General features: G+C 32.8%; 18 protein-coding genes and 2 long non-coding RNA genes across 36 annotated transcripts in view; 13 read left to right on the forward strand and 7 right to left on the reverse strand.

Annotated features, from left to right (window-relative positions):
- The window catches only part of LOC109354947 (glycerophosphodiester phosphodiesterase GDPDL7-like), a 3,947-nt gene extending 1,341 nt beyond the window's left edge, over positions 1-2,606 (forward strand). The window contains exons 4-10 of the mRNA XM_019597793.1: positions 73-185; positions 307-802; positions 879-914; positions 1,018-1,299; positions 1,394-1,530; positions 1,616-2,102; positions 2,194-2,606. Coding sequence (XP_019453338.1) covers positions 73-185; positions 307-802; positions 879-914; positions 1,018-1,299; positions 1,394-1,530; positions 1,616-2,102; positions 2,194-2,489 — 1,847 coding nt within the window. The 3' untranslated portion in view covers positions 2,490-2,606. The remainder of the gene's footprint in view (positions 1-72; positions 186-306; positions 803-878; positions 915-1,017; positions 1,300-1,393; positions 1,531-1,615; positions 2,103-2,193) is intronic.
- LOC109354955 (tRNA pseudouridine synthase A, mitochondrial-like) lies at positions 4,852-7,476 on the forward strand. Of its 2 annotated transcripts, XM_019597815.1 has the most exons (4): positions 4,852-4,955; positions 5,556-6,295; positions 6,335-6,908; positions 6,997-7,476. In XM_019597815.1, exons 2-4 carry the CDS (start codon positions 5,698-5,700, stop codon positions 7,304-7,306), a joined length of 1,482 nt encoding a protein of 493 aa, XP_019453360.1. In that variant the 5' UTR covers positions 4,852-4,955; positions 5,556-5,697; the 3' UTR covers positions 7,307-7,476. The 2 variants fall into 2 exon arrangements, with proteins under 2 accessions (XP_019453360.1, XP_019453351.1); XM_019597806.1 differs by having other exon boundaries at positions 5,556-6,908.
- On the forward strand, positions 9,333-12,644 carry LOC109354973 (trafficking protein particle complex subunit 5). The gene is made up of 7 exons (XM_019597839.1): positions 9,333-9,488; positions 9,569-9,721; positions 10,616-10,693; positions 11,842-11,918; positions 12,014-12,080; positions 12,186-12,293; positions 12,378-12,644. Exons 1-7 carry the CDS (start codon positions 9,417-9,419, stop codon positions 12,405-12,407), a joined length of 585 nt encoding a protein of 194 aa, XP_019453384.1. The 5' UTR covers positions 9,333-9,416; the 3' UTR covers positions 12,408-12,644.
- On the reverse strand, positions 14,355-15,692 carry LOC109354965 (protein RTF2 homolog). Its single transcript, XM_019597828.1, has one exon. It carries the CDS (start codon positions 15,595-15,597, stop codon positions 14,467-14,469), a length of 1,131 nt encoding a protein of 376 aa, XP_019453373.1. The 5' UTR covers positions 15,598-15,692; the 3' UTR covers positions 14,355-14,466.
- Positions 24,131-28,508, forward strand: LOC109354983. The gene is made up of 2 exons (XR_002108616.1): positions 24,131-25,404; positions 25,573-28,508. It is a non-coding gene; the product is annotated as an uncharacterized LOC109354983 (long non-coding RNA).
- On the reverse strand, positions 35,143-36,921 carry LOC109354988 (CBL-interacting serine/threonine-protein kinase 6-like). Its single transcript, XM_019597860.1, has one exon. It carries the CDS (start codon positions 36,685-36,687, stop codon positions 35,359-35,361), a length of 1,329 nt encoding a protein of 442 aa, XP_019453405.1. The 5' UTR covers positions 36,688-36,921; the 3' UTR covers positions 35,143-35,358.
- On the forward strand, positions 45,615-50,293 carry LOC109354996 (omega-6 fatty acid desaturase, chloroplastic). The gene is made up of 10 exons (XM_019597872.1): positions 45,615-45,740; positions 45,812-45,869; positions 45,964-46,208; positions 46,664-46,807; positions 46,975-47,126; positions 48,071-48,193; positions 48,362-48,539; positions 48,956-49,074; positions 49,624-49,738; positions 49,944-50,293. Exons 1-10 carry the CDS (start codon positions 45,702-45,704, stop codon positions 50,103-50,105), a joined length of 1,335 nt encoding a protein of 444 aa, XP_019453417.1. The 5' UTR covers positions 45,615-45,701; the 3' UTR covers positions 50,106-50,293.
- Positions 51,836-57,816, forward strand: LOC109355002 (ubiquitin carboxyl-terminal hydrolase 23-like). 4 transcript variants are annotated; one of them, XM_019597902.1, is made up of 11 exons: positions 51,836-52,246; positions 53,018-53,132; positions 53,271-53,381; positions 53,939-54,111; positions 54,282-54,608; positions 54,877-55,005; positions 55,316-55,999; positions 56,202-56,287; positions 56,324-56,862; positions 57,122-57,215; positions 57,319-57,816. In XM_019597902.1, exons 1-11 carry the CDS (start codon positions 51,968-51,970, stop codon positions 57,476-57,478), a joined length of 2,697 nt encoding a protein of 898 aa, XP_019453447.1. In that variant the 5' UTR covers positions 51,836-51,967; the 3' UTR covers positions 57,479-57,816. The 4 variants fall into 4 exon arrangements, with proteins under 4 accessions (XP_019453447.1, XP_019453455.1, XP_019453428.1 ...); XM_019597910.1 differs by having other exon boundaries at positions 55,316-55,592; positions 55,632-55,999; positions 56,202-56,862; XM_019597883.1 differs by having other exon boundaries at positions 56,202-56,862.
- LOC109355029 (probable GMP synthase [glutamine-hydrolyzing]) lies at positions 61,242-65,104 on the forward strand. Its single transcript, XM_019597934.1, has 5 exons — positions 61,242-62,447; positions 62,835-62,892; positions 62,991-63,074; positions 63,212-63,353; positions 64,442-65,104. Exons 1-5 carry the CDS (start codon positions 61,958-61,960, stop codon positions 64,808-64,810), a joined length of 1,143 nt encoding a protein of 380 aa, XP_019453479.1. The 5' UTR covers positions 61,242-61,957; the 3' UTR covers positions 64,811-65,104.
- Positions 69,375-74,274, forward strand: LOC109355021 (leucine aminopeptidase 1-like). The gene is made up of 10 exons (XM_019597923.1): positions 69,375-69,491; positions 69,758-70,172; positions 70,281-70,475; positions 70,661-70,886; positions 71,280-71,406; positions 72,030-72,125; positions 72,606-72,683; positions 73,154-73,214; positions 73,449-73,636; positions 73,982-74,274. Exons 1-10 carry the CDS (start codon positions 69,441-69,443, stop codon positions 74,108-74,110), a joined length of 1,566 nt encoding a protein of 521 aa, XP_019453468.1. The 5' UTR covers positions 69,375-69,440; the 3' UTR covers positions 74,111-74,274.
- Positions 75,781-78,936, forward strand: LOC109355035. Its single transcript, XM_019597945.1, has 7 exons — positions 75,781-76,324; positions 76,606-76,647; positions 77,368-77,450; positions 77,548-77,649; positions 77,762-77,976; positions 78,215-78,309; positions 78,396-78,936. Exons 1-7 carry the CDS (start codon positions 76,063-76,065, stop codon positions 78,647-78,649), a joined length of 1,053 nt encoding a protein of 350 aa, XP_019453490.1. The 5' UTR covers positions 75,781-76,062; the 3' UTR covers positions 78,650-78,936.
- On the reverse strand, positions 79,061-80,481 carry LOC109355047 (early nodulin-55-2-like). The gene is made up of 2 exons (XM_019597956.1): positions 79,785-80,481; positions 79,061-79,613 (listed from the first exon to the last, which is right to left on the reverse strand). The coding sequence occupies exons 1-2, from the start codon at positions 79,975-79,977 to the stop codon at positions 79,222-79,224; spliced, it is 585 nt and encodes a 194-aa protein (XP_019453501.1). The 5' UTR covers positions 79,978-80,481; the 3' UTR covers positions 79,061-79,221.
- LOC109355054 (nucleoid-associated protein At4g30620, chloroplastic-like) lies at positions 80,841-84,627 on the reverse strand. Its single transcript, XM_019597969.1, has 7 exons — positions 84,455-84,627; positions 83,986-84,140; positions 82,158-82,258; positions 82,011-82,050; positions 81,766-81,837; positions 81,303-81,359; positions 80,841-81,206 (listed from the first exon to the last, which is right to left on the reverse strand). The coding sequence occupies exons 1-7, from the start codon at positions 84,543-84,545 to the stop codon at positions 81,132-81,134; spliced, it is 591 nt and encodes a 196-aa protein (XP_019453514.1). The 5' UTR covers positions 84,546-84,627; the 3' UTR covers positions 80,841-81,131.
- On the forward strand, positions 86,931-88,825 carry LOC109355124. 3 transcript variants are annotated; one of them, XM_019598093.1, is made up of 4 exons: positions 86,931-87,129; positions 87,780-87,850; positions 87,949-88,304; positions 88,396-88,825. In XM_019598093.1, exons 1-4 carry the CDS (start codon positions 87,010-87,012, stop codon positions 88,617-88,619), a joined length of 771 nt encoding a protein of 256 aa, XP_019453638.1. In that variant the 5' UTR covers positions 86,931-87,009; the 3' UTR covers positions 88,620-88,825. The 3 variants fall into 3 exon arrangements, with proteins under 3 accessions (XP_019453638.1, XP_019453647.1, XP_019453630.1); XM_019598102.1 differs by having other exon boundaries at positions 88,399-88,825; XM_019598085.1 differs by having other exon boundaries at positions 86,935-87,129; positions 87,949-88,339; positions 88,428-88,825.
- LOC109355062 lies at positions 89,181-95,603 on the reverse strand. Of its 11 annotated transcripts, none has more exons than XM_019598050.1 (8): positions 95,248-95,603; positions 94,147-94,523; positions 93,865-94,005; positions 93,550-93,693; positions 93,240-93,377; positions 90,412-91,353; positions 90,262-90,300; positions 89,457-90,051 (listed from the first exon to the last, which is right to left on the reverse strand). In XM_019598050.1, exons 1-8 carry the CDS (start codon positions 95,348-95,350, stop codon positions 89,863-89,865), a joined length of 2,073 nt encoding a protein of 690 aa, XP_019453595.1. In that variant the 5' UTR covers positions 95,351-95,603; the 3' UTR covers positions 89,457-89,862. The 11 variants fall into 11 exon arrangements, 10 of the variants coding, with proteins under 10 accessions (XP_019453595.1, XP_019453587.1, XP_019453604.1 ...); XM_019598042.1 differs by having other exon boundaries at positions 89,457-90,063; positions 90,241-90,300; XR_002108626.1 differs by adding an exon at positions 89,181-89,261 and having other exon boundaries at positions 89,788-91,353; positions 95,248-95,601.
- LOC109355116 (eukaryotic translation initiation factor-like) lies at positions 101,191-106,989 on the reverse strand. The gene is made up of 9 exons (XM_019598073.1): positions 106,686-106,989; positions 105,560-105,631; positions 104,937-105,032; positions 104,451-104,645; positions 104,038-104,135; positions 103,603-103,690; positions 103,105-103,455; positions 102,761-103,006; positions 101,191-102,626 (listed from the first exon to the last, which is right to left on the reverse strand). Exons 1-9 carry the CDS (start codon positions 106,872-106,874, stop codon positions 101,592-101,594), a joined length of 2,370 nt encoding a protein of 789 aa, XP_019453618.1. The 5' UTR covers positions 106,875-106,989; the 3' UTR covers positions 101,191-101,591.
- Positions 106,856-107,077, forward strand: LOC109355140. The gene is made up of 2 exons (XR_002108632.1): positions 106,856-106,956; positions 106,988-107,077. It is a non-coding gene; the product is annotated as an uncharacterized LOC109355140 (long non-coding RNA).
- Positions 109,733-113,864, forward strand: LOC109355148 (translation initiation factor IF-3-like). The gene is made up of 9 exons (XM_019598122.1): positions 109,733-110,079; positions 110,177-110,216; positions 110,367-110,426; positions 111,170-111,222; positions 111,753-111,808; positions 111,906-111,939; positions 112,656-112,728; positions 112,820-112,912; positions 113,372-113,864. Exons 1-9 carry the CDS (start codon positions 109,814-109,816, stop codon positions 113,522-113,524), a joined length of 828 nt encoding a protein of 275 aa, XP_019453667.1. The 5' UTR covers positions 109,733-109,813; the 3' UTR covers positions 113,525-113,864.
- LOC109355157 (calcineurin subunit B-like) lies at positions 114,542-116,960 on the forward strand. The gene is made up of 5 exons (XM_019598135.1): positions 114,542-114,758; positions 114,832-115,053; positions 115,140-115,249; positions 116,265-116,339; positions 116,609-116,960. Exons 1-5 carry the CDS (start codon positions 114,689-114,691, stop codon positions 116,657-116,659), a joined length of 528 nt encoding a protein of 175 aa, XP_019453680.1. The 5' UTR covers positions 114,542-114,688; the 3' UTR covers positions 116,660-116,960.
- LOC109355163 (serine carboxypeptidase II-2-like) lies at positions 117,620-121,463 on the reverse strand. Its single transcript, XM_019598145.1, has 10 exons — positions 121,158-121,463; positions 120,760-120,867; positions 120,501-120,596; positions 120,320-120,412; positions 119,939-120,024; positions 119,583-119,852; positions 119,262-119,395; positions 118,835-118,930; positions 118,218-118,323; positions 117,620-118,132 (listed from the first exon to the last, which is right to left on the reverse strand). Exons 1-10 carry the CDS (start codon positions 121,429-121,431, stop codon positions 117,971-117,973), a joined length of 1,425 nt encoding a protein of 474 aa, XP_019453690.1. The 5' UTR covers positions 121,432-121,463; the 3' UTR covers positions 117,620-117,970.

Below are 121,896 nucleotides of genomic sequence, written 5' to 3' on the forward strand. Positions count from 1 at the left end.
CACCTTTTAGAACATGGTTTCCACTTTGTAGCTATGGAACTAAACTTTTGTTCTTTATCTTATCTTCCACAGTAAATCAGGCTATATTTTCTAGACCCGAATTTTTCGATGGTGTTTCCCCTGTTCTTAATGTTGATGCTTTACTAGAGGATAAAGCCCCGCCGAAGTTCTGGTTGAATGTTCAGGTTCTTTCTATCATGATATGAATGACAACATATGCTGTGAAAATTGAAAATCCTTGAGCACTATGTATCATTGTTTTTCTTTGACAGTTTTGTTATGTAGTAATTGAGTGTTTTGTTGCAGAATGAAGCATTTTACACTCAACATGGAATAAAGGTGGCAGATATTGTTCTAGAGATATTGAAAGTTTATCAGATAGACTTTGTTTCATCTTCGGAGATCGGTTTCTTGAAGAGCATCAATGGGAAATCAAACAAGGCAACTAAGATCATCTTTCAGCTTCTTCATGCTACTGATGTTGAACCTACAACAAGGCAACCATATGGTGACATTGTGAAGGATCTTTTGCATATCAAGTCATTTGCATCAGGCATAATGGTCCCAAAAGAATACATATGGCCAGTTAAACCAGACAGATATCTGGGGCTTCCTACTACACTTGTAGCCGATGCTCATAAATTTGGACTAGAAGTATATGCTTCTGGTTTCGCTAATGATTTCTTTTCGAGTTACAATTATAGCTATGATCCTACCGCTGAGTACCTGCAATTTATAGACAAGGAGGTTTCTGTTGATGGCCTTGTTACTGATTTTCCAGCAACAGCGTCAAATGCTATCGGTGAGATGACACATCGTCAAATACTATTTCCAAATTGTGCTCTTCAACATTTTCTCACAATTTTGTTGTTTTACAGCTTGCTTTGCACACAACAATACCTTGCCCCAAAAAGGTATAATTTCTAATCTTGAAATGTTATCAATCATAAACATAGGTAAGATATGAAAACATGTCATTAACAAATCTAAAACCTCATGTTACATATACTTTTGCAGGACCAACTTTGATCATAAGCAACAATGGAGCAAGCGGTGTTTACCCAGGCAGCACTGATCTTGCATACAACCAAGCAATAGCTGATGGTGCTGACATTATAGATTGCTCAGTTCAAATGACGAAAGATGGAATTGCCTTCTGCTCGGATTCAGTAAATCTAATAGGATCTACAACCGCAATGACTAAGTTCATGTCTCGGTCATCCAATGTCCCAGAACTTGAAGCAAAAAGTGGAATCTTCTCCTTTGACCTTACATGGAGCGAGATTCAGACATTAAAACGTAAATACTTCTACAGAACTTCAAAAGTTCACATACAGATCCAACCTTTAAAGATTTGGAAAAAGAACTAAATAGTATAAACTTCTTGTTTCAGCTCAAATTGTTAACACTCGAGGCAACGACTTTCCAAGAAATCCAGCAGACAGGAACAGCGGTAAATTTGTTACCCTCCCCGAATTTTTGGAATTGGCCAAAGCAAAGGCAGTTGCTGGCATTATGATCAACATATCGGTGAGCAGCATCCCCAACTCCCCATAATGCCTCTATTTTGAAAGTATGCTACCACTACTACTAAATGTCTTTATTTGTCTCACAGAATGCTGCGTACCTTGCATCAAAGAAGGGTCTTGACATTGTCGGCGCTGTCAGCACTGCCTTAAGCAATGCAAGCTTTGACAAACAGTCCACACAACAAGTCCTGATCCAATCAGAAGATAGTTCAGTGCTTTCTAAATTCAAGGACATCCCATCTTATAAAAGGGTGTTGTTAGTTGGTGAGATTATCAGCGATGCACCAAGGCCGACCGTGGATGAAATTAAGAAGTACGCAGATACAGTGAATCTCCCCAAAACCTCAGTCATTACAGCAACTACCGCTTCCTTGTTATCCGGGGTGACAAATGTTGTTAAAGAGTTGAAAGATGCAAACCTCACAGTATTTGTCCATACTCTCAGAAATGAATACACATCCCTGGCCTTCGACTATTGGTCAGATCCAAATATTGAGATTGCTACTTATGTCCAAACTGGTAGGGTTGATGGATTCGTAACCGATTTTCCTGCAACTGCAAGTAGATATCTCAGTAAGTAATTCAATCTCTCTAGTTTTCTTAGCTAACTCCTAGCAACTGAGTCAAAAGGTTAATACTTTATGTACCATTCTCTAATTTGCAGGAAGTCCATGTAGTGATCCCAAGCATGTTCCTACAATCTTACCAGCCCAACCTGGTGAACTATTGAGTACTATTCCAGCTGAAATATTGCCACCAGCAGGTGCACCACTTCCAGTTCTTGAAGTTGCAAATGTTGTGGATCCACCTCTTCCTGCAGTGGTTAATCTCACTAGAGAAGCAACTCCTGCACCTGCTGCAGTTACACCCTCTTCAACTGCATCAGCAAATGCTTCCAACTTTGTTCTCTCCCTTGTAGCAATCTTGGTTTTGGCTATGCTTTCTTCTGAGCATCACTAATTTCATTTAAACTTGCCATGGATCTTCTATATCTTAAATTTTCATCCACCTTCTTATGTGATAACTCAGTTTGTAACAGGATCATGACAACAATTGGTTCATACTTTGTTCACATAACATTGCCTACACTTTTTGAAGTAAATAATATTGCAATGAATATTATATCATTTTCAAGCAATAAGAATAACGATAGAAAAATTAATAATTAAGAATTGCCTGTAATTTAAGGTTACATCACATCTGCAATCAATGGTTGCATAAATGTGAATTCTTTTAAAGTGTTGTGCTGTTAAACTTAATAATTGATGATAAATTTAGTTAAGTTCAGTCGATTAAAATTTTTATTAGTGGAATGGATTGGGTTACACGTTTGATTAAGCAAAAAATCTTAGATTTAATTATTTGTTGTGAATGGAAAAATAAGTGGTATCAGCATATATCATCATTCAACGAAAAAACATTGTCTTTGGTATTGATATTGAAGATAATTATCACATCTGAGACATAACTGAAGAAATGTAAATAAGATCGAGAATAATTATATCAACTCATTCATTGGTCTTTGCAGAATGCCCTCACAACATACAATTCTCATGTTTTTACAAGTTCAACTGTAATATAAAAGAAAAGTCAATACTGAATGATAATTGATAACAAATAACATTCCACAACTAAGCTTTATCTTTGATAAGAACGAGTTAGACTTGTATCCACAAAACTCATTCTCCTTGGAAAACTTCAATGCCGATGGATAACTGAGTCATCACAATACAATCACAGTTCCACCTTGTTCCCTATGATCTGCAATAAAATACATACATACATATCCTACAACAACATTAAGATCTAAATTGGTTTAGAATTGAAAAAGATAATCATTTAATGGGAAAAGCTACAACTACAAGTTGAGTTATAATTGCTTTTCAAATAAAACATTTTAAGCAAAAACACAAGTACTTGTTTTTATATAAAAAACATTATTGAAAAAAACCCAGATCTAGAAAAGTGAAAATCACAATAAACGATCATAAAAATAGCATCTTTAAAATAAGCAAATATTATCCCAAAAAAATAATTCAGATGAGGTTAACACCATGTTCGCTAGATGATGTATGGAACGAGGGAGAGAAAAGTGTAATAACAAAAACCCATTTTCCCATCTCTCGCTCCAAACATCTCTACCAAACAATGCACTAAGATAGCATCAATTCATTGAAATGGGTCTTCGTTGAGGCTCAGATTTATCATTAAAAATGGAAGATTTCATCAAAAAGCAACACCGCCATGGATAGCTGCAACTAAACGTTGCCACGCCACCGGCGATAACTGCTTAACGACGACGCACCCATTAATTCCCACACTCCAAAACCATCGTCATAGCCTCTTAATCGATAGAGAAAGAGAGATCGAAAGAGTAACAAAAAGAAAGTAAATGAAAAAGGAGTGATCTTCATAGAACAAATGAACAATATCCATGAAAACATAGCCTACGAGATCGAGAGAAAGAGAGAGATAGTGAGTGCATACATATATATATATATTTATGAGAGATTAGGGTTTATTTGGGAACATCAATGAAGGTAGCAATAGTAGCAGCTTCTTTCTCAAAAGGAGTGTGGAAACAAAAAAACCCTAAACTCTGCTTCTAATTTTCTGTCCCTTGAATATAAATAAGCTAAGGATGAATGGTTTTTTAGTCATTGTCAAATGTTGTTTTAGTTAGGCCTTTTGCTTCTCCTATTTGGGCTCCAACCTCCAAAGCCTAATAGCTTAAAACCTCAAACTATTCTCACATTTATTTGATTTGTGGCTCCCATGAATCGAACGTTGATTTATTTCGGAGGAGTTAGAAATTTATACTATTAGATCAATGCATTGTTGATAGTAATTTAATTTGTATTAACAATAATGTAATTTAGTAAAAGAATATTGTATGGTTGTCAATTGTCATTGGACATAGATCCCTTGAATGTTGTTATAAAAAGGTAGGTTTATATGAGTTGTTAGAGCTCGACTAGAAAGAGATTGGACGATCTGATGTTTTCATATTATCAGGGAAGCTAATTAGGTAGCAGATTAAATGATAAGTTTACACAATTTGGAATTGAGCACTCATATGATGGAGCTTCCTCGAGTGGTAGTAGAATTTGATTTGATTTGACTAAACATGAATTTATTTAACTAGGAATATTCTAGTATAGTGTTATTGGGGTTATATTCCTCCAAATAACCAAAAAATAATTGTCCTCCCATTAAATTGGGCCTAGGCTAGCCCAAATACAAGAAGGGCCGAAACCAGCCCAACTAGGAGCATAGAATGGGCCATGGGGTGGGTTGTTTGTGATGCTGTAATCAACGAAACAAGGGTTTAACCCTCGAGTGTTCTTCGCATCGTTTTATCACTCTCTTCTTTCTCACGCACCATTTTTCTTACTCTTCGTCTTTCTCCATTCTCCTTCTGTTCTGGTAATAGTAGTATTACTTCTTATGCCTAGTTTATGCTTTATATATACATGTGGCATTGATCTATTCATATGTTCATTATATTTTTTAATTTAGAAGTTTATGAGTTTATTATGTTTCCATCATTTCTCAACTCCAATTGGATTCCATGTATGTAGCTGCTGTGTATTTTATTGATTACCTGTTTGACCTTGAACAAATGATGTTGATATAAGGAGTGAATGTGCTTCAATGATTTGTTGATAAGAAATTTGGAGACATATAGGATAACAAACAAAAAGGGCGAGTTTGCCGCAGCGGTAGGTATTAGGTAACGGTTTCAAATCCTGGAAATGGTCTATTAACTTGCGAGTGTGATGTTACATCTATTCTCGCCATTCTCCACTGGGTGGAAGCCTCGTGTATTGGGTCGCCATTTATATTATGACAAACTAGCAATCAAATAATAGGGATAAGACCCCTTTAAAGTGAGGTTAAGTGTAAATTAAGAACTTAAGATGTTGATCAATTGTAGATTGAATAAGGTGGCCTTTTTAGTGAGAGGTAAAGTGTATGTTATTAGTGCAACTACCCTTTGTATTAATTGATTAAACTGTTGTGTAGGTTTGTGGCATTTTTCTGATGTCATTGGTTTGGCCATAGTTGTTCTCTACCTTGGCCAGTGATTCTTGATCCAGTGGTTGTTGAACATTCTGAGTTTTAAAGCATTGCCTTTTACCAGCCATATACTTACCACTTCTGAAAAATGGAAAACTCGGATACAAAGTTGACCATATCATCCCCGACGCTACCACCACCACCACGAGTATCTGCGGAAGAGCCAGAGGCCAAGAAGCTGAAGATGTCTACCACTACTTCTGATGATGAAGGATGCACCACTGTCACAGGAAGGAAGATAAGATACAAGCGCCGTAAGATTGCTATATTCTTTGCTTACTGTGGTGTTGGCTATCAGGGTATGCAGAAAAACCCTGGTGCGAAGACCATTGAAGGTGACCTAGAAGAAGCTTTGTACGCATCTGGAGCTGTCCCTGAACACGATCGTGGGATTCCTAACCGATATGACTGGGCTCGCTCAGCTAGAACTGATAAGGGAGTGAGTGCTGTTGGTCAGGTTGTGTCAGGCCGGTTCTATGTTGATCCACCTGGTTTTGTTGACCGTCTTAATTCAAACCTTTCCCCTCAGATACGAATCTTTGGTTACAAGCGTGTGACAGGTTCTTATAATGCTAAGAAGTTCTGTGACCGGAGGAGGTATGTCTATCTCATTCCTGTTTTTGCTCTTGATCCATGTTGTCAGCAGGATAGAGAGTCTGTTATGGCTAGTTCGGGGTCTGAAAGTGAGCTTGTTAAATGTTTGGAGTCCTCTGAGAGAGGCCATAAGGTAATAGGGTTAGTTGGTAATGTTAAGAGCGATCTGAAAGTAGAAGCTGTGGATGTTGAGGCTGCTATTTCATCAAACAGAAATGATGCCCTTAACTCTGAAGTTACAGAGGATGTAGAGGTTTTAGTTGACAATGTGAACTCTAAAACTGATATTGAGACTGTCATTCCTGATCAGGATGAGGGTACCCCTTTGAATGGTGGATCAGTGAATACTTCAACTATTCTTGAGGAAGAAAAGGTTAATGGAGAGGAAAGGGCTACCAAAGAAAGTAAGTTTTCTTATGGTGAGAAAGAGAGGGAGAGATTTAATAGGATTTTGAAGTATTATGTGGGGACTCATAACTTCCATAACTTCACCACCAGAACAAAAGCCGAGGATCCCGCTGCTATACGTTACATTATTTCCTTTGACGCAAGCACCACTGTTTTAGTTGATGGCATGGAATTTGTGAAATGTGAGGTTGTGGGCCAGAGCTTCATGCTTCATCAGATACGTAAGATGATGGGACTTGCAGTGGCAGTCATGAGAAATTGTGCACCAGAGTCACTTATCACCAATGCTTTGCAGAAGTGAGTATTGCTTTCGTAGTTTCTGTCATCGACAAATTTCTACTTGAAATACAGTGATTCTCATCTGATTTCATTTTGTTTAATGCAGGGATGTTAATATTCATGTGCCTACTGCTCCTGAGGTTGGATTATATTTGGATGAGTGTTTCTTTACTTCTTATAACCAGAAGTGGAAAGATAGCCACGAAGAATTGTCGATGAAAGAATACGCGAAAGAGGCCGAGGAATTCAAAATGAAGTATATATATTCTCATATTGCTTCCACAGAACACAAGGATGGAACTGTGGCTCTCTGGTTGCATTCTCTAAACCATAGAAATTATCCAGACTTGCATGTTGTTAATGAGGAAGCCATAAATGATAACAAGACAGGTCAAGTTGAAGTTGTGACTGAGTGAACTTTTTCTCAGGCATTCATTAAAAACCCTTCATTTTTAATTCATTTGTACCTTATATCTTTTGCTAGTTCAGACTTTAGACTCATTATTTATTTGCCTAACCAAACTGCTTTACATCATATACAGCATCCAAAAAGAAACTAAGAATGGGAAATGAAATAGTATTGTTATATTTGTGTTTGTTATTTTGATTTTATTTTTTCGTTAATATGATTTTTCTTAATTTAAAATATGGCTGTAACTCTGTAAGTAGAGATCCATTGTTGAAGAAACGCCTGATGATATATATTTTTGTATGCTCAGGTTAAAATTTTGTTGTGTCCATTTAAGTTATCTTTTATTAGTTATGGAAAATGATAGTTTATTTACTTCAAATTAAAGCGATCCAAGTTCAAATTCTGAACGACGCACCAATGGGCGTTGGTTCAAGTGATATATGTTTGATTCTCCTTAAGCAATGTATCGGGTTCGTGTCTTGTGGGTGGAAAAAATGTCCGCTGAGAGAGTTAGCTCCACGTACCTGTGGATGTTCCGGCTCGGACAGGATTGCCTCTACTGAGAGGATACATGTGAGAAACCAAAAAAAAATTCTGGATGACACGTTTTGTGAAGTCGAGATTGCATAGTATGAAATTTTGATATAAACGATTTAATATAAATGATTTCCCGAAAATATTCTTTTTGGTTTTGATAGTTTCTCCAAAAAAATAACGTCTTTTAAAATAAAGTAAAAAGGCTCAAATTGGTTCTTCATTTTTCTTTTACTCTCATTTCTAGTCCTTGGAAAAATATACTTCAAAATTAGCCCCTCAAATTTTAAAATGTTATAAAAAATGGTACACTTGTCCTTGTTGTTGGTCAATCTTCTTTTAACCAATAGATTTTGCTTATAACGATGTTACCTAAAAGGCCTAAAATGTTCCCTTGATTTTTTTTAAGTTTGACACTAGTTTTTATCCCTCATTTTCACCATTTCTATCACCCTTATCACATATATCTACTTTATCACAGTTTGTGTCACTCTATGTGTTTGAGTTTGTGATAATTAAATTTTAACTTTTCTGACCAATCACAAGCTCGAGACACAAACTGTGGGATAACGGATATGTACCCTAATGAAAGTGGATTATTGAATTTATAGACGATGAATCATCTTAGATCTATTGAGTATTAGTTCTCCTTAAATCCAAATCAATACTTTCATATTTAATGCATGTTTTCATATTCAAGAAGGACAATTGCGTCTTTTATTTTATTTTATTGGTGGCCTGGATTCACTTGTTTCTTTTCATGTTTGGGAGGACATAAATGGATGTATAAGCAACAAATCTAGATATGTAAATTCCAATAACACTTCACTATACTTTTAGATCAACTATTGTGAATACTATCACTCCACCAAAAACACTTTATTCCCTCCCTATACAACGATCAACTACCAATCTTACCCACCATTTTCAACGATATACAAGTAATAACCAAGTCAATGACAACAACATAGAAAAATGCATTAATCAAGGGTTGCATAATGTTTTTGAAATCAAAGTAAATGTTGCATGATCATATGATCCATAAATGAATGAAAATATTGATGTCAATTCATGAGAAAAATGTACCTTTTAATGAAAACAAACCAAAAGCTTCATGATTTGTCTTGTTTTTATGGATTTGGTTAACTATTCTCATGACTCCCATTAATATTAATTTCCATATTGGGATTGAACCGAGAGGTGATGATAAATTAAGAAAGATAGGACTAAAGATAGGGATTCGTATGCCCTAGTTTTGAAATTTGTAAAAACTAAAGTGATTGTTTATTTTTCCATAAAGTAGATCGAGAACGTAAAAGTTTGAGAATTAATTTTTATCTTTATTCAACATCGTATATTATCACATAGATAAAATCATTTAGTGTAGGGAAGATTGAATGACCATGAAAATAAAGGGATCATTTTGTCCAACATTTATATATTGAAGTAACTAATTAAAAACATTATAAAATTAATTTGCAATTCCCAATTAGCGCGAGTAAAATAAAGCTAGGTTATTTTGTTGTCCACATAATAAGTAAAGAACACAGTGACGATTGTGAGAAAGTACGAAGAAGGATATGATCGGAGTAGGAAAAATGAAGCAATATGGTAACGTTCTCGATAAGCCTCTGAACAAGGGAAAACAAGAGGTTTGAATTCTTCTGTTTTCATCTATTTGTCTCTCTTTTGAATCTAAGATCTAGATCATGAATAATGTTCATAATTTCAGGTTAGTTTGAGTGCATTTGCGTTCCTATTCTCTGAGATGGTTCAATACAATCAAACTCAGGTTGATAATATTGGTGAACTCGAACGCAGGCTTGAGGATGCTGGTTATGCTGTTGGTGCTAGAGTTCTTGAGCTCCTTTGTCATCGTGATAAGGTTTTTCATTTTCATATTTTCATTTAATTATACTATATTCATATATTATCTCTTTATTTCATTTAGATCCATTATCTTCTGTTTCTACTATTCAACCCTAAATCTATTGTCAAGGTTTCTGATGCATTTTATTCTTAGAATTAAGAAACGGATACGTGTTCATATATGTCAGTAACTATGCAGCAACTTATCAAGTTATATATATAACCATTCATTTGCTAAAAGTTGGTGCTTGACATTGTATCGGAGAGACTCCATGACCAAAGTGGTCAAGAGTTTGATCCTTGACATACCGATTATTCTAAATAAATAAAACGATGTTAAATTTTCAGAACAAGGTATGGTGGGTTTGTGTGTAGTCGAAGCTTCAAGCCCAAATGGCTATTGTGTGAAGGGGTTATTTGGAAAGTTGGTTCTTGACATTCCAAATGCCTTAGTTTAGCGACAAATCTGTCCCGAGTCCTAACATTTGGGTTTGGTCATTCTATTTGAATATTTGGTATTGACAAATTATTACTAATAAAATCCGCGGTGCAATAAAATCTCACGGGTGTTTTGCCATCCTAGCCATACATTATTGTAATGTATACCCAAAGTGCCCTTACTGTATTGTTGTATCAGCCTTGACCACCCCTTTGGCTTGTTAACATTCTCTGTCTAAAGTGAGACAACCTATGCACAACCATAATATTGTCAATTGCTGTCTCGAGAACTTGTTTTTGTGATTAGAAAAACGGGGTTGTAAATTCATTGGGTCTATATTTTGACTGTTTGTATATACCTGAAATTTGGACACTAAGAGTTTTGAGTTTGGTCATGAGGCTTGAACATCTCTATATTTTTTTAATGGGATTATTGTAGCTGATATAGCAAAACCATATTCTGAAACTACAGGGAAACAGAAGGGAGACACGGCTGTTGGGTATTCTTTCTTTTGTACACAGTACAGTGTGGAAAGTGTTATTTGGAAAGGTGAGTTCCTTTATTAAATTTTGCTTGTATTACCAAATATCCCCATTTTATTTCCTCCACGAGTTAAATGTTTTGTTTAATGATGGCATGGAATTATCCTCGTTAGAGGCATGAACTTTGACCCCTTTCTCAGCCTGGATGAGGTATATCTTTATAGACTGAGAAAAAAAATCTCCGAGGTTCTACCTCAGAAAAGAATTAAATGCATTGCAATATGAAAAGACATTATAAACTGGTTAGGTGGACTATTTTATGCAAATGCTATTTTAGTAATTCAGTATATGAAGCTATTATTCTTGGCTTTATTAAGCTTTTGGGGATGTTCAAAGTATTTTAACTAGTGTAATCAATCAATATATTAATATAATCTTCTCTCGAGTCTTTATCAAATTGTATATTTTTGTCATTGTGTTTTCTACGTCATGGGTTTCCTTGTCTCTTTTGAAATTTAGTATGTTATATGGTTCACTTTATGGATCTGATGTTAGAAACCAGAAAAACAAATATAGATTGCATTAACTTATAGAACTATTCAATACCTAGAGATTTATCTTGTAGTTATAATCAATGGTTTAGGAGCGGTCGTAGTGAGAGACTGAAAGCAGTGAAGGGCTGTGATTACAAAGAGAGAGGCTTGAGTGGGAATCCCAATTTGATGTCTTGAGGAACTCTAGCATAAACTCTTGAAGTTGCCGCTAAAACCTTTTCATAAAATGATTTGGCTTTGGCATGGCCGACCCCTAGCGGGATCAAGGCTTTGTTGTTGTTGTTGTTGGTTTGGCTTCGGTATCTCAGTTTCTCTTCTCCTCCCTCTTCTGTTACCTTCCCCTCACATCGAATTGGGTTTTCTCCCACAATGAAAGTCCAGTGAAAATATACACTTGATATGAGCCCTGCAAGTTTCTGATTTCTCTCATTATTATTTCTATTAATGTTGACAGAGATGTGACTTTAAGCAAATTGAGCACTAATGTCGTTATATCAACAATCAAGCACTTAATATATCTTTGTTGAGACAATGCAAAGCTGAAGTTGTTGGCTAATCTATAAATTGTTCTTGTTGCACTATACATTCCCTAGCATAAGTAAAGTTGGCAACACTCCTTACTACTCACCAGCTTCCGTTTGTCTTTTAATTCATTATATAGGTAGCTGACTCCCTGGAGAAAGGAACCGAACATGAAGATGAATACATGATCAGTGAAAAGGAGCTCCTAGTAAACAGGTAAATTTGAGGCTTGGTTTTTATTTGACTGTTATGTGAACTGTAGTATTTTACATCAGTTATTTGTGAGTTTATGGGTCATCTTTGGTTTATAGATTCATTTCTATTCCAAAGGACATGGGAACGTTTAATTGTGGAGCATTTGTTGCTGGAATAGTTCGGGTAAGTTCTTTGCTTCCCTCTATTACCAACTGACCATCACCTAGTTATCTGATTCTTAGGGAAAGGTCTAATAAGTGGTCATTTTTGTTTAATTCATCAATTAAGGGTGTCTTGGATGGTGCCGGGTTTCCAGCTGTTGTCACAGCTCATTTTGTACCCATGGAAGGTCAACAACGTCCTCGAACAACGATTTTAATAAAATTTGCTGAGGAGGTAAAATGTCATTGATTTTGCTATTGTTCTGTGCATGCATTCATTCTGAACTGATAGTTTATTTTTTGCATATCTATCTTTCAGGTGTTACTTAGAGAAACAAGATTAGGCTGATGTTTATACTGAGAATTTTCAACTAAGATATTTGTAATGCTACACAAATATGGATGTGGAAGTTTGTCCTCTGAAATGTAATTTAAAATTCTCACCACCCTCTTTTGTTGATCTGCCCTTTAAACTCTTGTTTTTCATTCTTGTGTACGATTATGCTTGGAAGTTGGGAATCATCCTTATCAAATTATAATGCACAAAAATTTCACTATGTTTCTATTGATTTCAATTTTTTCCCCATTCCCAGTCTTTAATTCTATTTTCATGATTCCACATACTTTGGTTCTTTGCAATTTGATTGAGAATCTCACCATAGAATATTTTCTGCACTTCCCATATTCTCTTCTTGGTATCTGTTTTCCATGTCTTGGTTGTGAATCTTGTCGAGTACAGCTCCAACTTATTAATTACTTATATATATATATATGATGTATAGACAAAAACCAAGTAAAATATAAAGTTCAGGTTAAAAGCAAAGTTGAAGTTAAGTTCCGGTTAAATGGTATGTCAGTGACATTCTTCATCTACAAATGGACTCACCAGGCAAGTGAGAAACAATTGTAAATGACTCATCACAGGTTCAACCTCCAAAATTATGAGGTTGTTATATTCATATGATGAAAATGATATTCCAAGTAAATTTTGTAGTTTATCAGTACTAAGTTTCTTCTTCCAATAGTTGCATAGACTACATCACCCCAGTTCATCTAATGCAGTTTTTTGTGGTATTACGAAGGGTATTTTCTTATTATATGAGTAAGGAACTAATCTCCTTCGGGTACGTAGTTGTCATTAAAAAGTATCGCTCTCAAGATCTAAACTATTGATCTTATGTTTATCCTGGAGATCTAGCGAACTTATATTACTAGACCAACCTTGTTGGTCATCTAACGCAGTTTGGGATAAGCTAATCTATCCAAGTAATAGTTAATTAGAATTGTGAATAGATAATTGAGAATTAACAGCAACACCTTATTAATTACTGCTGTATGAAGTATAGGCAATCCAATTCAGGATCTTAAACCTGTCATTCGTTGAAATGATATCAAGGAAAAAACCAAATAGAAGACAAGGTTGGTCAATGAATTACACATACACATACTTCATCTATGAAGTACAGAGAAGTAATAGACTCAAACGTAACAGCTTCAACCTCCAACATAGATGATTTATCACATTCTCACTTAAATATTGACCCACAACCGGTGCAAAGTCAGAAATATAAGAGAAGATGGTTCTGAACAGATCTCATACCAGTATACCAGCAATATAGTCTGTATGTTGCTCAAAACTCAAGAGTGAGGGGGAAATTCGAGAATGGATAATTAAGGGTCTATTTGGTTTGCAAAATTCTTGTTTCCATTTTGTGATTATTTAGAAAAGGAAAATATAATTCATTTTCACAAACCAAACAGCCTCTGAATGATACAGATAGCATTATTTCCGAATAGAGGCCAAATAGATAGATATTAGGCTAAAATAGTCCTTCATCTTATTTGAAGTTTCAGTTTAATACTCTAACAAAAAATTAACAATTTAGTTCTTTATTTTTTTTAATGTTTTCCATTTTGGCCGTTTTGTTTGATTTTTATGAGAATATACTAAACTCTCACCAGAGATTCATGTACATACACTCTTCAGAATCTGGATTTTACATCGGAAAATGGAATACTTCCGACAACTCTTATTTTCTCTCTCTTCTTTCTTATCTTATCTGCATCTTCATCATTTTTTAGACAAACAATTATAAAATAGTATATTCTGGGACGAAAGGGTAAATTAGACAAACAATTACAAAATAAAGGACTAAATTGACACTTTTTAGTGGAGGACCAAATTGAAATCAAGAAATAACATAGAGATCAAAATAGTATTATAGCATGTTACTAAAAAAACCACTTCTAAACCAAAGAAGAAGGAATATGATCACATGAGAATGAAACCAGTAAAGATATGGCAGAAAAATCAACCTTTCATACAATCACAAAGTATAATTCAGTACAATTAGCAGATAATAAAACAGTAGACACTTGTATACAGAGAAACAACATAATAAGAGTTTCTAGTTTCTACCAAGAGGTAGAGACCTACAACTATATGTTTCCTTAAAATCAGACTTCCTAGATGAAGTGAAAATTGAAGCATAAACATCCTTTGTAGCATTAGCTGGTGCAATATCAGTGGCCTTGAATCTCTTTGCACCAACAGCAACAGCAACATCACTCACACCCTTCAAACCAATCTTCCCATTTCCTTCTACTTTCGCCACAACCTTATCATCTACCTCATGCTTTGTACCACTCAACCTTTTCCCTTCTAAACTCACACCATTATCATTATCATTATCATCATCATCGTAATCCACATTCCCATTCTTCATCTTCTTCAGCTTCTTCTTCGCCTTAGTCGTTTTCGACATTCTCTCCCTCAACACAACCACCTCTTCATCATTCCCATTTATCACAATCTTATCCAATTCCTCAAACTCCTTGTGACAAACCAAACAACACGAAGACTTAACCTCCTTCAAAGCCTTGCCACTCAACACATGCCCGCAATTCCTCAAGGCGAAAAACCGATACTTTCCATTGAATTCAAGCCCTGCAATGGGGCATTGGAACTTTGCACCACTGCTCCCATCATCTACACCAGGAATCAAATCAAGCTTCACATTGATCATATCTTTCAAACCCTTAATGTGACCAAATTCCTTAGGAAGCTTCTTACCAATCAATGCTTCAACCAACGCTTCTTTGTTGAATACATTCCCCAATTTATCAATAACACAGGGTTCCCTCAAGGGCTCATTGGACAAAGCGCAGTTCAACCACTTTGAGAGTCTTTGTTCGTTGGGGTCCACCTTGTCAGGTTTTTTCTCAGCGTACATTTTGAGGTAACAATCGCGAGATTCGGCACCGGTTGCGCCGCCGTCGCCACCGCCGCCAAATAAGCGGGATCGGAGGATGAGGGTGGAAAGGGGGGCGAATTGGGTGGTGAGAAGAGGGGTTTCATCGGGGAGAGGTTTTCCGTTGAGGGTGAAGTAGAACGAGGACACAAATTGTGGTGATTCATTGAAGAGAGAGTGTTTGAGGTGGGAAAGGGTTCGATCTGAGACGGTGGAAAGGGTTACGGATTGAAGAGGAATTCGGAGTTCATGCGATTGGAACAATATTTGGTGGGATTTGGAATTCATTTTGATAACCTAGGGTTTGCGAAATTGGGGAATTGAAGAGTTTGATGAATTCAATTGAACCCTGTTTTTGTGAATTCTGGTAGAAGGTTGCTTTATGTTGCTGCATCATCGACTAAGATGAAAGTTCTCAACTTTTGTTCAGACATTCCACCGGTATACATCTGCTGTCCCATAATTTGTGTCACCTCCATGTGTATAAGTTTGTGATTGGTCAGAAAAAATATGTTTAAGTTAAAATTTAATTATTAAATATTTTTCTGACCAATCACAAGTCCATGGCACATGGAGTGACACAAACTATGAGACAGCAGATGTGTTCCCGACATTCCATGTGGTACGAGTTATGATTAATAAAAAAAATTAATAATTAAATCTTTAATATAAAAGTATTTTTTAATCAATCATAATTCATAGCACACATTATGAGACAATACAAATGTAGCCGTCTATAACACCCCACTAAATCCACCTAAATTACAAAATTAAAAATTTGATTAGAGTTCATTGGGAAAATAGTTATACACCTAAAATGGATTAAATTTTTCTTTACCTAAAAGATGATGGTTAGTTATAAGATGGTTTTTTTGATCGGGATGATAAAAAAAGGTGAGGGACACTAGTTCCAAAAAAATTCTCATATATCATTTAAAAGTTTGGAGTAATAATGGGGCCCAAATTCCTCTAATACAATCCACTCCTTCTATTATGTCACATGGTTCGAAGTTAAGAGAATGGGATCCTTATGATTAAGTTTGAGTGTTGAGACTCATTAGGGTTAGGACCAATTTTACATTGAATAACAGAAATATTTTATACCTACTATTAGGCATTACTATATTTACACATTATTTATCAATGACTGCTTATATGGACAATGAAATTCCAACTAACAACCTTGTAAGTTAAGATATTAGCCAAGTCCTATCAAGTGGGCCAGTCTCATTTGAAGAGCTTAACTTGTTAATGTTGCAAGTTCTAATAAGAACTTGTGCTTATAAAAAAAACATGTTGAATTTGCAGCAGAAAAGGTGTCTATTGGGTTTACATTATTCATTGTTATGAAAATACCTAATGTCTATATTTAGCAAAAAAAAATCTTCTAATGGATTTTTTCTGTCATGCTAACCTACCCACTCCAAACTCTTCCCATCAATATATTTCTTATTAGACTTAGACTGGTCTCCTCTATATATATATATATATACAAACCACCTAAGGTTTGACTCTATTATCTTTTCTAAAATAAGAGTTATTTTAACTTTTTCACATTTTATGTCCCAACATTCAGAAACACCTAAACAAAGTGTGGCTTACCTTCTCTTTATGTAAATCATGTATATTGTTGGAAAGTAAGTCTCATATTGTCTACCTTATTGTCTCAAGAGTGATTTAAATACATGTTGGGCTACTCCTCTTAGTACTGAACCACATGAGAAGAGCTCAACCCAAAAGACTAGTAACTAGTTTACCAGGTGGGAGGTTTAAGTACCACATTAAGTTGTTATTCTACTCCATGTGGGACTCCTAACACCTTCCTCTCGGAAAAGTGTTGCCATCATCAATCCCACTACCACAAAGACTCAATACAAAGTTCAAGGTAAATTATTTAACATCTCATGCAATATTTTCTACTTTGTTTTCTCTGTAACCAAACTGAACATGCAAATGATATTTGTGTTGTGTCTAATAAGTTGTAACAATGATATAATATTCTTGTAGCTTGTTCACAAGAGGGGGTTAATAAGTATGGTACACTGAGTTAACTAAAATGGTCCATTCAATTGCAAGATTCTTATTCAGCTATATGTAAGTATAATATTCTTATCCCGTGATTGATTTTAAATTAGCTTAGCAGCGCAACATTGACTCTTTTTTATTAACAACCAATCATGTATAGTTAATGTATTCAAAGCAAGATCTTTAGGGTCAGCATTTGTCCTTTACAAATAGATAGGTCTTTTACTGCAAAAAGTGGCTCCTAACTGTGTTGCTTAAAAGACTAAACCAAAGCTTAGATACTCAATGTTTTAGCATGTGCTTCCACAATTTTAGCAGTACCACGAAACGTTTTAAGGAGAGCGACTTGGTCGATTATGACTCGGTCAGTAAATATTATTTCGTGTTATAAAGAATTGTTGCGAGCTACGCAAACAACAATACCTGAAGGGAACTCATATTTTTTAAGTCCAAAGGTTAATGAAATGTGGCCTAAAAAAACAAAAATGGTCAGTGAAAGTTTGACAAGGATTCTGAGGATTTTATGGTTTCTTTTAATTTGTAGATATGGGCTTTTGTAGTATTCTCTTATGGGGAATTGTTATGTTCAAATGTGAAGAGATAAATCATGTAGGGAGCAAAACAATTGAAGGGTTTTTTTAATTATGAAAAACAAATGTAGGAAAGTATAATACCAATTGAAAAGTGGTATGGGGTTAAAAGTCTCCCAAATTTTAGATATTGGGATTTTATAGTTTCCTTCATTTAAATTTTTAACTCTTATTAGAGATATATGGATAATTTAAATAAAGGCATACTTCATAAAAACTAGAGGGCAAAATCTTAGTATGTAAATATTGTAGGGGCTACAATTAGTTATAAAATTATGGGCATATTTGTTTATATTATATTTTTATTGACACACTGTCTTGAATTTTGTTTCAGTTAAAATATTTGAGCATTATTAAATTAAGAAGTAGTATACTTATCTTCCTAATACAGATTTACTCTATTCTAACTTCTTATTATCATGCTAAGGCTAACAAAACACTTGAATTAGTTTATAACAATAAATTAATTATAATCAGTTAATTATGGAATATTTCTTTTCATTTTAATCTTTTTTTGGTGTAATAGAATTAATCTTTTTCTAAATGTATAATTACTTCTCTCAACAAATATCGTTATGTTATTTTGAGCATGATAATATTATATCGAAAAAAGGATGCTTCAAAAAAAAGCAGTTGACTTGGTACGAAACATACATGATGATTATAACATTTTTTGTCCCTCTAATTGTGGTACTTAGTCCTCTCAGTCCATTGTGATTAAAACGTTGCTATAATAAGCATATTGAAGAACTGTTCCTATAATAGACATATCCATTGCACTATCTATGTACTACAACACAGTGCTTTATCGGTAACACCGGAAACTGTGTGATAATGTACGTGAAAATATGGATAATGTACGAACATATTCAGATATCGGCATATGCATGCATTAAGCAATTATTTGTGGTGTATATTGTGCCATTCACCCATTTGAATATAGAGGGCATGTCTGCCACACAGGACATTAATATTTCAAACAATATAATATCTGTATATTATCGATGTAAATATTTATATAGTCAATATATTATCGATCATTCATGTGTATTATTTTTTTAATGGTCAATAATGATTAAAAATAAACGATAGATAATGGATTGACAATATATAAATACTCCGTGCTTGTATCCCAAATGAAGACTAATGCAAGTGGAGCACCATATGCAAGTGAATGAGATTCTAAGTGGGAGATGCCAGGGTTGTAATGGCGAATGGATCATTAGACAAATTTACTTGGGGGATATTTTTCCATTCTCTTAGGCATGATATAAGTACTTGATTACTCTTCTTATTGTCAATTGATTTTGAGATAGAACATTAACATGATATTAGAGTCATAACTTAACTTCTATTTGATTATCATGGATCAAATGACGTCTTTTAATCATGGGTCAAATATAACTTTCGCCTAGTCCAATAGGTTTCTGCGGATGAAGTTTGTTGGGAAGTAAGTCTCACATCATTTGCCTTATTCTCTTAAACATAGTTTAAATATCTATTAGACAAATAATCTCATTGTTTATAGGTTTTGAGATTGAACATTAGCAAAATCTACTTATACTATATATAAAACCAAAACATCTTATAACTACCTATATCATATTGTGTAATTTCCTATTTGCATGTTTTACCCTTCTAATTAAATAGTACTACAATGTTTTGGGCAAAATGAATATTAACGGAAGTTTGAGGAAGTTACATACACCAAAAATATCATCCATCAATGCAAATTTGAATGTGTTTTAGTACTATGACAATTCATTTTCAATTTTTTATATTATTTAAATTATAATATCTTGTATACTTAATATAAAAAATGCGATATAACTTTGAGTAGTAATTAGTTTATGAGAAAAAAATGTATGAATTAACAATTTAAATGTTTTATATATTATCACTGCACTAATTATCATTTATTTATAAAGATTATTAACTTTCAAATAAAAATATTATAAATAAATGATATATAACTCTATATAAATTTTGATAGTATTAGTATATATATTTGATAGTGGATGAATGAGTAACGTTAGAGAAATGCAGATTTGATGGTGTGGATACTCGCCGACCAAATTGGAAGTTGTAACGCCTTCATCTTTCTGGGAACTTGTTCATATCAACCTCGATGCCAGTAAGCACAATATGTACTCTTCCTTGCCTTGATCTACTTTAGCAACAATCAAAAATAACATTTTATTGGAATAACACATCTCAGAAATTTCCAAAAACCAGCCCAAATTTTATTGTCCAAAACCCATTTCTGGAAATTTTAAATAAAAATGGTCTTGGGTGTGATGACTAACAGTAATCCAAATTTCTTGTAATTTTGTTTGGAGGGACCATCACAAATCGAAAATGAATTATTTTCTTAATTATACTTAATTATACGTTAAGGATTGCATGTGGAGAACTTGGGTCATTCCTTGTAACTGAAGTTTTGTACATTTTCTTTGTTAATAGTAATATTTTAAGATAAAAACTTGGTTTGAGACAAGCTCAACACATCATATTTATTCAGGTATAAGTTTGACAAATCATTAAATTGTGAGTTTTTTTACTTCTTTCTCTCTCCCTCATATGTTTCTCTCTTTTCTCTTCTAATCTCATATTTAATGATTTGGTGTAGTGAGATCCACAATTTAATAATTTGTCAAACTATGATTGAATGTTGATGTGTTAAGATTGTCTCTATCAGAGTTTTTCTCATGTTTTGTTTTTGAACATTATGCACATAATAGTTATAACTTAGTTGGACAACAAATATTATTAGTAGTTTGTAATAGTTATGCACTAACAATATAAATATTTATATATACATTTATATTATTTTAATTTAAGAGTTATTGATAATTAAAAATGAATGATAGGTAATGTATTAACTGTATAAAAACTCTTATACTATTAGTATATACATTTGTTTTCCTATTATGAGTGTATATATATAATTTTATTTGAGCCCAGTGAAAAGTTGTGATTACCCATCCCTTCTCAACAGAATTATAGAACAAAGTTAGGTCTTGAGACTTGAAAGTTATGATCTATCACAACTTCTATGTGTCATGGAGAAGCCACGGTGGTCACCACCTCTTGAATATAAACCTCGTGTTATACTCAGATTCAAACTTACATTTTGTGAGACGAGTTGAATATTTATTAACTAGATTTTTTTTTTGGCCAAATAAAATAAACTCTCTCGACAAACTCATTAATCATTATATGAATAGAATACCAAACTATGAAAGATTAAGTTTATACAAAATCTGTTATACCTTATACTACTTTATATGCTAAAGTGTGATGATTGGTTCAAATAAAATAAAGCAAATTAATATCATAAAGAGGTTGAATGTTTAAATATTATATACTCAAAATATTAATATACTAATATTTATCTATCAAAAAGTATTTTAGGTGAAAAATATAATTGAGATTTATTTACACAAAAAAAGGGTAGAATGATAATTGACCCTAGTGATAAGGACAAAAGGTCCTTCTAAGGGACAATGGTTAAGCAAAAGATAATGCATGCACTGAAGCACATAGTGCCTGATCATTAATCAAAATAACAATAATGAGCGGACGAAATTATTGTACTTTTTCTAACAGTACTAATATATCATCATGCATGTAATATATTAGTCATATATCATTATAATATATATATTTCTTTTCTTTATTATCTATACTATATATAAACCAAAACATGATGTAACTTTTATCATGGTATAATTTTTATTTTCTATTTTGCCCTTCACATTATTTAATTTTTTACAGAAAATCATATAATCATATTTATTCATCATCAACACATTAATTAATCACATTTCTCACCTTAAACTAAATATTATCATAACACATAAAAATTATAATATAAAGTACACTGAATATAACAAATATATTCTAATTATAAAAAATGAAATATATAAAAATTAAATACGTAGTATCATACAATATTGACCGACCGTACGAAGTGTCTTTACATACTAGTTATATATAAATGTAAAATGCAAAATATTGTGTAACTTCCACCATGGTGTAATTTCTATTTCCTATTTTGTCATTCACATTATTTAATTTTTACAAAAAAAATCATATACTCCTAATTAACCACCACTAACATATTAATTAACTATATCTCCCACCTTAAATTAAACATTATCATAAACAACAAAAATTATAATATAAAATATATCGAATATAACAAATATATTTTAATTATACAAATGAAATATATAAAAATTAAATATGTAGTACCATATAATATTGACCGGTAGGTATGAAGTGCATGTACACTAGATAGTAAATAAATCATTACTAAATAAAATCCATAACTTTTTATGATGTAGGGTAATTTGTATCAGGATGTATCATTAATATTCTCTATTTATTTGTTTCGTTTTGATAGTAATTATTTTTAGTAAAAGAAAAAAGAAAATAAGTGGAGTAATTTGAAGGACCAAGATATTTTAGAGAGAGAGAGTGGGTGGTGTCGAAATTGGTGACGCAGTCCCATCATGAGCACCGAAATGACACATAGGTCCTTTCATAAAGACCATCATAAATAATGAATCACTTTTCCAATGTACAATTAGCAAACAATTGGGACCACTTTACCATTCACACAAAGTGTTATTATACACTACAAATAATCAATCATTCATTCTAATTACTTTTCACCATTTCTAAAGTAGTCCATATAACAATCATTATTATATAATTTCTAATTTTATTTTAATATATTTTATATTTTACAAAGAATATATAATAACCATGGAAGCAAGAAAATATATAATTTAAAGTATATCCAATAAAAAAAATATAATATTAAATTTATCAAATATAAAAAAAGTATTTTAATTATACAAAATAAAATATATCAAAATTGAGTAATTAGTTACAAAATAAAAATGTGGGTCGTAAAACACAAACTATAGAGGTGAACAATATTCAACCCTACTCGCCCACCCGATATGATGGGGCTCAACATCAAGTCTAGGGTCGTATTCGGATTTGATTTTTAAAATTAGACATGGTCAATATTTATGATCAAATTTGGGACAAACATGATCCGACCTGAAATCATCACTAGTTACTTACTCGTCCCATAGTCATAGTTGATCAATTATGTACAAAATAATGATATCTCTTTTATTGAAATTATCATTGATTCTCTAGTTTATTCATCATAGATACATGATTTACAATATATATACAATATCATTTCATATGTCAAATTACATATTCAAAATAATAAATAAGCAAAAATGTATATAACCCCCTTAAATTTTACACCTTTTTGTAAATAAGAACCGCCAACTTTATTTTCATCAAAATTAAACCTTAAACTTCTCTTATTCATAAAATAAACATTTTAATTTTTTAATCTGTATTGTGATTTATTTATTTAAAAATATAATGAAAAGTAATAATAATTGAAAACTATTTTCTTATTTATTAAAAGAGATATATGTATTATATTTAATCGAGTCCATATTTAAAGGCTGATTCGATCGATACTTAGGGTCGAGTTAGCTTCGGATCTATGACCGAATACATATTTAAAAATGACTCACTCAAGATGAAATTAAGGATTTTTTAATTTGTATTATCACATGTTTGTCTCCTTGATTAAAGGTTAAAAATTTAAGTGAAAAGATGAAAATTGAAGACCCATATATAACTTTTTGACTTAAACAAACGTAGTAAAATTAGCGGATGAATTAACTAAAAATAATGTAGAATATCATAAGTGAGGCCATAGGTTCATAAAATATAAATACCTTTACACAAATTTCTCAAAAAAATTTAACATGAGGTTTTCTAAAAAGGTTTCTCCAACCAAAATGTGCTATACAAACCAATATTATGATACTTGAGGTAAACATGAATGTGAAGAAATCTTCTATATGTATAACCAATTTAAATGATAAGATTATCATATCCCAGTATAAAGACATCATACTATCATTTATAATTACAAATTTAATTTTGATAAAAAAGGAACTCTCTGATCTATAATTGAAGTATGTCTTTTTTAATAAGTAAGTGTTAGTATATTAATATTTTGTATTGGATAGATTTAAATTCTTAATTTATTTATTATGTAACTTCTCAAGTTCTCGATTCTTACCACTTGACCACCTTATGATAATTGGAGTGTGTCTCTGGAACCATAGAAAGGGTTTCTGTTCCAAAACCGGAACCTCTAGCAGCAAACAAGAGGACTTCATCATCATCTATTATGACACTCGGTCCTTTCCTTCCAACAAACGTAAGCAGTGTTCGTAGCTGTAAGCATCAAATATTCAAACCCAGTATGTTTTTTTCACTTTTTTTTATATATTTAATTATAAAGGTTGAGACTTTAAGAGATGTGTTTCAGTAATCTGGGGACGGAGAAAGACAAATAACCCTAATTCATTTTTATCTTAGGGTTTATTTGTGAGTTGATTTTTTCAGCGGAAAGAAGAGAAAGAGACTTAAGAATCATCTCATAAACATATTTCATGACTTGCAAGCATTTTATTTCTCTCCAAAATACAACTCTCAAACTAACCTTTAAGGATAGACGAGTTACAAGGCAAGATTGTTGGTCTTTTGATCGATTAATATCGATTAAATCTCCAAATGGGTATCTTCCCTCGAGGGTAAAGGTATATCTGAGATTAGATTAAAATGAGTGGTTGGAGATAGAGTGGTACACCGCAGAGACAGCATACATTAATCTATATAGGAGTGCACAAGCATAATAACACTTTGCCAAAAATGGGTGGATATCTTGTTTCAGATCTCATCTGACTCACTCACCAGAACTCAGAAAATAAGAGAGAACATTACCCTAAACTCACACACCAGAACTCAGATAATAAGAGAGAACATTACCCTTTTGTCTTTACCCTTTAGTTTCTAGTTGAAGCCCTGAAGAATATGATGATATGTTTATCATGCTTTTAGGTTTGATGACAAAGGCCAAAGTCATGAGATCAGTTATAAACATTCAGAATATTGAAGAGAAGAGAGGAACACACACTAGAGAGAGATGCTGACAGAAGAGAGTGAGCACACGCTTGTGGTCATTGTATGAGGGCATGCAATTGCGGGTGCGTGCTTACTTCTCTTTCTGTCAGGTTCTCATTTTTTTCTTCTCTTCTGTGTGTTGTTTCATATCCCTTTTTTCTTCTCATCTTCATACCTTCTCTTCTGTCTTCACTCTTCTGCAGGCACTTCTTACCACCCTCAATTCGTTTTTCTACAAACTTAATTCTGATTTCTGACCTTTCTTTTCTTCCTTTATGCTACACAGCATCTCATTCTCATAGTTTGACTTGTCATAATTCATAACTATAGCCCTTGAAATGACACGTCCAACAGTGTTTCACACATACACACATGATATTTTTGTATGTAACAAAGAACTGTGCTTGACAAATAACATTTATTTAAGTTGTTGTTTCAAGTTCCAGGTCTAGTGATGGAGGTAAAGCTGCACAACCTTACTATATCTATTTTCTATCATTATCTTCTTGGAGCTACAATCTGAACCTTATCTGACATCTATTTCTGTTTCACTCTATTTAATACAATAAAATAATTTCTAACTATTCACATTAAATAATATTATTAGTATATATTTTCACAATTGTAGATTTTCAACTCTCAAAGCGTGACTTTTGATGGTACTTTCCTTCATGGAGGAGAACACAAAACCCAAATCGAAATCCTCAAGGTACTTTCCTTCATTGATGTTGCGTTCATAATCAAACCCTTGTTTTCTGTACTTCCCTTTCTCTTCTTTCTGCTCCTTGATCTTGTCCACCATTCGAAGCTAGAGAGCCATGTTCAGCCCTGGTGCTGCACCCAGATTTGGGCTTAGACCCTTTTCCTTATTTACTGTTCTAATAAGCAAGCACCAGAGAAGTAAAAATTTATGGGTTTAAATTATATTATCATTTTCTTTGGGTTTTGTTGACCTTTTAGAGAGTGGTTATTATTGATAAAGAAACAAAGGAGGATAAGTAAAAATTTATGGGTTTAAATTATTATTATTTTCTTTTGGTTTTGTTGACCTTTTAGAGAGTGGTTATTGATAAAAAAGTTTTTGAAAACTGATATATTTAAAGCGATAAATATTTAATTTTCAATTTATATTCATAAAATTCAACTCCATTCCTTGTACGGCTAGGTTAACAGAGTCAGAACCTTCTCATGTTCTTTGAATTTAAAGGGTCAGAATCAGATATGAATAATGATGCTAGAGGGGCTTGGATTCCATGCCAGAATTTATGTGTACCATAAAAACCAATGTTTGAAGTATTTCTACTTTACACTAATTAATGATTTGTTTGTTATTTTTAAGGGCAGAATCAGATGACTCCTTAAATGACTTTTTTTGTCAAAGTTATTTGGCTGCTGAATATATGTTTAGAATGATTTTTTTTGGGAAGTTTCCCACCTGTATCCTCACACCGAAGGCAATCATGTCCGAACCGAGAACATCCACAGGTATGTGAGGCTAGCTTTCCTAGCGGAGATTTTTTCTATCCACAAGATTCGAACCCGAGAACTTGCTTAAGAGAAATCAAGTATTTACCACTTGAATCAACGCCCCGTTTGTGTTTTGAATGATTTGGGACCTTAATAATGTGTGGTAGAACTGAATAAAATGAAAGCTTATTATTAATTCAAATTTATTTCATTTCATCATATATTATTGAAATAATACAATATATAGGTTTATTTCATTTCTCATGGAGTTTTTGTTGAATATTGAAACATAACTCGAGTAAAACGAATGCTTAGGGAATGCCATATCTTTTGTCTCCTTGAATGCAATGTTTTTACCTTTTCAGCCTTTCAGGTAAAGGTAACCCTTTTGAAAAGTACATCTACCACCTAAATATGGCAATATTTTCTTCTTTCCTTACTAAGTAGACATGGATCTCTTTGCCACCATGGTTGAAGGAATTCAAGCTGCAACCTTTCTTTATACAGGTTAGTCATCTTTTTCGATTCAGCTGATTCTCTGAGATTTCTTTCCTTTATTTTTTTTAGTTGGAATAGTATTTCTTTGTAGGATTTGATGCCAGGATTCCATTGTTCCTAGCAGTGGTGTGAAATGAAAATCTCTTGAAAAAATCTTATCACATAAATTGACGCGTGTTACCAGGAAAATGCGCACAGAAGAACTTGAAGAACTGTAACCACTCATAGGGATGAGTTTTACTGTTTTAGTTTAACCAATGATTATCACATAATCTCAAGCAAGTGAAACTCCCTTATTCATGCTTCATTATTTATCTCCTAAATATATATATACTCCTTTGCACATCAGATGTAAAAAAAACACCTTTAAAATGTTAGAAAGTATGGAAATTGTTTATTGTACACAATGAATCTTTGCTTCAGTTTAATGATGTAAGTGTAACTGATAGACTGAAAAACATATAGCTAAGAGGGGAAATGACTAGGATGATGTCTTTAAATCGCGCAAGCTGAAGTTGTATTATATCAGTCTTTTTTTGTGCCTAAAACACTCAGTAATTAGAGTAACTTTGAATAGTCACATGGCACAAAAAATTATAGTTTGAAGTGATATGATGGTTTATTGATTATTCATCAAGCGCCCACTTGAAAGATCTCTAACTATATAAGATATGAAGCTAGCTTAATTGGCAGGATATGATTCATTTTTAATTTGTTTATGATTTACTGGATGAACTGTTTTCCAATTATCGGTCTTCAAATTCTATATGTTTGTGAACTTTTTAGTCTATTCATGTCTGCAACCTGCTAAGTTATGAGGGAATTAACTGGTATATATGTATGCTAGTGTAGTTAAGAGTGGAATTAATTGGGGAAGCAAGACCTTGTTAGGGTAATGGTAGTGTTAAGTACCCGTGAGATATGGGGATGGTGATATCAGTAAGCAAATTATGGTGGTGATAAGTTATGGAGAATTGGTGATGTTAATTAAAGAACAGTCACATGAAAGCAGATGCTAATATAATGGCATAAAACAGTGGCTTTATTAAACTAGCTAAGATTGGTATGTATTCAAACACTTTGCTTTGTTTTGTAACATCCTGAGTTTGTTTAAGTTTTTATTCCTTTTTCTTAAGGGTTTTGTGAGTTGGGTTTTGAAGGAGAAGGAATGAAAAATTAAGACTTCAGAGTCATCTCGGAATGTGTATTTCAATGCTTCCAAATCTTCATTTTCTTTTCCCACCCCTCCAAAACCTAACTTGTAAACTTATGAGATGGTTCTGAAGTTTTCTTTTTCCCTTCATTCTCTTCCAAAACTCAACTCAGATCCTAAAGGGAAGGGGGGAAGCTTGGTTTGCCATGGTTTGAATCCTCTCTCCCGCAGCTCCACCAAAGTATGCACTCTGGGGATGTCCGAATCTTTGTTTTACCATTTTATTTCAAAAGCTTGTATACATTTTGAGGTTTTTTTTGTGGTTTCTGGATTCAAGATGGTGAAGCTCCTTTCTCTAGTAAGTACCATTTTTGTGATATTCTATTTTTAATGCTAGGTCATGAATTAGTAATTGCATCCAATCTCCAATAAAATTCCAATTGTTTCGAATTTTATCTTTCTCGATGGAATATTTACAAAATCCCCATGAATAGGACCAAACCTTATTCCATAGGATTTACATAAGATTTCTCTTTCTTATTCTTAAGCAAGCTCCCGATAGGGCTTAGTTGATCCATGATTTATGTTCCGTCTTTCGTTTCCTTTTTGTTTGTTTCAAGAGAGTTGAAGCCTTTCATATGTTTATTTTGGCATATTATAAATGGAATGAATAATTGTCTCTGGGAATCTAAATTTGAAATGTAGTATGTTAAGACAAATAGGATGTTTTGAAAGAAAAAATCCCCACTTTTAAAAACTTGTGATGTTTTGAATTGAGAGCTTACTGGACTGTCTAGACTAAAATATTAGCCAAGTTATTCACTTTGTTTTACAAGTAAATAAGTTACATAAGATACTGAAGATATAAGTTAACCTCAGAAAAAACACATAATAAATAACAATATTGAGGGATCATGGTCTTCAACTAGGTGACTGCATTTGGGTCATGGTTGAAAGTGATTTAACCATCGTCGCGACCTCCAAATCGAGGTTTCTCCATTGGCAGTCACCAAACATTTTGGTAGCATGTTTGCAGTTAGCTACTATGAGGAAACCATGCTGTATGCAAAATTGTGTTACATGATGAAAGATTATGGTGATTATTTCTATGAAAAGTAGTGTTGATATTCATCTGGTATTGTTCATGATTTCTTAAATGCTATTTAAGCCATTCTGATAACTTGGATTATGCACTGCAGAGATCTCTTCAATTCCATGATCACAATGACCGATGTATAATTACCGAACAGTTGTAGTTGTATGATCAAAATATTAGTTAGAATATAACTAGATTCAATGGTGATGTTGGATAAGCAAAGTTGTGGACTACTTATTCATACAAGAAATAATAGGCACCCCCCATAATTTTGGCAAATTAATTCTGGATTTCTGGCTAAGTAGCATTATCCATGACCCAAAATTGAAGTAGGTCCTTTTTTGGGGTGCAAAGAAACCTCAACTTGCACTGAAATTCAGTTTTTGGAGTGGGAAAGTTGTACCTCATGCATCTTGGTTTGAGAATGTGGGTACAGGGTAGTAAGGTTTTATCTCCTCACCACATGGCTGGCTCTGATGTTCTATATTTGAATGAACTTTGAACTTCAAATATTAGGTGAAGACTCATGAATGAGAATGATCTCTAAGTATGATAGAATAGGATTCTCATAAACAACTGTCCAACAAAGTCATCAATTATTCCATGGATCAGTCATAGCAATATGGTGTTTTTATTATATTTTAGTTGTAATTCTATGATTCTATGTGCCTGTCTGTGATATTTATAAGCATGCCCTTTTCTAGTTAGAAGTTAAAACAGTAGGAACAGTTTTATTAGGTCTAACAATTTTCTGTTCTCTTCAAAGTAATTTTATGATGGAAAACGTTGGATTTCATTTCAATGTGGTTTCAAGTTTCACTATACTAATGTTGCTTACCCTATTTTGATATTCAATTTTCTTATTTTTATCATGTTAAAATGTATTTTGAAGTCAAGTTAGCTGTTCTATATAATTTGGTGGTTGTTTGAAAGTAAGTCTCACATCGTCTATCTCATTGTCTCGGGAATGGTTTAAATATCTATTGGGTTACTCCTCTCATTGCCAATTGGTTTTGAGATGGAACCTTAATATGTATCAGAGCTAGAGCCCAACTTCTTTGCAGTTGGTCATGAGCCAAAAGATATTATTTAGTTATGGGTCAAAAAGTAACCATTCGCCTAGTCCGGCAGGCTTATGTGAGGGACATGTTGGAAAGTAAGTCTCATATCGCCTACCTCATTGTCTTGGGAATGATTTAAATATCTGTTAGGCTACTCCTCTCATTACCAATTGGTTTTGAGATGGAACCTTAACAGTTTTGATCAGCTTAATAATATTACTATTGTTGCTATTTATTGCTGAAATTTTATATTTAAATTTTATGTGCATATTCTTAAGGGAAGAGGGTATGTGGATCATAATCCCAAGTGGTGGATGTATTCACGGAAAGTTTGACAATATGTGATATGAATCATTTGCAAAGTTCCGAAGTCTTGTAGATCTGAAAAATAGGATCTGGTTGCACAAATGTGTTAAAGATAGTATGTGGTTCTGTCTACATCCTTAAAGTCATTGCATGATATGCTATTATGGCTCATAGGACAGCTATTAAGCTAATATGAGATATGCGGAAAAAATGTATGAGTTTTATACATTATCATTGCATCATTTATCTTCTATTTTTTATTATCATTAACCCTTCCAAAAAAATAATACTAATGAATATTGAATGATATATTGAATATATAAAAATCTTTATAGGCACTCATGTGTTGAGTCACAATATATTTGAAGTCATCAACTCAATATAATTAAGAGGTTGAATTGAGATGAAATTCATGGTTCATGCTTTCATATAACAAGTTAAGTTTGTGAAGTATCTACAGAAGTAATGACCATAACATATACATATATGTTTCGAAAAATACAAAGCTTATATTATTACAAGTATATAGGGAGTATGCTAATATTTTGAATATTGCTACATGTGTGATGCAAGGGCCTAATACTAGTCTTAGCATGTGGCATGTGCCCTAGTCATTCATGGTTGTTTTTAATGATTTTATGTGTTCCAAACACTAGAATTAGAAACGAATGTATTATTAACAAAGTTATAGTAATTCTTATTATAGACATGTGTGAGAGAGATCTTTAATTACTTTGTGATTAAATTAGTATTTGGTAATAGACAAAAGGTTATTGTAATATTTATTATGACAATATATAAATTGAAATTGATCCTAATATTCATGGATACTAGTTATCCATATGGGATATGGGTATGGGTTTGAGGAAGCATTTCCCCCTCCCAGCGTGTCCCATTATCAACCCTAGCCCGTGGGTTTTGTATAGGGCTGGATTTCAGGAAAATTAGTTAGTAGAATAGCAATGACACAGAGTGATTATTGTGATAAAATATTAGATATTGAATCCTTTAAATAATGCAGTGTTGCTCTACCATTATAAGATGTTGATCTCTAGGTTAAAAGTTATAAGAACAATATTTATTGGAGAGCAATTACGAGCCGGAAATAGTTAGTTCATTACCTATAAAGTTGATGATATCATTAATCATATAATAAAATGTTTGAATATTTGACTACTCTTACGATCTTACCCTCTTTCACCAGTTGGGATAATCTGTAATCACTACACGAAAACTTCTTGTTAGCCACGATTTTGGCTATGAAAAAATCGTACCTAGATTGAGTTGCCACATTTAATAGTGTTGTTGCAAGGAATGACGTTGTTAAAAATTAGCTACGGTCATTATGTTATTTCGCTACACTTCTGTGAAATGTGGTAACATTTATTTAGCCACAGTCTGTTTAATTCAGCTCTGGTCCAACCGTGGCTAAGTTGCTGATTTTGCCACAATATAACCGTGGCTAAGTTGCTTATTTTTCCACAATCCATCCGTGGCTAATTAAATTTATTCAAAGCTATTTTCGTACATACTCCTCTCGTGATCCTAATGTGTCATTATCTCACAATCTTTATTTTCAATAATCTAATGGTAAATTTATAATAAAATTTAATATTTACTAACTAATAATAATAATAGTAAGTGTTATACCATTAGAAAATCGAATCTTATACAATTACCAAATGTTTAGCATTAAAAAATATTTATAAAAATAAAATATAAAATATTAAGATCATATAAGTTCATGAATTCTAAGAAATCATAACTAAGATGGTGGAACATTACCGGCGAAAGAGATTAACTCACTGTCAAATTTATCTAGCAATATTTCAAGTTATTTTTAAATAAGTTATTTTTAAATTAAAGAACATATTATTACTTTTTGATAACTAGACCTCATCATTGCCAAATATCCATCAAATCATCTCAATTCACGTTATTAATTAAGGAGCATGTTTTTTCATATCATTCTAGCATCTTTACTTCCATGTTGAATCTTATCTTCTCTTAAAAAATTATCAAGATTATATTATTCTGACAATTAGGTAAGATGCCCTAATCAAGCTAGGTAAACAATAAGAAATGGCATAACAAAAAATTATTTGATCATTCATCTCTTTCGATTCAGTGCCATCAAAAAAATTAATCATTATAACTTGCTACATGTTAAGGCTTAGAAACCCTTTCGAATTTTACATGGGCCACAACTTTTTTAATCATTCTGAAAGAGAATCTTCAGCTAGATCTAAACCTTCCCCGCAATGATGTTAAAGAGAAAATTATTGATTAGCAATTGATTCTCTTTGAACTTAATGGAACTGTATGTTATTTCATTGGAAGAATATTATTTTTTTACTACTATGAATATCTCATTACCCTGTAGTTAAGGAAATAATTACTTTTAGGATGTTTGGTCTCTCCTAATAAAATATCGTTCATAAAAATTGAATTCATGATATTTTGGTAAATCTGGAAATCTAGCAAATTTTCATATCATGTTTCAGAAACACTATTAAATTCTATGCCATCACATGTGCACCTTCAAGTCGTGTAATTCGGTGCTATATTAAAACTAGACAACATTTGTGCAATTTCACTCTTTCCATCTCCTCATTTTATGCTATACAACTTTCCATATGATTTGTATTAAACTATGGAACCATGCTCCTTATAGTACATTATTAGGTATGAAATATATATGTGTATATGTGTGTTAAATTAAATATATGTATGAAATATTGTACAAGGTATATGAAATATTTTGATTGTGAAATCTGAAATTAATAACCATTATCATCTAGAGTAGTTAAACTTCCTTGAAGTTGGTGGTCTTTGGAATCTTGCACTAAGTTAACCACATGATGAGAGCTGAGAAACCTCCTTGATGTTGATGGTTTGAGAAACCTTCATCATAGAAAAATTATTAAAGGAGAGGTTAGAATAAAGGAAAATATGAGATAAGAAATTAAAGGAATCAATCTCACAAGACACATGCACTTAGCTGAATATGTTTGGTTGAAACTATATTATTAATATCATATCAATTAGACTATTAATATAGTGATACATTAATTTAATTAGTGGTTGAGCAGTTAAATTATATATATAATATCAAATTTAAAAATATGGATATTATTATTCCAATATAATAACTCACTTCATGAAATAATTTAATAGCTGAATATGTTACAAATAATTATTATGTTTAAGTTCGAATTATGTCATTTTGAAAATATAAAGAAATTTATACACAAATTAATTTTGATGAGTACAATATAATATGGTTTAACCAATATTCACTACTATTTTTTAATTTTAGCCTATTTTTATATCTCTAAAATAATTATCATTCCTATAGGATATTCAAAAACATTATTGAAATACAGAAAGTTAGAATTAAAGTTTTATTCCTTGCTGCTGAATTGAAACAATCATATAGCTCCATGGTGAAATGTCAATGTCACAAAAGGGACAAAGAGAAAGAGTGCTAAGAAAAAAACTATTTATCCTGCAAAAAAAATTATAACTCAACTAAAAAAATAGATTTAATCAATATTTAAAATCTAGTAAGGGAAGGTTAATTTGACTAATTGTCACATTTGACTCTTGTGTGTACATATACATTCAATTATCTAAAAAGTCATCACATTTCTTCGACCCAAAGTATACAGTGTATTTTGTTGCAACATCCTATTTTTTAATATAATTTCATTTTTGTATCGTGTGTTTTTTTTCTTTTTAGTTAATTATTTTGGACACTCTTGTACATATGATTTATTAAACATGTATATATTTGTGTATATTATTCATTCTCTAATCTTTTTTATATATGTGTAAATTATTAACCAAATATATGCATTTTACACTAATGATTATGTAAAATGAAATATTGTTTTGCCGAATCCACATACTAGTTCTCCTATCTTACGAGAAAGTAAAATATATCACACAATGCTACTTTTTTATTAATGATTGGTTTATAAGTGACATATGTCACTTTTTTATAGGTAGAAGGATTTTTAAAATGATTTAGAAGTAGAATATATCATTACTTTTATATATAATACTAAAATATAATGAGACCCAAAACTCACCCATTGTTCATTGTCTTCCTTTTCCTCTACACTAAAGGCTTATAATAAATTTTACATTATTGTAATTGTGTTATTCATCAACAACCTAATAAGACACAAACAAAACGACAAAATTTATCATATTACAATTCAAACTGTTTTGGGTACATCATACCCTACTTCTTTTCATTTTATGATCATTAACATGAGACACTATTCCTTAACACACCACCACACAAATGAAACAGACAGTGAAGCAAATAACCATGTGATAGAGATAGGGTCCGAAACATATAAGCCACATGAATTCTGATCCATGTTGTATAGGTAATCCTTTCGACAAGGATATGTTATCCATAAATATGTGTGAAATCATTTCTCAAACTAATCATAATTTGTCACATAAGTTAAAAAAAGTAAACATTCATAACCTTGTTTATTTTTCCTTCATTATCATTGATTTGTAATCTGCTTTAAGACATGATTTGAGACAGTAAATTTCATCATAAAGCATTAATGGTGAAGGAAACAGGCAACAAAGAGAGGCAATAAAGTCCACAAATCCAATTACATAACACATATTCACATAGAAACATCACATTTGACAACATCAGAATCATCAACAACGTTGTTCTAATTGTTGATTTGGATTCTTCACCTCTACAAATTCCCATTATGGGGTAACAAAAGAAACAGAGACTCCACAGAACTAAAACAACATAAGCAAATCAAATATCCTAAAATAACATAAGTTAATAATTCAAGATGGTATTGATGAATTCTCAGGAGGAGAAGTCCATAAAATATCTCTGAGTGCAGGACGAAGCTTGTTACTACAGAACTGATTATACTCCAAAGTATCACCATTATCTTTCTTAACCTCCACCACCATAAACGACGGCGTTACGGCGTATATATCCGCCGCAATTGCCAACTTTCCCTTCCTTCCACGTTCTTGCCCTTGTAGCCTCACCTTTGTGTCACTACTCTTCACGTCGAACTTCACCGCCTTCGCCACCTTCTCCAACCTTGATATCACGCTGCTCGGTGTCCCCGCCGTTGCGAACCTCATCTCCTCCCTCTCCACCCTCTTCTTCTCCTCAAACAACGGTGACAAATCAAACCCTTCAGATAAAGAGATTATATGAAAAGCATTCATAGTCTTAGATATCTCACACTTGTTGTCCTTCTCCTCAAAATCAAACAACTCATTCTCTTCCTTCTTCTTCCTCATCAAACTCTGAGGTATTGGTTTTTTGAACCAAGATGAGTCCATTATCTTGGATATGGTAATACGGGTATTAGGGTTTGGGTCGAGAAGCTTAGTGATGAGTCTTCTTGCTTCTGAAGAGAACCATGGTGGAGACTTGAAATCACCCTTGTAAATCTTCTTATACATAACCATCAAATTTTCATCTTGAAAGGGTAAGAACCCAGCGAGAAGAACATATAATATGACTCCACAAGACCATAGATCTGCTTTTGCACCGTCGTACCCTTTCTTCGCAATCACCTCCGGCGAAACGTACGCCGGAGTTCCGCATGTGGTGTGCAACAACCCATCTTGCCTCAAATGCTCCTCCGAGAAGGCACTGAGACCAAAATCAGAGACTTTAAGGTTCCCATCTTCGTCGAGGAGGAGATTCTCCGGCTTCAGGTCGCGGTGGTAAACGCCGCGGCTGTGGCAGAAATCGATGGCTGAGATCAACTGCTGAAAATATAACCTAGCCACATCTTCTCCTAACCGTCCTTTAACGACCTTGTTGAAAAGCTCCTCGCCTCGAACGAGTTCCATAGCGATGTAGATCTTGGATTTGCTAGCCATGACTTCATGTAGTTGAACAATGTTTGGGTGCTTCACCATCTTCATAACTGAGATCTCTCTCTTCATCTGTTCCATCATTCCAACTTTGATAACTTTCTCTTTCCCTATAACCTTCATGGCAACGTTTTTTCCAGTTCCAATGTTCCTTGCATGGTACACCTTCGCGAAGGTTCCATGACCTAGAAGTCGACCTAGCTCGTATTTTCCATGGACCAATGTTGACTGAATTTGACCCTCACTGTTGATTCTACCCTTGTCACCCATTATGAGTTGAATTAAGAGAAAATAATGGAAGAAAATGAACTAGGAGCGAGATTGAGTAATAATAGTACTACACTACTACCCGTCTTCTACGTGTTTACGGTGGCAATTTCTGCCGGCGATATTGCTCATTTGATACATTCCCCACATAGACAAAAGAATGGAAAATTATAAAGAGAAAGTGATGGGAACACAAACAATGCAGTGTTTCTGTGTTTGGCAAGGGATGCTTTATGCTATGTTCACATTTATATAGCTGTTTAGATATATATAGGATGGGGATCTGCTGTCCCAATCATGTCTTTGTTCACGTCCCTCACCAATCACAATGAAACAAAACTGATAAAATTATGAATATTTAATTTTTTTTAACTGACGTGACATAATGTGATTGGTATGGGGACAGTTTGAGACAGGATTTTGGACAACAAATCCTTATCCATAAATCTCATGTTGCTAAGATATGTAATCAATGATGGACACGTGTGTGGACCAGCATTGTAATAAGCATGGGTCCAAAAATAAAATTATTGGCCAATCAAATTTCAACAAATAATATAAAAACAACAACTATAACATGTGATTTCCATTCCAGCAACCATACCATGGACGCAATACTAGTATCTACTGTGGTATTTCATCAAAGTATAAATAGCAGATTCTTCTGAGTATAGGAGATATTATTTTTACTTTTAAACATAAAAATGTCATTTTATTGTAAAGAAAATGATAAAAATGTTATAGTATATTGTTTTTGCCTTCAAAATTACTATTATTTTATAGAATGGAGAAAGAAGTAATTCTTTTGTTTTTGATTTCAAGAATAAAGGTGTTATCTTATTTATTTAAAATGGTAAAATATGATATCATAATACTTTTGTTTTTGAAAGGACGATTCTAGAGAGCATCCTTAGTTACTATAAGTTACCTGTAATTTTGGAGGAAAAAAACAAAACAAAAGAGTGGTCCACTGAACTGGATTATTTAACTTGTATTATTGGTGCCATCATTTGAAGATGAAATGAAAACTGTGTGGGACATACAGTGGGTGCATGCTTCTCAATTTGCTCCAAGTTTCAACTTTATTTACGTTATAATATCCTGGTTCAATCATGGGGAAATATGATTACAAATTTACAAGTTTTTGGCAGAAACTTGCATACTATCCAAACACGGATACGAGTGTCAGATACAATTCGTATGAAATATATTGATATATATTTTTCTAAAATATAGAATATGATACGTTTATGAATACATGTATAAAATAGTAAAAATACATAAATATAATAAAATTATAAATATAAAAGTATAAAATATAATGGAAATCGTAAATCCTTCTCCTCTAAAATTCCAAATACCAAAACTAGAAAATACAGTAGAATAACTCTTAAAATTGATAAAATGTATCTTATTTTATCATGTTTTTTTTGGAATCATATGAGATACATATCTTCATCTTTACTTTATTTTTGGATACTCTAGGGATATATATCATTTACGATTTTAAGTGTATCTGTGTCGGATACGTGTCCAATACCAATATATGAGGGTGTTTGACGTATGCGTGGCTTCGAAGCTTTTATAATATTACTTATTTTATACATATACATGAATAACCAAACTCTATCTCTCATACTTAAATTACTTAAATCTCACATATTAGTCTGGTTTCAAGTTAGAGCATGAAACTAATAGGTTGAGATCATCATTTATCAATTATTCAAATCAGCTGTTTTGAAATTTTTTATCTAACCATCACTTTCATTCCAATATTAGTCAAGTTTTATTGCCAATTTACAATGCCTTGTGGAATGGTTGAAGTCTTTTGAAACCACATCGTTATTAATATGGAATATTATTTATGTTATGTACTGAACCCACACAGCTAATAAAATACTAAAAAAAACTAACAAGCTAATGGTTTATACTAGAAAACTATGAGCTTAATTTGTTTCAATTATTCCTTAGATAATTGGCACTGAGATGCTACCATGTGAAATTAGGGTTAAGTTTTGGTTAATTTTTGTCTTCATAGTCAAGTTTTGTACAAATTAGGGTTAATTTTTTTGTAGTTTGTTTTCTCATGTTTTAGTATAACATGTGGTTTAGGGTGAGAGCACATCTGTTGTCTCATAATTTGTATCAATCCATATGTCATGAGCTTATGATTGATTAGAAAAATATTTAATAGTTAAATTTTAACTTAAATGTATTTTTTCTGACCAATCATAAGTCCATGATACATGGAGTGACACAAACTGTGGACAAGATATGTGTAATCTGTTTAGGGTATCCTCACATGGATTGCTTCATGCAGTCACAGTCTTGAGCTGTGTTATTTTGGTTTTGTTCATATGTAGCTTGCTACCAAATTTATTTTGAAAGGAACCTACCATAATTAAAATGATAACTAGTGGACCCAATAAAAAAATATTATTCCCTTATACTAGTTTATACACACTAATTGGATATACGTCAACATTTGATTAAAATAATGGTGATGATGCTTAGTTAGCTATAGTCGGTCACATGGATAAATAATTAACTCTAATGTAAAAATCTAAAAAAAAATCATAAAAAAAAAATAGGAACTATATATTACTACTATCATTGCAACTATTGGTGTAATCTATTATTAGTTAATGTGTGTCTAGGCCACATGTTAAGGATATTTGAGAGAGTCAATTTATTCAGGAAAATAATTTATTTTATATTTTAGAATGTGATATTTTTAGTTTTTCAATGAATATTTATTAAGTTAACTATCTTTACATATGTTATTATATATATATATATATATATATATAGAATTAGAAATTGAGTCTGAGTACTCGTAGGTCCAAGTACCTCATCACATGGAGTCAACCAACAATAAATTTTGAAACATATATTCTCAATTATCCGAAGATCCACAAACATTGACCAAAATTGAACTGTTGCGAATATTACAGTGAGTACTGATAAATCTTGGTACCTATTACTATTGCTTACTATATATATATATATATATATATATATATTAGAAGATTGTCATTATAAATATTCATACATAATTAGAATATATTTATCATTCATTTGTATTATATATTTTTGAAGATTCAATAAATTATAAATGAATGATAGATGATACAATGACAATGTATAAAACTTTTACACTTTTGGTATATAATTTTTCCTCATATTAAAAAGAATGTAATATTTATGCATTATCACCGTAAAAATTTATACATAATCATTACATCATTTATAATTCATCATTCATTTAAATTATTTTTTTGAAGAATCAAGATTAAATATGAATAATGAATAATACAATAATAATATACATAATTCATACTACATATTTTCTCTATTAGAAAATCACATTAGTTGTAAAGATGATTACTAAATTAATACTCGACAATTCAATCAAATATTTAACAAGCAAGACTACTGCATTGATTCTATAAGTTGTTTTTTGGTTTCAAAAAAGCTTGTGGGTTTTATTTTGGATTAATCCTATAATTTTTCTATGTCTAACAGATAAATCAATTTTGTGGACTACATGAAAAAGCACACATCTGACATTATTTGTTCTCCTCCACATGTTCCTTTTTAACATTTGTCATGCATATCTTTTTAATGATATATTATTATGTCATTGACGGAAAAGATTTATTTCTTAGACATGTAAAACTTATTTGAAATAAAAAAAATAACTTGTAATATTTGTGTAATAATTTTTATATAAAATATGGTAATTAAAATAATACAACTAAGTCATTATGTTTGTGTTTGTCCCATCTTGGAGCAAAAGCCACAGAGTGATTTTTTTAAATATTATAATAGAAATAATGAGAGCCACAAATTGCGGATTCAAAGGATCAGAAGCATCATTGCAACCAATAAGATGATTCTGTGACATCATCCTTTGAGACACATTTGATCTCTTTGTTTTTATAAGAGCCAACACTTCATCTTTATAATGTTTTCTCAATTATTGACACTATATTCTCCTATTTACAAAAAAAAAAAAAATATATCATATTTATAAATTAATTATTAATAAATAAAATATATGTATGTAACATATGTTATTTTATTGTTGATAGAATAATTAATAAGATGATATAGTGGGCGAATATATATCATTTGAACTTGTTTATGTATGATACATAGTAACATTAGAATGAACATTTTTAACTTGCACATTGAAGTAATTTAAATAAGGTAGGTTATGGATTAAGGCTAGAATGGATCCTATAGTTTTTGGCATTTCTTTGTTATTCTTATTCAGAAGTTTAATTCCATTTTGTGAACTAATATAAGGATTCGAAGATTTCTTATGCTCTTATTAATTTACTAATTTCATTCGATTTAAAAAAAACTATTTTGTTTTACAACTAACAGGATAGAGATCGTAGCATGGGTTGAGATGATCTTACATTCTTACCCGAGTTTCACTCAATATCACTAATTTATTTCCTCAAACATGTTTATTTGGAAATCATTGAGATAAATAACTAAAAAAAGAAATCATTATGATTTTAATAAATATGTATACTTTATCTAGCGTTTAAATATATCCATATTTACTAATATGGTTAATTATAAACGTTATATGATTGTGTTATTTAAGTGTGGTATTAAGAATTTAATTCTTAACATGAAAATGAAGAAGTCGGTGAGAGGTTGTATTTATTTTGATGATATTTCTCTATAAAAAATATTAGTCTTTTAAGTTGTGGGGCACCATCTTTGATGAGTACCTAGAAGATGAAAATATGGTATATACCAAAAAAAACATGGTATAATGAGCACTATATTGTAATTTTAATTTCTTATTTTTCTATTAACATATTTTGATTTCTACATATAAAAACTATTTAATCATAAATAACAATCACCATTCTTCTTACTCACCATTCCTTTCTTTTATTCAAATTGAATGTAGAACTAACCATCCTAATTCCTAACACCATTCTTTTTTAGAAAAAAAAGCCTTGATATCACTCTTATGCTCCAACAAAAAAATCAGGATGTCACATTGTGTAGCTTCCTAAACTTGCATGATTTTCTAAAGTCTCATAAAAAATTTGGCAGCACAGTTTCATATAATTCGCATTATTGCTCAAATTCACTTCATATCATGAATGATGATATGAAGTCCAACTTTTCATGTCTCATTTTATTCCAATTCAATTGAAAATTGTTACTTATTTAAATAGAAAAATAAAATAACATAAAAAGAATATTTTTATATTATTTGGTGGCTATAATTGGCTTAAGACATAAGAAGAAATAAAACTTTTTCACATGATTTGGTCAGTTATATCATACTAATATACGATATTTGAGGATCAGTATATTACTCCTATATAATAATGTTAATTCGCGGAAACTCAAAAAACAGTATATTTTTACTTCAAAATTGTTTTCCATGGTACTTTGTTGTTAAAGTTTATTAATTTTTTTAATTTAAATTTCAATAGCTAATTATTTAATGTGTCACACACAATTTTTAAAAAGAGTTTAATATGAATACAACCATGGTGTAAAAAACCTATACACAATTATTGTACCATCTATCTTTTATTTATATTATTTTTTGAAGATTTAATAATAATTAAATATAAATGACAGATGATACATGATAGTATATGAAAGTCATACACAATTAATACATACATTTTTTCTCTTTTTAAAAAATTAAAAGCACACACATTATTAATGTCTTGATAATGTAATATATTATATTTAATAGGATGGATAACTTTTAATTTAAAATAGCATATCTTTATATTCAAATTACAGTGTTTTATATAAGAAAAAAAATCTATATTTAGAATGTTTTATTTATATGTTCACTCCAATATTTCATCATCAGTTATTCATATTTAATCATCATTAAATCTTTAAAAATATAAGTTATTGTTAAAAGATACACTAGATATATATAAATATATATAAATGTTCAATATTTCACTCATATATAAATATTAAAGGTACGAAGTACATAAGTCTTTTGTCTTAAATAACGAATCACTTCAGATGTTGTAAATTATAATTGATCAAAACAAATAAATGTTACATAAAATGACACATTTTTTGAGGAGAATAGATATCATGACATTATATTATAAAAAACTGAGGAATGGTCTAGAAAAATAGTCCTAGAGCGATTTCCAAGATGGAGGTGGTTTGGGATAGAAAATACTCAAATAGTGGGGTATTATAAGTACATGCATGTTAATACCTTAGTAGGAAAGCATCAAATTCACACATAATGATGAAAGGAAAATCACTTACGTTATACTGTGAGATAAGATATCAAATTTGGGCCACTCATTTCTCAACGGTCGACAAACATCTGGAACTGATAAGACAGGAAAACACGTCTAGTTACCAGTCCAAGTCAGTGTAACTCGCCCCAATGCCAATGGGATAAAAGTGTATCACAAATTATGTTTCGTACTAATAAAAATATATCACATTAATTAACAAAATAAATATTTATTATTTTTTTATATTTTTTTCAATATTATTAATCCGAGAACATAGCCTCATGGAATGCATTAATTAAGTACTGTGGAGTTTAGGCGCTGTATAACATTGAATGCATAATATCACCTAAATGCTTGAATTATTGTATTTCAATTAGACTTTTATAGTTTTATTGAATGTTTTCTAGAAGATTCGGTGCATCTTTAACTAACCATGTGGAGCAAAAAACCACTTTTTTTTGTTTCTCACGGGAATTTTCACGGGCAATCCTGTCCAAGTCGGAAACATCGACAGGTAAGTAGGGCTAACTTTTCCAAAGGACATTTTTTGCATCCATAAGACTCGAACCCAGATTATTACTTAAGGGAAATTAAACATGTACCACTTGAACCAACGCCTATTCCTGGAGCAAGAACCATTTGATGCTTGCAATAGTGGATAAATTAGGTGCAATGTAATTATTATCCATATTCTAAAATTATTTACATTTATAAACTCCACTCATCTCTTCATCAAAATTTTATTCAATACTACTAAGTACTATCTAGAGTAATGCAACTATTACTATGAGAAAAGTAAAATAGTTTATTGAAATATGAATGGATAAATAAATATAGAAAAATATTAAATACATTTGGATTTATTTATTTTTTGGTTATACATTTCGATTTATTTAATAGTGACAAGAGGGGCAAAATAAATATTACTATCTATATATTGTTTTATTTAATAGTGACACTCATGAATATTATTTGGAATAAATTACTGCTTTTTAATAAGTATTAGTATTATTTTTGTTTCTAGTTTAAACTAAATCAATAAATAGAAAATTGGCACAGGTCATCGTTTTCATTATTTACTAGACACGTACAAGTACTGATAATACAGAAAACAATAAATCAAACTAGTTGCATTATAAGTGTAGTCCTCTTAGAGATAACAATAAAACCAAATTTAGAGGTATTTATTTAATTGGGAAAATCTGATGTGATTAAGTTGGGTTTAATATAGTTGATATTATACTCCGAAACTAATTAATATATGTAAAATTGTTAAATTAGACATAAATATATTAGAGTAATTATTCATTTTGGTCCCTCATGTTTGTTATGGTACTAAATTACTCCCTAAAAAATTTTAATTGTCATTTTAGTCCCCAACAATTTGAACATTGGGTGACATTAGTCCTTCATCAACTCTCGTCTATTAAGTCTAACAAAATTACTCATGCGACATCCGTTGAAGTCTTACATACACTTTATGACACGTCATTAAAATAACGTCATTTTAATTTTTTCTTCGAAATTTGTAAATAAAATGATATTATTTTGTTAAAAAAATTGTTAACCTAAAACAATGCCAATTTAGGTTAACTTTTTTTCATTATCCACCCCAACTTTTTCACATAATCTCATCCAAATCCTACATCTCATTAATATCTTCACCTCTTTTCTTCTCCAACCTCATCAACATCTCCATCAAATTGTAAGATTATAGTAGGGACAAATATAAGAATTTTGTTATCGTACCTAATTATTGATTTGTCCTCAATGAATATGCATTAATGACTATGGTATTTAGGATTAGAACGTGCTTTTTTTCGTTTAGGCTCAATTATAGACTTACATATGGTCAAATTTTATTTGGATTAGGAATGAGTTTGTATTAAAAAGTTAGAAGTGATCAATATTAGAGTTATATAAGAGACAAACATAATACAACTAAACCGACTCATGATCATCAATAACTTCTATTTGTACATGTTTGATCGATTGCATGATAACATTTATTGATACAAAGTAAATAATATATTTTGTTAAAAGATCCTATATAATATATAGATGTAAATTTATATATTTTGATTGTGTTTCTTCAATTGCTTTTTCTAGTTATTCAGAACACTCTCTTGTAAGTAATTTAATGTCACACGTATAAATCATTTCATATGTCATTAATTCTCTGATATTTTTATCATACATACATACTTATCTTCTATATCAAACTATATATATATATATCATTTCATATTAAGTTATATATTAATAATAATAATAAGAAATATAAAAAAACTTCATCAAAAAAGAAACACATCATATTTAACCAAATTGATGACTAAGTTCATACTCAGAAGTTAACTAGGTCGAGAATGATAATTATATTAGTTTGTCAAATACAGGGTGAGATTCATGTTCGAAGTATAGTACAATCAATCTTTTTTGGATTTACACATATTTTTATAAGTTGTATCACTACATGTGTTATTAGCTGTGATTATTAAGAAAAATAATTAATAATTAATTTTTTAACTTAAATATATTTTTTCTACCAATCATAAAGTGAGTAAAAAAGTAATGATTGTTGTGTCACCCAATTGTAGGGCCACGAAACAAGCACCGGCATGTAGCAACACACATGAGTGTATAAAGTAAAAGTTAAAACCCTTTTTTGAAATTGAATTAGCAAAATAAATTAAAATAAAAAACCTCATCTCTTTCTGCCACACTTTCATTTCAATCTCTTCTCACAAATCAATGGCTTCTACTCTTGTGGATCCATTGCTCCTATTCAAGGTTTTGTTTTTCATTCTATATTCCTTTCTCATTGCTGTTTCTGTTATCTTACTCTATTTCTGTGTTTGCAGTTCTCACATCAGAAGCAGCGATTTCATAAAACAAACATTTCTGCCCAATACTCACCATGTATGTGATAATTCACTTCCAAATTTCATTTTTCTTGTAATTATAGCTTTGTTCAATTAGTTACATAGTTGAATTTATTGTCATTGTGTTACAGCGTTGTTTAATTTAAAGAGTGACGAGTTTATCCAGAAAGGGTTTAGGAATCAAAGACATTTAATTCATAGGGATAGGAAGAAAGTTACTGTTGTACAAGCTGTGGCAATTCCAGTTGAACCTTCACCACTTGAGAGTGCTGAATACAGAAAACAATTAGCTCAAAGCTATGGCTTTAATCAAATTGGAGAACAGCTTCCGAGCAATGTTACTTTGAAAGATGTCATTGATTCCCTTCCTAAGAAGGTACTTATATATTATATTTTCTAAATTGAAGTATTTGTTTGTTGTTTAGTCTCACCGTTAAACAACAAAGGTTAAGACTGTGTACATTTACGTTCTTTACTTGTAGTTCGGAGTTTCGTGCATTGGGCTGCACTTTTTAGTCTGGTTTTCTTGCATGAGAAATTAAGAATATTAAGAAAGTATATGTAATAGCCTGGTTTTGTATATGTTCATGATAAAATATTTACTGCAAATTATGAGAAAAAGAAGAAGATGATAATGTCTGTTTATAATAAGCCATGTATTGCTCTTACTCTCCACTTCTAGCCGAAGTGTTTAGTTAGGTGTATTTAAAAGGGGGGAAACTAGGGTTTTGTCTTCCTTTTTTAATATTTTGAATTCAATTGTGGTTACAATTTTTATTTACGATTAACCGATAATCATGACACATATATTTTCCTTCACATTTATTAAAGGTCTTTGAGATTGATGATGCAAAAGCATGGAAATCAGTCTTGGTATCTGCCACTTCCTATGCTTTGGGTCTCTTTATGATTTCCAAAGCACCCTGGTATCTACTTCCTCTGGCTTGGGCATGGACAGGAACTGCAGTAACTGGGGTTAGTCCAATTCTCATATTTTCCCTATGACTATTCTTTACTGGTTCCGGCGTTCCGCCAATCCTTCTCAGTTCTCACTCCAATCTCTCTCAATAACTCTTTCCCCTTATGGATTATGACCAACTTTTATTAAGTTTTCCAGTACTCTTTCCTTCTTCTCTGTACAGTTCTTTGTTATAGGCCATGATTGTGCTCACAAATCATTTTCCAAGAACAAATTGGTAGAAGATATTATTGGAACTTTGGCCTTCTTGCCACTGATTTATCCATATGAGCCATGGCGATTTAAGCATGACAGGCATCATGCGAAAACAAATATGTAAGCACTGTTTCTTTGTAATTTGTTTGTCTTGATGCATCTTGTATATTATCTCTAGCACAAAAAATATGATGTAGAGAGTCTGGCTAAGATTTGTACTCAAAATAGAGTGCATGTCTTAGTTTATTATGGTCATCAATTTCACTTATATAAATTGAAACATGAGGAGACAAGGAACAAAAGATTTGTCACTTACCTCAATTTGATATTGTAGCATTTTTTTTGGTGATATTTCTTTTTCCAATTTAAAGTTCAAAGCACATTTTATTTCTGTTGTGTACCCAAAGCCAGTTGGTATTAATGCCAGAAGGGTAAAATGCAAATTATATAGAGCATGCAATGTATGAGATATGTAATGATAATAAAATCCATGTTTCGGAGAAAACTTAATAGCATGCTTTATGTGAATGATGCACTCAAATGCTCATATTTAGGCTTCACACTCTCACTCAACCCGTGAGTGCCCAACCCCACTGGTGGGTGGGCAGGGTGCAGTTTCAGGTCATACCCTGATTTTAACCATGCCACCATGTCCAACTGTGTAATGAATTCTTTGTGTATTGATATTACTATCCTTTTTGCAAATTGTAATGATTCTTCATTGGTTTAACCTAAATTGTGAACTTTTATTTTAGTTTGTATAATACAGTGAACTATTTTGCATACTTTTTTATTGAAATATTCCGAAGTACAAGTGTGGGTTTTAATATTTTATCGTGGAGTGGGTTTGGATTTTCATCTCTAATACCCACAAGGTGGGTAGGGACGGGTTGAGTGTTATTTTGAAAGGTGCAGGGTGGGTAGGCTTGGCAAAAAATCTGCAACACTGCCAATCTTACTCCTCCATCTCCTTTTCTCTTTCCATTTTCTTCTTCATGTTTTGATGCAGTAGCTGCACTCTTTCATCATGTATTTTTTACTTTAAGCCTTCTCTAATGCCACAGGTTGAAAGGAGATACTGCTTGGCATCCTGTTTGGAAAAAAGAGTTTGATTCATCACCACTTTTGCGAAAAGCATTAATATTTGCATATGGTCCATTTCGACCTTGGATGTCTATAGCTCACTGGTATGGCTCATAAAAAAGAATTAATTATTCTTTAAGGACAACTGTACCCTGAAAATGTTTGTACTCTTCCTCAAGTACTCCTTGGTTGACTTGACCGGCCTCAATTTCACATTTTACATTTAGTTCATACTTTATGCTGCATTTTGATTGCAATGTGCACCCTAACAGGTTGGTGTTGCATTTTGATTTGAAGAAGTTCAGACCAAATGAAGTTAATAGGGTGAAGATAAGTTTAGCTTGTGTTTTTGCCTTTTTGGCAATTGGATGGCCATTAATTATTTACAAGACTGGGATCACGGGATGGATTAAATTCTGGTTGATGCCATGGCTGGGATATCATTTCTGGGTAATTTTACTTCCTTTGTTACAAATTGATATTTTCTTTGTCACTGCTGGATTTTTTTAATTTTATTACTTTCTGTTTGAGTAACTTTTAGTGAACGTGCTCATATTTAGGGAGGGTAGAGATGGAACCATTTTCAATAATAAGGCGTTACGTTAAACTTCTGATTTATGTTATTTTCTTTTAGTATTGGTTAGTGGTTACTGCTGAAATTCAATGCAAAGAGAGAAAGCCAATTTACAGTCTTGGTAACTCATGCTATGATAGTATTGCCTTTTTTATCTTTCAACAGACCTTTCTTTTGTTGCCATATATAGCAGCTTTGTTGACTTATCAGTACTCTGTCCCTGCGTATCCGAGTTTAAAAATATGGCAAACAATCGTGTATCTAAGAGGTGTTATTTTGTTCCAATTTACAGATGAGTACTTTCACCATGGTACATCATACTGCTCCTCACATACCATTCAAAGACTCAGAAGAGTGGAATGCTGCACAAGCACAGCTTAGTGGAACTGTTCATTGTGATTACCCCAAATGGTAATGAATTCTTTCGTCTCCTTACATTCTAATGTTTTTTTGCCAATAAATTGACATGTAGAGGTGGAACATGTTGAATGACTGATCAGCATTTTCTGATTGCTTTTCTTTAACCAATCTTCTGAAGATGACTGGTCTTTGATTCTAAGAATAACTGTAGAGAATTTATCCATTTTTTCGTTGTCATTTTGTGTGCACAAGTGTTAAAAATGAAAGAAGTAATCAGAAAATGAGATTTTCACATGTGCTTGCATATTGCATAATACATATGATGATAACAATCCATATTTGTTGGGGAATCTAATCCCAGGTTTCTATTGTCAATTTAATTATGAATCATGTTTGAAATGTTTTAATGTGTACAGTTTCCGGATTTGTCCACTTAAATCTTTACCACCTGCCTATATGATAAAATTTTGAAATCACCTGATTATCATGTTACACAAACAAACCCCTCCTCCCAATTACTCTTCAAAATGAATGCATGCAAAATTAATTTGGTAACCATTGATTGGCTAACTGGTATACTTTGACTCCTTTCCTGAACAGGATTGAGGTTTTATGCCATGATATTAATGTTCATATTCCACACCACATATCCCCACGGATACCAAGCTATAACTTACGAGCAGCCCATAAGTCTATACAAGAAAATTGGGGAAAGGTAAGATCAATCAATAATGTAGTGCAAATAAAAGATTCTGAAGTTTTGTTTATTTTAATTCCTATAATACGATGTTTTCCATGTTTGAACATTCACAGTGCTAAAAGTTCTCATTATCCAACTAAACCACTAGTCCCATATGATTGAAATCTCTAAAAGAATAGAATTGCTAACTATTCCATCTTATGTTGTATTGGATCAACAGTATCTGAATGAAGCTAGTTGGAATTGGCGATTGATGAAGACAATCATGACAGTGTGTCATGTTTACGATAAGGAGCGAAATTATGTTGGCTTTGATGAACTCGCCCCAGAAGACTCCCATCCAATTGAATTTTTGAAGGAACTCATGCCCGATTATGCTTGATTAGATCCAAGTGACTCATTCTCATTTGAGATTTATCTGTGTCAAAGACTCAGAGTAAGTGGGTACGGCTTTCATTTTCTTGTTACAAGTTCATTCTTGTATTATTTGGTTCTATATTTTCATATATAACAAGAGGAGAAAATTACTTTAAGTTCTTTTAGAGTTCACCATTTAGGATACTCTTGTTACCAAGTTGTGGATTATCCAAGATTCTAAGGGCATGCTCCTGAGAAGGATTCGGTAGCTTAAAGTAAATTTTACAGTAATCTCAACATTGATTTGTATTACTTTTGTTTGAGAGTCAATGGTAGTGAACAAATCAATGGTGGATGATTTGCTGACAGTGTAAAAAACCTTTACACTGTAATGTATACATATTAAATCTTATTCATATACAGTTGTCTAATGGATTAAAAACACTTGGAGTGTAGTGCAGATTGGTTTCAGCTTCATGGCTTGTGCTGAGAAATGACAATGTTTTAATTGAAGGGTATCTTTGTTTTGTGTACAGACATTGGTCTTGTTACTGCTAAATTAGTATTTAGAACTTCGATAAACCTTGGGATTTTTGTATGCATTTGGATCAGTGATGCTCTTCAAATCAGAACCATACATATATGATTTTCTCTGTAGATAAGCACACAAAAAAGGTCAAAAAGAAGGTAATAAAGAGGATATGGCATACAAAAAATAAATAGATGAAAACTGAGGAACCAAGATTCTCTGTTCTCTAAACTTCATGTTTTCATGTCCCAAGTTAATTATCTCACACCAAATAGCATAGAAATGTTACTTTATGTTTTTTTTTCTTTTCAAATATATGACAACTTTACATTGGATTGTGACACAATGAGACACAAAATGAGGGACAACTGATCCCCATTCAAAACTGAGATCTACTGTGAATCTATGAAATCTTATCCACTGGTAAAGGAAAATACACAATTCATATATGATTTTCTATGTAGATAAGAACAAACCCAAACCAAGGCACAAAACACTATTATGAGATGAATATATGTTAACCACAATAATCACTCTTAACATTACATCAAACAGTTGAAATGAAATGCAGTTGAAAGGAATAAATTATATCAAAGTAGTTAGGATAGTGATCCTTACAATCAAAGCATGGGTATTAGTAGGGTGACCTTTAGAAGTTAGTAGGATGAATTTTACTCGACTAGACTAAGACCCAATAAGTTGATTGAGATATTTATAATTTGATATCTAAATTTGATATGATCCATGTAATAATGAGATAAAAATTAATGTGACATGATACTTATTTAAAATTTATCATATTAGGAAGTATCCTTTACTAAATCATACTTTCTTTGGTACTACAAAGAGTATCAGAATTTAATTCATCAATTTCAGGATTCGTGGTTGCCCATTTCAATAAGTGTCGCTCACAAGAATTAAACCATTGACATTTTGGTTATCCTAAGGATCTAATGAGACCTTACATAATTAGACTAACGCCTTGTTGGTACTAAATCATACTTTTGTTGAAAGTATGAAAAGTCATAATATTTTTTTAAAGGAAAAAGTCATAAAATTTTGAAAGTGACAAAAAACATCAACAAATATAATACTATGACCTTACGGACTTGTGTCATCTATGAACCCAACGAGTCCCTCTTGTTTATAACAGGCCAAGGCCCAAGACCAAGCCCAAGCCCAAAAACCATGAGAATGAAGGTAGAATAGGGTTTAATAGCAGCCACCATTATACTGTTACTCCTCTTTTGCAGCTGAAACAAAACCCTCTTTCTTCTTCCTCATTCTCCATAAGAGTATTTTCACAATACTGCACTTCATTCATTTCACAACATTCACTCGATCGTTGTAATTCAGCAATGGCCGAGAGTGTCTTGATCCAAACGGAAACACAGATTAATTCATCGGATCCTTCTTCATCTATTTCCGTTTTACTTCACCGCAAAATTGAGTTCCTTCCCGCCAAAAAACCTTTCAAGGGCTTTTCCAACGATTTTCATATTGAGACGCTAAATCCTACTACTACCTCTGAAACTACTCTTACGCTCTCTGCTTCTGTTAAAAAGAACGATGGTTCTGAATTTTCTGAATTTGGCTTGGATCCTGATCTTTGCTTTGGTATTACCGTTCGAAAAATTGTGAGTTTCTTCGTTCTTGATGCATTTGTAATTAATGTTCTTTTACTTTTTTAGTGGCATAGAATTATTCATCGTTATAAAGAGTTTTTCGCGAACCATATTTATCAAGAAGTAGAGGGATTCTTACATGTAACGTAGCAGCCTCACCACATATTTATAGTTTTCAAGACGTTTTTATATTTCAATGTCTGCACCATCTTTCAATTATCGTTGTCCACGTTACGCGATTTGATTATCAATCACCAGAGTTCAGTTCTACATTAATGATTTTTTAATGCGGACACTACATGCCTTATTCCGCACTTAGGAATGTGGAGAGACTTTCTCTGAGATTGGATAATATATTCTGTCTCAAAGGAGGCAAAAGATTGAATATTCTAATGAAGGTCATTGATCCGAAATCTCATTTTTTCTTTTCTGATTTACCTCTCCAGAGCCCGAACACATTGATATTCGCTAAGCTCTTCTCTTTGCGTAAAAAGCCTTATTTATACGCTTGTAGCATTTACCGCCATGGTACAAGGGTCAGGTGTCCAAAGATATGGATGGCATTTTTGCTAATACAAAAAAACTAGAAAACTGCCGTTGTTCTATTGTGTTCCTCCTTTCAGTGGAACCAATGTCCTTCTCCGTTGTCATTATAAAATGCTTCAGATGTTGCGCAAAACACATGTGTTCTTTTCCATCCCGATAGTTCTAGCAAGTGGTACATATGGGTTGGGCTTATTAATTTTATAGGATCAGTTAAATGATTTTATTCTTATTTTTCAGGGAGCTGGATTGCGAAATCTTGGAAATACTTGTTTTCTCAACTCAGTAATACAGTGTTTGACATATACAGAGCCTTTAGCTGCATATTTGCAAAGTGGCAAGCATAAAAGTTCATGTGAGCTACTCACTCATATCTTTGTACCTCTTCTGTAACATTTTTTATATAATTTCCTTGGAGATAGTTCATTGTTTCTGTTATATTTCACTATTGTTGTTGTATTGAATTTTCAATTATACTTTACAATCTTCGTAGGCCGCATTGCTGGATTTTGTGCTCTGTGTGCAATACAGAATCACGTGAGCCGTGCACTGCAATCAACTGGGAGAATATTATCCCCAGAGCATCTAGTTGGGAATTTGCGGTGTATCCTTGCATTCTGATGCATGACTAAGCTGTTAATGTTGAATTCATTTTTGTTTGTTTATACTTATTTTAGTTTCATGTTGATTTCAACCTTTGATAAGAGTTAGTTCCCTTCCCAGACCATTCTATTATTTTCCCGTCTTTCTACTCTTTATGCATGATTCCTTCTATCCAAATAGAAGTTATGGGTAGAGATTTGTTCTCATAGGACATTCATTCCTCTGGGTTGACACACATATACTCAAATATCTTAGCATTGGAAAATACCATTATCCAGACAGACTGTTTTGGAAAATATCAAGGGTGACCATTCTATTATTTGCTCTTGATGATTTACCTTTCTAAACTTCTATTAAACTGGGTTAAGAATGAATCAACAACATAGGAGATACCACCATTGTCTTTTATTTCCCTTTTATTGTTCTTGCATCCGATTAGGTTATGAGGCTAGGCAAATTGCCGTTAACCCTTGTCTATAAGTTTAGTATGATATTTGGAACTTGATTAGACCTACTCTTTTATTAGCTTGAAATTTGTACCTCTTGACATAAGATCAGGCATTTCACGAAATTTCCGAAATGCGAGGCAGGAGGATGCTCATGAGTATATGGTGAACTTACTTGAGTCTATGCATAAATGTTGCCTGCCTTCTGGAATACCAAGTGAATCAAATGGTGCTTATGAGAAAAGTTTGGTTCATAAGATCTTCGGTGGTCGTCTCCGCAGTCAGGTAGCTATTTCATGACTAGTGGAATTTTATTTTTAAAGAGTAGTATCATTGCTCATTGTGGATTGATAATGGTTAATTGTAACAACTAGCCTGAGAATGCATATAGGATGAGGTTATGTTAGTTTCTTTTCGTTCATAATTGATTACCCTATTACAACAACTCTTTCCAGGTGAAATGTCAGCAATGTAATTTTTCCTCCAACAAGTTTGATCCATTCTTAGATTTAAGCCTTGAAATATTCAAGGCAGATTCATTGCAAAAAGCACTTGCAAATTTCACTGCTGCAGAATTGCTGGATGGAGGGGATAGGCAATACCAGTGTCAAAAATGCAAGCAGAAAGTTAGGGCTCTGAAACAGCTTACAATTCATAAGGCACCATATGTGCTCACGATTCATCTAAAGCGGTTCTTTGCACACGATCCTGGATTGAAGATTAAAAAGAAGGTTAATTTTGGATGTGCACTGGACTTAAAACCTTTTGTCAGTGGGTCATATGTAAGTAATTCTTCTTTTTATTGGTATAGAGCTGCTTCATATACATATACCTCAGTGTTGTACTTGCAAAACTTTTGTTAGATGAATACAAAATTCATTTTCCTAATATTATCATTTGGTATGATATCATATATGCGCTTACCATGTTTGAAAGGACAAGCTTAATAGACCACTCACAGTTTTTTGCTACAAGATCTTCTTTATGCCTTTTTGCCTGTATCTTATAATGTGCTTATGTTCCACTTCTTACTTTCAACTTTCTGCTGAGCAGGATGGAGATGTGAAGTACTCCCTTTATGGGGTACTGGTTCATTCTGGTTCTAGTACTCATTCTGGCCACTATTACTGCTATGTGCGCACTTCAAATAACATGTGGTATACCTTGGATGACAACCGGGTACTGAAATTGTCCTTTTCTTTTCTTACATTCTTTGCAAACTTCATACTAATTTATTCAAGAAAATGTCAAAAACCTGGGAAAAATCAGCAAGTGTTCTAGGAGGAACTAAAAAGAAAACAAAATATTATCATCTAGAATATCATCTCTTATTGAACTCTCTTCAGTCTATTCATAATAGTTACTATCATTGAATTTGACATTATTGTTGTCTGAAATTTATTTTTTGAAAAAATTGAGTCCTCAAACACATCTTTGTTCTATATTGATGTATCTTCTCATGTTAACCCATATTCCACTATTGTTACAGGTTAGTCATGTCAGTGAGCGGGAAGTTTTAAATCAGCAAGCTTACATGTTGTTCTATGTCCGTGATAGGAAAAGTATTGTCCCTAGGAAACCTGTTGACATTGCAAAGAAAGAAAATATGAAGGTGAATGTAAATCTGAATGTGAATGCAAATAGAGATTCTTCAACTTCACACCACGAATTGAAGGCAGTAACAAATGGTCCAGTGGACAATAAATCTTGTTTGACTCCTGTGGCTCAGAAAAAATTGCCAAATGGTCCCTTGAATGAGAATGCAAATAAAGATTCTTCAAACCAAGTATTCAAGGGAGTTACAAATGGTCCAGTGGAAAATAAATCTAGTAGTGAATCTTGTTTGATTGCTGAGCCTCCTAAAAATACGTCAAATGTTGATTCATCAAGGGTTCCCTGCATTAAGGATTCTGTAGTTCAGCAAAAAAGTAACCTCATATTAGCAGAAAGCTTGGTGAACAGTAAAAAACTTGTATCTGAACCGTCTTCCCAGTTGCAGCTGAAGAAGGGCTCATCAGAAGGGTCCTATGTTGCTAACGAAGGAAGTAATGTATCTGATCAGAATAAAATTTCAAAGGAGGGATCGAAAAACTCTTTTTCCACAGTGCTGATCAATAATCCCCAGACTTCAACCGATAAACAGATTAGTGACATAACATCTAAAACTCAAAAGGTAAATAATACTAAGTACTTCAATATCCTTTTTGTGCTGAACTAATGCTGTTTTAGTTTTCTTAATTACTGATTTTATAAATCCTCTCAGTATGAATTTGTCCAAAAGTTAATATTGCTGTACCTCAAGCTTCAATCACAAATATTTTAAGTTTGCTTTCAGCCTCACTGTTGATTTATTGTCTCTGCCTTTTTATTTTTAGGTTGGAGCTTCTGCACCTGGTTCAGTGTACAATGAAACAGGTAGTAAGGTGTGTGAAGGTGCTGTTGGTTGCCAAGAACTGGTTCTTCATGAGTCTGCAAATAGGTTGTTAAATATGGAGAATCATAATGAAAAGCAGCTGAAGAAGTCGAAAAAGAAATTTCTGAAGTATAACATATCAAGCATGTACTTCCGTTCAACTTACCTTTTCCTGGCACACTTGGGTCCACGAAAAAAGAATCTTAAAAGAAGTAAATGCCGGAGGTTAGGTTTGAAGAATCCGAATATAGAAAAGCTGGATAAACATGCTCTCTCATCTGACGTGGGGCCATCTACACCTGGAAAAGCTGAAGTATTCCCTTCTGTGTCAAATTCTTTTGAACATAGCACAACCAAGGCTGGTGATACACCTGATGCTAAGTTTAAACTGAATGACAAGTCTCTTTTAGAAACTACTATCGCCGGAGGAGAATTTAGGAAGAGAACTGAAATGAACTGTGCTGTACTTGCAACAGCTGTGCAAGTAGAAAATATATCTGGGGGTGATTCAGGACTAAACCAATTTGAAGCTAGACAAGCTGATAGTCTCCAAGATTGTAAAAGAGACCAAATGCTTAATACTTCAATTAGCATGCCTGCCCGAAGTTTGGAGGAGACAGTTGGTAAGTTTATTCATATTTTCCTCCTTTTTTTCTTCCATATTACATGAGATTTGTTATATATTTTAGTAGTTTCATCCCTGCTCTATTCCTCTCAATGGTGTAGCTGCATAATTGATGTGCTACTTTGGGATATGATTAAGTAATCACATCTATTAACATTTTAGTGGGTCTAAATATTCTACTGAAGTTTGGAGATATTGTTTTCTATTCTAATATTAAAATGTTGGCATCTTTTATTTACTAACATGTCTCTTTACAGTTGCAACTTGGGATGATAGAGAATTACCTCAATCTCATGCCTTGGACTCTAGCAATGTCAAGACTGCAACCATTGGATATGTGGGGGATGAATGGTAAGCTGATCAATATGTTATTTTCCTTTGTGTTGGTTATTCATAGAAGATACTAGCTTGGAGTTTGTTTATCAATTTGTGCCTTGTACCTCAAAATTTACAGGGACGAGGATTATGACAAGGGGAAGAGGAAGAAGTTGAGGGGCATCAAGCAAAGCTTCGGTGGGCCAAATCTATTCCAAGAGATTGCCTCGGAGAAGTCTAGGTCTAAAAGGGCAAAGTTGGACCGATCTAACTCGGGGAATGCACCATTTAGGATATGATATCCAGAACTTTGCTGCCTTCAAAATCTGGGGGGATCTTGTAGCATTTACCAATTTTCCAACACTTAAAACCTAGCGCTTGAGAGCACATACATTATTCTTCTTCTTTTGTGTCAAATTTTGTTTGCAGGATTAAATGGGTGTAGTTACAAATTTTGTTCATGTAGTAGTAAGCTACTTGCAGTAGCCCAGAAATGATGTTCGTGATTTTTATATTTATTAGACATTGGGCACTGAAAAACGTTGCAAAACCTCTGTATCTTTGTTGCAATGGAGTTGTATTTGATGTTTGTGGTGTTTCATTATTTGTGAAAATGATTCTAAAATAATTACATGTATACTTTGTCAGGGATGGAGCTAATGACAGAGGTAGTCTCTATTTGTTAAGATATTTTAATTTATAAAATATGTTTGGATTGCATGAATTGAAACTGTTCTGTTTTCGACAGGGGACTTGGTAGATATGAAGAACTTATTTGATTTTAAAAATGTCGAAGTTAGATTATTATAATGTGTAATTGGAAAATAAGAATGATTTGAATTTGAAAGAAATGATTATATTTGTCTTCTAAAATGATTTAGTGGAATTGTGAAAACAATTTTTTGTTGGAGATGATCAATTATAATTGATGGAATCTTGATCATGTTCTAACAAAATGGATAGTTTAAATCGGATTCTACTTGAATTGTATTTTGGTATTTCTCTTTTCGTTTATTACAAAAAAAATAAAATGAATATTAATATATCAATTTATTGAAAAATTACTACATTAAAAATATATAATAATAATAAATAATCAAGAGAGTGATAATATATGAGAATTAATAATTTTAAGAGTATTAGTGTATTACATGAAGAATAATATTTTAAAACTGAAATTTAGTTTTGTTGAATGAAAATAAGTAATTTTTTATTTCTCCCAAAGATTATGTTTTCAAACGAATTTTGAAATACACCAAAAAAAAACTCAAACGTGTGTTAGGAAGCACCAAAAATTAGTGTTGTTAAAACCGTACCGGTTATCAAACCGGTCAAGGTACTGGTATAGTAGTACAGTGGTTCAGTAATTAAACTGCATGCCGGTTAAACCGAACATACCTACTTATATTTATATATATATAAACCTATAACAAAAAATTCCAAATAGGTAGATACTCAATTTTATAATCCATATTTATAATCTAATCAAAATTCACATAAATAAACAAATTTTAGTCTTTAACAAATTCAAAGCCTAAATTAAAAAACATATATCAATCCAAAAGTATCACTTAACAACCACAAAATATAAATAAATGACATAAGTTCACAACTCACTCTACAAAACAAATAAATTTGGAGTTTTCATATTTAACACCAAAGAGTCAAAGTTGTCTCATATGAATATTATACTTTTCTACCAAATCATATCTTCAGATAGTACTCCAAGATTACACAAATGTCACTGAGATTACACACGAATGTTACTGAACCAAAAGATGTAATCTAAGTATGTCTTGGAAGTATGTGCCTTGAAAATGGTTAAAAAAGAGTTGGAAAGATGAATCACTTTGTAATTGATTTTTAAGTTTTTAAAAAAAAAAAGAAATATGTGTATAAACCGGCCGGTTTAGTAAAATACCGGCCGGTTCACCGGTTTTGACCGGTTTTGACCGGTTTTGATACTTGGTCGGTTCAACACCTGTACCGTACCGGTTAGGGGCCCAGTTCACCAGTTTTCCAGTTGAACCGGCCGGTACGAAATGGTTTTTATAACTATGCCAAAAATGCTTTTGGATTTCACGACCATATGTAAATATACTCTAATTCTTTTAAATATAGAAATCGTCAATGTGATTTTATCTCTAAGGGAGCATTTTTACAAATATTGGCCAAGACCCAGCTGCATGTATTATAATTACCAATTGTGATGTGAATTATTGGTTAAATATCATAGCCAGCTAAAGTATTTTTTTAAAATGAAAATTAGATCTTTGGTCCCAAAAATGACATATTTTATTTTGATTTTTGTTCTTGCATTTATCTAATGTATATCCTCTTTACTTGTGAAATTAATATTGCTTAAATCTACACTCAAGATCTAATTAGGTGATAGTTTCATTTATCATTATTTATGTGTTGTTAGTCATTGTTTTCAAAATAAAACTTAGAACTTTGGATTTGAAATGATTACCAACTCCATTACAATAATTCATTCTAGCTGCAGATAATTACTTTTCTTTGATGTTATGGTCAATATTGTGGTTGATTGTTCATAAACATAATATTTGGTAGGTTATAAAACCCTGTTGTTACTGCATTCTGCTTATGAATTATATACTATATAGGTTGTCTACAATATAATTATGACTTATTTGGCTCACACAGATTAAACAAAAAAGTAGGATTATTGATTTGTTGATTTTAAATTAGAGCATCAATTTATGGACAAACAACTATTATGTCTTTTATTGATTGTTTTTTCAATAGTTCATTCTAAATTAGAACACTCATTTATGAACAAGCAACCACATTATTAAGGTGGACGATTAATTTTCTCATGTTATTCCTTTTATCAATTTGTTTCTAAATATTTAAATTTGTACACATTGTGTGTACAAGAATAACTTCAAAGACTCAAATTGGTTCTTAGACTTTATAGAGATGGATCCTAATATATGGAAGACTCATTTTTGTTCTGAAAAACTTTAAAATTGACCAAATTTTTCAAAGAATATAATTCTAACAATTTAAAAAAGTTATAATATTTTTATAAAAAAACATATTTTAGTTTTATTTTAAAGGGAGCAAATATATCTCCATATATTTTATCCCCTTTATTATAGGAGGAATTAGCAATCTACTCTCCAATGCATTTCTTGCAACAAATTCTTTATTCTTCAATCATTAGTTGCACCTTTCAAGCTCATTACCAAAATTTTAACTTAATATTTTTTTACGGATCCTAATCTTAAATTTAGTACCTTTCTAACATTGAGGAATCTTAAAGTTAATTGATTAGTTTATATAATTAAAAGTAAGCTAAGTCAATATGTTTGACAAGATAACTTAATTAACAAGTTAGTATAAATTCATATTCTATAACTTTTAAGTTATAGACTTATTTTAACGAGTTTCCTTATCAATTATTAGTTGTGTGCTATTAGCTTATAAATTATAAACTATAAGTCATCCCTAATTATAAATTATTAGATGATAATAGGTAAAGGGTTTTGCTAACCTATATGAATAGGTTTTTATTAGATAATAAATTATTAGTTTTGTTCTTCTACCTTATTAATTATTAGTTTTTAACTAGTTTATCAACCGGATATCATAATAAAATTAGGGATGACGAGGTGAAATTAGTTTGAGTAATGCTTTCATGTACCTAATATAAGTATATATAATATTTATTAAAAATAATTCATTAATATGCAAGTACTCATATGGCCAATATTGTAATACCCATTTTATAATTATAAACTAATATTGTAGGTACAATTATGATATATTAGTGAGTATCATTATTCTTGTCACCCTATAGGTAATAAATTAATCTATTTTGATATGTATTATCTTTTCCGATAAGTGACCTATTCACGAATCAAACTCCTCACACCCACACCTTTTGGTATATAGTGATGTTTTTTACTACTAGACCAGCATATTGTTAGTCGGGCCCGTAAAATACTACCAATGCGGTGCAAGAAGCCAAAAAAGAGTTATTTGCAGATTAACCCCAATGTTTTGTTTGAATTTCAATATTTTCAGTCTCTCCTTCTCTCTTCATGATTCCAAGCCCATTTTATCCCCCAACATATTTTCTTCGATGTTGTACTCATAAAACCCCACTCTCTCTCTCTCTCTCTCTCTCTCTCTCTCTCTCTCTTCAATCTTCAACATTTCTGCTACTTCTCAATCCCAAACCCCACCCATTCTGCATTCTCCCAGAAAATTTCTTTGCTACTTTCTGCGTACTTCAAAGCTATATGTACTAAGCGCCGTAGTTTTTGAAGCACAATGCACAGTTTCCACAATGCACAGTTCGGTAGCTCTCTTTTAAGCTCTTTTTAGGAAGTTATAGCGCTATAAATGCAACTCCACTTAAACCCTAAATTTCTTCAAAAACTCAACCCATTTTACCCAATTTCATATTGTTGCTCTCTTAAACCTTGTTTAGCTTCAACCTTTTCAGTTTAATTGGGATTTTAGGTTTTAGAGGAATGGGGTATGCTGTTTTCAGGGTTTTGGTGGGTTCTGAGTGGTTTTTTTGAGCTTAAAATCTAAGATCTGTTTTGTAGTGTTGTGTGCCATGTCACTTGTATCACTTTTTTTGTTGCTAAAGTTTGATTTTTTAGCTTAAGGTTTCATTGATTTTTTATGGGTAGCTGTTTAGTAATTAGAGCTGAAGAAGAATCAATTGAAAGTGTGATATAGTAGATTCTAGGTGATTGTTTTGGTGGGTTCTGAATTCGGAAACCAGTAAAAGATTAGCAATGTCTGGTCCTCCCAAATTAAGGGCTATGAATGTTTCCTCCGATTCGGAGCCAAGGACTGTGCTTGTAAACAAGACAGGACCATTTAATTCAAAGAAACAGGCTTCAAAGCCACTGAGGAAACTTGAGAAATCGAGGGACGATGTTGCCTCGGCTAATCATAAAAAACCCTATGAATTGTCTTCACCTGTCACTTCCTCTTCACAGTCTCCCCAACCACAATCTGTTAGTGTTCATTCAGTACTTCGTCGGCATGAGCAGTTGTTGCATTCTAATTTGTCCATGAATGCTTCATGTTCATCTGATGCATCTACAGACTCGTTTCGTAGCCGAGCTTCTACTGGGAGATTGGCTAGCTCAGGTAGCTTAGGTTTAACAAGGAAGCGGTCGGTGTCAAAGCCAAGAAGTGTTGCTTCTGATGGTGTTTTGGAATCTCCACCTGATGGTTCACAATCCGTAAAGAGGTGCGCATGGATCACTCCAAATACAGGTTCGATTTTCGTCTTCTTCTGGCAGGTAGTTTAGTTTATGATTATTTAGGATGTTGAATTACTTTGACAAATATGTATGTACATTATTGTTAATTTCAATTCTCTTGTCATAATTTTTTTTTATGTATTTGAGCTGATATTGACATTGTGGATTGTATGATTCTCATTTTATTTCAAGATAAATTTCAGTTCTTGAAGATTGGAAACTTACTTAAATAGATACCTTCATTTGGATATCAGTGTATACTTTTCTATATAAATTAATTTTCTATGAGAATGAACTCTAATGTATTGAATTTGTGCTTTGGATATTTGAGTTTTAAATTATGAACTAGAATGGCTTTTTTCGAAGTTTTGTTTCCTGACTAAGTTTCTGTTGATACTAGAACCATGTTATTCTACTTTCCACGACGAAGAATGGGGAGTTCCAGTACATGATGACAAGTACGTGACATACAAAGAATAATCTTGTTTTAGCTTGGAAAAGGAAATCCAACCCTCTATTAGATTTTGCTTGACACTCTTTATCTCATGTCATGTAGGAAATTATTTGAGCACCTTGTTTTCTCAAGTGCTCTGTCTGAACTCACTTGGCCAGCCATTCTAAGCAGAAGAAACATTTTTAGGTATTGTTTCTACAGAAGTTCTGAATCTTTTACCCATTCTTAACGTCAAATCTATACTGGTTGGCTGCTACCTCAGATGTAGCCTACTTTCTCTCTAACTTTGTTCATGTTATTATTGTTAATAAGGTTCTTTGCAGGGAAGTTTTTGCAGACTTTGATCCTGTCGCAGTCTCAAAATTTAATGAGAGGAGGATTATAGCATCAGGGACCCCTGCAAGCTCCTTACTTTCCGACGTTAAATTGCGTGCTACAATTGAGAATGCACGTCAAATATCAAAGGTAGATGATTAGTCTTGTCTTGATTTTTCCAACCTTCATAATAGAATATGCAAAACTCCTTGGTTGCTTCATAATTAATTATTAATTTCTGGGCCATTAGAAGCCAAAAGAACCACGGGGATAGAGGCTTGGCGATGTTTATCTGCCATCCCATGAATAAGTTATTCTATATTGGCTGTATCTGGATTTAAGAACATTTCCATTCGACACCAACTAGTTTTGCCAGCTGATATAGGTCATATTTTCTACTTCCTTAGTCATCATTATATTTGAATATAAAGTGGAATCCTAGATTGCTTGCATGTATATCCTTATTAGGATATTTTAGTTAGGAAATAAGTCAACTAATTAATGTTTTGCATGTTTTTAGGCATGTCCTTTTCAAACTTTTAGAGCTTTCTCTTCTACATTGATCTTTGTGAGAATCATTTTAAAAGAAAATCAAGTCATATTAAAAAAACCGAAGTATTAATTGCCAATGTAGAAATGAATGTTCCTACTTACACCGTCTTTTTTCTTACTGTGCACAGACAGTTTATATAACTGCATTTGAGATTGACAAAATAGTGGACTAGTGGAGCCACCTGAACTTAAATGCTAGATCGAAAAAAATTGTGCAAGCAGGATAGTTAAAATCTGTTTTAGTAGTCTTAAATTTTCTGCATATCAATTAAATGACTTATTTTCCCCCCTTTCCCCTTAATGATCAATTGAGTGCCTTAAAACTGTGTTTAATGTATCTGATTAGGTAGGTTAGCTAATAAAGCTAATTAGGTTTGTGGTCCTGAATCTTATTCAATTTGCATGACCCATATGGGACAAACAATGATATTAATCTCCGGTACACCCTGACCTTGTAATCTAATTTCGATCATTGATATGCAACCTAATTATTTGAATTCTTTAACCAACTTTATTGCCTAGCTTTTATGTCCTAAGTCATCATCTATCACTCGATGCTTTTCCAATCAGAAAGACTACAATGACATTTTTTTTTACTGATCTGCCATAATTACAGTTTGCACAAATTGCATCATGGCTATGCTTGTCGTTGCAACTAACTTTTTGCAGGTTTTTACTGATGCCAGGTCATAGATGAGTTTGGGTCATTTGACAAGTATATTTGGAGTTTTATGAACCACAAGCCTATGGTTAGCAGATTCCGATATCCTAGACAGGTTCCTGTTAAAACATCAAAAGCCGATGTTATTAGCAAAGACCTGGTGAGAAGAGGTTTCCGTGGCGTAGGTCCCACAGTTATATACTCCTTCATGCAGGCTGCGGGGTTAACGAACGACCACCTTATCAGTTGCTTCAGATTTCAGGCATGTATAGACGCTGCAGGAGGGAAAGAAGAGACTGTAATCAAGGACGATCCTCAACAAAAAGAGCGAGATACCGTGATGAAATCTGATCTGTCCATTGCTATTGATAATTTGAGTTTCACCTCTGAATGAATGATGGCTCAACAACTGTCTTGGCTGCTAGTGATCCAGGACCAGGACCAGCACCAGGTTCTATTCGATGTTGACCTGATGAACCAATATTGTACTATCTCATTGAGTACCTAAAAGCAATTGCCCAATTAAATCAAATGAGAACCTTGTTGTTGTAACTTGTATTAGGCTTCTTAAGGGAAGCTTTAACAAATTGGTGTACAATATTTTGTACAGCTAAAATATCAGTGATTTTACTTTTCTTTTAAGCCAGTGGCAGCAGGTAATAGTTAACCAGTTCTTTCAATTGTTGCACTACAATGCTCTTGTCAATGGTTTTTGCAAATGATCTATATTTGTTGACTCATTAGTAACTTATGATTATTATAAAAAATATTGTAATTTTATTTCTACAAATTTGTGTGTATATATATAATATATATATCACAGCTGCATCAGACCACTCTATATTCAATTGTTTCAGTGTGTTTGTTTTAGTTATAATCATTACAGCAGATTTTTAAAAAGTCCAATGCTATGGATGTGTCTCTTTTATAATAATCCTTAAAATGATGACTTTTTTGTCTTGTGTGTACTACATTATTTTCAGCGTGTGAAGGCATAAAACCATAGAGAATCTTGATTTATATTTTCATAATGACATTTAAACTACTTTTCTACTTTTCATTTAAAGGAAAGATAATCAGAAGACCCATAGCATACCATTGATTGAGAACCTGAAAAGAACACCGTGACAAAAGGGAAGATGTTTTATGGAAATCGGTATCCAAATCCACGGCTACTCGCTGTAATATCCGTAACTGGTTGGGTCTGGGTCTTTGAAATGGGATGTGTTTCAGTAATGGGTACATGCAAATCCTAAATTCCTAATCATGTATAGTAAATTTTTCCTCTTTTCAATATGATGTTATTAAATTTCTTAAAGTTATTATTTATGAAGTTTGTAATAATATTGATTGATAAATCTTTAAATTGAATGCTTATATTTTGCACAAATCAATTGGTTCAAGTAATGTTCATATATAAATTTTAGATGTTTGATATGTCTTTTTATATTAAAGTTCCTTTTAAATTATGTTTTTTTAGTATAAACATTTTTATTTAATTGAAATTTTGAATTTGAGTACTTCTGAATCATATGCACAACTATAGAAGTTGTTCGTAATTATTTTTAAATATTTTCTAAATTTCTGAATACCCACTAATAACAAACTCAGTGATATTCATTGTATCAAAAAAACTCAGTGATAACCATACAAATTTGTGGCAAGTCAAGTCTAAATGTAAAAGAACTCATCCATCATTATCTATACATATATAGCCATGGATGTACCTTGACAAATGACAAAATAGTGTTGAACTTAATAAACAAGGGTCACTACCCTCACTTGAAATACATAATAGCACCTTATCCCTTTAGGATTGAAAAATGACATTTGCAACTTACCAATAAATATAAGCACAACAACATTATTAACAACTCTATTAATTTAAAGAGAAAACTTGTATCATCAAGGTAAGGCCAAAGTAGCATAATCTAAAACGGTAAAGAGGAATGATAGCATTTAAGACCATAAATCAAAGAGCCAATCCATGTAATCACCTTGTAGTAATTTATTAAATTCAATTACCTTAATTCTCACAAAATTTAGACAATATCTGAATATAAAGAAATGGTTCATAGGGTATTGACCTTGGGAAAAGCAAGAAAATGCAAAAGGGATGTCATTTTATGTTATGGTAGAGCCTTCATAGTTTGGAACACATTTTTCGTTCTTAAATAGTCATACTGATTATTTTATATTTTGTTATACATTTCAACAATTTAAGCAACTTAAGTTAAAATTATCTTCAATTGTGCAACTTTATTTCCGTTGTTAAATAGACCCCACAAACCTATATCGTATTTATATTCTTCTTCACTTTTACTTTATTTTATTTAATAGTGATTTCTTTTCTCTCTTCTAACATTCTTTTTATTTTTTAATGTTGTCTTAACTATAAGAGCGATGTCTATTTTGTTCACTGTTATAAAATAAGTACAAAAACGATTCTTCTCTAATAGTGAAATTGGAAGAAGAACGTTGTTATTTGACTATAAACTTAGTTTTTTTTACCATGGATACACTTATAAGACCCTTACAATTGATATTGTGCAACAAGATTTTACTGAACTGCTGGTGATGCATCTAGTATTCAACTACTGCAATATGGAATTGGGGTAATGTCTCAACATTTCGTAATGCAACTCTGTGTGACTATGTTACCTTTTGTAATTGGGATTGCAACAATAATTTAAATCATGCGTCTGGGTAGTGACCATCATCTTTGACTTGAAGGAAAATATTCACCAAAAAGACTATGTGGTAAGTCTTTCTTAAATCTCAGAATGACCAAAATGTGAAGTGTTGATTCATATGAGCGACATCTATTGGAAAAATGACTGTACATGTTGAAAGAAATTTGTTAGATAAATGAGCATGTTAATTAAATGAAACAAACTTAAGTTGGATACAATTAGACTCGTTAAGTTCATAAGCTAACTCATCCATTATGTTTACTATTTTTTATGTCGGATATATAAACTATTTTTTATGTTTACTATGACTCATTCATTATTATTTTTTTATATTTATCATTATTATATATATATATATAACTTTTTTTTTGTAGTATATTTAAAAATTAATTAATTATTTAAGTTGTCCAAATGAACCAATCGAACAGAGCCAAATAGTTCACGAACTTTAACCGAACCGAACTCGAGCTAAAAAAATAACTCTTATTGAACTTGAGTCGAGTTTCAAGCCAAATCAATCTTTATCAAGCTGAACTCTAATTCGACTCAGTTCGGCTCATTTCCGACCCTCCTCAAAATTTGAGGCTGTGGTTTAAAGTTCAAAATCAGAGAGCATTGAGGATTGGCTGGCTGAGTTCATTTTAACTTGTGTAGTGCATATATATAGTCTATTAAAAAGAGATTCAAACTAGAATAAAATAAAAAACAAAAATATGGAAGTTTGTTATGTGAATAATGATTAATTTCTTACTTATAAAATAATGGGATACTTGTGATCATACCAAAAAATATCTAAGAAAATAGTAATATTAATAAAGTGAATTTATAGTTTATGGATGTAATTTAGTTTTGTGTCATTTTACTCTCATTAATACATTGTAATTTCAAGTTGCATGTTACAACTTAAAATCACAATTAAGAAAAATAAACCATAACTATCTAAAACAAAATCTAAAATTATCACTTATAATAATTTTATATGTTTTATTATTTTAAATTTTACACTATAACTTCCGTTTATGGAAGTATTAATCTAAAATATTAAATTTAATTGAATTCAAAATTTGGATTAAAATCTTAATTTATTCATATAACTTAATCTGCAATGTGAGATAATTTAAAAATCTATTATAAATATTAATTCAAAATTTTATTTTATATTCCGATAATTTATTCTCATTAAAAATACTTATTAAAAATATTTTAACAAGTGTCATTAGTCGAGTGATTTTAAAATATAAAATAATTAATCTAAAATGCATATTCTGGTCATTAATTAGGTATAAGCAAACCAATAATATATTTTTATCCTAAAAAGTATATCATTATTTGCTATTAGTAAAAAAATACTTAATTATTAAGATTTTACCTTAAATATATATTTCCAACCAATTACAAATAAAGACACATAAAATGACATATTTTTTTTGGGACAATATATATGCTCCCAAGCAAAATAAAGTCATGGATATTATTTAAGAAAATTACTCTATTATTCCAAAGTGATAAAAGTATTATAAAATCATTAAATTACCTCAATTCATATTTATTGTAAAATTGAATGAGAAGTCACTTAAGAATGAAAAGGATATACATTAATAAAGGTAGATTTTACACAACATTATTATAATATCCTTTCATATAACATTAGGTTACAATTATATCATTATTTATAATTTCTCTATTTCACCTATTATTTCACAATTTATTTTTAATTTAATTTTTATTGTACATTAAATAAAATTATTTTAGTCAAAATATATTCAACTTTTATATCTTTATTAACTTTTTAAAATACATACATAACTTAAACATCAATCATTTTGGAACTGAGGGAGTACATGTATAATACTGTAATACTCAAATTTAATCTAGCTTACATTTTTTTCATCAGACTGATTTTTTATCAGAATCTAGCTTACCTTTGTCAAAGAGAACACGTGTCATTCACACGCTTTCATGCATAGATAAAAACCAAAAAACTTAGTTTAGCTGATCAGAATACCTCATGTCATAATTATTAAATATTTATGTATAAAATCTATGAATTAATTTATGGAGAGAGAAACGCTTACATTATTATATATACTTATTAAATCCTATATATTTTTAATATACATACACAATATAAATGTTTTTTATACTGTTAATAAATTATCAACCGTTGATTTATTAACTATTATTTACAAATGAATGATATATTGACCGTGTAAAATAATCAGTGTCATTTTATGTGTCTTTATTTGTTTAACACACATGCATATAATCAGTGTTTCTTACTCTGATTCTCACCTTTGCTACACTTTCTCTGTTTAACCCAACAGGAAACTCATGTCTCACACTCTGGGCCTCACTCACCCTTCTGATACCTATTCCCCCAAGGTCACAATTATCAATTTCTCTTCAATTCTGCCATGCCCACGTTTTGTTTCACATTGCATAGGTCTTAGCATTCATAAAAGTTACTAACTTGCAGTTTTTCTCATCGTGGGGGTTTCTTTTAAACTCATCCCTTATTGTCAAGTGTTATTTATTTATTTATGTATTCTTATTGCTATGCCTATATGGTTATACATGTAAGTGTGTTTTTAAGTATATTGATGTGATGCTGAAAGTGCATGTTTTATGTTTGTGAAAATTCCTGGAAGATCTCTTTTTCTGCCAAGGATGTTGATATCACAGAATGGAAAGGAGACATACTTGTAGTGGGTGTTACGGAGAATGATTTGGCAAGAGATTCAAACTCCAACTTTCAAAATTCGATTTTGAAGAAGCTTGATTCCAAGTTGGGTGGTTTATTAGCTGAAGCCTCTTTCGAAGAGGATTTCTCTGGCAAAGTTGGCCAATCAACGGTTCTTAGAATTACAGGGCTTGGATCAAAGAGGGTTGGCCTCATTGGGCTTGGACAATCAGCTTTAACACCATCAGATTTTAAGGCTTTTGGTGAGGTTTTTGCCACGGCTGCAAAGTCTGCTCAAGCAGCCAATGCCGCTATTGTTCTTGCTTCTTCCGAAGGACTTTCTGCTCAATCAAAGCTTAGCTCTGCGTACGCAATCGCATCTGGTATTGGTTTTATGACTTGTAGTTGTCTGATAATTATTATAACTATATACATATGCAAGCTTGTGATATGTATAGTTATACTTTCTTGTGGAACTTGAACTGTGGTAGGGGTTGTGCTGGGAATATTCGAAGATAATAGGTACAGGTCAGAATCGAAGAAACCAACACTTACTTCTGTTGACATCATTGGTCTTGGATCGGGACCTGAATTGGATAAGAAACTGAAGTATGCAAGAGATGTTTCTTCTGGAATAATTCTTGGAAGGGAGCTCGTAAACTCTCCTCCTAATGTGCTCACACCAGGTTCATATGACACTTTAAATTTGTTGTATATGATATAATATAGTGTCCCTACTTCCTACTTAGTGATGCAGTTGTTGTTGCTTGGGCTGTCAGTTGGCCACTTTCATGGGTTCGTTACGTTTTACATTTGTAAGTGACTTATACTTCTTTAAGTTGATCTGTACTTGATGATTTGTGTATCTCAGCGGTGTTGGCGGAAGAGGCATCTAAGATTGCTTCCACATACAGTGAAGTTTTTACTGCTACAATATTAAACGCTGAGCAATGCAAGGAATTAAAAATGGGGTCTTATCTGGGTGTTGCTGAAGCCTCAGCAAATCCTCCTCATTTTATCCATCTACGCTATAAACCTCCAAGTGGACCTATCAATGTCAAGTTGGCATTAGTTGGAAAAGGTTTGACTTTTGACAGGTAATTAGTTAAACTACATCTCTATCATTTTATCAACAACTCAAGGAGAGTGAGCAATCCTAAAATAGATTTTCCCTAGTGTGTCACTGTGTTGTCATTGGTGTTGATCCTGGCACTATAAATTTAATTGGCTATTAAGTCAACGATGAAGTCTTTGTTGGTAATTAAGTCACTGATGTGTTCTTCAGAAGTACATTGCTTAATAGTCTTCTTTCTACATGCATTCCCTATGTATAGTCATAGTATATACAGATTTTATTGGTATGTTTATATTTGTTTCTACTATAGCTCTTCTGAAAATTCAGGAGTTCAGGAATTTTTTTCTTTTGTTGATGTAACAGTTTATTATTTTTCACTCACTTTCTTTATTATTTCATATGTATATATTATTAGTGGTGGCTACAATATCAAGACTGGACCTGGTTGTTTAATTGAACTCATGAAATTTGATATGGGAGGTTCAGCTGCAGTTTTTGGTGCAGCAAAAGCTCTTGGTCAAATCAAACCTCTTGGAGTTGAGGTCAGTCATTTTGTCATTGTTGATGAACTTTTTTAGTGGAAAAGAATAACACTTGAATCAACTGGTTTGAACATAGTTTATTTGTCATTCTACCTACCAGTGTTCTGTTAAGACATTGCTTGGTGGGTAGGATGTGGCAAATCATAGATTCATATATGTGTGTGTATATAACTGAGTTATATTTTATATCTCATTCCTTATTTTTCATAATGGACCTATTGGATATGAATTTCATTTTGCTTTTCTGGTGGCTACTTTCCTTTCAAATATTTTTTGGGTGAATATTAGGTGTTCTGTGGTGCAGTAATCCACTTCTATATAGAGGGCTTCTCTTGAGATTGCTTAATCTCTTAAGCTACTCTCCATCTAAGAATGACATGTCATCCCTCTAAAATGGCACGACATTCTTAAGTTTTTTATTTAAATTTTTAAGTTCAAATTTATCTTTCTAATTAATTATGTGTATCTCTTTTGTAATCTATATAATTTTAAATAATTTTATTTTTTCTCTTTTAGTCCATATTTATTTAGATTCTATTTGAGTGTTAAAATTCCATTCAATGCATAGGAATTTGCTAGTAATAATACATGCTATTCCCACTTTAAAAGTCATGCATGTGCAGGTTCATTTTATAGTCGCAGCTTGTGAAAATATGATAAGTGGAACAGGTATGAGGCCTGGAGACATTGTCACAGCTTCAAATGGAAAGACTATAGAGGTGAGGATTTATTAGTTTTTTATTTATTGTACATATAAAATTTACTTTAGGTGGTATTGAGCCAAGGTAATTTTAACCATGACTTTACAATCTTCTCATTTTGTAAGAAAACACATCAGAATTTCAGAAGTTCTAATATTATTTCTTGTATGATGGTAATGTAATTAGTGCTTCTTCAAATGTTTTTTTTGAATATTTGACTATAATATACCAGTTATTCCCAATCAAGGAAAGTTTCATTTTATCATTTTTTATGTTTTAAGGATAAATTACGACTGAATCATTTTCAGAGTATCGGTACTGCAAATATGCTGTAGCAATATTTGGTAGTATTCAAGTCTGAATCAATGAAGTTTTGGCCTCTAGGATCTATATATTAGGAAATTTGCATTACTTGAACTTGTTTATTTGTTAAGTTTTAGAATTTAATATCATGTACTAACTATTAAGGATTTGACATTGGCATAACCTCTTGTGTAGGTTAACAACACCGACGCTGAGGGTAGGCTTACACTGGCGGATGCTCTGGTATATGCTTGTAACCAAGGTGTTGAAAAGGTATGCAACTATGTATTTGCATCTTATTCTCCCTTTAGTATCCCCTATAAATCATAACAGGTCAATGTTGCCCTCCCTCAACGAAAAGGTTTGCTTAGCATTTAATTATGTATGTTTAATAGGTTTGGTCATTGGTTAATTATTTTATTTCTTACAACGTGATATGGTCTATGAGGCTCCCACCTAGTGGGGTCTAGGGAGAGAAGATGTACACAACCTTACATTCGCAACAGAAGATACTGTTTCCTGGATTTGAACCCATGACCTTCATGTCAAAAGCCAAATAACCTTACTATTGCACCGAGACTCATCCTTTTACAAGAGCTAGAAAAATGTTAAAGTCGTTATATTTTGTCTGATTGAACTCAAAAATTCAATTATTTCTGATATTGTTTGAGTTAATATTAAATGTTGTTAGGCCTATGGTTTGGTTTTAGACTGGGCTAACGGATTGATGAACTCTTCTTCAGGTTGTTGACCTAGCAACCTTAACTGGGGCTTGTGCAGTTGCCCTTGGACCCAAAATTGCAGGTAAATAAAATTATAAAAACTATTATATTTTGCATGAATTTGAGCTTTTCTAAATAACCATATACAATCTGTTTGTGAGAATCAGAAAAGGCCCTCTATTTAGTTGGCACTGAAAGCACTTAAATTTTGTATTATATTTGGGAGATAATAGAGCTAAGCTCTGAGCGGCTGGATCAGAAATGGATATATCTGTGAGAGTTCACTAATTACTATTGCAAACTGTTGTCTTTTAAGGTGTATTTACACCCAATGATGACCTTGCGAAAGAAGTTCTTCAAGCTTCTGAAGTGAGTGGGGAAAAACTATGGAGAATGCCATTAGAAGAGAGTTATTGGGAGTCAATGAAATCAGGAGTGGCTGATATGAAGAACAGTGGTAGTCGACAAGGTGGTGCTATTTGTGCTGCTCTTTTCTTAAAACAGGTATGTGTTTAATCATAGAAACCATGTCATTGTTACGAAAGAGTACTAGTAGTATACAAATGATATACCCACATTCTCTCACTTAATGTTTCTCCGAATGATTGTGCCTTTGCCACTACAACTTCTTAGTAGCAGACAAGTAGTGTTCCACACATCAAATGGGTGTGTTGGAGCATGAACTGTCATAATGTTTAGTAAAAGATTTGAAAGGGAAAGCATTTATTTAAGAAAACTTATTGGAGGAAAAATATGGACAATTTCTGTTTCTTAGTTGTCTGCCTTTTAATTTTTTGGTCCTAATGCACATGTATGTTATGGGTTTCTTAAAGATTGGTGCATTTGCAGTTTGTTAATGAAAAGGTTCAATGGGTGCATATTGACATGGTTGGTCCAGTGTGGAGTTATAAGAAGCGCTCTGCAACAGGATTTGGTGTTGCTACTTTAGTGGAATGGGTTTTGAAAAACTCTTCTTAAATATGAATAATATTATAGGGTAGGTTGTTTAAGCCCAGGCATAGTTTTGGAGCTTATTTCAGTGTATTCAAACTCAATGGGTTTTAACTTATTTATAGCCAATAATTTCAATTAGCCTCTTTCCTTTAATATTTTGCCATCAGCTTTCATCATTCTGATTCAGTGAATTTAGTCTTTTGTATATTAATTTTGGTTCAAAAAGTGAGCTAGAATGTTCAAAGTTGTAAGCATAGTTTGGAGGGAAACTGTCTCAAGGTCTTCTATGCATGCCAATGCAATGATGACCATTTGAATGATAGTAGGGGTTTTTTTGTATGGAAGGTTTGTATATCTACATGTGACCCATCTAAAGATACAAGGTATTACTAAATTCTCATGTAGACCAAAAGATCAAGAGTTCGATTCCTGTGAGTAACACTTGTTGAAAGGTAGGCACATCTTCCGAAAGTGATTAGTTCCTTAGTCATAGGATGAGAATATACCCTTAGTTATACCCAAATAATATGACCCATGCGTAGGGTGGGCACATCTGCTGTACCACAATAAGTGTCACTCTATGTCTCATGAGAATTGTTATTGGTTGAAAAAAAATGTATTTAAGTTAAAGTATAATTATTAAGTACTTTTCTTACCAATCATAGTTTATGATACATGAAGTAACACAAATTAAGGGACAAAAGATATTCCTGCTTAAGCTGCATTTAAGGGGTCAATATATATATCAATGATATACATATGGGAGCCCCAAGTTTTTAAATTTTAACCATAGATGATAGGTACACAATAAAGATACGTCTGTTTCTCTGCTATGTTGTCTCACCTGTGGTGAAGAAGGTTAATTTCATAGGATTCTTTTGTGTACGTCCTTGTTATCAGTATTCCTACTGGTGTAACCCAGTTAGATTTTTGGATGATAGTGATAATTGTTAGGAGAGATAATCATAAACTTCGAAAGAGATTAATTTCTTATCCAAAAAATACACTTAATAATACAAAAAAGTAATACTCTACTAATTATATCATTTTCTCTGTTAGTCTATGCACTGTGTCAAATGTTTTGATATTATATATAATGTATAATAAATAGTATTAAATGTATAATACATTGTATCCAAGTTTTTTATTGGTTGACTGAATTACCTAATTGATAATTAAATTGAGTTGATATATTTTTTAAGCAACGAAGAAGAATGGAATATATTCATTAAAAGCTTTTTATATAATTAATGTAATTTTAAATGTTTTGAAGGGTAAAATTAAGAAATAAATTATTAAAGGGTAAAATTAATAAATAAATTATTAAAAGCTTGTTTCATTTTCCAAATATTACTTCTAGTAGTTTTTAAACATTACAAACTCTTTTATAAAAATACAACTCTCCTTTAATTCTTTTTACCAAAGTAACTTATCATTAGTTGTTGTTGTTGAAGTTAAAATGATTAATTTTTATCGGAGAATGATGAACTTAATATGTCCAAAACACTTCAATTTATTTTTCAAGCACTACCTTTCTTTTCTTGTATTCTTAACAAGTTGCTTAAAACCCTTATATATTTGTGCAAGGACACAGCCAATTTTTTCCTTCATAAATAAATATACAATGATTTCATACATAAAAACTCATAAAATAGAAAAAAAATACAAATTTAATTAATTCTACTGAAACTGGTGTTGCAACACACTAGAGGCATAAAGAGACTTTTATTTTTCCTATGGTGGAAATTGAAGACATAACTGACGCTATTTAAGGAAGACAACCTTGAACTTTGTACCATACTTATCTCACTTCACACTTTGAGATACTACAAACATCTTTCTTCTTTCACACCAAACAAACTGAGAAAAAAGTGTGGATAAATAAAAGTAAAATAAAAATATCCCTTTTTTCTCTGTCTGGCATTTTTCTCAAACCATGCCTCCATAACCATTCCAAAGAGTATAATATAAATTGCATGGTAACCCTTTTACAAATTTTGTTCTCTTTTGAAGCATTCATTATTCAATTCAATCCATTAATCAATTACCAAGTAGAGATAGAGAGAAAGTTTGTTTCTTTTTTTGGGTTAGAAAACATGAGTGTATCTTTGACTGTGATGACTTTCAATCTGCATGATGATGAGCCTCAAGAGAGTCCTAATTCATGGGAGAAAAGGAGAGACTTGTGTATAAGTGTTATCACGAGTTACTCACCCATCATCCTATGTACCCAACAAGGTTCATTCCTTCTTCTAATGAATAGATCTTAATTTTCATCTGGGTTTGCTAAAAATCATTGCTTTATTGCTTTCTTCTTCTTCTTCTTCTTCTTCTTCTTCTTCTATGATCTGAGTTTTGTTGGATCTTGATGCTTTGATTTGAATATGTTTGCTTTGCTTTTGTGCTATTGCTCTTCAGATTGTTGATCCGGGTGTTTTTCCACCCAACATTTTGAACTTTGTTTATTCTGGTTCAGTTTACTTATCCCTTTCTTTGGTTTAATTTGCATCTGGATTCAGGAGTGAAAACACAGTTGGATTTTCTACAGCAAGGTCTGCCAGGTAACTACTTACTTCAATAAGTTATTCTTCAGATTCTGAAAGGTTTAATTTGTAGTTCTCAATTTTACTACATGCCTGATTTGCTCACAACTCAAGCAGTGATCATGTCCTTGGTGAATGATTGTATCATATGGTATCAGTTATGAAAAGAAATATCTCAAGAAGGTGCTTTTACTTATCATGTCACTTAAAATATATTTATATTTTAAGTAAACTAATGCTCACTATTAAATGTTCTAATGTGATGCCTGCACAATAGAATGATGGATTATGTTAAAGAGGGTGTGTTATGTGTAGTTTATCCAAAATTTCACGAGGTTAGATAAATTCAAGATTCCAACTACAATTAGCAGAATTGGGAGAAGGGTGCTGTAGAGTGTAGACTTTATCACGATTTTGCTCGATATAAGATGTCAAAATGATCAAAATATCTGAAATTCGAGTTTGTTCAGCCAACGAATTTGTAGAGTGTAGACTGATATGAGTAAGCACGACTATGTACTGGTTGCTAGAAAATGTACTATTTTTATCTACTTGCATATGGCATTGGCTCTATGGCCCCCGTTAGATGTCACCAACACTTCACTTCATAGCTACATGTTTCTTTTCTTGAAATAAGAGAGGAACATGTCTTTTTATATCAGCAATTCCTGGTCAAACTCTTTTGTGCTTAATACTATGCTTCCAAATGAGTTCTTCAACGTTGATAAAAATGCTCAGGTTATGATCAGTTTGGCATATCTCGAAAAGGGCCCCAAGATACTACTGATGAGCATTGCACTATCTTCTATGATAAGGAAAAGGTGTGAGATTATTTCAGTATCATCTGGTACAGTTTTTTCTATTAAACTGGTTGGAGAAGTAATTAGTTGACCGATGTTATTTTTATCATAAATGAAGGTAGAGCTTCTAGAAGGTGGGACCTTTTGGTTGTCTGAGTCTCCCTCCGTACCCGGAAGCATGTCATGGGGTTCTGAAGTTCCTTGCATAGCAACATGGGCTATATCCTTATGATTTAGAAGAGAAATTATAACTAACTTCAATTGCTTTCAAATTATGTTTTACATTTATTGGGCAATCTTTGAATCATTTGGTTCTTTGACATGATGTCCACACATATCAACTAAAAGGAGTCGAGCCACCAGGATTCTCATTTCAGATAGTAAATACAAACATGGATGCATTCACTCCCCGTGCACGTAGACGAAGTGCTTTACTCACATGGCAGCACATTGCATCCTTACCCCCTAGCCTGCCTGTTGTATACTGTGGAGGATTCAATACACAGAAGGAATCAACAACCGGACGTTTTCTTCTCGGAAGATCGAGGTAGTCCGTTAGTCGTTACTACATATATTTCCAATTGTCTGTAAGAATCTTCAAGTTTATATCACATAACTGTTAGAACTTAGAAGCTCAAGTTCATATTTCCAGTAGTGGTTGTGCAACTATCTTTGTTATTCACATTAAGTTGGATAAGTTGTTCTTTGTGAAACTATTTTGTAGATGACATACAGACTACAGTGGAGTAGATTGTAACTTGTGTGTTGACTCTGATTGAGTGCAGAGAGCACGGTGTAGTTGGGGATATGAGGGATGCATGGCCTAGTGCACGTGTTAGGAAAAACGTTTCCTTAATCCGCACTTATCATGGATTCAAGGGTATAGTTTTGTGACTTTTACACTTTCATTCTGTTTTTTAGCATGATACGGATGCGCTATTACTAACTGTTATCTTGTGTTATTAGGTGACAAACAAGGAGCACTTGAATACCTGAAGTTAATATTTAGAGCCCTCTGCCTCTGTTGGGATCGCCAAACACAGGATCTTCACATTGATTGGATCCTTTTCCGAGGTAGATCTCTGATTCCTGTTTCATGTGAAGTGGTGAATGATAATATTGATGGATATTACCCATCTTCTCATTACCCGATATTTGCTGAGTTTATGCTTCCTCGCACCGTGAGAATGGTAGAGTCACTTGTACAAGATGACAGCTAAAATTCCATTTCTAGCTGTATGAGTTGTTCTTTTTTGTTCTTCTTGTAACTCTATCTATCCATCATGAATTTGTTTTGTAGTTCTATTGGAATTTGTGGTTGTCTTTGGGAAGAGGGGAGGGTGTATTGAAGTATGCTTTATTTGCTTGTGGAAAATGTGAAGACATAGTTATGAGCAAAATTTGTTAGCTGAAACACTGCCTCATAGACCATTCCTGAGGATCATGTCTTGAAAATAATTCAATTTGTTTGTCAATTTAAGTTGTTCCTGATGTTTCTTTTTACTAACTACAGGTCCTACAGTAATAGTGTGTATGCATGGTTACTAGGACTATAAATCTTTTTTATTTATGTATTCACCATTCCTTACTGATTAGTTTCCACTTATATAAACCTTTACCAGAAACTATTATTCAACCAAAAGCACTGCCACATAAAACAATGAGAATATTCATAGAGACTGAAGTGAGGGGAAGAATACAAAGAAGTTTACATCAAAACAAGACCATGTAAACCAAAATAAGAAATACTTGACCTGACTCTTACAAGTTACCAACACAAACATGTAATGCATTACATTAACTCAAATATAATCATATGACCAATGAAACTCCCCAAACCCATAATAACTGAGATGAATTCATTGCCTGAAGTGCGTGGAACAGCTTGATTAATACTTGGTGAGAGTGCAGAGGGTCCAGGTGAAGGTAGAGCAAGCGAGATAGGAGGCGAATGAACGGTTCCATTAACAGCAGGTCTAGGAGACATGACTACTACAACTAGCTTTAACCCCATTTGGCAATGACCCTGTGATCCACTTATGAAGTGAAATGACCCTGACTCCATAAGGTGGAACTTGGAATGTCCATCATTGAATATTGTGTGATTCCCCAATGTCTTGCATGCTAAATAGTCCTCCTCATTCACTAAGTGCACTGATTCTGTGCTGTTATTGTATTTGAACACTGCACACACATAACACATTCAAAATCATAGTTAGTTTTAGTGACAACTATAAGAGAAGCTTAAATGTAAAAATCATGTTTATGTACAACTACTAATGAACAACTTTTGTTGTCGATTTCTATGTAGGGATATATGTTAGATATATATATATATAAGTATATTTATAATACCGAGTGTATCGCCGATCCTGAATCGTTGGGTCTCGGCCCAATGATTGAGCGAATCTGGTGACTGAAGTGGAACTTTCCAGGAATCTTTATTCCCTCCAACTACAAAATCAAAGCCTTCACACAAGGAAATTAAGAGCAGCAATGACAACATGATGAAGAATATTGGAGATACAATTGGTAAGGAGGAAGCCATTGATGGAATAGTAGCAATGAATGACTTAGTGTGAGAGGTTTTGGTTATTGGTTTCTCAATTAATGAGGGTAAACAATGAAGACATTGAGAACTGATAAAATTGAAGAGACTAAGTAGGAAAGGAATGATGTGACTGAGAGCTACTTTGACATATTGACAATTAATAACTTTTGTGAGGTTTTAAATCTGGGTCCGTGACTGTTACAACATTTTTGCAAGTTGGTTGAATATACAATTGTCGAAAATGTCAAGACTTTAGGAATTTGCCGACCACAACTGCTATTTAAAATCTTGAAGTGCTTGCATGACAAGGCAAGTCTTAGAGGGAAGCACCTTTTGGTAATGTTTTAAGGATGATGAAAGTGACAAACATATGTTCATTTTTTCTGAGGGGAAAATGTTTTTTCGTTGCAAAGTAGAGGCATCAGCCAGCAGGTATATTATATCACACTCACAACCATACTTTAGATTTCATTGTGACCTATCAGGAACATAAATGGTTCGTAGTAATTAATTTTTGGTTTTTTTAAAAATAAGTTTTTAAAAGTTTACACTGTTAATTAATAAATATTCTATTTCTTAATAGTGCATATGCAAACTTCACTTCCACACTAGAAATTAATTGAATAGTTATCTATAAAAATAAAAGAATTTGAGTACCAAGAATTCCTATCCCCTTATTTCTACCAGAATTTACCTAACATTATCACACAAGTATACTCTCCGTTAATGAAGAGATACATAATTATTTTTCGATGACAAAAATGTGAGTTCATGATAAATAAAAGTGTCATTACATTATCTCAATGAACTAACAACCACATAATGTTGTTTTCACCATTCAACAAAGAATAGGACAGGAATAAAGAAAAGGAAGCTTCTTCTTATAAAACGGGGGCAAAAGGTCCACCATTTGAACGTCAAAATCATAGTAAATGGAGAAACAAACATTTCTGACATGATTCTGTATGCAAAATTGAGCTTCATGAACCATAGTTACATGGTACACTGATAATGATCGTGTTGTACAGTAACTCGTTCTATGCAGCTTTATAGTATTATTGCAAAACTTCCTTTATAATAAAGGTACGCAGAATTCAATACAATATGCAGTATATAGGCTAAACGAGAGAACCATGTCATCTCAATCGTCATCACTTTAATCCTTCGCTAAGCCCTGGTGGCATTCCTAAGCTCTTTGCAAGATCATTCATCCTTCCTTTCATGGCCTGGAATCATAATCAAGAGTGTGTTATTCCAATTTAATAACCACAAATGCAAATGAATTTCCATTCCTCATGAAAATAAGGATTCTTTTTTTTTACCTGGACACTCTTCTGGTGTGCATCTTTGTAAGCCTCTGTGATTAAAAGCGAAAGTTTCTGCAACCCAAAGATGTTTTGATGATAAATAATAATCATGCGAGCATTCAAGAACATAGTTATATACATACAAAATGAGAGCTTTTCACCCCAACATTCAATACATGAGTGATGAAACCCATATCTGTCTTTCATAACAAATCCTGCAACTTTCAACATCATAAATTTCAAAATGGGATAGGTGTGTTATGCTTTCGTTGAAGTCGATTATCCGAGTTCTAAATTACATCTCAGCCTACAAATTTCTTTAAAAATTCATTGGTTAAGCAGAGCAGAAAACAAACATAATGTGTTTACTGTTTCAAATCACAATGCCTATTTCACCACCTAGTCATGTAGCTATTGGATGATCTCACAGGAAAAAAAATTATATAAAATTTTAAAATCAAATCATTTGCAAACTCACTTCTGGTCCTAGTTCCATAGCAGCCTCAGTAATTTCAGTTCGTACAGGTTGCTGATTCCCGGATAGCGTTACCTAGAAATTAAAATTCATTAAGAGCTAGAAAAATAAAGTGATCAACCATTGTTACATAAAACAATTTTGCATCATGACAGACATAAAATTCCACCTTTGAACTTTTAAATGGAAAATTAAGGTGTGGATTAAGTTCCAGTTACCATATCTGCCCAGAAAAGCAAATATCATACCTTAATTAACTCACCCTCACAATAACCATCAAACTCTGCTCTGCATAACAGAACAAGGACAAATAACTCATGTGAATAACTTGTATAACTGAAAACAACAGGAAAAGTGGGAAATCTATAATTGTTTTTTGTTTAAGAAAGTCATACACAGCAAGTTCTTTCTGTACTCGTACTGCTTCAACCTGGACAACCATTTGTGCCTTCTTCACAGTTTCGAAAAGATTTTGCATATTTCCAAGCATTCCTGCCTATATAACCAATCCACCAAAACATGAAACCCATCAACTATGGATATTAGCATTAGTCACATCCGGTTAACAAACACAAAACATACCGACAAAAGTTAATATGGTCTTCACAGTTTTTAATTTAATGGAGATTGCTAAAAGTGTAAATTGAAGCTTAGCATATACAAAACAGACAATAATAAAGCCCCATGCCACCAGGGGGATTTGCTACATGGATCAACTGATGTCATTGGACTCTTATCAAAAATCAATTTTATAGTAAAGCTATTTAGAGTAAGGTCTTTCTTAAATGGTTTCTCCTAAAATTGCTTTTTAGGTCTTCCAGCCTTTGGCCCTTCTATCAAGATTATCTTCCATTTGGTCCAATTTTCACACTGAAACCTCTATATTATTCTTCACATTCCCAAGCCATCTTATCTCCAAGAAGCACTACACTAACTTTCCCTCAGCAACATTTGTTTCTAGACTTATCTTTTCTTTTATGTCCACTCACCCACCTTGATATTCTCATCTCCGCTACACTTATTTTTTGCTCTCATGGCTTAATATTCACAGCCATAGAGCAACTTCTGGTCTTATAGCTGGTAAAACTTTCCTTTGAATTTGAGAGGTGCATTTCTGAGACATATTTATATAGGCTACACTTCAATTAAAGCTTCTTTTTTAGAAAATTTCTGGCCTTGTCCAAGTTTGGTGTTAAAGCTATACAGTAAAATCTTATGTGTCAGGCCATTTTTAACCTGTTTACTTGTGAAATAGTTAAAAACTTCGGAGATGTGACTTATATCCATTACCAACAACAAAGCTTTCTAATTTTTCTGAATGTCAAAGGAAAATACTACAATGACATTTGTTCCTGAAGAAGAACCAATCTAGCATGCTGCCCAAATGTCACATGATCATGTACAATCAAACAATACTTTAAGCATTTCCCAATTAAAAAAGTGATTACTTGCTTGGAATTTTAATTAGAGTAGTGTTCTTACCTGGGCCGAGTTGACCCTGTAACTCAAGCCCACGATTTAGGCCCTAACTCGTTTGAGCTGAAAAAGCTGTTTGGACCAAGTTAGAGCTGATTGGGGTAATATCCTCACTACCCCGTAGCTAAGTATTCTAGAAGACTAGAACCTTCGTAAGATAACCTCATAACCCTGCAACAGGATCAACTAGGAGGAGATCACTCAACGGAATCAGAGCATCTCTGCAATTAAGGATATCCTTAACAGTGCAATGACATTATCATATTTGGTTATACTATTTGAGTATAAAGAAATGAGGTGGACCTTGGATAAACTTAAGATCAAACTCTCTACTCTCTTCAATTATTTATTGACCTGTTCACTGGAGTGTTTTTCCAAGTACACCCCCTGACATTTCACACTGGAGATATAAGGGAGTGTTTCTAAAGTGTTTAGGGCACAGTCCGGTGAAGTAGACTTATTGCCCATACTTTAAGTAACAAATTGTAATAAATATCCGTCGTCCAGGTTAAGTTAATGGGTGAAGATTAAACACGGAAAATATGACTTCCTATAATGCTTTCGTCAAACATGCCAAAAACAAAGTCTTCATTTCAAGCTAATCACCATGTGATTAAATGATATAAAAAAAACATAAACATGAAGGAAATATGAATATGAAAGCAAACTTGTAGCCCAATGTGTGTATTCACATGTAAAAGTAACATTGCCAACAAAAGAGAAAGATAACTCGGTTACTCGGCTAACCTTAGAAGGTGTATCATCACTTTTGTCATTGTTTCCTTTTTTCCCTCCAAACAGAGCATGCACTCTGAAACATTTATGATCGAGTCCAAGTTTTCGACAACCGCGGCCAGAAAATATCTTCATGTCAACTACATTTGCACTGGAGTTTAGTTTACCTGTACAATACCCATTCAAGAACAACTTAGGGATAACAATTTTGACATTGATAATCAAAAGCATATACAAATTCACCTTACATAGTTGCATAACCCCCTTATCAATTTTCTCTTGATTTTGTTTATAGTCCTAGTTAAATGGTAAGCTTGTTTTCCAACAGTAAGGTAAAGCTTCAAATTGAAGTATTATTTATTTAAAAAATAATAAACCAACAATTCCAGATAAACTCAAATTTTTTAACAGAATCAAAGTTTGCATTTTTATTGAATTTGGAGGGAACCCAATTGAAAATGAATGGAGGGAAAGGACTTACAGAGAGAGGTTGAAAATGGGGGGAGGGTTTTGCGTTCAGTTAATCCATGTATGTGTGATAAATGAGGAGTTAGAGAAAGTGTAGAAGCCATTGAATACTTGCAAGAAGAAAATTGAAGTGTGGGGTTTGATTGAATGGAAATTGGAGGGTTGAATGCGTAGTGAGAGAGTCTTAAGGGTTGGTTAGATAATGGACATTTTTTTTTTGTTTTGCTTATATATCATTTAACGAGTTAAACTTAATTATATTTCATTAAATTATGATATCTTTTAATTGAATTGAAACACAATAAATATAAAAAGTGAGACAAATTTGTCCAGGTTAGCTTAACCATTGATCCATGCTATGTCGTACAAACAATTGAAAATATTTTTATGGATTCCTTGAATAGAGAAACAGATTAAATAATATTACATAGGGAAAACATTTCTATAATTGAAAATCTCACATAGGGAAACAAATTAAATAATATTACATTATAACCTTTTAAAAGGGATATTCCTTTATAGACAACATTTTGTAATCTTAAATGATACCTTAAATCATATCATAGATCAATAAAAAGATATAATATTAATAAAACTAAATTGTTTTATTATTTTTACTTCAGAATTATTGATCCGCCATCTGATTTATGGTATCGTTTAGGACAACATATACTTGTCATTCGTTTATAAAGACTTGCTCCCTCACAACATAATTGTGAAATAATAAGAATAGCAAATAGGAAATCAAAATTGGTGTCTATGCAATAAAAGAACAAAGAAATGAAGGCAATGGGAGTGATGAAGGTTTGAATCAAGAATAGTAGTGGCTATTAGGTAGGTAGGTTGGTGTCACACACAATGTCCTGGAATTAGGTGGTGGAGAAATATTAATTAATTAAATATAATGATGGCTCCTCAATTGTGTTGATGACAAAATACCTCATTCACCCTCTAAGCTAGAGAGAGAAGATGGGGAGTTGGACAAAATACTAATATGTATACGAGTTGAGATTAATATAATTGTTTTTGAAGTTGTCAGCCCTTACTCACTACTAACTCTCAAATAAGAATAATACAAATTAATAGTAGATGATATGTTAATTTTACACTATCATTGTATGGATTTTAAACTATATTCTAATTGGTTGAAAAACATATTTATTTTAAAATTTAATAATAAAATATTTTTCTAACCAAACAAAGAAAAGTAACACATGGATTGTCATGGAACAAAAGATGAACTCCCATTTCAATGTGTCAACGTCTGCTGTATCAGAAAAGTGTTTCACTCCATGTGATAATAAAATATTTTTCTGACCAATCAAAAAAGTAACATATGGAGTAACACACTTTTTGGGATAGAAGATGTGCTCTCATTTCTATAAGTCAACATCTGCTATTCTAGAAGAGTGTGTCACTCCATGTGGCACTTCTTCTCATAGGTTGAAAAACATGTATTTAAATTTATAATTTAATAATAAAATATTTTTTTGATCAATCAAAAAATAATACATAGACTGATACATTTTTTAAGATAAAAAAATATACTCTCATATTTCTATACCCTCCCTTTTGTGGGTCTCCCACAAGAATAATGGCAAAATGGGTTTTCTTGTTCACTTTATATCCTTCATGATGAAAAACCCATGTTGGTTTTCTCCACCCAGGACATGGTGTCAAGGAGGGTGAAAAGCAGAAATGGGTATGCATGTAACCAACAAGTATTTATTTAAGGGTATCTACAATTCTATATCATAATCATGGAAGCAACAAGTATTTATTTAAGTGATACATATTTGATTCTCTTTAAAGTAATAACTGCTAATAAATTTAATATGATAATGATGGACAGGATCAGAAAAAGTCAAGCATAAAAATAAGGTTGGAAGCAACCAACAACTGCTACAGTTACAAACATAGCAGTTAAACAGCATCATCATGTCATTTACTTTGCAGCCCCTCTTCAATAAGTCTCTCTCTCTCTGACCTATTATATTCTGTTTCTCTTTCTAAACAGAGACCAACAACAAATGGCAAATACAATGAAAGAAGAAACTCCACGCATCATCCTTCAAAACCGAAGAGTCCACACCAAGCCACACACACTCTCTCTCTCTCTCTCTCTCTCTCTCTCTCTCATGAATGGGACCAAAATTTATGTAGAAGAAAGAAAAGGAAAAGAAACAAAAAAGAAGAAAAGAAATAGAAAGTAAGAATGAGAAACAAAAAAGAAAGTGCAAGTTATTAGATATGTGTTCAAATGTACTCCAACCAAACCTTCCACCTTCTTTCATTTCTCTCTCATCAAACTATGTTTCCCCGAATTACCCTTCTGCAATACAAGATTATTCATCACTGGTTTTTTGAAAAAACAACATTATTTTTTCACCCAGTTATGTGCCCTTTTTCGCCTTCTTTGTCTTCCTCACAATTCTTCTTACCTTACCCTTTTCTCTATTTCTCTTCCCTCTTTCTTTCTTTCTATCTTTCTCTCTCACACGCTACCTTCTTTCTTTTCTCTCTATCTTCTTTTAGCCTTTTGTTTTTGCCTTGTGTTTCTTCTCTGATATGATGAAGAAGATGAAAGGGGTTGCTCTATCAATGGAACCTTCTTATGATGTTTATCAGGATCAGAGGGCCAGGTTGAGGCATCAGAGTCTCTTTCAGGATTATGAGGACATTCACAAGGTAACATTTTTTCTTCAAAGATTGAAACTTTATATGATTGGGTTTCATAGATCTGGTGTTTCCTTTGATATATCTTCGTGGTGTTGTGTTTATTTGAATTTGTAATGGTTTTGTTGTTGAGAAAATTCATGATTGTTTAGATCTCATGTTTCGATATGATCAAAGTTATGTTTATGTTCTTATCTGATTGGGCTATGTGTTCTTATTTCTCCTTCCTGTATTAGATTTTCTATTTCTTATAAGTCTAGAAGTTCTTAGTTTCGGTTGCTTATTTTCAAGGCTTTTGGGTCTTTAAGCATTTTTGTTGTGTTTTATATCATAATATCAATTGGGTATTTTTGGGTCTTTGATCTATAATCCACAGACACAGCTTTGAAACCCTCACATGCTGGTTAATTTTGTCTCTGGACACGGTTCACTTCCACCATGACCTCTCTTTGGGTTTTCCATAGGGTTTTTGAACTGGTTGAATCATGGCCTTAAGATTTAAATTGTGATTAATTGTTAACTAGTCTCCTTTTTGGGACAATTTCATACATATTTTTTCTACTCACACTAATCTTATTCTTTGAGTTGTTTCCAAAGATTTTTTTGGCAAATCCATGGGATACTTGAATAAATTGTTCTGATGATATTTTTAATATGATCAGGAAACAGAGGCTATGAGAAGGAAATTGCAGGCTGCAAAGCAGAAACGGTTGATACTGTCGGATGAAGTTAGGTAATTTCTCATGCCTCTGAGTAGTGGTTTTTTCATAGTAGTTTGTTGTTGATTATCCATGGAGTTTGTGCTTAGTACTATCACATTTTTAACTGCAGATTTTTAAGGCAGCGTTATATATACTTACTGCAAAACCCTTCTCCAAAGCCTCAAGCAAAGCAACTAGTTCCAAAGCCGCAAAAGCTCAAAATCCAAGCTTCCTACACCTCAAAGGGCAGGAATTACAAAAGAAAGGAATCTACTTTGCGCGTCCATAATAGTTCTCCTTTGAAACCAAAAGAAATGATTTTCAATGGGGCTGAAGTAGCAATGCGAAGAACTGGCGTTATGTTTGATTTAAACCAAAACGGTTGGAACTTCAACAAAAAGGATGCTTTTCTTCACAGTTCTGCCCCAGTGCTCGACTTGAATCACGAAGATCGGAATCACAGTGGGAAGGAAGCCACAAAGAAGAGTATAGTTCCATTTTTTGACTTGAACCAGATTTCGGTAATTAATTGCACATGCTGTGTTTACACTGAATCATTGTATATGTTTTATTCTAGTAGGTTTATGCATCTATTTTGTTCCCTTGCAGAGAGAAGAGGAGGAATTACTGAGCAATACTGAAGCCACGAGGATTGAAGAACCAAAGAGAAATACACGAGTCGCGAGTGATGAACAACACAATGATATCAAGCTATTGGTTTGTAGAAACATTGGAGATGGATCAAATAGGACAGGGAAAAGGAAGATTTCATGGCAAGACCAGGTTGCATTAAGGGTTTGATCTTAAGTAGGGTTGGCTGAATTCCAATCCATTCAGAATATTTATTCTGATATGTAGCAGATTTTTTTACCTTCACCAAACCGTTCTAGTTTTATGTTTCATTTTGTAAAGATAAAATATAGCATATAGAAAAACATATGTATGTTCAATATATATTAGATGAAATGGAGACTTTATTCTCAGAAATAATCATATCCTTCCCTATCTTTTGCAGTCAAACTAGTCCTAGACTGGATTTGGATTCTGGGGTTGATGAATTAACTAATGGTCCTTAGATTCTTATGTTTGTTTCAATATCAAGGCTTGTGGACTATTTGGGTTTTTGTCCCTTTTTCTTGCCGGATTTGAAGGCTAGGAATTTGGGACTAGTGTCAGTTTGTTTGTTTACAATGCATATGAATTTCTGTTTTGGCAGTGGAATCTCCTTGCCTGTTCATTATAATATTGGATTTTGGTTGACAAAACTGAATTTGGCTTGTTTTCAGCAACTGTGAATATCAGGATTTGATTGTAAATGGTTCAAAAAGATTTTATAAAATCAGTTTGTATCCATGATTTGAGGGAATGGTTTAATTGTAATTTGCACTCCATTTGGAGGAAATTTAAGCAGGAAAACAGAACTACTGGACTAAAATAATATCCCTAAGACAAGGAATTTGGCACCATGATAAAAGAGTTGTTTCATGTGTTTACTTAACATATAATTTTACAGTAAAATAGTTCATAAAGAAATTTTTATGGGAAGACATTTTGAAGATGCTTGTTGTCCTAAATTTACATGTTATTTTAGCTTGCATGAGTTTAGAAGTCTCAGAACAAGTGACCACTCTTTTTTTCAACATCTTGTCACCTCTGGCTGCTGAAGCCAATAAGAGCTTTAATTAGGGTGTCCTATTCCAAACAGAACATAATACTCTGAATCAAACATAAAGAACATATTGCCATCAAAATCAACCGGCACTTAAAGTCTTAAATGACATCCTTACTCGAAGCTTAAATTTGCAAGAAAATCATTCACAAGAGTTGCTCCTTGAGTTCCTCATATATGAAGGCTCGGTTATGACGAACTTACAGAGCAGATAAAAAATATCAAATTAGTATATGAAGGACTACTTTGTCTACTTGAGTCAGCAAGTATTTGATATACAAGATAGGTGGTTTTGGCAACTACAGAATTTGCAGCACCTTGAACGCGATCTCAGTCCTCCATTGGATTCAAGCCACTAGAGATGCTTCATCTGAATCAGCAAAATTGCTTACCATCAGTACCTTTGATCAACTCAGGAGCTTCTACTGATACAGAAGATGTCTTCATTCGAGCCAAATGCTTCTTACCTTTCTTATGGCTTTCCATCACAACCTGTGAGGGAGCTCCAACTTGACAAGTTTCACACCAAAATTTCATCTTCTTCCTCTTCAATGCTTTCTTCCCCCCTTGCTCATTTATTGTTCTGTTTTCATTCTTCAAACCATCTACATTTTTATGCACTGGCTGCTCCGCATTTTTAGACTCTACTGCACCTTTATTGGCCATTGTCTTAGCTATGTCTCCCCAGGTTATGAAGCTAGGTTGAAGTGACGGCTTATCTGTTTTCGCATCCAACCCTAAAGTTGTGGTATCAATGGGTTCATTAGACTTCGCAATATTCTGCACAGGCTGCTCCCCGTTTTTAGAATCGACTACAGCTTTATCAGCCTTTGGTCGATAGATATCGCCCCAGGGGCTGAAGCTAGGTTGAAATTGCAGCCTATCTGCTTTTGTGTTCAACCCTGAAGTTGTGGTGTTATCCATGGGTTCATTAGACTTCACATTTTTCTGCACAACCTGCTCCTCATTATTAGATTTCACCATACCTTTATGAGACATAATCTTATTGATGTCTCCACAGGTTTTGAAGGTAGGTTGAAGTGTCAGTCTATCAGTTTTTGCACCCAACCTTGAAGTTTCGGTAGTATCCATGGATTCAGACTTCACATTTTTTGGCACAAGCTGCTCCTTATTTTTAGATTCTACTGCACATTTATCAGCCGTTGTATGGTTGATGTCTTCCCAGGTTGCGAAGTTAGGTTGAACTGGAAGCTTATCTGCTTTTGCATCCAACACTGAAGTTGCGGTGGCATCCATGGATTCATTAGAATTTACATTCTTTGGCCCAAGCTGCTCCTCGTTTTTAGATTCTACTGCACCTTTACTAGCCACTGTCTGGTTGATGTCCATCCAGGATATGAAGCTAGGTTGAATTGGCAGACTATTTGCTTTTGTGCCCAACCCTAAAGTTGTAGTATACATGGGTTCAGACTTCAAATTTTTCTGAACAAAATGCTCCTCATTTTTTGATTCTACTGCGCCTTTACCAGCCATTGTCTGATTGATGCCTCCACAGGTTACGCTAGATTGAAGTGGCTGCCTATCTGCTTTTGCATCCAACCCTGAAGTTGTGGTATGCATGAGTTGATTAGACTTCACGGACTTCTCACTTTTCTTTGATGAGATTGATGTGTTGGTGTTCTTAAAAATCTTCTTCTTTCTCAGTGCTATTTCCTTGGCCTTGTGCTTTTTACCCTGAAGATGATCTTTCAAGCCTTTCTCACTCGTCGCACTAACCTTACATACTGCACAGCTCCAGTCCTCCTTGGGTTTTTTCTTCAAACTAGAGGGAAAATGATCATTTCGGTCAACATCAGGTGTTACTGCTTTCCGCTTTGCAACATAACGGTCTGGGTCTGGCTTTGCCTGCATTGGGTCATCCAAACAAAGTAAAATACGATCACTGGCTAATTATCACCTATTTTCCCTATATAATGACTCCATCTTCTGCTTTGTATATAGGAGTAAGATATACAGATTGATCATAGAACATGGTTGTATTGTAAGTGAAGAGCAATGCAAATTTACAATGCAGAAAATGTATTGCTTTGCAGTGGTCAGCGTTAGCCAAACAAAGGAAAAGCAACCGGCTCCTATCAAAGGATAATTGCTAGCAAAGACAACAAAATCATATCAACGCAAACAATGCTTATCGTGGGTTCATATGTCAACATGTCCTGGTTCATAAAGTATATATGATATCCATCCTGATATTCTCAATTTCAGAACTCAAGCACCTACGAAGGAGAAAGGCTGGGAAAATTTGAGAGCAAAAAGCACTATGACTACAACTTCCACAAAAAGCATGTAGGAATGGCATGGTAGACAACAAAAATAGGGTAGAGAACTAATGATGCATACTAAATACATGTCCTTTTCTTTGTTCCTAGTTATGCAATGAGAAATAGAATTAAACATATTGGAACATAAGGAAAGAAATATTAGTAGTAGTGTAGAGTAATCTCTAATATTAGTTGTATGTCTGTCTATTAACAAGGCATTGGTCTAGTGGTGTAAGGCCTCACTAGATCCCTAGATAGGCAAAAAGGTCAAAGATTTAATTCCTGGGAGCGACACTTGTTGGAAGGGACAATCACGCACCCCAAAAGGGATTAGTTCCTTACCCATAGAGTGAAGGGATACCCTTGGTTATACGAAAGAAAAATATTACGAGGCCCAATGTTCATTTCTGATCTCCCACTATATCTATCCCATTCCCCATTTGAGTAATTGTTACGAGGCCCAGTGACACAAATATACAAATTTCACATAACCAAAGAGAACTTACCACATAACTACACTTCCCCAATTTCAAGCTTCTTATTCTCAATTCACACTTCTATGTCAAATGCTGCTCCGAAAACTAAAAAGCAGGATGCTGATTTTTTGTGTAAGATCCTTTTTTTATAAACAGAGTGGCCAGCTGCAGAGTACATTTGGTGTATACTAGACCTAAACAACACCTAAAGAACTCTAGACCCTCTTAAAGGTAATAAAGCACTAACTTCTTGGTGTAAGATAGACCTCGGTTGTAGTATGAAGTGAGGGTGATAGGGTTGGCATAGGGTAGTAGAAAAGAGGTTAGTTGTTAGGAGTTGTTTGAATTAAATAAAGAGGGAATTCCTAGAATACCCTTATTAGTTAGTTAGACTAGGGTATTATTTGTATAAATAGAGAAGGGGAAGCTTGTAAGAAGTAGTTTTTTGGACATTTTGTAAAAGTGGAATAACTGAATTGGAGCAATTCAGTTGGGAGGATTTCATTCTTGTACTCTTGTATCTCTTTCTTTCAATACAATTTCATAGATTCAAGATCAAATTGCTCTTGGATACATTCTTTTTTCAATCTTTCTACTCTTTCTTTTCGTGATTAATACCAAGTTCTAAAAGAGGGACTATTGTACAACCAGCATAGATGCAGTAAACAGCACTAAAACAAGGGTTTGACAAGGAACAAGGCTTGGTGGACATTTAAAACAAACACATCACCTGACCTTGCATTTATGTGAGTTGACAGAACGAAAAGATGTGAATGGTAGGACTAACTATAATCAAATGGTGAAAAATGCAAAGGTGATGTGTTTGTTTAGCATTGTTCTTTAGACAAGATGCCGAAAAGGCTTCAGCAATTGAACCTCCAACACAGTGATATTTAACAACTATAAAGCAGGGAAACAAAAAATAAATGAACTAGCTAGAAGAAACAAGTAGAATAGGAACCAAAAAGGTGAACACTACAGAGTAGCAACTAACCAATTTGATAACTTTATCCTTGTTAGTCTCCTCGTAAGGTTTGAATTCAGCAGGAGCCCTAAGTTCCGGTAATTGTGGATGTGACCATGCATTATTAGCAAATTGGTATTGACCGGGAGACGGAAACTTAACAGAACCCTGATAGAAACATCACGAAGAGCTCAATTAGAAAAATTCATAAGTTTCCGCACTCAATTAAAAGCTTCTTTAATATAGAAACCTATTTGAATTTTTCGAAAAAGGTTCAGAGACCAATAACAGATTAATTAAACCAAACTAACAGTGTTAACACTACAGAGTACCTACTGACCTGTTTGACAAATTCATTGTTAGTCTCCAGAGAAGGCTTGAATTCTCCACCGGGAGCCATAAGTTGCGCTAGTGGTGGCTGTGGCCATGCATTATTATTATTATCAAACTGATACCGGCCAGGAGATGAAAACTTAACAGAACCCTGATGGAAATGTATATGAAGGACTTGATTATACAATTTCACAAGCTTAGGGGCTCTATTAAAAACTACTTTACTATAGGAACCTATACGGATATCTTGAAAAGTTCTGAGACCAACAGCTGATTAATTAAAGAAGACTAGAAGTGTTAACACCGCAGAGTACATACTGACCAGTGTGACAAGTTTATCGTTGTTAGTCTCTGGAGAAGGTTTGAATTCATCAGCTGGAGCCATAAGTTGTGGTAATTGTGACTGTGTCCTTGCAGTAGTATCAAGTCGGTACAGGCTGGGAGACATATACTTAACCGGACCCTAACAGAAAATGCACATGAAGGATTCAGTTTCGTGAATTTAGAGAATCAAGTAAAAACTTCTTTAGTATGCAAACTATTTGATTTTACAGATTAATTAATCCAAACTAAAAAGGTTAAACACTACAGAATAGAGACGGACCAATTTGATGACATTATCATTGTTAGTCTCCAGATAAGGTTTGAGTTCAGCAGGAGGCATAAGTTGTGAAAGTTGTGGCTGTGACCGTGCATTATGATTAAACAGGTACGAGCTAGGATTCAAGCGCATCATTGAGACTCTTTCCTCAAACGAGAAACCATGTGATGTTTCTGCCATTGCCATTCCCCACCCCCTCTCCAATGCCAGTTCCCTCCTGACTTCCTCTTCCAGCTCTCGTCTCCGCTCAATCTCACCAGCGATTATCTCTCTTCTTATTTGCTCCTTCTCCAGCTCTCTCCGCAATGTTTCTCTAGTACTGTTCATCGGCATTGGGAAACTGTTGTGTCTAGGACTAGGAATCATGCCTGAAAAACCATCTGCTATAATTGCAAAAAATTGAATGAAAAAGGTATGAATCCCAGTAGCCTTTTGGTTTTTAGTGAATTTCCACACAATCATAGCCATCACATTGGATGATTGGGTGAAATGCTCTTCGGGAGACTACTAAGAATTTGAACACGACATAGAATGTATATCAGTCTAGGGTCACAGTCAACTTAAAGGGCATTCGGTTCAAATTATTTTACGAAAGCAAAAATAGTGGTTGTTGCTCAAAAACTATAATCTGCATTGGCTTGAAGGGGTTTGGCAATAGCACAAGCTTTTAGGGTGAAAAAATAATATGATTATCAAACGATATGAATGTACATACATTCACCTCAATAAATTCAACTTTTCTTCACCCAAAAACATGTGCAGAAAACAAATCATGTTTTTTTGACAAACACCTCAATCCTTTGCATATCATTGTTTTGGAGCGGCAACAACTATTTTTCCTAAAAATAATCAGAACCAAACAGCCTCTAAGAAAAAACAGATGATCACATTGTTTTCAAATATGAACCAAACCCAGAAATCCAAATCAACAAAAAAGGGCAAAATAAAACTTTGGTCTTCATTTTATTTTCTAAAAAAAAAACACAATGAAAAAAGAACAAACCTTTATTTTCCCCATTTAAACAAGTTTGTGATGCCTGATATAATCAACATGCAATGAAACCCACAATAACATATATGAATGAAAAGAAAGGAAAACATTACCCCTCAATGAACGGTGAGAGATGTAGGTGACGGTGGTGGGGTACGCGGTTGTTATTGGCGGCGGTGGCGGCGCTTCATCAAGAGCACGAAACTTGAATTCCATGGTGGAAAAGAAAGGTGAAAATGTGAATGGGTATAATGGGTGAGAATAAAGGTGAGATTTTTGAAGAAAACAGTAATGCAGATTGATCACAAATTTCAAAAAACAGTGTTTGGTTGTGTCTGCTATAAGTAACAATGATCTTGGGTTTAAGGTGCTGCTATTACACGCGTGTATAAAGCGCGTTATCACTACTTTACGTTCATTCACATCAGAATCGATGTTGTCAGTATGTCAAAAAAATTCTCAACTTTATTGATTCTATTTGGATTTATTTTTTGTTTTTTAGTTCATAAATTCAGTAGTTTTTTTTAAGAGATCATTTGAAAGTTGAATTGGGTCAATGATTCAATCTTTTTTCTTGATAAATAGATAACTTTATCGTATTATATAATATATATATTTTCAGGCAAAAATGAAACAAAATCTTAATTTGATTCAATCTTGATCGCATGCTAAAAAAGTGGAGATATAGTCGCACTATTTGGTAGTTATCACCACTAGCGTGTGAAGAGACACACTTTCCTTGTGAGCCTATATTCTTATTTTTCATTTTGCAGATCTAATAATCATTAGAGAGTCATTAAATATTATTATGTGTGTCATTGTAATTGTTAAATGTTTTATTCTTAGGTTTTTTTTGTATTATAAAGAATCAGTGTTGTTAATCAGTTAGATACTAGTATAGTATAGTGGTAGAGCGATTCAATCAGTAATTCACTAATTAAATTGCATACCCGTGAAATTAATACACATGTAATTGATTTGAAAAAATCAATAAAAAATTAATATTTTTTTATTTTCATTAAAATTTTAATTTTAAATAAAAACTAGCTAGTATGACTGATACGATTCAATTGAAAACCATATGGTTTGACCAATTTTACCAATATGATGCATGACCAATATAATTATTGTACCATACCGGTATTAGGATTGGTTCACCGGTTGAACTGCCATATACGAACCGAGTTTTACAATATTGTAAGGAAATAATGTTTTTGGGGTTCGTGTCTACTCTTTCCAACAAATATCGCTTTCTTCAGGAATCGAACCATTGATATTTTGGTCATCCTGGAGAAATAGTGGGGTCTTATATCACTAGATCAACGTCTTATTGGTTCTTAGTTTTAGAAAAAGAGAAGATAAATGTAAAATAATGTGTGGAATAGTTGAAAAGTGTTGACTAATTGATGAAAAATAATGAATTGTGGAAGTTTATGGTATTTATTAATGAGGAAGTTAAATAGAAATTATAAATTTGGAATATAAAAATTATATCATGGTAATTAGTAATTGTTTTGACTTTAAAAATACTAATTTGTCGATAGATACTTTGTACCTATCGATTAATATCCTTATTTTATATTATTGAATATTAATTTTTTACATATTTTATTTTAGAAAATTATAATACTTTTGTATTGGTGTATTTAATATTATATTTTTTGAATTTTATTATAATGTCCAATTTAAGGTGAGATAAGTGATTATTGTGTTAAATAGTAGTTAGCTAAGATCATATCGTTTTTTTTGTAGAAAGTAAAAAAAAATTAAGGGCAAAATAGAGAATTGGAAATTAGTCTATAGTGATTGTTACATCATTTTCTTATCATATATAATATTTTTCCTAATGTATAGAGATATTTTTTTAATGATATATAGATTATATATATTTTTCTTAACTGGATTATATAAATATAATTATTTAATAAAATATTTATGATAATTAATAGCTATTCAAATATTATTAAAACTATTTTTTAGAAGACATATTGATAAATTTTAGTGCATACCAAGTATATCAAAAAAAAAAATAGTTGTAGATAAATCCATCTTTTAAGGTCTAAAGATTATTAAAAAATTGTTTTTCCTAACAAAATCTTCTAAATATTATCTTTGTTTAGTTTAAGTCTTTACCATATTGGATTTTTATTATCCATCTCTTTAAAAAATCAATACAATATTATTGATTTTACAAATACATTATTTCTAATTAAAAAGTGAGATAATAAATATAAATAAATCACTTAATTATTAATTCTTATACATATAAGGGATAAGATAATAGAATATTATATAATATAATATAAATTCGTTAAGAAGCAACTCGCATAATAAGAATCAAACCAACACGACTACAGTATTAGTTTAAGACTCTATTAAATTATCAGATACATTAAAAGATAAATTTTTTTTATTGAAAATGACATTTGTTGGGAATGATAGTCAGACATTTCGAAAAAAGATTTGTTACTTATGTACAATTAGAGAAGACAAAATGGGTCGTTTGGCCTATCTTTTCCATGCCCACAAAAATTTAAGCGGGTGGAGTATGCATAGTAAAATAAAGTATTTGAAGATAAAAATACTAAAACGTTGATGTTTTATACAAAGTTCAACAAATCAAATTAAATTACAATTTTTTTAAGGATTAAAGATCACACTACATCAAAATTTATTTAAATTTTACTTAATTTTTCCTTGAATTATGTTTATGGATTGTCTACATTGCCTAATAAAAATGTATGTGGGCTTGGTATATTCAACTGATTAAGAAATAAAGGTTGTATTTTTTAACATTAAATGGTCAAAAGTCAAAACATTGATGTATTAAAAAAATAAAGATAGAAAGGTTGCATTTTTGAAAAATTGGTGTATTCAACTGATTAAGAAATAAAGGTTTTATTTTTTAACATTAAATGGTCAAAAGTCGAAACATTGATTCATGCACTAATTAAAACATTGCTACATTTTCTATAAGCATTTTTATTAATATTGCCGTCGTTTGTATATAAGAGTTATTTTAGGGGAAACAATTGTTGATAATTCTTCTCTAATTAGAAAATTAAAATTCATAGAAATGATTAGATTTAAACTATATTATTGCCTAGATAAATGGCAAAAAAATAGCATCACAGAAGGAAATGCAATATTCTTATCTAATGGAGACTATGAAGAAACTTACATAAGGAATTAGAGGAGCATATATTATGTCTCGAACTTTGTATTATTCTATTATTTTTAGGTAATTAGCAAAATAATATTGAATTTGATGATAAATACAACTGTGCCATTAAAATATAGAGTAGTAAATTTGAAAGATGTTATTAGCTATAAATAGTGTATTTAATGAAGAAATATGATCCAAGTAGAATTCCTTCTTGTTTAAGTCATGTCATTCCATATACACATATTAATAGTCTTTATCACTGTCACCAAATTTCTACTATTCATATATTAATTATTATTGGCTTTCAAATAAAAATATTACAAATCGATAGTGAATGATATAAAATAAACTAAATAATATTTATACAAATATAACAAAACTCAACCAAATCTCACTAATGATGACAACCTAACTCAAATTTATGAATATCCACTCGAATCCAACCCAAAATTAGTAGGTAAAGTTCAATTTCATTAGATTCAAATTTTTCCTGATTTTAATTTATGGGTCTGGTCGTGTTCAATATTGTTAATACTCGACTCCAAACCTGCTTTTAATATGTGAAATTTAAAAAATATTATTATTATATATATATAAATAAATAAAAATAAGATGAGATTTAGGTTTATATACAAAATCAATTATGTGCAACTCTGGTTGTAGTCCTTTTCTGTGAAGCTTCACTTTTCCTTACTCTAAAATCTTAATTTTGTTGTCTTAGGTTGTGGTGTGGCTGATTTTGGTAATTGTCATTCTTAATCACCACTCCTACTCATTAATCATTGGGGTACTTATTCAGTTTGAAAAGACTTTTTTTCGATCTCCATACCTACCCTAGAAAATCTTCATGCACTTGCTGTGTTGGAAAGAAAGCCATACTCTAATCAATATTTTGAGTATGAAACAGCTAAAGAAATGAAAAACTAATACAATGTACAATTGTTAAATTTTGAAATATGACGATCTATCCAAAATAAGTGCAAGCAATTTGTACAAATCCAATGACCATTATGTTGTTTTAAGGTTTTATACAGATATTAAGGAACCTGTTAAAATACTGTTATTTATATTCAAAAATAGTTACATTCAACTAAAATACTCTTTTTAGTTTTTAGTCCTTCAATACACTCTCTTCCCAGTTGAGGGAGCTAACAAAAGCAACAACAAAACTAAGAAAATAAATGTATTCTAAAGTCATCTAAAATGGTGTAAATTAAACAAAAAAATCTTATATATTGGTTGACTAGCTTATAGTCTTATACAATATTACTTGATGATCACCTGTCCGTTTTTTCATGTTTTATTATGTCCCAAACCAATTAAAAGTTGACACATACTTGAAAAGAAAAACCAAAAAACCAAAAAATAATTTTTTTATATTATTTAATGAAATTTGATTGGGCCTGGGATATGGGGACATGAATATTCGGGACAGAAAATCCCTGTTCTATTGTAATTCAATTGTGTTCCTAAAATATGTTTAAATTGCATTTTCTCACTAAATCCAGCAATCAAATCATCTTCTAAGATCCTCATGAATCTTACACAATCATAAATAAAAAAACATTCTCAGATTCTCATGAATGTTACACAATCATAAAAAAAATAACTTTGCATAGAGTTACTCTCTTTACACAATCATCAACAATAAAATGAAAGCAAATATAAGCTGAATCCACAAATACACCATACCAAACCCGAATAATCTAAACAAATACAAAAGGAGAGATAAACAATGCATTAGGATGAGCAGAAAATGAGGATACTAAATGATGAAGGGACCAAAGAAAAGGGATGTGCAAAGAACTAAAGCATAATGGAATATGTAAGTTGGAGTGTTAATGGCTGAAGATTTTTTCACACCCTTACCAATTGGTGTTCCCCTTTTTCTTGTGTGAGGCCGAGGGATAAACTTTCTGGTATGATTAGAAAGTTTGTGGTGTGTCAAGAAGAGCCTCTTTTGTAAAACTTGATTCTTAAGAACTCCATTTGTTTGTGAATTTAGGACTCCCTCATCAGCTGAAGTTAGCACCAGATAATGTGACAGTATCAGCAAAGTGGCGATGACCCAGAAACACAACCTCATCAGTGCTCTTAAAGAATATATCTTTATCTACCAATTAAGAATTATTATCATCTACAGTCTTCACTTCACATGGCCATAAAAAGATAAGGGGAACATAAAAGTAATGGCATTTGGACAACTTTGTACTTTGCTTTTCACAAAAATCTCCTGTGAAATTTATACAAAAATTATATATACATATATAATATATTAACATTAATATTGAAAATCAGTTAATATGACCGATTTTAACCAACATAATTATATGACCGATATAATTATTATAATGTATCAGTATAAAGACGTTCGCCCACACAAGTTGCATGAAAGGAATATAATAATGTAGAGACCAGAGCAATTGATACAAGGCATATATATTGACACGTAATGGGTTGAGGAGTAGATATCACGATGTGTTATCATGAGCATGTGGTTTGACAATATTGACAAGGTTTCTAAAAATGAATTTAAAAACCAAATCCCACTTTTGTCTAAGTTACCTAATAAAGAAATCTTGAAGGACCAGCATGGATCAGGTTCAATAGACGCCAAATCTTCTTCGGAAGTATATTCCAACAGTATACAAGTTATAAAGTCTATTTTGTTCAATATATTTTATAAGTAGAATCGATCAACATTATAACATTAAAATGTTAAATTTCACTTAAAGAATTGAATAAAAGGAAATCCAACAGAACACCGTGTTCTTATTCTTAAGATTTGTTATTCATAGATATATTTTCAAACTTGGGAAGTTCTCCCTAAAAACAAGTAAACGTAAGACATTCATCCACACAAGGTGGAAATCTAAATCTGCACAAAATCTAGTACAAATAACGACAATGATGATTAAGAACTGCCCAGAATAACAATTATTGTCAACAAAATTTAAGAAAATAAAATGCAAACTAATGAAATACAAAAACATTCGGAGCCCACGAATGGGCCACTCTCTTGGAGAACAAAATCCGTAGCATTTATGGTTCTGACTTTCCCCTCAAATAAACAAACACCTCTACCACATCAAAATAAAAATTCAATTGTACAGTTTCAGATGCAAATACCTGATGATACCGGAAGCTCCACTTTTATAACATACTGTAAAATACAGAATGCTCTAAACTTAAAGTGTGGGCGTAAAGGGAAGGGGATTTCAAAGTAACTAAACAAGGTGGAGAGAAGTTCATGTAGTTAACAGAACTCAGTATTCTCATGCAACATCTGAATCAGTTGAACACACTCCGGCAAGCTTCAATATCAGATGCTTGTGAATCCAACACGGCTTTCCCAGATGCAGTGCTAATTACCTGAACTGCGGCATCAAATATCGCTTTCTGGAATCGGTCATCCTCCACCTTCTCAAGGATCTCTTTTACCACCTTAAAATTCAAACCCCCGGCTAGAATTAGTTTACCTATTATCTCACCAAAATTATTTGGTGCCTTAGGTAAATCTATGCCAATATCATCCATCATAGAACCAAACAACAAGCAACCAGTCCCTATGTCTCTTGCTGAAAGAATCTTCTTAATAAACAGATACTCAACAAGACTGGCCACAGGTTCAATGTGAGGCGGACTTTTATCTAGTGCAAGGGAAATGGCTTCCTTCACAAGCTCGGGATAGTAAGCTGGAGATTTTAGTTCCTCCACACACTGTAATGCCTCATCCAAAAGTCGAACACTGAAATATTCTTCCAGAAGAGATACAGTTTTCCGGCGAAGAACATCAGTATTAAATTTGGCAGCAGGAGCCTGTGACACCACAGCGGACACGGCAGCAACAGGTTTGACGGGCGGAGAGATTTCAGGTGCAGACTCAGTAGCTACACCAGTGTTTGATGGACGGGCAGAAGGAGCTCCACCTCCACCATGCACTAAGGCACTATTTCTCCCACTAACAAGACCACTGCCTTGGGGTAGAAACTTGGAGTTCACAGTTGTTGATGACTTGGAAAGGAAAGGAGACTGGCCGCGTCCAGCAGTTTGTGTGCCAGAAATGTCTCCTCTTGTTATTGATCTAGACCTAGGCTTCTCCCAGTTGTCATTATCAAGTCCAGGAATCCCCCTCCCTGAAATCCCTGGCATCCCAGGCATCAAACCCCCTGTACCAGGGCGAGCAATGGGGAAGCCGCCAGGGTTGGTACTTCCTTGAGCACTGGAAGGTGCACGGATATTTCTCATACTTGCAGTGGCACCTGGACGCAATCCAAGATTTTTCTCTGCCTCTGAATGAATTTCAGTGATGGTTTTGGCTTTCACCTAAGAGTTAACATTTAAGTGTATATGAGATTATGGGATAACATTGATACTTGGTGAAAATAAAATAAAAATAATAAAAAGCAATCTCCTTTAGCAGTTGACATGTAACATTTACATAATTTCTGTAAATTTACCTCTTCACGTCTTGGAATCCAGTTACTAGCACGCAAGTCTATAACATCACGAACCATGAACCTCAGCCGTGGTGCAAGTTGGGGATTTGTGCTCAATTCTTTCAACCCACTGAAGTACATATCATTTATACGCCGTGATTTTGGACTTTCATCGAGCTGCTTACCAATGGTGTTGAAAAACTGACATATAGCTTCAACATTTTCCTCAGCAGGGCAAACCTTGCTGTCAGCAGGTCCTAAAAGCTCCTGTTCAAATATAAGTTAACCATGCACATTAGTGGATACTCCTAAACCAACAAGAAAATATATTTATGTAACAGACAAGTTTCAAGTACTGCAAGAACCTGAACAATGTGATGGACAATCCTTTCAGGAACCATTTTTTGCTTCAACAGCTCACCAATTAAACGGATGTTTCCAAGGGTACGAATCTTGAGAAGCTTTTCCTTGTCTCGACGCTCCATCTCTTGCTCGGGGGCAGTCATCTGCCTCAGTTCTTCTCTCAGTTTATCTGCACCTTCAAAGGCCTCCTGACAGATATTCAAGAGCACTCTCTTAAAAGTGATTTCTTTCCCACCAGGTTCATCAGATGGGAATGGAGGCAGCTTCTCATTAAGATCAGAACACAACAGAGAATACATGGGGCAAAATGTTGGCTCTAGCACTGCCTTATCAAAAATAAGAGAAATGACTCCCTGCATTTGCAAAACAAGTCAACTAAGAAACGGACTGTGAACAGAAATATAATTGAAATGACTCCATGCATTAGCAAAGCAAGTGAATTAAGGACAATGATGTGGACACAGCATAATTAGAAAAACCAATAATGAATAAAGATGAACCTTCAATATGTCGGCTGATGTAATGCCAGAATCGATCAACTGACCCTTCAGGAGATCAAATTTCTCAGGAGTTAACTTATTTAGTATTCTGCATTGAAGTGGTCAACAGCTTTTAGCATAGCAGTAGCAGGAGATAGGCAATTCAAAAGGCTCTTAGGAAAGTTACAGAAGTAGTTCAATAAATAAATACATTAATCATGTCACAACTCCCAACTTATGGTTATTTTGGACATTAAATCTGATATAATCCCTCAACCTGTTCTTTGCTACGACTTTGTTATACTTACTTTCCAACATTACTATCAAAGAAATTTTTTATAGCTATTAGTGTACAGACATGAAAGTAGACCATCCACAAATCTAAAACAGAAAAGAGACAAAAGATGGCTCAGCATCAAACTATCAACAAGTATAAAAAAAGTACAAACGAATTACCCTTTAACAGTCTTCAAGACACGACCCTTGTCAGAGAGAGTTGCCTTTCTAGCTGACCAGGGCACCTCAGCCTTGACTAGAGTAGGAGTAGGTCCTCCCTGTGAATTAATAGACAGAAAACTTGTAGATAAGATGAAACAATATACCATTCCAGATTTAATAGCTATGGAATAAATAAATATACACATCATATTACAATCTAAAGTTATTTTCAGTATGAGTGCGACAATTATTTCAAAACCTCTCATCAAGCTTGTACTGAAAGCAAAAAATTTAGCTACTAAATGATGTTACACTTTGTTTGTTCATTGATAGTGTGAAGAGTTTTACTTTTACATTAATGTAGGTCAAATTTGAACTTCAAAAACATCAACTACAAACAGATATCATGCTTCTATGCCAGTGCTTATTACCCCTTGGTTAGAAGAGATTTGTGCCCTTCCAAACTGAGAATTCAGTTGGTCTTTCCAATTATTATTGCCAAAGTCTCTATTCTCCTTGAGATTACCCCAAGACCTCTCGTCTGCATTAGCAGGAAGCTGCCCAGAACGGCCACGCCAGTCACGGTTATCTGTCTCAGTATATCGATTTTGTGATTGATTTGGAGGCTGCAGAAGATGATATAAACATTATTGCACAAAAGTTGACCTTATTAAGATTGTCATAAAAGTTCATGAAACTGAGAACTAAAAATTTAATACAAGAATCAAGAGATTAGAAATTGTAACATGAGACTATTTTAATTCACTGATGAGTCTCACAAATGATACTACTATGTTCACCGTCAACAATACATCCACACAAATCAACTTCATCAATGAACTTACCAAACAGGATGAAAGAGGAAAAGTGCATTAGAAGGTTAGCACAAAAATAAGAAGACAAGAAAGCGCACTCACATTGTTTTCTGGGCGGCCCCAACTTTGATCTTCACCAAAAAGTTCAGCTGCAATATCTTGTTTGATCTTTAAAATATCATCGGGGATCTCAACAACCTAAGAGTAAAAAGGTTCAAAAGTTAGGCAAATGCTGAAACAGAAACATCAGTATATATAACAAAAGAAAAAACAAAGAATTATGCACTCCCAAAGGTAGTTTGCTAGGAGATGGTGCAAAAGGAAGTTGAAAATGAACCAAGGAATATGCAGAACATATATCAATAGGCTTAGGGAACAATATACCATGCCTTTTAATAAACCAGAGACTTCCATAAAATCCGGACAGCAATTATTTAGTTTAAGAAGTATGAGTAAATATATGATAGAAGGGTGGTACTCACTAGGAAATTTGTACATAGAAAATATTATAAAGATAAATCCAATCAACAGCCATGACACAGTCACGGGATGTTGATTAGACAATCATTTTCTTAATTAACAAGAAAAGCATTCCAGCTAGACATAAGTTGACTCAAGATTAATATGAGAAGGGTGGCAGCTGGATGTAAGATTTACATTAAAACATGGGAAGGGTAGAAATAACTCAAAATAATACTCAAGCAGCAAGAACATATATCACTTACCCCTCGAAGCTTTGAAAGCTGTTCTTTGGTATATCGCACACGCTCACGACCCTCAAACCGTGAATCTCCTGACTACAAAGACAGAAGTATTTACTTTAGATGCAAATATCACCACTCAAGCATATAACTCAGGGAGAATGGGACAATCCAGAGGTAGATGAATGAGGTATAACAGCAGAACTCATAACACTAAGTTCTACACACACATCAGTGAAAATATCTATTCAATCATTTCCCATTGCAGTTTCTATGAATTATGGTTAGTAAAATAAAAATCATATTATACACATACTTACACTCCATTTGGCAACCTGGTAATAAATCAGTAATATTGCATCCATAATAAAAGTTCACCTTTTAACAAATTTGTTTGTAATTATATTGATTATGTCCACTGTACCAATAACATTTTCACATTCGAACAAATGCATTTGCTTTTACAAGCATCGCCTTCAGAACGACAAAGTAAAATACTTATCACAACCCTCAAACACCAAATCCACCGCGAAATAAGCAATGCCAATTCCCAAAACAAATTTGTATCATGTAAGTGGGACCTTTATGGACAATTGATATTTAGTCAAGCCCACCTAAAGCCCACATGTTGATTTTTGTCCATATTTACAGAAGGTACACATACATAGTGCCACTCCAAGAATTAGGACATTCAATTTCCGGTAACCTGTATCCCGAGCTACTAGTAAGTTAAGAAACACCGTAACTATGAGAGATACATCAAAATGATCCTTAAAAACATCTATTCGATCTTTCACTGTTTTGCTACATTTTTATAGCGAATAATGTTGCCAAACAAATTAGTTAAATTTCATAACACTCTATAATCAAATCCAGACAAATCAATTAAAATAATATCAAATGCCAATGAACATCACAAGGTGGAAATTTATAAAATAAAACAATTTAGTAAAATATCAGCAACGAGCCTTTATATTGATAAAATTAAAACGAGATCCAAAAAACATAAATCTGACACATAACACATACAATAAACACACAACAGCAACAAAAAGCAACCAAAATAAAAAATAAAAATATTTTATAATTAAAATAATTGAAGCGATGAAAAGGTAGATCGAGAGAAAGGGATAAGGATTGGGATTAAAACCTGAATAGAGAATGAAGAAGGAGCAGCGCCATGTGGAGATGGATCAGAAGAAAAGGAACCGAAAACAGGGATTGAAGCAGCAGAAGAGGAGGAGGAATCGAATCGAGGAGCAACGAATCTGTTACCGCCGCCGCCGCCACGACCACCGCCAGGCCTCAAGCTAATAAATGTTTGATCACCTTGCTGCATAACTCGGGATCTAGCACTTGATGATGAAATCTGCACCGTCCAGGTAAATTGAAAGGGAATGGATAAGAAAGAAGATTCAGCAGTGGCTGAACCTGAAGGTGAATAAGGGAAAGAAAGAGAGAGAGAGAGAGAGAGAGATAGGTTTAGGATTAGAGGTTAGGGAAATTTCTCTCTCTTCTGCGGAGTGAGAAGAGAAGAGAGAACAGCGTTGCGTTTCACGCAGAACCGAAGGCAAGCCTCATAATAAACCCTTTTCCCTCTTCCGCCCTATCCTACGCACGCATGTCAATTTAATTATTTATTTATTTTCTCAAAATTATACGCGCTTATATCAACAAAATATCATTTATTGGAAGAGACAATTATAAATTTAGAAATAGATTAGTTCTTAACCAAAATGGTGAATAGATATCTTAATAACACCAACAAAAATATCAACAAAAAGATGACATGTTCTATCCCAAAAAGTGTGTCACTTCATGTATCATTACTTACTATTGGTAAAAAATATTTAATTATTAAATTTTAACTTAAATATATCTTTTCAATCAGTAATACATGAAGTAATACATTTTTTGTATAAAAGATGTACTCTTGGTAAAAAGAATACCTGTCCCATACCAATTTCTCTACACTTCTTTTAATAAACAGATAAATAAACCCACATGTAATTTTAATGGAGGAAAAATTTATCTTATTAATTGACAATATTATTATCTTCCAAGCTTGGTATAATCTCTTTACAATCTGATCAAATTAAGTAATCATATCAAGAGTACTTGTTTTTTGCATTATGATGTGATATGATAAAAGTGATACATTTTTTGAGACTGTTTACCCACTTTTTATATAGAGATAATGTATATCCTACTTTTAGGAGTTAAATTATCTTCTTCGACTATTAAAAGTATGATGTGTCCTATTTGTTTTTTGTTTTTATAAATAACTATATATAAGAGAGTTACATGTGACATATATCATAATGTTAGTGAATTGATGAGATAATTTAACTCCCAATATGAAGATATATTTTGTAGATGATTATATTTTTTTAGTTTATAAACATTGAGATATAAAGAGACTATAATTTGATTATTCGTGAATATATTGAGTAAAAGCTAAATATAAATTAATTTGTTTCATTTGGATATAAGGTATAATTTGTAAGAAATAGTTTATATTATAATTATTTTGGTTGATTTTACACTAGGTTTTAATATTTATAATCATATATATATATTTTTACTACTATTTTTAAAAGAAGTTAATATCTCTTAACAAAGACTAAAAAGTAATAAAATAAACAATGCAATAAAAATCAATATGAATTTTGTTATAACCAATGACAAGGGAAGGTTGAGCAAGGAGGATATTGAGAAAGTAGAAGCAAAGAACTCACATGAGAATTATGCTTACAACACAAGGAACACTATAAAGGATGAGAAAATTGGTGGGAAATAGAGTCAAAATGATATGGTGCATGGTGCTAGTATGATGTGTAGATTAATGTGTTGGTTGTTGAGATATGAGTACTATGAAACTATTCTTATGTAGTATTGTATAAAATGTGTCTGAGTTTAGTAACGTGATGTTTCATGAATAATGAATATAAGTTTTATAAGTTTATTTCTTTCGTGTAATTTGATAGATGAAGCTAAATTAAACATAATTTCTTAGATAGATGACTTGGATTAGATGTTAGTAATATCTTAATCGCAATATAGAATTATAGATAACATGGTTGTAATGAATAGAGTGGGATAAAGTGTACCCCTAAATTAACATAACATCTATTTTTAGGTGTATGGATTTTATATGTTAGCATTGTATTATATATCACTTATATTTAATTATTATTGATTCTTAATATATATATATATATATAAATAAATGAATAAATATAAAATGTATATAAATATTTATAGTGATAATATGTTACTTTTAACTCACTTGTGATTGTATAATTGGCATTCAAACGATAATTGTTTTGGTGCATTGAGTTCTGTTGTTGTTTGAGCTAGAATTATTGTATCCACCCAATAGGCTTGATGTATCATGATTAGGATTTAGGTATGCCTTGTTCCAAAGGGTGATTTCTTTTTTTAGTACAACCAATATAGTATTTTGTCACAATTTTAAATAAATAATTAATCCCTTTAAAGTTCTATTTTTGCTTTTGAATTTGAACTAATGATACTTTGTTTCCTCTATGAATTTTTTCGTTGTCGTTTCCACTGTGATTGGACATGACAGTTTTATGATAATTTTGATATATAATTTTCTAAAAATTTCCTAGCCCTACGTTTTCAAGTAATTTCTATGCACAAAACTCTAAAAAACCTTGTCTGTATTTTCTTGAGAAATATTCTTAGAGCCTTATGGGGAAAACATGATATACAAATTTGAAGGATACCCAGATTTGTTTCCAAGTACACACTCCATTCTATTCAATTAAATAATTTTTAAAACTTATTTAGTTAGAATAACTAGAGGAATTAATGAAATTTTGAGTAATTATTGTGATATTTTTTTTGGACACATAAGTAATAGCCGGAAATATAAAACACTTACTCCACAATCTATTTTTAACATGGTGATTATCTTTAAAATTTTCTGAGTTATATAGTGTTATGAATAGGAAGTGTTTGATATTTTAGATTAACATCATAAACTATAAACTCATAATATATGAGATTATAAATAAAACAAGAAATCAATTCATCAACCTTAAATATGTTGTTTTCTTCTTTACAATTTTATTTAATTTTCATAAATCAAGTTTCTTACCTCAACAATTTTACTTTAAAAAAATAATAAGTAAAACCAAACATTGATGATGTGAAGTAAAATAAAAAGTTGTGGATAAGAAAGAGATGAGAAATTATGTGCCAAAGTTATATTGCCCCATCCTTTAAGTGTGAATCAGTTGAGGCATCGACATGGCGGGCATAACCACCACCACCACCACACTCCTCCTCCACACTCAAATCAACAAACCTTCACCTCTCTCTTCTTCTCACTCCAAGCTTTTCGGTTTCACCTTCTCTATCCCCAAATTCGACTCTTATGTTCCCCTCACCTACGTTAACGTAACATCCCGCTACGGCGGCGGTGGCGGTGGCGGTGGTTCCCGCTCTTTCGACTATAGGCGCAAGAACAACGACGATGACGATGATGAAGGAGCTCTTGACATCTCTTCCATTAGGTATTACTATAACTACTACTACTTCCTTTTCATTCACATACGGTTATTGGAAATTGGGACCTAACCATTATTTATTGATTTTCCTGATTTCAAATAGGTCAGGTACCGTTAGGCTTATTGATCAAGCTCAGAACATGGTTAGTTATATCTCTCTTCTTTTTACCAAACATTGATGAAGAAAGCTAGGTCATGTTTCAACACTTCGCTTAGTTATTCTTCTTCTTATTATTCAGTCATTGAATTGTTCAAGTTTCTAATATTCGAAATTTTGAATGTTTATTTTGTAGGTTGGAGTAGTGTCTAGGAGCCAAGCCATCCAAATGGCTGAAGATGCTGAACTTGATTTGGTAACATTGCCACTTTTATTTTCAATACCACATGCTGGATTTCTTATATCTGGCTAGGTAGCTGTTAGAAGTCTCACATTGAGTAGAATAATAAACTCAATATGGTACTTAAGCCATGATGCTCTCCCACCTAATAGACTAGTCTTTTGGATTGAGCACTCCTTGTGTGCTTGAGTCCTAACAATTAGATTGAGCACTCCTCGTGTGCTTGAGTCCTAATAGGTGAGTGAAGCTGCCAAAAGAGAAAGGGATACAATCGGGTTTGTGTCGATAGAATGAAAGTCGCAGTGGACGTCGGTCCTTAAAGAGGGCGCCAATGTTAGGAGTCTCACATTGAGTATAATAGCAAACTCAATGTGGTATTTAAGTCATGAGGTTCTCCCACCTAATATACTAGTCTTTTGTGTTGGACTCTTCTCGTGTGCTTAAGTCCTAACACTGGTGTTTGGCACACAAACAGGATAGAATGGAATAGAGTATCCTTTTATCTACTTGTCTCTTTACAGTATATATATTTCATAGTTTGTACATGATAAAAAAGGTTAAGAAATAGAAAAGGAGGATGATTTTCCTTAAGTTTTTACTCAAGTATTACAACTAAAGTTTAATTGTGGGCCATTTTAGTTTGGTATTGAGTCGGTTCTAGTTGATTAAGTGGGCACTCCCCTCTTCACCCCACAGACATTGAATTGCATGCTAATTCTGGCTTGAGTGCAGAATCTTAGTTTCTCTTCATTTTGCAGGTCATTGTATCCCCAGATGCAGATCCTCCTGTTGTTAGAATAATGGATTACAGGTATAACTTCGTCTATCCTGACTCCTGGGAGAAACTGTGCAATCATAATTTTATTTATTTATGCATGCCCACATTAAATAAACTATCAAAATAGTGAAACACTAATGGTTGATGGCCTTCAAATGACCATGTAAGGGTGTGACTTTATCTGCATCAAATTGTTATATCTGGACATTGATCCATATTGGATGCTATGCTTCTATCTGGTAGTGTATATTCATTTGGATGGTTGGTCACTATGGTACCCCATTTTTTGCTTGCTTGGGGTTGGGGGTGTTCTGAAGACAAGATTGAGAAATTAATAACGTAATATCAACAGACAGATTAGCTCACATGCATCTGGCTGTTTTATGAAAGACATTTACATAGTCATTTTCAAAAATAAATCTAGAGAATCTCTTTTGTTAAAGTACATGCCCTAGTGCTACTTCTTCTTTTTTTCTGCCCACCACACTTATATACTGGTTTTTGAGAATTTCTGGACCTTGAAGGCTCGGAATTCACTGATACTTATATTTCTTCTTTTACAGTAAATATAAATATGAAATTCAGAAGAAGAAAAGAGGACAGCAGAAGAAAAGTGCTGGTAAGCATTGTATTTTGTTCGAATTGTTTCCCTCTAAATCATGTGCAGAACTCAGACCAGACAATAAGTTACTGACCAAGTGATCTCTTAAATGTAGCTAGTCGGATGGATTTGAAGGAGCTCAAGATGGGGTAACATCCTAGCCTAGGAGCCTAATTCTTCCTTCCTTATTTTTAATATTTCAGAGACAATAATATGTGAAAAGAAAGTTCTAGATTCTTGTTTCTTCAGAAGAAAGTTCCTCATTCTTGGTCAGATCTGACATTTATTTAAAATACTAAAATCATTGACTCAAAATTTGCATCCTAATCTTAATTGAATGCTGAAATGGTATTACTGACCAAATTTTGCATTGATTATAATGCTTTCATACATGAAGGGTCAGAATTGTGAACAAGCATATTATTGTTACACAATTGGTTCAGGTTAATTCTAGTTTCCCCTGAATGGCATTAGATGTATCTGTACCGGTTTTTCTTTCCATTACTTTCAAGAAACTAAAAGAGATTAGAAAGAAAAATAGCTGTATATATTAAAAGCTCATTTTGTGGTTGAAAGCCCCGTCCTTGGTTGTGGACTTGGGAGTTACGATAAATCAGGGGTAGTTTTGGTCTGCTGCTCATTACAAACATAGATGCACCTAAAAGTGTTGTATCTTTTTAAAGCATAGAACATATGCTATGATTTACCTTTTCTTCTTAAGTAACGAACTCAATTTGAGTAGCGGTAGCGATTATATTTCTTGAGCTGGGGTTAGTTTTTTAGTTTTAGTTATGATCGGTTATTTTTTACTAGAGTATGTGTCTGTGACTTATTTTTACTAACTTCTTTGAACTTTTATTAACAGATACAACATAGATCAACATGATTATTCAGTGCGTTTGAGAGCTGCACAGAAGTTTTTGAAAGATGGTGACAAGGTTACTTGAATTATTCAGTGATGCCATATCATATTTGGAAAGAATAATTTATCATCACTTGTACTGAAATTTTTTGGATCAATTCCTGCAGGTTAAGATCATAGTGAACCTCAAAGGCCGAGAAAATGAATTCAGGAATATTGCTACTGAACTTCTTAGACGTTTCCAGAATGATGTTGGGGAGGTATGTATTGTCACTTTGCTATATTATATGATTATTTAACATCATATTTCTTAAGCATTTAAAACTTTACAATTTGTACTATAGAGATAGCTCCCTTGATTAAGTTGCAGGATATGAATTATGGGTGCATGGGTTGAAAACCTGCAAGTGCACTCCACCCATTTCCCATTCATTTCCCCGGAAAAAACTGCAATTCATCAACAAGAAAAAATTGTCAATGAGAAAACTAGGTCACAGAGTTGTAATAATGATTTTGTGTGTTATACTCATGCTTGGCACACCTTAAAACTCCTCAATCACCCCTTCATTTATTGCTTCTATTCAGAATATCCAACTTCATTTGTGCATTGAATTCATTTCACTATCACTGAGCTGATTTCTGATTTTACTATCATCGGAGACATTTCATTCTATTGCCTACTTAAATTTTATATTCAACCACACTTGGGTAATGTGCAGCTTGGAACAGAGGAAGCTAAAAACTTCCGAGACAGGAACATCTTCATAATTATGGTTCCAAAAAAAGCTACTCTACAGAAAGCTCAAGAACCACCAAAGAAAAAAGACAAATCAGAAGCAGATGAAGTTTCCGTCAGTGTCCGCATAACTTAAACTTTGCCTCCTGTTTCTAATAGGTGAATGATGGATTGTGGTTAACTTGTGTTCATGGCCAATGTTAGAATTTCCAAGTGTTGTATAGCATATAAGCATTCTTCCCAAACACTAAAGACGAAGGAACAAAAACCCAACTTTTCATAGAAGTTTAGGACTTGATGCTGATTAAAATTTTGAAGTTGACAGTAATTTCCCGCAATTCGAATCCAATGCATGTCAAATTGGTGAATATTACTAGTTTCAGTACCTTAGTCAAGGAGTATCTTGCCCCAATAAAGTCATTGATAGGAAAACTATAAATTATGGGGAATATATGCTGCCTGATATGTTAGGGGAACATGCATTACCTGTGTAACAGGGTGCTTCTGATATATTTCTTCTTGGACTCGAAGTTGCACTGCTTTTATCAAAAGATGTTGAGAGGCTGCAACTTACATACATAACTATTTGAAAGTATCTTAGTTTTGAAGTTCTTACGTTTGAAGAATGCTATTATCTTACATGTTTTTTGAAATCACCCAAGTAAACAGATTGCAGTCCTTAAATCAACACGTTATATCATTTTTTAATATCTTACTTTCATTTGTGCTATACTGCAAGACATTAAACATTTCTAGATGAGTGAGCATTATCTTGTTCCCATGGTTTTGTGTAATTGTCTTTCTAACTCTTTTTACGTTAAGAATACATCACGTTCAATATATATAAAAGAAGCTTGTTAGTAGAAAAAATTTCAATGCGTGAAGTTGCTGAGAGTAACGTTCATTATACATCACGTTAATACTTGTATTTAATGTAAATTATGCCATAAACTTATAAATATATATTACCAGGTAACTTCTACTGGTATTTTTTTCATTAACAATAATATTTATAGTTTGGTCACAAATGTTGAAAAGAAAAGGTTCTAAGGTGTTGAAGAAATTCACCAAAATGGGAAATCAGGTCCAATAGGCCCAATCCAAAATAAACATTAATGCGGTAGGTCCTCTCCGTACAAAGTCGTTGGACGGTTAGTTACTTCAACCCATTCTTCATTAGATTCAAATTCATCTTCTTCCCAAGCAAATTTGAATCTGTGCCTTTCTCTGAGTTCAAAGGTGCATTGTTACAAAATCATTCAATCAATCTTACTCTATTCTATTCTATTGATCGGTGACGATGGGTAACACATCGTCGATGCTGACTCAGTACGATATTGAAGAGGTTCAACAGAATTGCAAACACGCATGTAAATAATCACATTCACGCTCATTTTGTTTTTGTTACTTTTCAACATTGATTAATCGATTCATTTTGTGTAGTTACTCAACAAGAGATAGTATCTCTATACCAACGATTCTGTCAACTAGATCGTAACAAGTGCGGTTTCATTTCTTCCGATGAGTTCATGTCTATTCCCGAATTCGCAGTTAATCCTCTTTCACAAAGTTTGTTGACAATGCTCGATGGTTTCAATTTCAAAGAGTTTGTTGCATTTTTGTCTACTTTTAGTTCTCGTGCCTCTCTACAACACAAAATTGAATGTTAGTAGTTACTATAAAATCTAATGCTGTTTTTTTTTTTCATTTCTAATTTTAACTCATCATCACATGTTTATTGCTTTTTTTAGTCATTTTCAAGGTATATGACAGCGACTGCAATGGGAAAGTAACGTTTGATGATATGTTGAGGGTTTTGCGCGATTTGTCTGGACAGTTCATGTCACAACAACAGAGAGAGGTTACTCACTCACATATAAATTACAACTTGGATTCAATTCAATATTTGATCACTTCTTTGAATTGTTGTATGTTCTATTTTTTTTATGTTAGAAAAGGATTTAGGCCCTTATTCGATAACTGTTTATCACATGAGAGCTTATAGGGAGAGAAACACTTTAACTTTTACTGAATAATTCTGTTCCTTTGAAATCCATTTTGAGAATTGAATGTTTTATAGGATGAGGTAAACTTGTTCAAAGCTTGGTCATCTTCATATGGCTCACAAGTGACAAGTTTTAGGTCCAATTTCACTATTCAATTTTCATCCATCTAAAACAGGAAAAATTACACCGATTTTCCTTATGATTTAGTTTAATTTCACTTAACACCCCTATTGTTTCAAGGCTACATATGCCTTTCGTTAGAGGTGGTTGGTGAAATTATAGTCACTGCCCCTTAAGGGGTGGTAAGTATACCAAAAGGGTGGTGAGTTTAGCTTTTGAAACAAGAAATGTATCGAGTCTAATTAAGTCAAACCTCAAGTGAGGTCAATGTAAGTTCGCCTTTAAAATATAGCATAAATAGTGTTTCATCACTTGAAAGTTGCACATCTATATCTATTGATAGGATAAATAAGTTGTATCAAATTGTTTTGTTTTAAGGATAAAAGCAAAGATCATAGGAAAAACATCTTCACTTGCAAGGTTAAGGTTCCATGCATATGCCCTCCTCAGACCCCGCTAGGTGGGAGCCTTATGCACTGATCCCCCCGTTGTTTTTTAAGATAAAAGCAAAGAAGTGTTTTATTTCTTAATCAAGAAAAAATGTTTATATGAAGCACATCATTTGTGCATATATTTGTGTTGAAGATAATCAAGATATATAATGGGTTTGAGAATTGATATTTTATTGGAGATGTCACTTTGTAGTCTTGTTGATATCATTAACTTATTCCAATTGCCAAAACTAATTATAGATTACCTGATCTGTGTGTAACTGCCTCTGATGCATTCTGCTTCCTGTACCTTGTACAGGAAGTTCTGGCACAGGTCCTTGAGGATGCAGGCTATAAAAAGGATTCTTTTTTAGTCTTGTCCGACTTCATGAAGGTACTGTAGCAACTAATATCTAGCATGGCGTACTGCAGTTGAATTCCTAAGTTTAGTTTCGGTTAACATTTTAATAGGCAAGTGACAACTAAGGGCTTGCCTTGAGGTCATACATCTCCGCGGACATGCTGTCGTGTTGGTTTTACACCAATACCATGTATTCTGAACATATCTTCTGTAGTTTTTGTTCAACATGTCTTACTACTTGATATTTGTTAGTGTGCTTTCTTTCATATGAAAAATGAATAGCCGATGCCTTTTGCTGACAGATTTTTGGCAATTCGGAATTGAAGATGGAAGCTGAGATTCCTGTGGATTAGAATGCTGGTGACAATTGCCCGAGAGTATAAAAGTCACTGTCCTGATTTCCTAGATTATTTATTGAGTTCCCACTTGCTGTAAAACAAGAAATAGATGCTATAATTGTTTACAAGTGCATTCAGCATTGTTTATTTCTTTCTGGGATAATGTTTGAAGTAAATATGAGGATTTTTGGTGTGGCAACTATTGAATCTCGTTATGAAGTTTGAATGCTTGATGTTTTTCTTATCTTACTTTTTTGAAGTAGATTTGGAAGTTGTATTTCATGTGACTGACTTGGGTTATTGAAATAAAATCCCCCTCAAATTACAAATTTTGCAATACATCTTTTTTAAGATACTTGCATCATGTGATGGTGACTGCATAATTTACCGATTCAGAGCATTCTACAAGAATTGGGCACCACATAAATTTCAATAGTGTTACTTAGCAATTTACTGTAAGAAGCTAAATTAATTTAAATGCGTACCTTTTGATTTACAAACAAGTAACTCCTATTTTTTTATGATGATCGAGAGAAAAAAACGATGCACCTGTCTACTATATTGTTAGCTGAGATGTGTTTTAAAATAACATAATTCAATCCAAAGAAAGCAAATATTAAGGTATTCACCACGTTTAGTTTAGTAAAAAATAAAAGGTGAGTAGTATTTGATTGCTAGGTTTTGGAATCCCATCTTCACTGGACTGTAGTGAAGGCCCATGCGACCTTCATAAAGCATAATTCATCCTGTTGTATCAGTAGGTGAGATTCAAACAGTGACTTAACATTGCTTCTGGAGCAAGGAAAGTAAACAGGTTCTGAATGATATTTTCAGGAATTCTCTTGTTGCTAGAATTCTCAGAATAGTATTTATATGGAACGAATTAAGTTAAAGAAAGGTCATTACGGTAGAAAATGCTGTTAATTTTGATTTGCACATAGAGTTATTCATTTCTTGACTTCAATTATAAATTTTAAATATGCTGAGAATATATCTGTTTACTTCTCCTGCTGTGAATTAAATACACAGTTCTAATAGGCTGCAAATCACACACTGCAGTAAAGTTTTCATCCACATTGCAATTAGCTTTGGGTTCCTTTGACAAATTATAACTCCCAGTTTACTCCGGTTGTGGGAACGGAGGAGAAGTTGCTTTACTACGATAAATTGCACCAGAGAAAGAACTGGAAAAAAATCACTGTGGTTTAGCCTTTTTAATTTATGTATCAGCTTAACTATAAGAGAGTACAATGGCAGCAATGAGGTCTGAACCTATAATCTCATACAAACAACATAAACATCTCACTACCAGCACAATCCTATACTTTAGTACGAACGGACTAGCTCAGCCTCGGGCAAGGAGGTTCCGTCTAAGAAGGCTTTAACGAGTGCAAGAGCAGGTTTAGGTTTATGCAGAGGAACTTCATGCCCTGCTCCCCTTACTGCCACAAAAGTGAGTCCTGCATAACCTTGTGTCCATCCTGCCACCTGTTTCATGTAAATATTAGTGCACTCGACGATGACAAGTGGTGTGAATTCGAAGACCCAAAAAAAATCTTGCAGAAGCGCTTACCTGACCGTCATGATACCATGCACGCCAAGGGCTCACTGTCGGAAGCTTAAGAGCAGCTATACTATAGCGAGTAGATGTCACCGGGATTATGGCATCTGTGTCACCACTGAAAAGGGAACGGGAAATATGAGATGGTGCTAAATTCGTTAAGAGGAAATGAAAAGATATCACATGAATGCAGGGGACCTATATTCCCCAAACAAATTACCCTTAAGAACAGTCCCTAAACAAATTACCTCTTAAGAACAGTCCCTAAACAAATTACTATACATCACAGCAAAGAAAATATCAGACAAACATTGCATGAAGTTAGTAGGTAAGGTTAGGGCAGCCAACAGATCAACTAAGGGCCTATTTATATCATCAATGACTGCTTAATTTCAGCATCTTCTATTTATAAGCAAATATTATAAAAAAAACAACATCAAAAATTTAATTTTGATTGCAAAAATCATAACTTGCATTCTTTTTAGACCTAAGTATTTAGCAAATTGTCTTAGGCAACAATAACACAGGAAGTCATTGCAAATTAGTAAGAATATAGAAAACTGTCTTTGGCTTATTTCAGGGTATGCAAGAATGATAGTAATGCACATATAGTAGACATTGATGGTAACCTGAATACCCATATCCTCAGCCCCGAAGGAATAAGCTCACGATAAATATCAAGCACTGTTTTCGGAGAATCCTTCCAGTTGGAATGTACCTCGTCACTGCAAAGCATGAGAAAATAAATAAGAGGCTTGTGGTCTCTGTAAACATGGTGACAGAAACAGAAACACAAGCGCGTGCAGAGAAAAACAGACTGAAGAGGTACTATAACGCATTGTCTGCTGAGCCTGTGACTTCCCTAAAGTCACTACTTTAAATACTAGTCAGGCATATCAGAATGGTTAAAAGTTCATTTCAATTGGTATTTGATCTTTATCCAGCAGTGCAATGCTTTTATAATGGAATGCATGAGCACGATCGCTTTTGTTTGGTGCATGATGCATATTTGGGAGTTAAATAGACGCTTCCAAGTGTGTCCCTAATGATCATTACCTGCAGGGCTCCCATTTAGCAGGCTTATGAGCTGGATCAACATGAAGTGCCTTTTGGACCTCAGGTAAATTGAAGTACACGGTAGAGTGACTCTCGGTGCAAGGATCATACTCTTCACTGAATTTACCAATTCTCTGTAACAAGAAATAACATATTAACAAGATTCTGTATCACAAAACTTTGCTATGATTCCACATCATTTGGAAATATGTTTCACAACTTGGATTTTTGGGTTGTACTTTAGGACTTTTTTGGCCAAAGAAAACTAAAACAAACGAATGTTAAATGAATAGCAGCCAATTAATAGTAGAAGAAAGATACACTGCTAAGTTTTCTTCTCAGTAGCTGATTTGACTGGCTATGATTAGCAGAACATGGAGGAGTAAAGATACTGTATGGATCAATGTTGCCAATTTCTGTATAAGCAATTCCTTGAATTTGCGCACATGCATCTGAGGCGTGTACAAATGACTGATTGCCACAACTAAGGTTCAAGAGCTTGTATGTTTGATCAGAAATCAAACCACTTGACCACATAAACTCAGCAACCCCCAAATGGTCATGGACATCGTCGGTAAGAGCGTTTCCGACCTGCAACAGACATATATATTGATTAGATTTTGTAGTGACAACAAGCACAAGAAGGAACTATTTTAATGCAAAGATGGATTGTATACCATGTAACCTTTCAGATTTATTGCATTTTTCTTATTTTTAAGGTTGTGCTTCACAATAGCTTGGCTAAGTTGAGGAACATAATGCCCTGAAATAGAGGATTAATATTGATGCATACTAAAATATTAGATCAAGATAGTCTTGTACAAAATAAGTATAGCAGAAATCATATAATTTTGTATTGAAGTACTAAAACTGTGAGTTAACTTTCATCACAATAAACTCATGAGTAATGAAATAAAAATAGATGAACAAACTAACAATCATACAAGTTGAGTGAGTACCTTATTTATTATTTCTTTAGTTGACCATAAAATTGGGATAACTAAGATAAAAAGTACAAGAAATCTTATATCATGAGAAAGTTGTGGCAGGTGGTTTACCTGCATAGCTCTCTCCAGTAATAAAGACGTCTCTTCCTTTATATTGAGGAAAGCGCTCAAACCATCTCAATAGGAATTCTAAAGAATCCTCAGCTGTATGAAGATTTATTTGTGTAAGTGACATGAATTATATATTTCATATCAGAAGCATGATTGAAATACGAAATGGTCGAAGTATTACCAGTCTTCTTGTCGCCATTGTTCTGAATGTCAGATGAAGTGTTCGAATATGAAAATCCAACTCCAGCCGGAGAATCCAAAAAAAGAATGTTGGCAACTACAATTATAACAGCACAAATACTAAAGTTAGACATTATTGCATTTATGAATTTTGTTTTCTTCTTTTGCCCTCTCACAAATCTGTCTATAGTAATAAGCCTAAGTAACATTCAACAAGAGCAAATTATCTTAGATTATCAAATTTGTCATATTTCATTCACCTTGGTTCCAAGAGTAAGGATTGAGATAAAGGGTTTTTCCATCTGGCCGTATATGAAAGGGTCCGATTTCTTCCGCCTCCCCGTAAGCAATGGATGAACATCCAGGCCCTGCATAATCATAACCATCCATCAACCCAAATATAGTAAACTGTAAGTAGCAGACTCAGAGTTTTAAATATTGACATCAAGGCCACAATATTGCAGTTTTCTTAGTTCCTATACTACACATAAGTTATTTGCAACTCGGCCCCAACCGCAACTACACTTTAAAACGATACCAACATAAATCTTGTTGAAGACCAATGTATATTATACACAATCTATCAAATAAAGGGGTTTGTTTGAATCATATGACAACTTAATAAAGAGTAGAATTAGAGTTAGAGTGTTAGAGTAACCTCCATTGAACCATAAAAGAAGTGGCTTGGTTTGAGGGGATTGATCAGACTCAATAAACCAATAAAACAGTGCCTTCCCAGCTTTCTCATTAACAGTGACATAACCAGAATAGTGATCAAAGTTGATGGTGAAGTTTTGACCAGGGAGTTTTCCAACCTTGTCATGGATTTGTTGAGCCTGAGAGGAAGGTGGTATTGTTGTTGCATTGACAACAACAAAAAGTGTAAGAGAAATGGTCATAACACAAAAACACCATGGTTGAGCCATTACCATTTCTTAGATAAAGATAGACAAGAAAGAGAGAGATAGAATATGATGTTCATAATCAGGGAGTTGGGTTTATATAATGTGGACCAACATTTTTTCTAGTATCAATTTATTTGCGTTTGTGATTCGTCAAAAAAATATTAAATTTTTAAATTTTTAACTTAAATATATTTTTGTTAATAAAATAATATATATAGAGTGACACGCATAACAATGTGCTAACATTTCAAACAAACAAATTTCACCTAATAATATAAAAATATTAGCTTTCTTTTTATTTAAGTGATATTGTTAATTTGACTATTAGGAAATTGGACAATGAGTAAATGAGAGTAACCATCGTGATTAAAGAATGTCTTTAAGCTAAAAATTTAACGATTAAATATTTTTCTAACCAATTACATATAATGGTATATAGAGTATTACATTTTTTGATATATAATATGTTGTCCTCAAAAGTGTGTCCTACTT

This window comes from Lupinus angustifolius, chromosome LG01 (assembly GCF_001865875.1).
Source record: "Lupinus angustifolius cultivar Tanjil chromosome LG01, LupAngTanjil_v1.0, whole genome shotgun sequence".
In the NCBI taxonomy this organism is placed as follows: Eukaryota; Viridiplantae; Streptophyta; class Magnoliopsida; order Fabales; family Fabaceae; genus Lupinus; species Lupinus angustifolius.

What these genes read in the sequence shown, in the direction of transcription:
- LOC109354988 (XM_019597860.1), bottom strand. Translation starts at nt 36,687, where the DNA reads ATGGGTGACAAGGGTAGAATCAACAGTGAGGGTCAAATTCAGTCAACA.
- LOC109354965 (XM_019597828.1), bottom strand. Translation starts at nt 15,597, where the DNA reads ATGAATTCCAAATCCCACCAAATATTGTTCCAATCGCATGAACTCCGA.
- LOC109355021 (XM_019597923.1), top strand. Translation starts at nt 69,441, where the DNA reads ATGTCTCACACTCTGGGCCTCACTCACCCTTCTGATACCTATTCCCCC. An exon ending in TCAAACCTCTTGGAGTTGAG is followed by an intron (nt 71,407 to 72,029) that starts GTCAGTCATTTT and finishes ATGCATGTGCAG; the next exon opens with GTTCATTTTATAGTCGCAGC. An exon ending in GTAACCAAGGTGTTGAAAAG is followed by an intron (nt 72,684 to 73,153) that starts GTATGCAACTAT and finishes ACTCTTCTTCAG; the next exon opens with GTTGTTGACCTAGCAACCTT.
- LOC109355157 (XM_019598135.1), top strand. Translation starts at nt 114,689, where the DNA reads ATGGGTAACACATCGTCGATGCTGACTCAGTACGATATTGAAGAGGTT. An exon ending in TGTCACAACAACAGAGAGAG is followed by an intron (nt 115,250 to 116,264) that starts GTTACTCACTCA and finishes TACCTTGTACAG; the next exon opens with GAAGTTCTGGCACAGGTCCT. An exon ending in TCTTGTCCGACTTCATGAAG is followed by an intron (nt 116,340 to 116,608) that starts GTACTGTAGCAA and finishes TTTTGCTGACAG; the next exon opens with ATTTTTGGCAATTCGGAATT.
- LOC109355062 (XM_019597981.1), bottom strand. Translation starts at nt 95,350, where the DNA reads ATGGAATTCAAGTTTCGTGCTCTTGATGAAGCGCCGCCACCGCCGCCA. An exon ending in CTCTCACCGTTCATTGAGGG is followed by an intron (nt 94,524 to 95,247) that starts GTAATGTTTTCC and finishes CAATTATAGCAG; the next exon opens with ATGGTTTTTCAGGCATGATT. An exon ending in ATGATAATGTCATCAAATTG is followed by an intron (nt 94,006 to 94,146) that starts GTCCGTCTCTAT and finishes ATTTTCTGTTAG; the next exon opens with GGTCCGGTTAAGTATATGTC.
- LOC109355054 (XM_019597969.1), bottom strand. Translation starts at nt 84,545, where the DNA reads ATGGCTTCTACACTTTCTCTAACTCCTCATTTATCACACATACATGGA. An exon ending in GTACAGAAAGAACTTGCTGT is followed by an intron (nt 82,051 to 82,157) that starts GTATGACTTTCT and finishes TCTGTTATGCAG; the next exon opens with AGCAGAGTTTGATGGTTATT. An exon ending in CTATGGAACTAGGACCAGAA is followed by an intron (nt 81,360 to 81,765) that starts GTGAGTTTGCAA and finishes TTTGGGTTGCAG; the next exon opens with AAACTTTCGCTTTTAATCAC.
- LOC109355124 (XM_019598085.1), top strand. Translation starts at nt 87,010, where the DNA reads ATGATGAAGAAGATGAAAGGGGTTGCTCTATCAATGGAACCTTCTTAT. An exon ending in ATTATGAGGACATTCACAAG is followed by an intron (nt 87,130 to 87,779) that starts GTAACATTTTTT and finishes TAATATGATCAG; the next exon opens with GAAACAGAGGCTATGAGAAG. An exon ending in TTGACTTGAACCAGATTTCG is followed by an intron (nt 88,340 to 88,427) that starts GTAATTAATTGC and finishes GTTCCCTTGCAG; the next exon opens with AGAGAAGAGGAGGAATTACT.
- LOC109354996 (XM_019597872.1), top strand. Translation starts at nt 45,702, where the DNA reads ATGGCTTCTACTCTTGTGGATCCATTGCTCCTATTCAAG. An exon ending in TGGATGTCTATAGCTCACTG is followed by an intron (nt 48,194 to 48,361) that starts GTATGGCTCATA and finishes GCACCCTAACAG; the next exon opens with GTTGGTGTTGCATTTTGATT. An exon ending in GGCTGGGATATCATTTCTGG is followed by an intron (nt 48,540 to 48,955) that starts GTAATTTTACTT and finishes TCCAATTTACAG; the next exon opens with ATGAGTACTTTCACCATGGT.
- LOC109355035 (XM_019597945.1), top strand. Translation starts at nt 76,063, where the DNA reads ATGGTAACCCTTTTACAAATTTTGTTCTCTTTTGAAGCATTCATTATT. An exon ending in TCTACAGCAAGGTCTGCCAG is followed by an intron (nt 76,648 to 77,367) that starts GTAACTACTTAC and finishes AAAAATGCTCAG; the next exon opens with GTTATGATCAGTTTGGCATA. An exon ending in CTTGCATAGCAACATGGGCT is followed by an intron (nt 77,650 to 77,761) that starts ATATCCTTATGA and finishes CATGATGTCCAC; the next exon opens with ACATATCAACTAAAAGGAGT.
- LOC109355116 (XM_019598073.1), bottom strand. Translation starts at nt 106,874, where the DNA reads ATGCAGCAAGGTGATCAAACATTTATTAGCTTGAGGCCTGGCGGTGGT. An exon ending in CATCAGCCGACATATTGAAG is followed by an intron (nt 103,456 to 103,602) that starts GTTCATCTTTAT and finishes TTGCAAATGCAG; the next exon opens with GGAGTCATTTCTCTTATTTT. An exon ending in GGATTCCAAGACGTGAAGAG is followed by an intron (nt 102,627 to 102,760) that starts GTAAATTTACAG and finishes GTTAACTCTTAG; the next exon opens with GTGAAAGCCAAAACCATCAC.
- LOC109355163 (XM_019598145.1), bottom strand. Translation starts at nt 121,431, where the DNA reads ATGGTAATGGCTCAACCATGGTGTTTTTGTGTTATGACCATTTCTCTT. An exon ending in TGAGAAGAAAACTTAGCAGT is followed by an intron (nt 119,396 to 119,582) that starts GTATCTTTCTTC and finishes TTCTTGTTACAG; the next exon opens with AGAATTGGTAAATTCAGTGA. An exon ending in GCTAAATGGGAGCCCTGCAG is followed by an intron (nt 118,931 to 119,261) that starts GTAATGATCATT and finishes CATGCTTTGCAG; the next exon opens with TGACGAGGTACATTCCAACT.
- LOC109355029 (XM_019597934.1), top strand. Translation starts at nt 61,958, where the DNA reads ATGTCTGGTCCTCCCAAATTAAGGGCTATGAATGTTTCCTCCGATTCG. An exon ending in AGCAGAAGAAACATTTTTAG is followed by an intron (nt 63,075 to 63,211) that starts GTATTGTTTCTA and finishes GGTTCTTTGCAG; the next exon opens with GGAAGTTTTTGCAGACTTTG. An exon ending in ATGCACGTCAAATATCAAAG is followed by an intron (nt 63,354 to 64,441) that starts GTAGATGATTAG and finishes TACTGATGCCAG; the next exon opens with GTCATAGATGAGTTTGGGTC.
- LOC109354955 (XM_019597806.1), top strand. Translation starts at nt 5,698, where the DNA reads ATGGAAAACTCGGATACAAAGTTGACCATATCATCCCCGACGCTACCA. An exon ending in ATCACCAATGCTTTGCAGAA is followed by an intron (nt 6,909 to 6,996) that starts GTGAGTATTGCT and finishes TGTTTAATGCAG; the next exon opens with GGATGTTAATATTCATGTGC.
- LOC109355047 (XM_019597956.1), bottom strand. Translation starts at nt 79,977, where the DNA reads ATGGCTTCCTCCTTACCAATTGTATCTCCAATATTCTTCATCATGTTG. An exon ending in CAGGATCGGCGATACACTCG is followed by an intron (nt 79,614 to 79,784) that starts GTATTATAAATA and finishes ATGTGTGTGCAG; the next exon opens with TGTTCAAATACAATAACAGC.
- LOC109355148 (XM_019598122.1), top strand. Translation starts at nt 109,814, where the DNA reads ATGGCGGGCATAACCACCACCACCACCACACTCCTCCTCCACACTCAA. An exon ending in TTGATCAAGCTCAGAACATG is followed by an intron (nt 110,217 to 110,366) that starts GTTAGTTATATC and finishes TTTATTTTGTAG; the next exon opens with GTTGGAGTAGTGTCTAGGAG. An exon ending in TCCAGAATGATGTTGGGGAG is followed by an intron (nt 112,913 to 113,371) that starts GTATGTATTGTC and finishes GGTAATGTGCAG; the next exon opens with CTTGGAACAGAGGAAGCTAA.
- LOC109355002 (XM_019597883.1), top strand. Translation starts at nt 51,968, where the DNA reads ATGGCCGAGAGTGTCTTGATCCAAACGGAAACACAGATTAATTCATCG. An exon ending in GTATTACCGTTCGAAAAATT is followed by an intron (nt 52,247 to 53,017) that starts GTGAGTTTCTTC and finishes CTTATTTTTCAG; the next exon opens with GGAGCTGGATTGCGAAATCT. An exon ending in GTGGTCGTCTCCGCAGTCAG is followed by an intron (nt 54,112 to 54,281) that starts GTAGCTATTTCA and finishes AACTCTTTCCAG; the next exon opens with GTGAAATGTCAGCAATGTAA.
- LOC109354973 (XM_019597839.1), top strand. Translation starts at nt 9,417, where the DNA reads ATGATCGGAGTAGGAAAAATGAAGCAATATGGTAACGTTCTCGATAAG. An exon ending in TGAACAAGGGAAAACAAGAG is followed by an intron (nt 9,489 to 9,568) that starts GTTTGAATTCTT and finishes TCATAATTTCAG; the next exon opens with GTTAGTTTGAGTGCATTTGC. An exon ending in TCCTTTGTCATCGTGATAAG is followed by an intron (nt 9,722 to 10,615) that starts GTTTTTCATTTT and finishes CTGAAACTACAG; the next exon opens with GGAAACAGAAGGGAGACACG.